The sequence below is a fragment of the Muntiacus reevesi genome, chromosome 2 (genome assembly GCF_963930625.1).
Source record: "Muntiacus reevesi chromosome 2, mMunRee1.1, whole genome shotgun sequence".
Classification (NCBI taxonomy): domain Eukaryota; kingdom Metazoa; phylum Chordata; class Mammalia; order Artiodactyla; family Cervidae; genus Muntiacus; species Muntiacus reevesi.
In genome coordinates this window covers 54,401,049-54,545,227 of record NC_089250.1, presented here as the reverse complement: position 1 = coordinate 54,545,227, position 144,179 = coordinate 54,401,049, and the positions used below count along the sequence as shown (strand labels likewise).

The window sequence follows — 144,179 nt, the reverse complement described above, 5'->3', positions numbered from 1 at the left end:
GAGCTAATCAATGACTATAGTAAAGTTGCAGAATATAAAATTAACACACAGAAATCCCTTGCATTCCTATACACTAACAATGAGAAAACAGAAAGAGAAATTAAGGAAACAATACCATTCACCATTGCAACAAAAAGAGTAAAATACTTAAGAGTATATCTACCTAAAGAAACAAAAGACCTATATATAGAAAACTATAAAACACTGATGAAAGAAATCAAAGAAGACACAAATAGATGGAGAAATGTAACATGTTCATGGATTGGAAGAATCAATATTGTGAAAATGACTATACTACCCAAAGCAATCTATAGATTCAATGCAATCCCTATCAAGCTACCAACGGTATTTTTCACAGAACTAGAACAAATAATTTCACAATTTGTATGGAAATACAAAAAGCCTTGAATAGCCAAAGCAATCTTGAGAAAGAAGAATGGATCCAGAGGAATCAACCTGACTGACTTTAGGCTCTACTAAAAAGCCCACGGAAAAGAAATGCAAAAAAGGCAAAATGGTTGTCTGAGGAGGCCTTACAAGCAGCTGTGAAAAGAAGAGAAGCAAAAAACAAAGGAGAAAAGGAAAGATATTCCCATTTGAATGCAGAGTTCCAAAGAATAGCCAGGAGAGATAAGAAAGCCTTCCTCAGCAATCAATGAAAAGAAATAGAAGAAAACAACAGAATGGGAAAGACTAGAGATCTCTTCAAGAAAATTAGAGATACAAAGGGAACATTTCATGCAAAAATGGTCTCAATAAAGGACAGAAATGGTATGGACTTAACAAAAGTAGAAGATATTAAGAAGAGGTGGCAAGAATACACAGAAGAACTGTACAAAAAAGATCTTCATGACCCAGATAATCACAATGGTGTGATCACTCACCTAGAGTCAGACATCCTGGAATGTGAAGTCAAGTGGGCCTTAGAAAGCATCACTATGAACAAAGCTAGAGGATGTGATGGAATTCCAGTTGAGCTATTTCAAATCCTGAAAGATGATGTTGTGAAAGTGCTGCACTCAATATGTCAGCAAATTTGGAAAACTCAGCAGTGGACACAGGACTGGAAAATGTCCGTTTTCATTCCAATCCCTAAGAAACACAATTCCAAAGAATGCTCAAACTACCGCACAATTGCACTCATCTCACACACTAGTAAAGTAATGCTCAAAATTCTCCAAGCCAGGCTTCAGCAATACGTGAACTGAGATCGTCCAGATGTTCAAGCTGGTTTTAGAAAAGGCAGAGGAACCAGAGATCAAATTGCCAATACCCGCTGGATCATCAAAAAAGCAAGAGTGTTCCAGAAAAACACCTATTTCTGCTTTATTTACTATGCTGAAGCCTTTTACTGTGTGGATCACAATAAACTGTGGAAAATTCTGAGGGAGATGGGAATACCAGACCACCTGACCTGCCTCTTGAGAAACCTGTATGAAGGTCAGGAAGCAACAGTTAGAACTGGATATGGGACAACAGACTGGTTCCAAATAAGAAAAGGAGTATGTCAAGCCTATTTATTGTCATCCTGCTTATTTAACTTATATGCAGAGTACATCATGAGAAACGCTGGGCTGGAAGAAGCACAAGCTGGAATCAAGATTGTTGGGAGAAATATCAATAACCTCAGATATGCAGATGATACCACCCTTATGGCAGAAAGTGAAGAGGAACTAAAAAGCCTCTTGATGAAAGTGAAAGAGGAGAGTGAAAAAGTTGGCTTAAAACTCAACATTCAGAAAACTAAGATCATGGCATCTGGCCCCATCACCTCATGGGAAATAGATGGAGAGACAGTGGAAACAGTGTCAGACTTTATTTTTGGAGGCTCCAAAATCACTGTAGATGGTGACTGCAGCCATGAAATTAAAAGACGCTTACTCCTTGGAAGGAAAGTTATGACCAACCTAGATAGCATATTAAAAAGCAGAGACATTTCTTTGCCAACAAAGGTCCGTCTGGTCAAGGCTATGGTTTTTCCAGTGGTCATGTATGGATATGAGAGTTGGACTGTAAAGAAAGCTGAGTGCCGAAAAATTGATGCTTTTGAACTGTGGTGTTGGAGAAGACTCTTGAGAATCCCTTGGACTGCAAGGAGATCCAACCAACCCATCCTGAAGGAGATAAGTCCTGGGTGTTCATTGGAAGGACTGATGCTGAAGCTGAAACTCCAATAGTTTGGCCACCTCATGCGAAGAGTTGACTCTTTGGAAAAGACCCTGATGCTTTGAGGGATTGGGGGCAGGAGGAAAAGGGAATGACAGAGGATGAGATGGCTGGATGGCATCACCGACTTGATGGGCATGAGTTTGAATAAACTCCGGGAGTTTGTGATGGACAGGGAGGCCTGGAGTAATGCGATTCATGGGGTCACAAAGAGTCAGACAACTGAGCGACTGAACTGAACTGAACTGAACAAAGCCACAGTCATCAAGACAGTATGGTACTGGCACAAAGACAGAAATATAGACCAATGGAACAAAATAGAAAGCTCAGAGATAAATCCACGTACCTATGGACACCTTATCTTTGACAAAGGAGGCAAGGATATACAATGGAAAAAAGACAACCTCTTTACCAAGTGGTGCTGGGAAAACTGGTCAACCACTTGTAAAAGAATGAAACTAGAACACTTTCTAACACCATACACAAAAATACACTCAAAATGGATTAAAGATCTAAATGTAAGACCAGAAACTATAAAGCTCCTAGAGGAGAACATAGAACATAGGCAAAACACTCTCCAACATAAATCACAGCAAGATCCTCTATGACCCACCTTCCAGAATATTGGAAATAAAAGCAAAAATAAATAAATGGGACCTAGTTAAAATTAAAAGCTTTTGCAAAACAAAGGAAACTATAAACAAGGTGAAAAGACAGTCTTCAGAATGGGAGAAAATAATAGCAAATGAGGAAACAGATATAGGATTAATCTCAAAAATATACAAGCAACTCCTGCAGCTCAATTCCAGAAAAATAAATGACCCAATAAAAAAATGGGCCAAAGAACTAAACAGACATTTCTCCAAAGAAGACATACAGATGGCTAACAAACACATGAAAAGGTGCTCAACATCACTTATTATCAGAGAAATGCAAATCAAAACCTCGATGAGGTACCATTACACACCAGTCAGAATGGCTGCTATCCAAAAGTCTACAAGCAATAAATTCTGGAGAGGGTGTGGAGAAAAGGGAACCCTCTTACACTGTTGGTGGTAATGCAAACTAGTACAGCCACTATGGAGAACAGTGTGGAGATTCCTTAAAAAACTGGAAATAGAACTGCCATATTACCCAGCAATCCCACTCCTTTGCATACACACCGAGGAAACCAGATCTGAAAGAGACACATGTACCCCAATGTTCATCACAGCACTGTTTATAAAAGCCAGGACATGGAAGCAACCTAGATACCCATCAGCAGACGAATGGATAAGAAAGCTATGGTATATACACACAATGCAATATTACTCAGCCATTAAAAAGAATACATTTGAATCAGTTCTAATGAGGTGGATGAAACTGGAGCCCATTATACAGAGTGAAGTAAGCCAGAAAGATAAATACCAATACAGTATACTAATTCATAGGTGTGGAACTTAAAAAGATGGTAACGATAACCCTATAAGCAGGACAGAAAAAGAGACACAGATGTATATAACAGACCTTTGGACTCTGTGGGAGAAGGAGAGGGTGGGATGATCTGAGAGAATAGCATTTAAACATGTATATTATCAAGTGTGAAACAGATTGCCAGCCCAGGTTGAATACATGATACAAGTGCTCGGGGCTGGTGCACTGGGAAGACCCAGAGGGATGGGATGGGGAGGGAGGTGTGAGGAGGGATCAGGATGGGGAACACATGTAGATCCATGGCTGATTCATATCAATGTATGGCAGAAACCACTACAGTATTGTAAAGTAATTAGCCTCCAACTACTAAAAATAAATGAAAAAAAAAAAAAGAAGAAGAAAAGCAGAGGCATTACTTTGCCAAAAAAGAAAAAAAGGAAAAGAGGTCTTTGCAGACATAATCCAGCTAATACTCCCAAGGTGAGATCATCATGGATTATCTGAGTGGGCCCATGATCCAGTGACAAATGTCCTTATAGAAGACAAGAGAAGAGAAGATGTGGATCCAGAGAGGAGCAGGAGACCATGTGAAGACAGAGGCAGAGACTAGAGTGATGTGGCCACAAACCAAGGACACCTGAATTCCCAGCCACTGAGGGTGGTGCAGAGAGATGCTCTAGATCCTGCCAAAGGAGCACGACCCTGCTGGTGACTGAACTTCAGTCCTCTGCCCTCTTGTAAAGTGAATGAGCACGTGCCTGGTTCTGTTGTCTGAAGCCAACAAGTTCTGGTAACCTATTATGGCAGCTGCAGGTCACTAATAAAGCTCCCACCCTGTTCCATATTGTTACTCAGGGTGATATGGAGCCAGGAAGAGCAGTGAGGACTTTAGTTCATAGATCCTGAGCAAAAGAAAAAAAATTTTCAAGCCTACAATCTGAATTGCTGGGTTGGCTTTACCAAGGAGATTTAGTAAGGACATGTAGAATTATAACCCAAAGCCAGCACAACAAAACCATACAAGCACAAGGCATGTAATAATGAAAATCTCTGAGGGTGACTTTAAAGCAAAAGTGACGCATATTTGGGAAAGGGTTCACACAAAGGCTAACATGACCCCAAGGGGCTTTGATATGAAAACAGATTCTAGAACCAGGGACACCTGCCCAGCCCTGACCCCACTTGCAACATCCTGCCCAGTTGTCATGGCTGTTATTCAAGATAGACATGTGAATGTGGACGGAAAATCTATGACAAACCTAGACAGCATATTAAAAAGCAGAGGCATTACTTTGCCAGCAAAGGTCCACATAGTCAAAGCTATGGTTTTCCAGTTGTCATATACAGTTGTGAGACTTGGACCATAAAGAAGGCTGAATGCCAAAGAATCGATGCTTTTGAACAATGACTCTTGAACGTCCCTTGGACAGCAAGGAAATCAAACCAGTCAATCCTGAAGGAAAGAAACTCTGAATATTCATTGGAAGGACTAATGCTGAAGCTGAAGCTCTGGTGACTTCCTCACCTGGGACCATCCTGACCTCCATCCACATCCCTTGAGAAAGTACTGTTTCCCTTTTCATCTCTCTAGTACATCTGTCCTAAGTATGTATGTGCCTGGGTTCCCCTTGTCCCCTGTATTTCCCTCTCTCCATCACCAACAGACATCACCAGGGCCCAAACTAAACGCCATTTTTCCATGAATTTTCCCCCAAAGTCACCCTCCAGCCTAAACCTAAACCTAAATACAGTAGGCTTCTTTTTTTTTTTAATATAATTTATTTGTTTGTTTTTGACTCTGCTGGGTCTTTGTTGCAGTGTGCAAGCTTCTCACTGCAGTGACTTCTCTTGTGGAGCACAGGCTCTAGGGTCCATGGGCTTCAGTAGTTGCAGCTCTGGGCTCTAGAGCACAGGCTCCATAGTTGTGGCATTTGGGCTTAGATGCCCCGAGATATGTGGGATCTTCCCAAACTAGGGATTGAACCCGTGTCCTCTGCATTGGCAAGTGGATTCTTTACCACCAGGGAAACTCAAGAAATATGAGTTTTCCATTCCTTTGGCTTTGTGGCATTGATTAAAGGAATGAGCCAGTGAAGAATAAACAAATGGAGTGATCTACTTTTGTGATATACGGAGACTCCTGACTGTGTTTCAACTCCACAGTTAAATTTGAGTAGTCAATATATGTTGTAGACTGCAGAATTTATACATGTTTTAAAATATCAAAGATTTGCCAATTCAAGTAATCTCCCTCTGAAGCAAAATGTATTGACAGCTAGCTCTCAACTTAAAATCCTCAAACACGATACCTGCTTTTCTATAATAGCAAGAGGGGAGAAGGACCATCTCTGTGGAATCTAGGCAGTTGTCTTTGCATCTCTGAGGGCCAGTCATCAACCGGTGGAATTCTGGGGGACACCTACATGATACCCCCACAGTTACATCCCCACTTCATTCTGAATATATGTAAGGAGGATTTCACAGCTCAGGAACTTGTGCCAATGATATTTCTCACACAGACAACATTAGTTTCTAGAAAAACGGCATCAGCAAAAGAAAGGCACATACTGGACTGCTTTTTCTCAATGCACATGGGTTTTTATGGCCAACACTAAATAGAGGCTGATGGAAATACAAATTGCAAAACAGAATACAATGACACCTCTTTTCCTGATAGGAGATTACATTATAAGCATTTTTAGACTCTGCACCTCTGTAAGCATAGAAACCAGGCCTTGAGCTCTGGTTCAGTGATGACAATGGTGTTCTTCTCTTTCCCACCCTCTCCTCCTGGAAGGTAAAGGTGATGAATGAGAGGCCAAAGTGATCATACAGTAAGCTCCTTTGATCGGAGTATCCCTCAAGCTAAACATGTCAGCTCAGGACTGCACGATGGAGGGTATTGATGACTAGTTTTATGACTCATTTGGGCAGATCCATGAACTCAACTACTTTGTAAGGTGGCATTTCATCACGCTGCCTTTGATTCAGCCTGACTGGCTCATTGATCAGCATTCTCCAAGGAAAGTGAGTGGAACAATCTGGGACCCAAAACTGCTGACCATTGTATCTGGACTTTTCAAAGGGTGTGTCCAACAAAGTGTGTGTGACTTCCTTGGGCTGGCTTAATTATCCTGCCATTTGATAAGGTCGAGCAATTCGATAGAAAGTGGAAGAAAATCCACATATCAGGCAGAATCTGTAATTCTTCGCTTCTTGTACGACTCATCTGGAATGGCCTCCCCACACACCCTCCCTTTTTATTGAAGAATCTGAGCATTGAATCTAGACGCACATTCATGCATCATTTGCTCAGCTTGGAGGAGTCAATTAAATTAAAATCTCTAGCTGAAATACACACACACACATATGTGTGTATATATATAATAGCTCTTCTGTACACATACACACACATACATTAGCTCTTCCTTTTTATTTTTTTAGCTTAACTCAATAGAATTATGTTTTGATACAGTTTCATCGAGGTACTGTAGGGCTGTAAAAGGGAGGAACAATTTACAAGTAGCAAATGCTATGTGATTCCAAGCACAGGCATAATTGGAAAATTAGGTGCAAATAAAATATTTTTGCAAATTATCTATTTTTGCACAGTGTGCTCTTTTTCATTCTCACACAGATGCATAATTGATAGAGTTTTGCATTCACTCCACTACCGACTTCTGGAGGCTGCCCGGGGGTGTCTTTTCCTTCTCAGAAGCCCAATGCAGTGAGACACCCGGTGACACTTCCACCTTCAGAATGCAGAGTAGTTAATGCCCATCCCTTACCATCCCTGCCATTTAGTTGGAAGGTAGAAGAGAAACACAGAGCAGGGAATCAGGGCTGGTGACTTGTTTCTTTAAATAAACATTGTTATTTTATGCTAAGAGATTGAGATTTGCAAGGGGGAAAAGTGTGAAGATGGCGCACAGAGTTTCCTATGTCAAACACCTAGTTTCCTCTATTATTTTTAAATATTTTATTGAAATGTAACTCACATGCCACACAATTCACCCATACTAAACACACAGTCCAATGGTTTCTATGTATTTAGAATTGTGCAACCCTCACCACAATCAATAGCAGACCTTTTCATAACCTCAGAAAGCCACCCTGCTCCTAATTATCAGTCATTCCGTTTTGCTTCCAACCCCTACCCCAGCCCTAGGCAACTACTGATCTACTTTCTGTCACTATAGATTTGCCTGCTCTGGACGTTTTCTATAAATGGGGTCGTACAGCATATGATTATTGTAACCAACCATCTTCTCTCACTTAGCATAATGTCTTCAAGGTTCAACCATATTTCTTCTTGGAGAATTGGTTGCTTTATCATCATATATTGCTTCTATTTATCCCTAATAACCTTCCTACTCTGAACTCTGCTTTCTCTGACATTAATGTAACTGCTTCAAATGTCTTTTGTGCTAGTAGGTGTCTCTTTCTCCATTTCTTAACTTCAAATGTACCTGGGCATTTAACTCTAAAGTAGGTAGCTTATAGAAAACAGGTAGTCTGTCTTGGTTTTAATTTTTTTTAATACCCTCTAATAATCTTTTATCAGAGGTCCATCTAGGCAAGGCTATGGTTTTTCCAGTGGTCTTGTATGGATGTGAGATTTGAACTGTGAAGAAAGCTGAGTGCTGAAGAATTGATGCTTTTGAACTGTGGTGTTGGAGAAGACTCTTGAGAGTCCCTTTGACTGCAAGGAGATCCAACCAGTTCATCCTAAAGGAGATCAGTCCTGGGTGTTCATTGGAAGGCCTGATGTTGAAGCTGAAATTCTAATACTTTGGCCACCTGATACAAAGAGCTGACTCATTTGAAAAGACCCTGATGCTGGGAAAGATTGAGGGCAGGAGGAGAAGGGGATGACAGAGGATGAGATGGTTGAATAGCATCACTGACTCAATGGACATGGGTTTGGGTGGACTCTGGGAGTTGGTGATGGACAGGGAGGCCTGGCATGCTGTGGTTCATGGGGTCGCAAAGAGTCGGGCATGACTGAGTGACTGAACTGAATTGAATAATCTTTTCCTTTTAATTAGTGTACTTAGACCATTTGTATTTAAAAGAGCTAATGGAGAGGGCTTACATTCTACCATATTTGAATTTTTTTTCTTTTCATTGTCATTGTTCTGCATATCTTTATATCCCTTTCACTTTTTTTTTCTTCTCTGGTTAAATTGAGAATTTTATATGGTTATGTTTTATCTGGTCTCTTAGGAAATCAGTTATACTTCTATAAAATTCTTTCAATGATATTTAAAGGATTTACCATATATGTACATAACTAATCTACATCCACCTTCATGTAACACTGTGCTACATATATCTTCTAATACAAAATTCCCAGTTTCCCCCTCACACACCTCATAGTACTGCTGTTATTTATTTCACTATCTATATGCTGTGATCACCCAGTATTTTTGTTACTAGTATTAATTAAACATTTAATTTAAACACAGTTTTCTGCTAGATTAATTTAGTGTAAAAAACATTTTATCTTCATTTATATTTTCTCTAGTTCTTCCATTTAGTATGTAATCTGATTTTTGACTCTGTATCAGTTTCTTTCTCTTGAAGGATTTCTTCTAGCATTTCAAGTAGGGAAGGTCTGTTGGCAATGAATTCCCATAGTTTCTGTTTTTCTGAGAAAATATTTCTACTTCACTTTTGAAGGATAATTTTGCTGGATATAGAATTCTAGGTGTGTAGCTGTTTTCTGTCACTCTTTAAAATATTTCATGACATTCTTATTTCTTACATGCTGTCTCATGAGAAATCTACTGTAAAGTCTATCCTTGTTCTTCTAGGGAGTAAAACTGTTTTCCTTTGCTTCTTTTGGTTTTCTCTTTGCTTTCAGTTTTCTACCATTTGAATACATTATGCATAGGTGCATTCTGGAGTGGGTAGCCATTCCCCTCTCCAAGGGATCTTCCCAACCCAGGGATCAAATCCAGGTCTCTTGCACTGCAGGTGGATTTTTAACCAGCTGACCCACCAGGGAAGCCAAAGAATACTGGAGTAAATAGCCTATCCCTTCTCCAGAGGATGTTCCCAATCCAAGAACTGAACCAGGGTCTACTGCATTGCAGGCAGATTCTTTACCAGTTGAGTACCAGGTAAGACCCCATGCATAGGTGTAGATTTGTTGATAATTATTATTCTTCGTGTTGTCTGAGCTTTCTGGATCTATGTTTTGATATCTTGTCATTTATTTTGGAAATTTCTCAATTATTAGTACTTCAGCATTTCTTCTGATCAGTTCTCACTTTCTTTTCCTTGTGGTTTTTCAAATATTCACATTTACACCTTTTGAAATTATCCCAGTGATCTTAGCTGTTCCATCTCAGTCTGGGAAGCTTTCTTCTGACATGTCTTCAAGCCTACTGACTCCTTCCTCCACTTCTCCAGTTTGTTTCTGTGCCCTTCAAAGGCATTTTTTTTTTCTTTATTTTGGGGTTCTATCATTTTCCTTAGAGATTTTTTTCAGTTTCCATCTCTCTACTTACATTACCCATCTATCCTTGCATGTTGTCTATTTTGTCCAGCAGATCCTTTGACATATTAGGTATCATGCGTGTGTGTGTGTGTGTGTGTGTGTGTGTGTGTGTGTGTGCTCAGTTGTATCTGATTCTTTGTGACCCTGTGGACTGTAGCCTGCCAGGCTCCTCTGTCCATGGAATTCTCCAGGCAAGAATACTTAGAAAAATAAAACATTTGGAAATGACACAAACTATCTATTCCCTTATTAGAGACTCACTCTAGATATTAGTCTCAGTTCAGTTCAGTAGCTCAGTCATATCCGACTCTTTGCAACCCCATGAACCACAGCACACCAGGCCTCCCTGTCCATCACCAGCTCCCAGAGTCCACCCAAACCCATGTCTATTGAGTCAGTGATGCTGACTCTCATGCTCTGAGAGCTGATCCAACCATCTCATCCTCTGTTGTCCTCTTCTCCTCCTGCTTTGAGAACTAATTGAATGTTGAATTAATTTTAGAGTTCTACATTAAAGAAACTAGTTCCCTTTCCAACCACGGCCCTGCAGGATGGCTCCCGCAAAGAAGGGCGGCGAGAAGAAGAAGGGCCGGTCCGCCATCAACGAGGTGGTGACAAGAGAATACACCATCAACATTCACAAGCGCATCCATGGAGTGGGTTTCAAGAAGCGTGCCCCTAGGGCACTCAAAGAAATCCGGAAGTTTGCCATGAAGGAGATGGGAACTCCGGACGTGCGCATCGACACCAGGCTCAACAAAGCCGTGTGGGCCAAAGGAATCAGGAATGTCCCATACCGGATCCGTGTGCGGTTGTCCAGAAAACGTAATGAAGACGAAGACTCACCAAACAAGCTCTATACTCTGGTTACCTACGTGCCTGTCACCACCTTCAAAAATCTACAGACAGTCAATGTGGACGAGAACTAATTGCTGATGGTCCAATAAAGTTATTGAACTGCAAAAAAAAAAAAAAAAAAAAAGAAACTAGTTCCAATCTGTCCAACAAAAAGACTCCTAAACTTATGTCAAGATAAAACCATGTGTGAACATTTGTTAACACTACCTAAATCTTGCTTTTCCTGAGATATGCTTTGGTAAATAATACCGTAATCTAAAATGTGTTTCTCTCCTTACTTACATTTTTCTTTTCTAGATTTCTTTAGACTATATATGATATTTTGATCATAGGTTAAAAACATTTGCTTAATATTCATTATGAAATTCCCTATGTAATTTTCCAGGGGATCTTAGGTGTTCACTAAGCCTCTTATTTGTATGTTTTTAGTTATTATTTTTAAAATCTGAGGTGCCCTATTAAGAGTGTAGGACATCTTTACCTAGTCAGCATGTCTGGAGGCTCTAGTTCTCAGAGAAAACAAATGCCCATCCAATGACCCTTCATTCTTTCTTACACCAGACAGCATCAGGCACCTATGTTGTGCCAAATAGAATTGAATTCTCTGTTCCAACAGAGGCAACAGAAAGTCTTTTCTCTGATGATGCTTATATTCCAAATATACACCTGTGAGGTGCTGGCTCCTTCCTGAGAGGCACACAAACTTTTGTTGTTCCCTTATTTTAAGACCTATGAGTCATAATAAAGATATCAGGAGAAGGCTTAACAACCCTAATCTTTGCTTTGCACAAGTTGCATTTAAATCAGGGAAAACAAAATATACACCTCAGAGCACTAATCCCATAGATTGTTAATGTATGTAATCCAAAACCCATTTGAAGATCAAACACTCCATAGCACTTTGTATTTAAAGAAGTTAAACCTCCTTTCTTACTGAAGGCTCTCTTGCCTTCTTTCATTTGCCATTGTGTCCTGAGTGAGTCTGTGTGTGTGTGTGTGACTGGTGGGGCAGTCAGAGAGTTTCCCAAATTTGTTTCTCAGGAAGCATCTCATGAATGTGGTGTTTCATAATTCACGTTTGGGGAAGTGCTTTCCTATTCCCTCTCTGCATAAGAAGCGCCAGTGTACCCAGATAAGACATTTGTAAGTATGCTGATTTTAGATGCCTAGAAACTAAGGAAGAAGAAAGGAATCTCAGTGGGAAAAATGTCAAAGTAAGAATTCTGATTCAAAGCTGGCAGATGCTTTGCAGAGTCAAAAAAAAAGTAAATCAGAAAGGGAAAATTCCAGCCCTCAAGCTGAAAACAAGCTGAAACAAATGAACCTAATTTTATATCAAAGTAGTAACATAATAACACAGAGAAAAATTATTCCGTGTAATCTCTGAAAACAGCAACCTGAATCTAAATCCTTGGTGATTATAATTCTAAGGATAAAAAGAACTATAGAAAAACCTTAACATTCACTCAGTGTTTTTTAAATAATAATTTTGATATCATAATTTTGACACCATTTAATGTACATTTTAGACTAAACAAGTAACTTAATATTACTAGTGCATATGTATACAAATATATATACATATATATGAAATTAAAAAAGACAAGAAAATAAATTCTGTGATGCTAAATTGGAATAAAAAATGAACACACACATCCTAGTTCTCTCCAGTGAGAGGGTTTAGAAGCAGTATCTTGGGACCAAAACTCAGATCTTGTTTTATAAATACCACTTCCGTTAGAAGGCAGTAAGGTTCAAAGACACATTATCATGTGTCAAAAGCAATTCCATTGGTTAAATGTGGGCTATTTGAGCTTCCCCTCAAACATATTTTTATTGTAAAATATAGAACATAAAATATGAGTCCATCAAGTTATTAAAATATAGAACAGAGTGCTAAGTTGCTTCACTTGTATCTGACTGTTTGCAAGCTCATGGACTATAGCCCACAAGCCTCTTCTGTCCAAGGGATTCTCCAGGCAAAAATACTGGAGTGAGTTGCTACACCCTCCTCCAGGGGATCTTCCCAACCCAGGGATTGATCCCATGTCTCCTGCATCTCCTGCATTGGCAAGCAGGTTCTTTACCACTGAGCCACCTGGGAAGGTGCACCAAGCTGTCAGCTCCCCCAGGACTACTTTAAGTTCAGGGAGCCACCTGGCTCAAGGTTATGCTCTAAGGGTTACAGGAGGGCTGAGTGGGGCGGGGCTGTAAAGGTTTAACCATATCAGCCCAGTTGGGGCAGTTGGGCAGTTCCTGATTCTGAATGGCAGGGCTGGCCCCAGAGCCCCTCCACACTAGACAAGGCTTCATCAACCTTTGCCATGAGTGGTTTAACATCTTCTTCTGCCCACCCCTATCCATCCCTTCCCTTCACAGGTGTCGATCTCCAAAGAGGATCCTGCACCACAAAACTGGTCTCAGCATTAGGTTGTGGGGACCCCAAGTCATGACATGAAAAAAGAAAAAAGAATGCTGCTATTCAAAGTGACAACTGCAACCACTCCTTACCCTGAAAATTGGAACCTAATGGGAAACAACTAAGCATTTACTCAGAACTAGTTTATCCTCAGTTAGTAAGAAAAACTCCTCTTTACAGAGAAGTGGCAGGAGCTAGATGAGGAAGCAATGGTGGAATTAGGTAGCACCCCCACCAGCACATCATTGACCCAGCAGTGTCAGGATGCCTATGATAATTAGAAAGAAGCTTTTCAGGGAAAAGATTTTGTTCAGTTCCTAAGTACATGCTCAAACTTCCCCTGTTACTTGTGAACAAGGAATACACATTCACATGGATAAACCTTAAGGTCACATGCTCAACCAAGCGGCAAAAGTTACCATGACTGTCAGTAGGACAGGCCTCTAGTCTACACTTCCTAATGAAAATCAGTAAGAAGTAAACAGCATCACCGTGAAGCATTCTTGTTGAAAAACATTCAGTCTAAAGTTAATCAATACTTTACACCTAGCTGTTAAATTACAGGGAATCCAGGGATAAAGGATTAAGTATCCCAACAAGAATGCAATCAAATATTCCACAATTTGGGACCTTCTGTAAGCTATCCGACATCGTATCAGAAAAATCATTACTGAATAATGCAGTGAAGAGCTGGGAAGGGGAGCTTTAGAACAAAGGTGACAAATTAAACAGATTCCAGTGGGTAAATGCTGACTGGTTCCTGAAAAGTGAAAAGCTGGCCTGCAACACCAACTTCTCATAAAGTTATAGACATAAAACAACATGTTTACCCTGCAAATACCTGCCAATTGTTTTCATCTTTATGCCCTCTCCTGTCCAGGGAAGTGGCTGGGATTCAAGATTTCTTTTTTTAATTAATTTATTTTTAATTGGAGGATAATTGCTTTGCAATGCTGTGTTGGTTTCTGCCATACATCAACATGAATCAGACACAAGTATACATATGGCCCCTCCCTCTTGAACCTCCTTCCTACCTTCCACCCCATCCCACCCATCTAGGTTGTCACAAAGCACTGGGTCAAGCTCCTCAGGTCATAGAGCAAATTCCTACTGGTTGTCTATCTTACATATGCTAATGTATGTGTTTCAGTGCTAATCTCTAAATTTGTCCCACCCTCTTCTTCCCCTACTGTGTCCACAAGTCTGTTCTCTGTGCCTGTGTCTCTATTGCTTCCCTGCAAATAGGTTCTTCAGTGCGATCTTTCAAGATTTCATATATATATGACATTTGTTTTTCTCTTTCTGACTTACTTCAGTCAGTATGATAGACTCTAGATTCATCCACCTCATTATAACTGATTCAAATATGTTCCTTTAAATGGATAAGTAATATTCCATCGTATATATGTACTACAACTTCTTTATCCATTCATCTGTCCATGGACATCTAGGTTGCTTCCTTGTCCTGGCTAAATGGTGCTTCAAAGAATATTGGTGTACATGTGTCTTTTAGAATCATAGTTTTCTCAGGATATTTGATTAGTAGAGGGATTGCTGTGTCAACTGGTAGTTTTGTTGCTAGTATTTTAAGATATTGAAATTACAGATTCCTTAATGGACGTTTGATACCATAGCATGCCCAGTTCAGTCAGTTCAGTTCAGTTGCTCAGTCATGTCCAACTCTTTGCGACCCCATGGACTGCAGCACGCCAGGTCTCCCTGTGCATCACCAACTCCTGGAGTTTACTCAAACTCATGTCCATTGACTCGATGATGCCATCCAACCATCTCGTCCTCTCCTGTCCCCTTCTCCTCCCACTTTCAATCTTTCCCAACATCAGGGTCTTTTCAAATGAGTCAGTTCTTTGCATCAGGTGGCCAAAGTGTTGGAGTTTCAGCTTCAGCATCAGTCCTTAGTCCTGAATATTCCAGACGAATTTCCTTTAGGATGGACTGGTTGGATCTCTTTGCAGTCCAAGGGACTCTCAAGAGTTTTCTCCAAAACCATAGTTCAAAAACATCAATTCTTCGGTGCTCAGCTTTCTTTATAGCCCAACTCTCACGTCCATATATGACCACTGGAAAAACAATAGCTTTGACTAGATGGACCTTTGTTGGCAAAGTAATGTCTCTGCTTTTTATTTTTTATTTTTATTATTTATTTATTTTTTTATTTTTTATTTTACAGTGGGTTTTGTCATACATTGATATGAATCAGCCATAGAGTTACACGAATTCCCCATCCCAGTCTCCCATCCCACCTCCCTCTCCACCCGATTCCTCTGGATCTTCCCAGCCCAACAGGCCCGAGCACTTGACTCATGCCTCCCACCTGGGCTGGTGGTCTGTTTGTCTCTGCTTTTTAATATGCTGTCTAGGGTGGTCATAACTTTTCTTCCAAGGAGTAAGTGTCTTTTAATTTCATGGCTGCAGTCACCACCTGCTGTGATTTCGGAGCCAAAACAATAAAGTCTGTCACTGTTTCCACTGTTTCTCCATCTATTTCCCATGAAGTGATGGGACCAGATGCCATGATCTTAGTTTTCTGAATGTTGAGTTTTAAGCCAACTTTTTCACTCTCCTCTTTCACTTTCATCAAGAAGCTCTTTAGTTCTTCTTCACTTTCTGCCATAAGGGTGGTGTGATCTGAATATCTGAGGTTATTGATATTTCTCCCAGCAATCTTGATTCCAGCTTGTGCTTCATCCAGCCCAGCATTTCTCATGATGTACTCTGAAGTTAAATAAGCAGGGTGACAATATACAGGCTTGACTTACTCCTTTTTTCTATTTGGAACCAGTCTGTTGTTCCATGTCCAGTTCTAACTGTTGCTTCCTGACCTGCATACAGGTTTCTCAGGAGGCAGGTCAGGTGGTCTGGTATTCCCATCTCTTTAAGAATTTTCCACAGTTTGTTGTGATCCACATAGTCAAAGGCTTTGACATAGTCAATAAAGCAGAAATAAATGTTTTTCTGGAACTCTCCTGCTTTTTCGATGATCCAACAGACGTTGTAGCATGCCTACTGCATCCTTTTTCCCTTTGGAGGGAAAAGAGATGCCTGTGTTCCTTTGCCAAACCGACCATCACACACTCAACATCCTTAGCTTTGGGAAGAGGGAGACAGAAGTCGAACCCTGAGGATGATGTCCACTCACACCTGGGTTTGCTAGACTCTCAGTAATTGAATCGGCTGGTCACATGACCTAACATGACCTAGGGAAACGTCCCCCCCACCAACACACACCTCTTTTTGAACTACTGGGGAAAAGTTTTTATAAAAATTTAGTAAACGTGACGGCTGTTAGCCTGGAGCTGCTATGACCATCAGCACCTCAACAAGAGGACGCTCTGCCAGAGAAAAGTGCAGGAAGAGCCAGAGAAGGAGGAAGACAAGAGAGGGACACCATTTGGGCTGCTAGATCCAATCATTTGTGCCACTAGATACAACCATAACTGAAGGTGATACTCAGGACTTTCCAGAAAAAGGAGCCAGTAAAGTCCTTACTTGGCTATAGCCCATTAGATTGTGTTTCTTACTCTAGCAACTCTGACAGTGCTGAATAAAATACATGTAACAGTTAAATATATGAGCAAATTTAGGTGTAAGTGTGTGGGAATCTTTTTTAAAAACTTAGTAGGCAAAAAGATGTGATATTTTATTTTTAAATTTTAATTATGAAACATTTCAAATAAGCATGAAAAGTACAGAAGATAATAGAGCAGATCACTCTTGCACCCACCTCAGAGCAGACATTAACATTGCTTCCAACGTCTTTACTGAAGCTTCTGCGAGGTTTAAAATGCAAGGGAGGAAAGACTATATGATGTCCTAACCATCCTGTCTCCCAGGCGCCACATCCTTATCCCTCAAGGCAACCAGGATCAACAGTTCTCACCATGTGCTCTCAGAAACATGCAAATGCAGACCCTAGGAATACATCTGCTCACAGATGATAGAGTTCACAAACACTGAGTCTTCTTTGGCTTTTCCCACCGAATATGCATTGGAGATTGTTTTATATCAGAATATATAGGGCTTCCTTATTCCCCTAAGAGCTGTGAAAGGTCCCATGGAAGCAGACCTATTGATTTATGTTTAGATCGTGTTCAATATTTTACCACAGTGCAGAAGGATACTATGGGTGACCTTGTGCATAAGTCATTTCATATAGTTGGAGCTCTGTTGTAGCCCACGTTTCTAGGAGTGCAGAATCCAAGTCAAAGGTTTTGTATAATTGTAATTTTGATAGATTTGCCAAGTGTCCAACATAGAGGTCATATCAATTTGTGCTCCCACTGGTAATATATGAAAGAATCTAATCCACAAATTCTGGTCAAATTTGGGTTATCACATTTTTGCCAATGTAGCCACTTAAAAATGTCATTTCAAGGTTATTTGAAGTTTGTATTTCATGTTGAGTATCATTTTATACATTTAAGAGCCACTTGTGTGTTTCATTTTCTGTGAACTCCCTGTATTGTGTGCCCATTTTTGCATTGGAATTCTTTTGTCAACTGAACAAAATTATGTATTGTTCTATCTGCCGTTTCTCTCTCTCTTTCATTTTTTAAGAAATGGCCCTTAGTGACATAAATAGCAAGTATGTCCCACAGTTTCCCACTTTTCTTTTTACTTTTCATAACTTTTGTCATGCAGAATTAAAAAAATTATTTTCATGTAGTCAAGTGTATCTATCTATTTTAAACTTTTGTGCCCTTTTTGAAAAATCTGTGAGGTGAATTGTATCCTCTTAAGCTTCATATGATGAAGCCCTGAGCCCCCAGGACTTCAGAATGGGGCTGTATTTGGGGATGGGGGTCTTCAAAGAGGTCACTAAAGTAAAATGGGGTGATATGAATGGTTTGGTATTCCATATGACTGGTGTCCTTATGAGAAGATGAGATTAGGACCCAGAAAGACCCAGGTGGAAGGCCATGTGGAGATGCAGAGAGAAGATAGCCATCTGCAAGCTGAGGAGAGAAGCCTGGGGAGGAACCTAACCTCGTGGTCCTCTGAGGAAACCAACCCTGCTGACCCCTTGACCTTGGACTTTCAGCATCCAGAAGGGAAGGAAAGAAGCGCCACTCAGTCTGTGGCCCTGCCTTATGACAGCCAGGTTGACTTATATGAGGGGGGTTTCTCACAACAGGATGTCTTAAAAAGCAAAGTGTCCCATGTATCTTCTAGACTTGCACATTATTTTATTGTTAATTTTTAAAATGTATTTCTTCCCTTCCAAATCTTCTTCAGTGGATAAAGCCTGTCTCAGCAGATGGTACCTCGTCTCAAAGAAGGGCCAGGAGAGGAGATGCCAGCACTCATTGTAAATGAATCTCACTGAGTGCACAACTCCTGGTCCATCCTCATCACCTGCTCAGAGAGTACTGAGCCTGGACAGGAGGCATGGGGACAGCAACTACCATGAGCATCAGTTTGGCCCAAAAGAAAATAAAATGAGTTTGAGATCTGGTTGTCCAGTTTCACATCATAAAAATATGTCCGTTAATGATCATCTCTCAGACATGGCAAAAGAAGTCTTTTTCAGAGTCTGTTCAGCAGCATGTCTACAGCATCCCAGGACCATGTGCCATCCCCAGACCCGCCCCGCAGGCCAAGGAGCAGTGGATGCTCAATGACTTCTCATCACACCATATGCAAGTGGTCCCCAGGGAGAGAGCACGTTGGAAAAACTCAGCTTGAAGAGAATTGTAGAGACAGCTCCGGCTTATGTAGTACTGATTTGTTTTCTAATCAAGCTCCTGAGTTGAATATTTATTCACTTTGTCCTGCTCATAAACTCATCATGTAGCTTTTAAGTGCAGGGAAATGTCCCCGTTCATTGTGAGTTGATACTGAAAGTGTTTGATAAAAGAGCCAATTTGTCCTTTTTCCCATTGGATATAGATTTGAGCTCACAGAAAGTCACCGCTGAAGTAGCTGGTCATACATCAAAGGGTTTAGATCTAATGGGCCTTTGAAGCGCTAGTGTAAACATGTGGAAATGACGTGATGAGGGAGCAGTGTTGCTTCAGAGTGCCATAGGGCTCTTAGGGCTATCAACAGTGTTTACGTTTTAAATAGTTCATCAGAAAGTTCTTTCACCATCTCCCTTTGCTCCTCTCCCCACAGTTAGACCATAAGCAGGATCAGTTGGGATTGGACAAAGCATAGTTGTTGTGGTCGGTGTGCAGTGTTGCCAGAGCAGGGCACAAGAAGACCTATTTCACTTTCTAGGCCAAATCCTTGTGGTAAGATGGACAGGACGATCCTCTGTGCACTGGCTGCAAGTTACCCTAGCATCCTTCCTTGTGCCAACAGATCATGGAGCATGATGCTATTTCTGAACTCATTTCAAATCTACCCTTCTAAGGTGCTACAGGCACAAAGATCATTAATTAACCTTGGGCACTGGATGACTAATTTCACATGGCAAGACCTCGATTTGGCTCACCACTGAATAACCAGAATCTTTGGAAGAACTGAGGCTGAAGCTGAAACTCCAGTACTTTGGCCACCTCATGTGAAGAGTTGACTCATTAGAAAAAACCCTGATGCTGGGAGGGATTTGGGGCAGGAGGAGAAGGGGGCAACAGAGGATGAGATGGCTAGCTGGCATTACTGACTCGATGGGCATGAGTTTGAGTAGACTCTGGGAGTTGGTGATGGACAGGGAAGTCTGGCGTGCTGCGATTCATGGGGTCACAAAGAGTTGGACATGATTGAGTGACTGAACTGAACTGAACTGAACTGAACAGAGTTCCTAGCACAAAGTAGAACTCCACATATCTGTCTTTAATGAATAAAGGAACATTCTTTAAATGGTAGATTAAGTGAAGGCTAACCCTTAAATTAGGGCAGCTAGATAAAGCATATAGCATATTAAAACTTCTCTAAGAGGACAGCAGAAAGCTAACAAGACAGAAAGGAATTAGTGGGATAAGATGAAGGAAAGTCAGCTGAATTTAAGAGCTGCTTTTTGTCTAAGTTCAACTGAAATAAGCTAGACATCAACTGGTCACTATAACCTTTGCACATCTAATAGTCTCGGTCATTGAACTTGGATTGAGGTGATCCCAAACATAAAATGAATCAAATAGGACCTGAATCATTTACAAACAATGTTTTTTAAAATTTTTATTGAAGTATAGCTGCTTTACAATGTTGTGTTAGTTTTTCCTGTACAGCAAAATGAATCAGTTATACATGTATATATATCTTCATTTTTTGGATTTTTCTTCCCATTTACAGCACCACAGAGCACTGAGTAGAGTTCCTTGAGTCATACAGTAGGTTCTCATTAGTTATCCATTTTAGACCTAGTATCACTAGTGATACTGATTGATTGATCCCAATCTCCCAATTCATCCCACCCCTCTTTTCCCCACTGAGTGTCCATATGCTTGTTCTCTACATCTGTGTCTCTATTTTTGTTTTGCAAATAAGATCATTTGTATTATTTTTCTAGATTCCACATATATGAATTAATATATATTTGATTTTCTCTTTCTGACTTCACTGCATATGAGTCTCTGGGTCCATCCATGTCTCTACAAATGACCCAATTTTGTTCCTTTTTATGGCTGAGTAATATTCCACTTATATATGTACCACATCTTCTTTATCCATTCCTCTTTTGATGGACATTTAGGTTTCTCCCATGTCCTAGCTGTTGTAAACGGTGCTAATAGGACTGCAAACCGTTAGCCAGACTCATTAAGAAACAAAGGGAAAAAAAAAAAAAGAAACAAAGGGAGAAGAACCAAATCAACAAAATTAGAAATGAAAATAGAGAGATCACAACAGACAACACTGAAATACAAAGGATCATAAGAGATACTAACAGCAGCTATATGGCAATAAAATGGACAACTTGGAAGAAATGGACAAATTCTTAGAAAAGTACAACTTTCCAAAATTGAACCAGGAAGAAATGTAAGATCTTAACAGACCCACCACAAGCATGGAAATCGAAACTGTAATCAGAAATCTTCCAGCAAACAAAAGCCCAGAACCAGATGGCTTCACAGTTGAATTCTACCAAAAATTTAGAGAAGAGCTAACACCTATCTTACTCAAGCTCTTCCAGAAAATTGCAGAGGAAGGTAAACTTCCAAACTCATTTTATGAGACCACCATCACCCTAATTCCAAAACCAGACAAAGATGCCACAAAAAAAGAAAACTACAGGCCAATATCACTGATGAACACAGATGCAAAAATCCTTAACAAAATTCTAGCAAACAGAATCCAACAACATATTAAAAAGATCATACATCATGACCAAGTGGGCTTTATCCCAGGAATGCAAGGATTCTTTAATACTCGCAAATCAAACAGTGCAATACACCACATTAAGAAATTGAAAGATAAAAACCAAATGATTATCTCAATAGATGCAGAAAAAGCCTTTGACAAAATCCAACATCCATTTATGATAAAAACTCTCCACAAAGCAGGCATAGAAGGAACATACCTCAACATAATAAAACCTATATATGACAAACCCACAGCAAACTTTATCCTCAATGGAGAAAAATTGAAAGCATTTCCCCTAAAATCAGGAACAAGACAAGAGTGCCCACTCTCACCACTACTATTCAACATAGTTTTGGAAGTGTTGGCCACAGCAATCAGAGCAGAAAAAGAAATAAAAGGAATCCAGATAGGAAAAGAAGAAGTAAAACTCTCACTGTTTGCAGATGACATGATCTTCTATATAGGAAACCCTAAAGACTCCACCAGAAAATTACTAGAGCTCATCAGTGAATATAATAAAGTTGCAGAATATAAAATTAACACACAGAAATCCCTTAAAAAAAAAAAAGAAATCCCTTGCATTCCTATACACTAACAATGAGAAAACAGAAAGAGAAATTAAGGAAACAATACCATTCACCATTGCAAAAAAAGAATAAAATATTTAGGAGTATATCTACCTAAAGAAACAAAAGACCTATACATAGAAAACTATAAAACACTGATGAAGGTAATCAAAGAGGACATAAATAGATGGAGAAATATACCGTGTCCATGGATTGGAAGAATCAATATTGTAAAAATGAGTATACTACCCAAAGGAATCTATAGATTCAATGCAATCCCTATCAGTCTACCAACAGTATTCTTTACAGAACTAGAACAAATAATTTCACAATTTGTACGGAAATACAAAAAGTCTTGAATAGCCAAAGCAATCTTGAGAAAGAAGAATGGAACTGGAGGAATCAACCTGCCTGACTTCAGGCTCTACTACAAACCCACAGTCATCAAGACAGTATGATACTGGCACAGAGACAGAAATATAGATCAATGGAACAAAATAGAAAGCCTAGAGATAAATCCACGTACCTACAGACAGTTTATCTTCGACAAAGGAAGCAACAATATACAATGGAAAAAAGACAACCTCTTTAACAAGTGCTGCTGGGAAAACTGGTCAACCACTTGTAAAAGAATGAAACTAGAACACTTTATAACACCATACACAAAAATAAACTCAAAATGGATTAAAGATCTAAATGTAAGACCAGAAACTATAAAACTCCTAGAGGAGAACATAGGCAAAACACTCTACAACATAAATCACAGCAAGATCCTCTATGACCCACCTTCCAGAATATTGGAAATAAAAGCAAAAATAAACAAATGGGAACTAATTAAACTTAAAAGCTTTTGCAAAACAAAGGAAACTATAAACAAGGTGAAAAGACAGCCTTCAGAATGGGAGAAAATAATAGCAAATGAAGAAACAGACAAAGGATTAATCTCAAAAATATACAAGCAACTCCTGAAGCTCAATTCCAGGAAAATAAATGACCCAATAAAAAAATGGGCCAAAGAACTAAACAGACATTTCTCCAAAGAAGACATACAGATGGCTAACAAACACATGAAAAGGTGCTCAACATCACTCATTATCAGAGAAATGCAAATCAAAACCTCAATGAGGTACCATTACACACCAGTCAGAATGGCTGCTATCCAAAACTCTACAAGCAATAAATTCTGGAAAGGGTGTGGAGAAAAGGGAACCCTCTTACACTGTTGATGGGAATGCAAACTAGTACAGCCACTATGGAAAACAGTGTGGGGATTCCTTAAAAAACTGTAAAGAGAACTGCCATATTACCCAGCAATCCCACTCCTGGGCATACACACCGAGGAAACCAGATCTGAAAGAGACACATGTACCCCAATGTTCATCACAGCACTGTTTATAAAAGCCAGGACATGGAAGCAACCTAGATGCCCATCAGCAGACGAATGGATAAGGAAGTTATGGTACATATACACTATGGAATATTATTCAGCCATTAAAAAGAATTCATTTGAATCAGTTCTAATGAGGTGGATGAAACTGGAGCCCATTATACAGAGTGAAGTAAGCCAGAAAGAAAAATACCAATACAGTATACTAATGCATATATATCAAATTTAAAAAGATGGTAACAATAAACCTATATGCAAAACAGAAAAGAGGAAAAAAAAAGACACATGTACAAACAATTGTAAATGTACAATGACTGGCACACAGTATAAAATTACCAGGCATCTTGAGATGGCAATGCAACATGTACAAAAAGCAGTAGAAACAGATAATAGAAACAAATTCATAGCAGATCCAGAAGTGAGAGTCACTAAATTAAAAAAAAAAAAAAAACAACTATGACTATCATGTTCAAGGAGTTAGAAGCCACTGAGAATTTCTACAAAGAATCTGCAAATTATTAGAATCTGCAAAAGAGTCAATTGGAAATTTCAGAAAAATGCTTAAAATTTTAGAACGAGTCAATGAATGGAACATAGATTGGATGCCGAAAGATTTAGAGAAGTGGGAGATGTCAATGTCAGTCGTGGTCATTGACTGACAAATCATGAGAGGAATAGAATAAGGTGGAAGACATTCTGGGGTGCTGAAAGGAGGACCATGCCTGCAATCAGGATCCCAGAAGAGTGGAGAGAGGAAACTGGAGCGAAGCAACATTACATTGGCTGGGAACTTTTCAAAGCTAATAAAACACAAAACTGACATATCTGAGAAGCTTTTCTAACCCAAATATAGTCATTAAAAAAATATATATACACTAAGGTACACTATAGTATGGTTACCCAGAGGCTCAGTGGTAAAAGAATCTGTCTGCAATGCAAGAGATATTAGAGATGTGGGTTCGATCCCTGGGTTGGGAAAATCCCCTGGAGGAGGGCATGGCAACCCACTCCACTGTTCTTGCCTGGAGAATCTCCGGGACAGAGGAGCGTGTCAGGTTATAGTCCATGGGGTCAGATACGACTGAGTGGCTAACACTTTCACTTTCATAGCTTATTTTGGAGCAGGAAATGGCAACCCACTTCAGTGTTCTTGCCTGGAGAATCCTATAGACAGAGGAGCCTGGTGGGCTACATACAGCCCATGGGGTTGCAAAAAGTAGAATACAACTGAAGCAACTTAGCACAAACACATGGAGCTTTGTCCACAGAACATCACCAGTGTGGACCAGCTCAGATTCGTTTCATTTTACTGATGCCATATTAATATATTGTACTCTTCTTTTATTCTCAGTGACTGAGCAAGGTGGGAGTGGGTTCCAAACACTGAAGCTGGAAGACTAATTTGTTTCCTGGATGACAGTAGTAAAATACATCCTCAGCTCCTGTCTCCAGCCAATCTAATTTTGCACCGTGGCTGTTGCCTCCCTTTGGGGTTGATCCGTATGTTAATCCCTTTATCCACTTTCACCAAAGTCTGTGTTCATGCTTGAATTACATGCCCTTACAATATTCTTTCATAAGGACTGTGCCATTTGTTTCTGCTGCTCCGGAGGGTTGTCTAAATCCATTTCCACTGGGGTGGAGCTGCTGGCTCCCAGATGCCCTACAATGTAGATCCCTCCATATCATTTCTTTTCCAGCTTTAACTGTTTATTGTTCTGTAGCACCTCGATGTTAATCACTGAAATACACAGAACAGCCTGGACACTTATAGCTGCACAGAGCAGCCATCTTCCTTCACCCACATCAATATTGTAACAACAACTGCCAGAAAGAACTTGGGCTTTTCAAAGTCCTGGGATCACAGCTTTTTCTATCATTTCAGAGCGATTTTATTCACTATTGTGAAGAAATCTTCCCTGTTGACAACTCAGAGTTTCACTACTTGAATCTCAGTGATGAGGGAGAGAATTGCCTAAATTGCAAATTCCTGAAGAGCAAAGATACCTTCTAATAAAAATAGTCATGCCTTCCATGTAGTCCCTCCTATGGGCTTTGCTGTAGCCTGATGAAGGGGCTTTGTTATTATACTCAATCTGCAGATCAGAGAACAGAACCTTGAGGAGGTTGAATCATACACTTTGTCAGTCAGTAAGAGATGGAGCTAAGATTGAAGCCCAGGACTATCTGACTTATACCTTATCCTCTTCATCACCATACTAAATAGTGTCCTATAAGTTTCTCTAGGGTAACCTCCAGGCCTGATGCTCAAATACTCTCTATGATGTTTCTGTCAAAAAGTTGTTCCACCTCTACTGAAACTATTTTAAGGATGACAGATTCATTATTTCCTGAAGCACACATTGCTTCATGGGCAAAGTGTTGATCATTCTCCCAATGTGTTCCCTGGACCACTACAGATTCTTTGGCATATTAATACAGTTTCCTATCAAAACATCTATTAAGTATGCAGATATCTTTGAAAAATAACAAATCAAGCAAAATTAGATGAATATCACCCCCCCACACACCAATGCAGGACTTTTCAGAGCCTTTAATATGCTAATGTGAGTTGTGAATCCTCACGGAGATACATTGCTCAAAATTTGCCAACAGCATTTCTTGTGGCAGTTCTGAGACACAGTTCTGAGACAGAAGTGTGTTTGCGTGTCTCCTGCAGAGGTACAGGTCAGCAGTGGACTGCTGCAGGAACAGGGGCTTTGGGTGCAGCAGACCTGGGTATGGCATAAGCCCTCTTGGAGGAGGTCACCATTAACCCCACCATGGAACCCCCAGAACTTACACAGGACTGGGGAAACAGACTCTTGGAGGGCACAAACAGAACTTTGTGTGCACCAGGACCCAGGAGACAGGAATGGTGACCCCGTAAGAGACTGACTCAGACTTGTCCATGAGTGTCCAGGAGTCTCTGGTGGAGGCTTGGGTCGATCAATGGTGGTCTGCTGCAGGGCTGGGGGCACTGAGTGTAGCAGTGCATGCATAGGACTTTTGAAGGAGTTTGCCATTATCTTCATTACCTCCACCATAGTTTGGCCCAAGGTAAATAACAGGGAGGGAACACAGTCCCACCCATCAACAGAAAATTGGATTAAAAATTTACTGAGCATGGCCCCACCCATCAGAACAAGACCCAGTTTCCCCCTTGGTCAGTCTCTCCCATCAGGAAACTTCCATAAACCTCTTATCCTTCTCCATCAGAGGGCAGACAGACTGAAAATCAAAACTACAGAAAACTAACCAATCTGATCACATGGACCACAGCCTTGTCTAACTCAGGGAAACTATGAGCAGTGTAGGGACATCCAAGACGGACAGGTCATGGTAGAGAGTTCTGACAAAACATCGTGCACTGGAAAAGGGAATGTCAAACCACTTCAGTATTCTTACCTTCAGAACCCCATGAACAGTATGAAAAGGCAAAAAGATAGGACACTGAAAGAAGAACTCCCAGATTGGTAGACACCCAATATGCTACTGGAGATCAGTGGAGAAATAACTCCAGAAAGAATAAAGGGAAAGGGGAAAGGGGAAATCGTTCAGTCGTGCCTGACTCTTAGCAGCTCCATGGATTGCAGCCCACCAGGCTCCGCCGTCCATGGGATTTTCCAGGCAAGAGTACTGGAGTGGGGGTGCCATTGCCTTCTCCAGAAAGAATAAAGAGACGGTGCCAAAATAACAACAACCAATCGTGGATGCAACTGGTGATGGAAGTAAAGTCTGATGCTATAAAGAGCAATATTGCATAGGAACCTAGAATGTTAGGTCCACGAATCAAGGTAAGTTGGAAATGCTCAAACAGGAGATGGCAAGAGTGAACATCGACATTTTAGGAATCAGCGAACTAAAATGGACTGGAATGGGTGAATTTAACTCAGATCTACATTATATCTACTACTATGGGAAAGAACCCCTTAGAAAAAATGAAATAGCCATAATAGTCAACAAAAGAGTCCAAAATGCAGTACTTGGGTGCAATCTCAAAAATGACAGAATGACCTCTGTTCATTTACAAGGCAAGTCATTCAATATCACAATAACCCAAGCCTATGCTCTGGCCAGTAATGCTGAAGAAGCTGTAATTGAATGCTTCTATGAAGATCTACGAGACCTTCTAGAACTAACACCCAAAAAAGAGGTCCTTTTCATTATAGGGGACTGGAATGAAAAAGGAGGAAGTCAAGAAATACCTGGAGTAACAGGCAAATTTGGCCTTGGAGAACAGAATGTAGCAGGGCAAAGGCAAAAAGAGTTTTGCCAAGAGAACTCTGGTCATAGCAAACACCCTCTTCCAAAAACACAAGAGAAGGCTCTACACATGGACATCACTGGATGGTCAATACCAAAATCAGACTGATTATATTCTTTGTAGCCAAAGATGGAGAAGCTCTACACAGTCAGCAAAAACAAGACCGGGAGCTGACTGTGGCTCAGATCATGAACTCCTTATTGCCAAATTCAGACTTAAATTGAAGAAAGTAGGGAAAATCACTAGACCATTCAGGTATGACCTAAATCAAATCCCTTACAATTATACAGTGGAGGTGAGAAATAGATTTAAGGGACTAGATCTGATAGACAGAGTGCTGATGAACTATGGATGAAGGTTCCTGACATTGTACAGGAGGCAGGGATCAAGACCATCCCCAAGAAAAAGAAATGCAAAAAGGCAAAATGGCTCTCTGAGGACCCCTTACAAATAGCTGTGAAAATAAGGGAAGTGGAAAGCAGAGGAGAAAAGGAAAGATATATCCATTTGAATGCAGAGTTCCAAAGAATAGCAAGGAGAGATAAGAAAACCTTCCTCAGTGATCAATGCAAAGAAATAGAGGAAAACAGTAGAATTAGAAAATTCTATTATTAGATTACCTGGTATTAGATAAATTAGGTAAAATTAGGTAAAATTAGATAAATTAGGTAAAATTAGATACCCTGGTATCTTCAGATACCAAGGGAATATTTCATGCAAAGAAGGGCACAATAAAGGACAGAAATGGTATAGACCTAACAGAAGCAGAAGATATTAAGAGGTGGCAAGAATACACAGAAGAACTATAAAAATTATATATATCTTCATGACCCAGATAATCACAATGGTGTGATCACTCACCTAGAGTCAGACATCCTGGAAAGCGAAGTCAAGTGGGCCTTAGTAAGCATCACTATGAACAAAACTAGTGAAGGTGATGGAATTCCAGTTGAGCTATTTCAAATACTTAAAGAGGATGCTGTGAAAGTGCCACACTCAATATGCCAGCAAATTTGGAAAACTCAACAATGACCACAGGACTGGAAAAGGTCAGTTTTCATTCCAATCTCAAAGAAAGGCAATGCCAAAGCATGTTTAAACTACTGCACAATTGCACTCATCTCCCATGCTAGCAAAGTAACTCTCAAAATTCTCCAAGCCAAGTTTCAGCAGTACATGAACCGTGAACTTTGAGATGTTCAAGCTGGATTTAGAAAAGGCAGAGGAAACAGAGATCAAATTGCCAACATCCACTGGATCATTGAAAAAAACAAGAGCATTCCAGAAAAAAACATCTCCTTGTGCGTTATTGCCTATGCCAAAGCCTTTGACTGTATGGATCACAACAAACTGTGGAAAATTCTTAAAGGTATGGGAATACTAGACCACCCAACCTGCCTCCTGAGAAACCTGTATGCAGGTCAGGAAGCAACAGTTAGAACTAGACATGGAACAACAGACTGGTTCCAAATCGGGAAAGGAGGACATCAAGGCTGCATATTGTCATTCTGCTTATTTAACTTATATGCAGAGTACATCATGAGAAATGCTGGACTAGATGAAACATAAGCTGGAATCAAGATTGGCAGGAGGAATATCAATAACCTCAGATATTCAGATCACACCACCCTTATGGCAGAAATTGAAGAAGAACTAAAGAGTTTCTTGAAAGTGAAAGAGGAAGTGAAAAAGTTGGCTTAAACTCAACATTCAGAAAACTAAGATCGTGGCATCTGGTCCCACCACTTCATGGCAAATAGATGGGGAAACAGTGGAAACAGTTGGCAGACTTTATTGTTTTGGGCTCCAAAATCACTGCAGAAGGTGACTGAAGCCATGAAATTAAAAGATAGTTGCTCCCTGGAAGGAAGGTTATGACCATCCTAGACAGCATATTAAAAAGCAGAGACATTACTTTGCCAACAAAGGTCTGGCTAGTCAAAGCTATGGTTTTTCCAGTAGTCATGTATGTATGTGAGAGTTGGACTATAAAGAAAGCTGAGCCCCGAAGAAGTGATGCTTTTGAACTGTGGTGTTGGAGAAGACACTTGAGAGTCCCTTGGACTGCAAGGAGATCCAACCAGTTCATCCTAAAGGAAATCAACCCTGAATGTTCGGAAAGGACTGGTGCTGAAGCTGAAACTCCAATACTTTGGCCACCTGATGTGAGGAACTGACTCATCTGAAAAGACCCTGTTGCTGGGAGAGATTGAATGTGGGAGGAGAAAGGTACAACAGAGGATAAGATGGTTGGATGGCTTCACTGACTCAATGCACATGAGTTTGAGTAAACCCTGGGAGTTGGTGATAGACAGGGAGGCCTGCTGTGCTGCACTCATGGAGTTGCAAAGAGTCGGACATGACTGAGTTACTGAACTGAACTGAATTGAACTGACTTCATGTGGATTGTTTGTTTCTGAGACATCTTATAGAGCTACAGGAGGTTACACTTTGAAAAAATGCTGCTTCAAGAAAAACAAAAGAATATGTTGTTGGTTTTCATAATTAATAGCAGTAGGTTTCTTATAAATTCCCTGCAAACCCAGGAGCAGTGAATACTGAATGATGGCTACTAGGGGATCATGTATAGATAGAATATTCTATCTATATATTACATTTGTTGTTGTTCAGTCACCAAGTTGTGTCTGACTCTTCGGGACCCCATGGACTGCAGCACACCAGGCTTCCCCATCCCTCACCATCTTCCAGAGTTTGCCCTGGTTCGTGTCCATTGAATAGGTGATGTCATCCAACCATCTTATCCTCTGTCGCCCTCTTATTATATAATCATCTTAAATCTTAAAAACAACCCATCCTAGTACACTCTATTTTCTTTACTTAGTAAAGAGCACCTTTCAGTAGTGTTAAGTAACTTGCCCAAGGCTGCCCCCCAACAGTGCCAGAGTCTGAATCTGAACCCTGGCCAGATGGTCCAGAGCTGGACATTCTCACACTTGTCTGCACTGCTCTTTCTGGTCCCCATCCATCCCCTGGTCACTATCTGAGTGTCTCTTTTAGCTGCACCTCAGCTGTGAACATGCCCTCTGGTGACCCACATTTCTCACTGCTCTGCACACGTCTGCAGTTGACCATCGAAATGCTGTTAAGTATTGATTTGGGGGATTGCAAATGAAACGTAATGAGTAGGCAGGTTCACAAATAGAGGACGCATGGATAATAAGAATCAACTGTAACCCACACTGTGTCTTCAAGCATCTTCATTATTGTACAAGCATTATGTAGGCACATGTACCCATCTCCAACTTCATTTGCTACACTTAAGAGAGAAAGCATCAAATGAAGAAGCTGGTCCTATTTATCTCAGTGAGAAATATTTTGTTTTAAGACCTCCAAAAGTCACACTCATTTTTCACATAGATTTTTTTTAAAGTGTGTAAAAGAAACACATTTTATGACAAAAGAAAATGTTAGTGTCCTTATCTTATTAAAACAGCAATTATTTATGAAAAGCAATCACAGTTACTTGGTTCGGTGAAAAAAGAAGTTTATGCAACCCAAAATCATTTGAAGGAAAATCACTGGATTCCTCATCTCTTGCTATTCTTGGTCTTTTGAACAGTCAACTGTGAAAGTCTCCTGACCATGGAGGCCTATTGGAGTCCTGATATTTGGGGCTCCCTCTCACTGGCCCCCACAAGGGCAAGGACCACCTGCATGATGCTGCTGTGGCCTGGCCTTGGCTCCTCACTTACCCTTTGCTCAAATCAGTGACTTGATCCACACACACGCTATTTCCCAGGAATGTCCAGGGAGTGGAAAGGGGAAAAGAAAGGTTGTTTATGGTCTATATCTATATATCTATATCTATGTCTATATCCAGAGAAGGCAATGGCAACCCACTCCAGTACTCTTGCCTGGAAAATCCCATAGATGGAGGAGCCTCGCAGGCTGCAGTCCATGGGGTCTCTAAGAGTCGGACATGACTGAGCGACTTCACTTTCACTTTTCACCTTCATGTATTGGCATGGAAGTGGAAACCCACTCCAGTGTTCTTGCCTGGAGAATCCCAGGGACGGGGGAGCCTGATGGGCTGCCGTCTATGGGGTCACACAGGGATGGACACGACTGAAGTGACTTAGCAGCAGCAGCATACCTATATCCACATCCCTAAGAAGGAAAGGGAGAAGGAAAGAAGTGAAGCTGCATCTCACTGATAACTTCTCCTGGCGCCTGACTTCTGCTCCAACTGGGAGCAGCTCTCCAGCACAGTGATATTAAGAGAGGGGACGGGGACACTAACTGGGCTAGAGTGCTGTGGATTTTTGGCTGGTCTACCTGAAATGCTTCCTTAGCCCAGGAATCTTTAAGCCCAGTTTGAGAAGGAAGTGGTCTACTAGCTACTTATTGTGGGATCTGCAGGCCAATGGCGTCAACATCACCTGCTAGCTTGTGAGATGCACATCCCCAGGCTGCTGGCTCGGATTCCACATTGTAGAGGGTCCCTGTGCGATTTCCTAGAACCATAAGGTCCAGGAAGCACCTGCTTGGGGTGATGCTGGAGGCAAAGTTCTGTGTCTCCCAGTGAACTGTTCAGTGCACATTGGAGATTAGGACTTGGTTTCCTCTGCATCCATCCAAAAACCAGTGGTGGAGAGCAAGAATCACCATCAAGTCTTCTAAAGCAGTATTACAGGGAAAAACTATATTAATGAAGTTGTTCTTTTATCAAGGGGCTTCCGTAGGTGTCGGGACACAGTCACCCTGCCTCCTTTCCTCCTGGGGTATCCAGTGCTGGCAGTGCATGTGGGCTCCTTCTCAGTCACCACTGCTCAGAAGATGGAAAATGCATATGTCCAGCCGTACCCAAGAACAGGGCAGGTGGAATCTCCTAGAGTGAAGTCCAAGCACCACTATATTTGTAAAATTCCCCTGGCTGATGCTAAGTTGTGCACAGAACTGAGATTCTGCCCAGGATTGGATTCAGGAGAAAGTTAATTCAGGAGAATTTGAAAAAAAGGGACTGATTTTCTAAAACCCTCAAATAGACCAGGGTCTTTCACAATTGTGTGGTTTTCATCAGCGTCCTAGATACGGTCAGCAGTTAGAAGCCACATGAACCTTCGAAAGTCTCTCTTTTATATAGACAGATATAGACATAGACATAGATATGTGTGTTAGTCACTCAGTCATGTCTGATTTTGTGACCCCATGGACTGTAGTCCACCCGGCTTCTATGTCTCTGGAATTCTCCAGGCAAGAATACTGGAGTGGGTTGCCATTCCCTTCTTCAGGGGATCTTCCTGACCCAGAGATTGAACCTGGGTCTCCTGCATTGCAGGTGAATTCTTTACCACCTGAGCCATCAGGGAAACAAATAGCTATAGATATGGATATAGATGGAATATGGATAAAACAGTCTCAATCTACACCCCAGCCCTTAACCTTTTCTCAATTTAAAAACACAAGTACAATTCTAGAAGTTACCTGAACTGCCCCCTGCCAAGTTACAATATTCTTGACAGATTGACTGATTTGTTCCATTAAAACATTTTTTAAGACTCTGTTATGCATGCTTAATTTGAAAACACATGAATGTTTAATTTTCTCTTCATTGGGAATGTATTTATACAAGTAATACTAAGCCACAGCCTCTGAAGACAGAAAAAATAAGACAGATGGGTAGGACAATGTCAGAACTCACAGACGGGAAACCCTTGTTGCGTCTCTATAAACCCCATCATGGCTTCTTCACCAGAACATGAATGAGACCCTGTAGCCTCACAGGAAGTTATCAAAACCCTAGAGCCATATCATTTCCATGACTAGGCATTTTCCCAGCATACCAGCAACAGCGGTGAACTTCTATAAAACACCAATGGAAATCTAAGCTTGGGGTGATACTGAGTCTGCTGTGACCTGGGCAGTATGCATACATGTATGAGGTGAAGGGAGTGACAAGTGAGGTATAAGCAACAGAAGAAAGGAATTAGGATCGTTTTGTTATGACAAGGTACTCACGTCATCTGTGAAGCGGTGTACTACGGAAGGCAGAGAAAGAGTGGAAGACAAAAATAGGAACAAACAACCAGGGCAACAAATAACCAACAGGGATGAACATGGTAGACACGAATCCAACTCTCTCACGAGTCACTTTGAACTGGTGGGAAAATGCACCCATTCAAAAGACAGAGATTGACAGAGTGGATCAAAACACGCAACCCAACTCTGTATTGTCTACAAGAAACCTACTTTAAATATAAACACACGTGTAAAGAAAGCACGAATAGCTGCATTAATGTGAGAGTGAGCGGACTTCAGAGCAAAGAGAGTTATCAGGGATGAAGAAGGTCTTTGATGATAAAGGGATCAATTCTTATAGGAGACGTGACCATCCTTAACAGGTATGTGCCTAACAACAGAGCATCGAACTACCTGAAGCAAAATCAGATAGAACTACAAGGAGAAACAGATGAATCCATGGTGATAATTGGAGACCTCAGCGCCCCTCTGTTACAAACAGACAGATTTAGCCAGAAAAAAGGCAGTGAGAACATAGTTGACCTCAACAGCACCATCAATCAAGTGGATGTAATTGACATCTATAGACAGCTTCATCCAACAGGAGCAGAAAACACATTCTTCTCAAGCTCTGGGCCATGAAACACACCTTAACAAATCTAAACGAATAGAATCATAGCATGCCTGCTCTCAGACCACGGTGAAATCAAGCTAGAAGTCAGAAACAGAAAGATAATGAAAAAAATTCCAAAATGTATGGAGAAAAAACAACACAGCTCTAAAAAAAAAAAAAAAAAAAGAATGGGCCAAAAGCGGATAAAAAGAAAAACCTCATGGAAATTTTAAAATATTTTGAACTAAATAAAACTGGAGACACAATTTACCAGAAATTTCTGGTTGCAGTGACCACAGGGCTAAGAAGGAAATGTGTAGCCTTGAGTATGTATATTAGAAAAGAAAAAGGTCTAAAATCAACAGTCTAAGTTTCCACCTTAGCAAACTAGAAGAGGGAGAGCAGATTAAATCCAAAATAAGCAGAAAAAAAAAGGAATAAAGAGTTAGAGCAGAAATCAATACAATTGAAAACAGGAAATCAATAGAGAAAAACAATGACGCCAAAAGCTGGCTCTCGGAAGAGCTCAATAAAACTGATAAGCCTCGAGACAGGCTAACTAAGCAAAAAGCAGACAAGGAGGGTGGGCAGCTATTAATTCAGAAACTACACCTTGAGCAAGCCGTCTGTGCCTGGCGGTATGCCAGGGTACCCTGTGAATAGGAGAGATATCAGCTCTGCTCTGCCTGACTGTGCATATCAGTGGGGGATGGGGGGCATAGATAATTTGAGTAAATATCTAAATGACATCACACCAGGTCAATTAAGTGCATTAAGGGCAACAAGCCAGGGTGTTATGGAGAATGACAAGGTGAGTGGAGTGGTCAAGAAGGGCTTCTCAGTGGAGGTGATATTTGAGCAGAGCCTGTGAACAGGAGACACCTGGGCAGAATGTGGAGGCTGAATCACAGTTAATGACAGCAGATGGGTTTGGAAGCCTAAGCAGGGACACATTTAGTGGGTCTGAGACCTGACCAGGCCAGAAGATGGCAGGCAGGATGAGGGGAACAAAAGTGCAATCAGGTAAGAATGCTGGATGGGCCGTGCTGGGGAGGCTGGGTGTTGTTCCCAGTGCTGAGTGGCACCACTGCAGAGCTTTAAACCGGAGTTTATGTTTCAAAGGGTCTCCCTGGAAACACCCTAAGGATTGGATTATAGAACAGGTAGGAGTCAGGGAGACCCACTAGGAGGCTGTCAGAGTCATCCCAGAGGAGGTGATGGACGTCACCCCTGACCAGGGTGGTAACACGGGACTGAGACAAGTGGACAGACATGGGGAACGTGGAGGTGGAGTCGCTGGCTGCAATGCTGGTTCTGATGTGAGCAGTGAGTGATGGAGAGAGAGAGGTGATGCTGAGGGCTTTTGCCATGGTGCATGGTGAGTGTAGCATCTTCTGCTGCGCTGGGGGAGGTGCCCAGTGGCTTGGCACGTGGCTGCTCCAGAAGGGAGGGATCAGTAGAAGGTAACATGGGAGCCACTCCAAGAAAGGCAGGACAGGAGGGGTAATGGGACTGGTTGGCTCATTTAAAAGAACTAGACACATCCTGTCAATAATCCTATGGTTGACCCCAAATTGTGACACAGTCTGCATGTTAAATGGTTGTTTTAATCCTGCATCACCACTTGAGGGGCTCAGATCTATCTTCAGGCATCTTGAATGGACATGACTCGGCTCTCTCCCCTGATCGGAACCAATGGCCCGGCTCTCCCAGGCTTAGTCCAGCACCAGGCCTCCCCTCTGTCAGGCCGCAGCTTTGGGAGCAAGGCCCACAGGTGTGCTCTGGACCTGTGAAATCTAACAGGCTCTGGGAACAGAGTGGAGCTCAGACATGAAGCAGGAGCATCTACACCTCTCTGCAACGCCCAGGAAAGATGCTGAACTCAATTCAGAGACATGGCTGCACCCGGTCAGTTGGTCTATTGACAGAGGCGAACATATTTCAGACAAGGACATGCCTTTGAAGTAGCTGAAGAACAAAAGGGTGGGTTTATTGGAAAGATATGGGTTTGTGTCACTGAAGCCACAGACTGGACGTGCAGTGGGTCAGAGGAAGGATGGAACTGGACATGGAGGGCTTTGTGGCCAGGAGGCCTCCTCTGGACCCCAGGGTCTGTGCCAGCCCTGCCTCAATCCTCTGCCTCCATCTCCTCCCATCCATACTACTCTCCCTCTGAAGCTCTCTCTGGGCTTGTATGCAACTGCCACCTTCACGTCCCTGCATATGTCCGGGAGTCTGTCCCTGTTCTCCATCCTGGTGCATATCTCCATGCATCTCCTCCACTTGCTGCTTCCATGTTCTCCCACAAGGCTGACAATGGCCAACCCGATACACAGCCTCCCCTCTGGGCTAAGGGCCTGCAGTGCCCAATTCAAACCTGCGTGGACAAGCAAAGCTCTACTCTCCTCCCTGGTCCCTAGTTGGGCGGGGGGGGGGGGGGGGGGGGGAGGGGGGGGTTTGGGCACGGGGAACGCCATCCTGACATGACTTCAGCTCAATCCTGTGTCTGGGGGTTCCTATCGGTGGGAGGCTTGTGTGCTGGGGCAGAAGCTCCATGGAACAGTCCCACTGGGTCAGTACTTCAGGATGCAGAGGGACCAGCATGGACTTAGCAAGTTATGTGTTCAGTTCTTGGTCGCAGGGTTCTCTCCAGGCTGCTCTGTTTCGATGTTTTACCAGCATCTGTGCTGAAGATTTCCCCAAAGGGAGAATTACAGTGGTGGTGGATGCATTACGATCCTTTCCACTTGCACACTCTCAGATACCTTCTTTCTCCTGCTCCCAAACCACAGGGGACAAAGAGAAGAACACAGACAACATTGCTAGAAGCAGCCACTTCCTGAGTCTACCAGGCGCTGATTAGACATCTTTAGACACCGGGACGGGGTGGGAGGCTCCACCAGGCCCCCCGGTACACTCCCTCATGCATCTCCTCTCAGACTTCTCCACCTGACACCCAGAGGCCAGGCTGCAATTGTTTCTCCACGCTTATTTGCATGAGCAGATGGCTAGTTAGTGTAAGTGAAACAAAATATTTTTAAAATAATATTTAACAGACGGGGAGAAGGAGGCCTCCCCGCGGTCAAACACCCATCTTGTCACTTGAATTCCACGAATCCTCCCTGAGCTTAAAGGCCACCCTGCCTGCTCCTGTGATGCGCGCAGGGTTCCAAGTGTTTTACTAAATCCTAAATCAATTGGAGGAGAGGAAAGCCTTGAGAGCATTTTTTGAGCCATGCCTCCTGCTGCCCTGGTTCCTGCGCCACGCACTTCCCACCGCCCTGCATCCCCCTCATTGGCACACACTCTCCCAGCTTTTTTTCCTTTTATTTTTACATTTTTCGTCATTCTGCTCTTTGGGGCCGTTTTCACCTTTGCCTTCTAGTCTACCTTTGAGCCGCATTCCATAGCAACTTAATTAATTTGTGTCAGGGATTGTGTGGATCTCATTTATTGCTTAATATTTGCCGAAATGCCTCCTTTCCCTTGTTTAGATTCTGCCCCCTCGTGTCATGAACTCTGTCACTTGAGCCTCCAGGCCAAGGGAACAATTTTCCAGTGAATTGTTCCCAAGAAAGAAAGGTGGGAGTTCCTGCTACATCTCCCACTCTGCTCACCTTATTTGAAACAGAAGGAGAAGGGGAAACAACTCCCATGCCTTTGCCCAGATTCAGCCACTTATTTCACATTACTTTTCATTAAAGAAATCACCTTCCTGTTCTTAAAAAAGAAAATTATGTCACATGCAATGGAATATTAGCCATAAAAGGGAATAAAATTTGAGTCATTTGTAAAAATGTGGATGGACCTAGAGTCTGTCGTAGAGAGTGAAGTAAGTCAAAAAGAGAAAAACAAATTTGCATAGGGCATCCAGGCTCCCAGCTCAGAGGAGCATTGTTGATGCCAGAATGGCATTGAGGGCCCGCACACAGACTGGAACTTTCTTCCCAGGTAATTAGAGATTCCCCAGTGGAACTGGGCTGATATTTCATGCTTGTCCTTGTATCTCTGAGACCTTCTCTGACCTGCCCTCTTCCTCCAGGACCAGCTGGAAAAAGACCCCAAATCATGGCCGTTTATTTATGGAAAGGGCTCCAGCCATCCCCTAATCCCTTCATTTCATGCCTGAAGCCGTGAAGGTGCAGAGAGGTTAAGTGGCTTTTTGAAGGTATCTCAGCTCATGGCTGGCAACGTGTGCGGAGCCCGGTTTCCTTAACCCTGAAATCCTCCTGGGCAATGGCAATTGGCCACACTCTTGGGTGCGGGGTTCTTATGAAGCAGTGTGCTCACGTCTAATTTTCAAGGGAGAGGGCTTTCAGTACGGCCTGTTGTCTCCACCTGAGAGGCCGAGTCTGATTTTAAACATAGGCGGGCAGGAAGGTGCCTCTCCCAGGAGATCCAGGTGGCCAGGCTGGGCTTTCCTGAGAGCTTCCTGCTGACTCATCCTCTTTTAAGGAGCAAGAAGAGACAGTCAGAGTTGTTGCATCAGATTCCTCAGAGTCCTGCCAGCCTGGGTCAGTGTGGCTCTGGACATCAGCAACCCCAGGATACTGGAAATGAAACCCCCCAGGAATTTATAAACGGTCTGGTGTAATAGAGGACCTTTGTGTTCATGATCGTATGGCTGGAGCTTCAGAATAGGAAAGGCTGATGAAGGCCAGGGAGGCAAGAAAGATGAATGCTCTTGGGACCCAGATCCAGGGGCCTGCACATCTGGTTACTGAAAGGGAAACAGCGGCTCCTGGTCAGGACTGGAACTCAGCAAGGGGATGCCCTGTCGTGGAATTGGCCGATTTGACAGGCCAAGGGTCAGTTGGAGGTTTGCTACCCCTCAGAGAGCATAAGGCACCCACGGCACCTGCTCCCCAGGTCCCTGTCCACTCTCCTTTCCCCTCGGGTTCCTCCCCCGCAAGGCTCCCTTTGCCCAGATCTGCTGCACGGTAGGTGCTGAGTCAGGGCTGGAAGGATGCTCTGAGCAGGACAATGAGGTGCCCTGGGCTCTGGGAAGGTAGAGATGGAGACAACCTGACTGGCCAGGTCTGTTCTTCAAGGTCCTCAAGGTCCTTATATTCTTCTCACAAAGTCCCATGATGAGCATCTAGTGTCTGCCCAACCCAAGGACAAGGGTTCCTAATAATGTTTAGTAGAGATATGTTTATCTCTACTAAATAATGTTTAGTAGAGAATATACAGTAAATACATACGGTAGGTGCATGAAGAATGAATGTAGGGATGAAGGACTAAATGAACACATTGAAAGAGGATATTGTAAGAACTTGGACCAGAGGACAGTCAGGTTCTTCCTAGTCTCTCTACTTCAGGATTTTGAAGAAAGCAGAAGAAATATTTTTCAAATCAGCTTGAGGGCCAAGGAGAGAGTGCATCTCACTATGTGCAAGCTCCATGAGCAGAGAACCTGGGGTCTCTTAACCTCTGTCAGTGTTTCCTGCAAAGTAAAGCCCCTTGGGCATCAGACAGATAAGACTCCTTACCTCAATCCCAACTGCTGGTCGCCCCAGAGTCTGACAATTACACTTTCTATTTTTTTTTTTTTTACAGCAAGGCTTGGAAATTAATGTTTATTATAGAAAGTTTTTTTTTTTTTTATAGAAAAACACAAGGATTAAATGTCACTCCAGTTTTGCACCCTTTTGTCACATTATAAAATGTGCCTTACAGTTTCCTAATGGGTCGTTGGTCTGAGCCATGTCTTGACTTTCTCATCACCCCCACTGTCATCGTCTCCTGATGAGCACGAGGCTGGGACCCTCACAGCTCCTCCCCAGGTGGTCTCTTCCTGCTGAGCCCCCCGTGGGGAGCGGGCACCTTCAACCCCAAATGACTGCAGAGGCTGTGACAATCTACCCTTCCCTCTCCTGGTCTTCATTTCAGAGCCATCCAATCCTTGCAACTAGTACACTGAAATATTCATATTTTAGACAGGGGGTGTTAAAAAACTTATTGACCAAAAGTCAGTTCATCATCTTTAAATCAATCTCAACACTGTGATAAAAGATAAGTGAATAAAGATGTTATTCTCAAAGATGAAGTCTGTTTTGCCAGCTATTTCCCCACCCCTGAATTCTAAAAGTATATGTATATATATTTGTTTAGAAAACTGGTCAGTAAATACTAATCGTGGTAAAGGAAAATGCATGCCACATAATTCACTAAACCCCACAGGCTTCTGCAGCCCCATCATTCAGAAACATGTTAACATGCAGAGTGAACGATTTTCAGTGTAATTAAGGGAATGAGTTGTGGCAACGGCAGGACTCTGATCACCAAACTTCCTTCCAGGTTTCTCTCATCTTTCTGTTGTTTTTATCCTCAAATGTTACACTGTGGGGCGGGGGAGGGCAGCGAGGAGAGGAAGGGAGCAGACAGCATGGGGAGACCCCCGAAGAGTCACACTCTAAGAAGCTGGATGAATCTCTTCCTTTTCAATTTTTACTTTATATTGGAGTATAGTTGAAATCCCATGGATAGAGGAGTCTGGCGGGCTACGGTCACAGGGTAGCAAACAGTCAGACACAAGTCAGCAACTGAGCACACACACAAGTTGTTATACAGTGTGGTGGATGAATCTCCTCTTCTGCCCCTAGAAACGGTGCTCTATGGTTTTCCTTTCTTTCTTTCTTCCCTTCTTTCTTTCCTTCTTTCTTTTTGGTTGGTTGGCTTGAGTTCCTGGTTATTCCCCATGAAGTCAACAAACCATCTTCCAGAAAACGGAAAAGCCAACGTATCAATGCTCAGGAGATTCCATCTTTAACTGGTTCCTTGCCTTGCATGTTGGGCACAGTGATGTGAAGACATATCATGGCTTCAGAACCCATCTTGCACTTTGCCCTAGTCAGGTTGTCTGTATCTCCCTCAGATTCAGGTTGAAATCCTGACTCCCAGAGGTGATGGTGGTAGTATTGATACCTTGGCCTTTACGGATGTTATTAGGTCATGAGAGTGGAGCCCTTGTGCATAGGATGAAGTGCCCTTATGAAAGAGCTCCAAAGGATCCTGGCCCCTTTAGCTGGGTGAGGACACGGAAGTCTGCAAACCCAGAAGAGGGCTCTCACCCACCCAGTACATCCTCTCTTTATAACCCCCAACTGCTCCCTTGTGACAGTCGTTGCAGTTGTAATTGTATGTGGATAGGTGGTTAGCATCTGTCTCCCCAGCGTAGTTCTGTGAGAGCAGGAGCTATGGTTTTCCTCCCCACTGCAGTGCTCGGCATATGTGTGGAGCCAGCCCTACACCCCGGGCTCAGTACATATTTGCTGAGAGTAGGAAATAATAAACAGGGCTTCGGGTGCTATGGACTTCTATGGGAGCCAATATAAGTGCTCAGACTTGGGGATTACGGCACGGATTTTCAATCACACTGTGTTTTCTGACTGTGCCGACTGTGTACTGAGCCTGGACTCTGTCCAGACCATGCTTCAGAAGGCTCCAGAGTGAGTCATGATAGGAGGGACTCCAAGGAGAGGAGGGCATTGCTCAGAATGCCAGGTGAGGGGTCCTTGAACAGAAGGCAGAGAGGGGCCCGGGGTGGTCCCCTGGGTTTGAGCATTTGTGAGACCACAATGAGTTCTTGTCTCGAAACCTCCCTGACACCGAGCAGAACATGGTTCTCCTGCACAGGGCTGCCCAGCTGTGTACAGACGTGCAGGAAGTCTGGAAAGCGTCATCAAGGTTCTCCATGTCTTTAGAGCCTAATAAAAGCTGGTATCTTTTCCAAGGAGGGTTTTTAGAGGGAGCAGCAGCAGATCAGAGAACAAGCAATCAATGGTAGCCATCACTGTGTCATCTGTAACCTCCTTGGGTGTAGGTGGAAGGATACTGCTTTTCCTGTGGGAGGCGGGGGGTCCATCAAAGATCGTCATCCTTATATCCTTCCTTGTTTCTTCGTGTGACCCGCCCCTACTCAGTACCTTTGTACCATACAGAATTCACCCATAGCCTGGTCCAGAATTGAAACATAAAATTCCAGGTACCTCACCCAGTTATCAACACCAGTTGGAAGTATGTTTAGCTATGAGTTAATGAAATCTGAATGAATAATGGCCGAAATAATCAGGAGTTTGTCTTATACTGTAACTTGTCAAAAGGTAGTTGGCTGTCAGTTTAAATTAATTGGCTTACTGATGCCACTGAATACCCAGATTCATTCTATCTTAGTTCCTGTTATTATTCTTCTTGTGGACTGACTTTTGTCACATCTGTTGAACATCACCACAAGATGGTTGCCACCACACCAGCCATCAAATTCATGTTTAGTGGGAAACGGGGCAGCACCAACAATGTACTGACTTCTTTTATAAGACAGTAAGCTACATTCCTGAATGCCCCCTATCATACTTCTGCCTTATTATTTGTCAGAACTTTGCCTGTGGTCAGCCTTTAGTGTAGTGGGGTGAGAAAATAAATATTTAATTTTCAAGTCTTGGTGGCATCAAGGGAGAAAGGAGATAGAATGACTATTTTATCATTCAAAGAACATTTTCTCTAATACCAGCCAACTTATTAATTCATCCACGTAGCTACTTTTGCCATTTTTTGTCAAAACTTTTACACCCTGAGGGCATGATAATATCTTTCATTTTTACATGTGAGTATCCCTTTATTCACATTACAAACATTTATTAGTTGCCTCCTACATTTCAAGTGCTGTCCCGGACAATTAGGACACTACAACAAATGAGACACAATGCTTCCTGCTTGAATATGGAGGCTGGTCACCTGCAAAGAGACTCTGGTCAGACTCAGACTCTAAGTAAGGTGATGAGGTCTATGGAGGAGAAAGATGGGTGGTGTGGGCTCCTAGGGGAGTAAACACATCTAGATTGGATCATGTTGGATTTTTCTCAAAATGGGTCAAGTTTAAGCTGAGACCCAAGAAGCAGGCTGATGTGGAGAGTTCCCTCCACCCTGGACCATGGGGAGGGAATGTGGGGGATTCAAGAAGCAGGATAACTTCTTAGGACTTGAAACCCAACACAGCTGGAGACCTGGAGCCTGAGAGCAGAAGCTGGTGCAGGATGAGGCAGCAGGAAGAAGCTGCAGGAAGCCGCTTCCATGCCTCCTACCTCCGACATCCCTGCCAAGACTCAACTAAGAGACCAGCTTCTAAAAGCACCAGAGTCCCCACCACATCCTCTGGGAGAGGGTAGGCATGCACGTATCCACAGCTGACTCTTTGTTCCCAGATTCCTCTTTGCATCTCCTGCTGGAGAGAAAGCTGTGAGAACCCAGCCTGCACCCCATCCCTTGTTTATCACGTCCTTCTACTGAGGATAGATGCTCATTAGTATTTGTGGACCTGGTTGGAACTGCTCGCACACTCCCTTAGAACAGGATCCCTAGCTTGTTAACTTATTGATCTCTGTATCCTCATCCCTTTAGTTCAAACCCTCGAGGATGTGGGTGCTACATGCGCACTGGGCAGGAAAGGAGGGGTGAAACAGTTCTCCACCCCTTGGCAGACACCAGGCACACAGGAAGGCCATACAGCCCATTCCCCCTAGGATCCATGTTTATTTATAGCCATGCTCTGATACAGACCCCTCTGAAGAACCCATTAAAAAGGACTTCTGATTGATGAATTTCATTCCATGGAGCAGAACCATGTCCCCACCATGTCAAATCCCCCCCGCCCAAAACCCAGAAGTACCCTGCCAGCACATTTGTTCTAAATAACCAAACTCCAAACTGCAATGAATGAAAAGGCTGCTTTGGAGGCTGTGTTTCTAGCCAGCAGTAAGTTCAGAAGCAAACTGCACATGTGATGGTGCCTCCACGGTGGTACTTCACACAACATCATTTCAAACCTGTGAGGGAAGCTGACAGATTTGCTGCAGACTGTGGGCAGTCTTGAAGGTTTTGCTTGAAAGCCTTGGGGGCAAGGAGATCCTGGAATCTTGCATCAACCCCCCCAACCCCTGCTAAGCAGGAGAAAGTTCAGCATATGTCACCTGTCTGTCCCTGTCTCCACCTCCGTCCTTCCCTCTCCTCCTCCTCCCTCTGATGGCATGGGGCCCTGGGCCAGGTGAGTGGGGAGAGCTCAAGTTGGTGGGTGAAGGGAAGAGCCAAGACTTTGGGGTTGAATTAAATGCAATCTCAGGTCTAATCTGTCCCAGCTCTGCCAGGCAGACCCAGGCTCCATTGCACCGGAGTACAGATCCTCATCTGAAAGTTTGGATGTTTATCATGGTGGGGTGTCTTAGGCATTAACTGCGAACCACAGGTACAAGAGCCCCCTCTAGTTCTGCTCTGTGGAGGGACCATCTACCCTCCTGAGACCCCATTGGCTTCCAAACTCACCACCTACCCCAGACTCCAGTGCCTCAGCCTTCTGTTGCCTTCTCTCTCTCTCCGCTTGCCCCACCACACACTCACTCACACACACCACATCATGTCACATACCACAAACACACACACACACCACATACCACAAACATACACACAACCCCCCCACACCACAGCACAAATATGAGCACACCACACATAGACCAACACAGGCACACCACACCGACACCACAGACCCACATGACCCCCACACACACACCCACACACATACTGTGATGCAATCAAGCCTCCACACTTACTTTTCAGTTCACAAGTTGGCAGAAAATAAGGGGGATAGAGAAACCATGTTAAACGACACCAGGGAGATTTGATCCACAACATACAGAAGGCAAAACAAAAGACCCATTTTCCTCAATAAATAGACATCAGAAGTGGAGGGCAATGGAGGGTAGGCTCAAGAGAGGAAGATATTTGAGAGAAAGAGCAGCCTAGTGCAGTGTAGAAGGGTTTGTATCTTGATTGGAACAATTTTATCATAAACACATGTGTGCATTTAAGTTGCTCAGCAGTGTCTGACCATTTGTGATCCTAGTAGCCCACGAGGTTCCTCTGTCCATGGGAGTCTCCAGGCAAAATACTCGGGTTGCTATGCCCTCCTCCAGGGGATCTTCCCAACCCAGGAATCGAACCCGCATCTCCTGAATCGTCTGCATTGACAGATGGGTTCTTTACCACTAACGCCAATACTTTCTCCCAACTTGTGAAATTGGCTTTTGTCATTCAAATATGTAAAATCTTGTCATCAAACATATCAATTTTTTAATCAGATTTTTTTTCTTTTACTATCCCAGAGAGATAAAGATATTATCCTATATTTTCTTTTTAAACATTTGCTTTCACATGTAGGCCTTTAATCCATCTGGAATATATTTTTGTGTATGGTGTTATGTGGGGATCTAAATATATTTTTTTCCATATGTCCAGCCAATTGTCTGCATACCAGTTATTAAAAAGTCCATCCTTCCCCATTGATTTGAGACTGCCCTCCTCTCACACACAAATCTCCTACAGCTCTTGTGATTTCTGCTGAGGTTAATCCTGCCTGAGTCTTTCTCACAATTGTCTTATCCATCTTTGGCCCTTTACTCTGTTATGTGACTTTTAGAATCAGCTGTCAAGCTCTGTTAACTTCTGAGATTTTGTTCGGGATTGCACTGAATCTGTGCATCTATCTGGGGAGAATTTCCATCTTCCTCATATCACCTCACTTGCTTTTCTTTTTGTCTCTTTGGCTGGTTCTCTCTTCTCTCTCTGCCCTGTCCTCTAAGTCTCAGCAGGACCCAAGCATCAGTGACTGGAACAGGTGTCTCTCTTTCCAAGCAGAATCTGCCCCTCTGACCAGCGTCGCAACCCCAGCATCCTTCTCAACACCCTGGAGTCTTATTAAACACAGATCTCAAGCCCCTACCCATGAAGTTCCTGATTCAGTAGCTTTCAGAAGTCCCTAGATATCTAGGGTTGACCCAAGAATTTGCAATCTAACAAGTTTCCAAGTTCTGTAGGTCCTGTGACCACTGTTTTAAAACACCACCATGTATTAACAAATCTTTAGCTTTTATTTTTAGCCTAAACTTCTGGCACTTACTTCTCAGTTCCAGAATTTCATATGCAACTAACAGCATGATAATCTAATTATCACCTGAAACTGTACAGATCCAAACCAACCCCCTGATGCACTTCCACCTACACCAATGTTCCATGGTCTTGTCCATTTCAGGCAATGCAAACACTCTCCTTCCAGTGTTTCTGGCCAAAACCTGGAGTCACTCCTCTCTTATATTCCATGGACAATTCTTCACCAAATCCTATTGGTTCTACCTTCAAAATGTATCCAAAACTTGACCATTTCTTGCCACCTCTATCACAATTCCCTGGATTCCCGTCACTTGGATTATAGCAACAGTCCCAAACTTGGATGCAGGTGTCCACCACTGTTGTTGTTCAGTTGCCAAGTCATGTCTGACTCTTTATAGCCTCATGGACTAGAGCACATCAAGCCTCCCTGTACCATCTCCTGGAGTTTGTCTGAGTTCATGTCTACTTTATTGGTGACACCATCCAACCATTTCATCTTCTGTCACCCTTTTCTCCTTCTGCCTTCAATCTTTCCCAGCATCTAGGTCTTCTCCAATGAGTCATCCAATCAAGTGGACAAAGTATTGGAGCTTCAACTTCACCATCAGCATTCAGGGTTGATTTCCTTTAGGACTGACTGGTTTGATCTCCATCATTGCTCCCTTTCAATTTTGACCCAAGAAGCCACATGAACCAATGAAACTTTTAGATCTTGCCAGTTCTTTATGTGAACATCATCCAAAGGACTGGGCTTCACTGGTGGCTCAGATGGTAAAGAATCTTCCTGCAGTGTGGGAGACCTGGCTTCCATCTCTGGGTTGGGAAGATCCCCTGGAGAAGTAAATGACTACCCACTGCAATATTCTTGCCTGAAGAAGTCAATGGACAGAGGAGCCTGGCAGGTTACAGTTCATGGGATAACAAGGAGTAAGACACAAATGAATGACTAACACTACATTACTATACATTTATATATATATATATATATATATATATATATATATATACATATATATTTAAAATTTTATTTCAAATTCTAAGAGATGATGTTGTGAAAGTGCTGAACTCAATATGCCAGCAAATTTGGAAAACTCAGCGGTGGTCACAGGACTGGAAAAGGTCAGTTTTCATTCCAATCCCTAAGAAAGGCAATCCCAAAGAATGCTCAAACTACCGCACAATTGCACTCATCTCATACGCTAGTAAAGTAATGCTCAAAATTCTCTAAGCCAGGCTTCAACAATACATGAACTGTGAACTTCCAGATGTTCAAGCTGGTTTTAGAAAAGGCCGAGGAATCAGAGATCAAACTGCCAACATCTGCTGGATCATTGAAAAACCAAGAGAGTTCCAGAAAAACATCTACTTCTGCTTTATTGACTATGCCCAAGCCTTTGACTTTGTAGATCACAATAAACTGTGGAAAAGTCTGAAAGAGATGGGAATACCAGAACACCTGACCTGCCTCTTGAGAAATCTGTATGCAGGTCAGGAAACAACAGTTAGAACTGTACATGAAAAAAAAAAAAAAGGTACTTGACATGGAACAACAGACTGGTTCCAAATAGAAAAAAGGAGTATGTCAAGCCTGTTTATTGTCACCCTGCTTATTAAACTTTTATGCAGAGTACATCATGAGAAACTGCGCTGGATGAAGCACAAGCTGGAATCAAGATTGCTGGGAGAAATATCAATAACCTCAGATATGCAGATGATACCACCCTTATGGCAGGAAGTGAAGAAGAACTAAAGAGCCTCTTGATGAAAGTGAAAGAGGAGAGTGAAAAAGCTGGCTTAAAGCTCAACATTCAGAAGACTAAGATCATGGCATCTGGTCCCATCACTTCATGGCAAATAGATGGAGAAACATTGGAAACAGTGGCAGACTCTTTTTTTCGGCGGGGGGGGCATGGTTTCCAAAATCGCTGAAGATGATGACTGCAGCCATGAAATTAAAAGACACTTACTCCTTGGAAGGAAGGTTATGACCAACCTAGACAGCATATTAAAAAGCAGAGACATTACTTTGCCAACAAAGGTCCGTCTAGTCAAGGCTACGGTTTTTCCAGTAGTCATGTATGGATGTGAGAGTTGGACTATAAAGAAAGCTGAGCGCCAAAGAATTGATGCTTTTGAACTGTGGTGTTGGAGAAGACTCCTGAGAGTCCCTTGGACTGCAAGGAGATCCAACCAGTCCATCCTAAAGGAAATCAGTCCTGAATGTTCATTGGAAGGACTGATGTTGAAGCTGAAACTCCAACACTTTGGTCACCTGATGAGAAGAGCTGATTCATTGGAAAAGACCCTGATGCTGGGAAAGATCGAAGGCAGGAGGAGAAGGGGACAACAGAGGATGAGATGGTTGGATGGCATCACAGACTCAATGGATATGAGTTTGTATAAACTCTGGGAGCTATTGATGGACAGGGAGGCCTGGTGTGCTGCAGTCCATGGGGTCGCAAGGAGTCAGACACGACTGAGCGACTGAACTGAACTGATATATATAGTAATATATAACTATATATATGTGTATATATAGTTATTCTTTTTTAGATTCAATAGTTTTATTCTTAACTACCTTTTGGGAGGTTTGGTGCTGTGAATACCACTTTAAAATATAACTTAGTGTAGTGTTATTTTCTATTGTTTGTGCATGCGTGCTAAGTTGTTCCTGTCGTTCCCAACTATGTCCACTGTGATGCTGAATAACGTAGTGATAATCAGCATCCTTGTTCACGTCTGCTTTAATGTGGGAATTAAAACCCAAATCAACCTGCCGCATATTAGCATCATCTGGGAGAACTTATTACAAAGCCTGACGGCTGAGCCCCATCCACACAGATATTTAATTAACAGGTTTGGAATAAGACTGGGCACTAATACGGCTTAAAATCTCCCCAGATGATTCTGATTTGGAGCTGGCATTTAGAACCCCTGCCCAAGGTTATTGAGACTGTCACCTGCCCTCCCTTTAACACACCAGGGTAGGAATGCAGCTATCTCTTCAGTTCTCTGTTTTTACTGCACCTACAGATTTTATTTTCTTTCTTGCAAGAGCAGCTGTATATTTAAAAGCACATTTGTCTGTAATATTCCATTGTGTATATGTACCACAATTTCCTTATCCGTTCATCTGCCAGTTGACATCTAGATTGCTTCCATGTCCTAGCTATTGTAAATAGTGCTGCAATGATCATTGGGGTACATGTGCCTTTTTCAATTCTGGTTTCCTAGGGGTATATGCCCAAGAGTGGGATTGCTTGGTCATAGTCTTTTAAGGAATCTCCATACTGTTCTCCATAGTGGTTGGATGAGTTTGCGTTTCCGCCAAAAATGTGGGAGGGTTCCCTTTTCTCCACACACTGTCCAACATTTGTTGTTTGTAGACTTTTTGATGTTGGTCATTCTGTCCAGTGTGAGATGATACCTCACTGTGACTTTGATTTGCATTTGTCTAATAATGAGTGATATGTGCCTATGGCTCATTCATATTGATGTGTGTCAAAACCATCACAATATTGTAAAGTAATTATCCTCCAATTAAAATAAATAAATGAATCAAAAAGTTTTAAATGAAAAAAAAAGCCCATTTATCATATTTCATTTTCTACTTTTCAACTGTGAAGAAGGATATGAGACCATCTAAGCATCAGACGTTTCCAATCAAAAACTTCTTTGGGGACCTTTCACATACTCAGCCTCACAGCAGCAACCCAGATAATGCACTGGGCTGCTGCCCTCCTACGTGGTCATGAGTCACCTGTGACACTGATTCAGTCTACAGCAGTGGTTCTCAAATTTCTCTGCTTATTAGAATCACTCAGAATGTTAAAAAAAAAACAAAAAACAAAAAACTTATGCTCAGTTCATATCCCATATCAACTGGATTAGAATCCTTGATATTGTAGCCTAGGTATCAGTGTTTCAAAAAGTCTCCAGGTGATACCAACATGTGTCCAAGTTTGAGAACTAGAGTTCCCATCCCAGACTCAGGTTAGAATCTCCAGGGGATGGCACAGAAAATTATCACGTTTTACTGAAGCTGAGCTGGATCTTATGGGTCTTGCCATCCCCCCACCCCCCAACCCCCTACCATGTCCTCAGCCTGCCTCTTGTCTGTGGAAACACTTTAGCCAAAGAAGAAGTTTAATCAGAGAAATGAGAAAATACAGAAACAAAGGAAAACAGTCAAAGGAGACCAAATAATAATAATGTACTCATTTAAGTTAAGTAAAGAACCTTTAGTTCCTCCTCAAGGGCTATAGACAATATTCTGAGCCACATCCTGTGAGCTGTCTTGTAGATATTAAAGCCCACCAGCGCCTCTGTCCTTGGGATTTCCCAGCAAGAATACTGGAGTGGGTTGCTGGTTCCTTCTCCAGGGCATCTTCCCAACCCATGGATCAAACCCTGGTCTCCTGCATTGCAGGCAGATTCTTTACTGTCTGAGTCACTAGGGAAGCCTAATGATAATAATAATGCACTCATTTAAGTAAAGTCAAGGATCTTTAGCTACTCCTCAAGGGCTATAAATAATATTCTGAGCCACATTCTGTGAGCTGTCTTGTAGATACTGAAACCCCCACCAGATAAAAGAAGTTAACACCATGATGATCAGATTATAGCTACAGCATAAGCTGTGACAATTCTGAGAATTGTCCTCAAAGAAATGGGGAAAAAACCGACCCTGAAACTGAAGACTAACTATTTAAAACAGTTGAGATGATACTGATGAAACACCCATGACCAATTTCAAGATGACTGTCAGAGATGAATATGCTATTTCTGCATGTAGTCAGTTCCCTCAGCCTATAAAAAGCACTTGCCTCCTGATTGCCAGGGGTAGGGTGGTTGTGATGGTGAAGTTGGGCTTTGTACAGACATCCACCCCTTCCTCCCATCCCAGTTGCCAGCATCCAAACTAAAACAAACTTTGCTTTCCACCAACTTGGTTTCAACAATGGCTTTTGGGCAGTGAGCAGACAGGCTCCACTTACAAGCTTATCAGATAATAAGTAAAGCCTGGTGCAGCCTCTGCCTTTTCCCTGGATGCCTGTCTCCCTGCCAGTGAGCTAGGGACTAAAATCAGCATTGCTGAAACAATACGCTCTCATTACAACTTAAACATCCAGGGTCATCCATTGATTGTTTGATCAAACAACTGGAAATCCGTAAATTCATGATCATAGAGGACCACTTGTTTTTGCTGTGAATTGGCTCACTCATCTACCCTTTTTATTTGTGGAATTTTTATGGAGCTCCTCCTATGTGTCCACATCTGCCTTATTTTCCGTGCAGAGGATTTTCCTCACTAAGAACAGTTGAATTATTAATGTTTGACTCTCCGTACATGAAGCCTTCACATCCACAGTCAAAGTAAAAATGTTGAGTTACGAGTCAAATTAGGATTTTTCAAATATATATAGTAAAAAAAAAAAAAAAAAATTGTGAGAAACACATTCCCTGGTTTTCTATGGTGATGCATTCTGAGTTTTAATCCAACAAATAATGCCGTCTCTTCTGGATCTCACTGCCTGCGCACAGGGGCAAGATAAAAGATAAATGGTTCTCATCAACAGAATAACAGCCCCCCGGGCAGCATCGAGGAGGCTGCTCGGCTGTGCGACACCTCGTCCGGCATACAACTCTTCCAAGCGCTCTGTTTGCAGTGATTGCTTTGCTGGGATCTGACGTCTCCAAAGGGGAACTCAAGCATTCATTTCACCCTCTCAAGTTCCAGCGGATGTGTAGACATCCACGCCTACTGCCCCCTTATTGAAACCCCATGGAATTATAGAATTTCATAGCTGGTAGGAACCCTGGTGCTTATTTCATCTGTTCTCCACCAAGGAGGAAAAAGCAGCTGTATCTCAGAGATGGGAAGAGATGTGTTTCCCATCACACTGTGACCAGCGGCACAGCTGAGCCTGGGGATGGACAGCCTGTTCTCTCTCCACCCCACCATGAAATATTGAGAGGAGTGTCATGCTACCAAGGAGATGATTCACGCAGTTCCTACCACACCATCCACTTCAAGTAGATGTGGTGAAAAGGCAAATACAAGCTGTTGGAGTTCTGCCAGAAAGCTCCGCTTGCAAGCGGTATGAGTGCACACCCTATGGAGACAATCATCTCACAATTTGTAGTTTTCTATACACGATCCTGTGGAGTTGAATTTACAAAATGCTAATGGCCAGGATGCCTGTATCATGATGGATCATTCATCACCCACTTTTATTTTTCTTCATTTCCCAAATGTGTATGACAATGTTCCAAAATATAATTTTAAAACAGGGAAATATTTATGCCAGAGAAGAGTGTGTCTCCTTTCTGAAATGTCAGAGTTTATATAAGACATAGGGCAGGTGAATCACCAAAAGTGATGGAAGTGCCCGATGGGTAAGTCAGAGCTGGGACCACGTGCAGGAAACGAGTGACACCAGATGCTCAGGAAGGCAGGAGGTGCTGGAGGCTGGGGGCTGGGTGTGAGGAAGCAGATCTAGTATGAAAACTTCACAGTTGGTCAGGATCACTGTAAGCATTCCCTCCACATGCTTCAGCTTGCAACTCTCCGGGTATAGAAAGTCCCCCCTGCATGACCATTATACCAGAATCATCATCCTCTGGGCAGCATGCTTACGAGGCTTCTGCAGAGGCTGGCCCAAACCAAGGCTTCTGATGATGGAAACACAGCTCCTCAACTTATCTGACACTCAGTGCTGTCCCATCCTGCTTCCAGCCCAAGGAAGAAAGAAAATAATCAGTCACAGACTCTGCTCTCAACAGGCTCGTGGCTGTTAACCAAGATGGAGAAAACACAATGAATATCAATGCCCCACAAGCACCGCTGGGATGGGCCAATGCAGGTGTTCACTGGAGTGAGAGTCTGCCTTCAGAGGAAGTGGAGCTGGAGGCTGAGTGACCATCTGGCAAATATGGTCAACCCTGACCCTCCCACTGCCCTAGAGAAGACAGAAAACTGAACCATGCTCTGGGGGAGTTGCCCACAGAAACTCTGACCCACCTCCTATGATTCTGCCTGTGGCATCACCCTCATTTTATTCTTTACTTAGCTCACTTCATCACTAGAAAATCCAATGAGGACGTTTATGAAGACACACACATAATTAATAGGGATAACTCATTAATTTACAAGCCAGTTAATCAATAATCAGGTTAATCTACTCAGGCATCTAAAGAATCACGGTGTATCTCTATTTACATTGCTATTTACTCTGGTTCCACATCATCAGTTTTTTGGGGCGCCTATTAAGCTGACAGGGTTGGTCACCATGTAGAAGCTGATAGATTAATTTCTGCTAACATGATATTCTTCCAGGATACGAATGGCATGTTAATAGCCCACAATCAGATGGTGGCATTTCCTGTCAGAAGAAAGGATGTTATTTCTCTCTCTTTCAAAAGTTCTAATCAATCTTTTTTTCACTCTACTTGTTTAATTTTCTTGCTTGCTTTTATGTATGCCCAACATAAGGAAAAAATTCTTTTTAAACTAATTTATTATTATCTAAATAATTTATTGTATCATTCCAAGAGTATTAAGAATAAATAAACAAAGCATAGAGACAGGTGTTTGGTTATTTCTCTTCTCTGGTTACTTAGGAAAGGACTCTGTGCTGTGTCCATGCTTGTCTTATTAACTTGTTTGTTTTTGGCTGTTGTGAGAAACTGAAATGCTCTGTCAATGACTCACTTGGCAAAGAATTCACCTGCAATGCAGGAGATGCAGGTTTGATTTCTGGGTCAGGAAGATCCCCTGCAGGAGGGCACAGCAACCCACTGTGGTATTTTTTCATGGAGAATCCCATGGGCAGAGGAGCCAAGTGGGTTATAGGCCATGATGTTGCAAAGAGTTGGACATGACTTAGCGGCTAAACCACCACCAGTCTCCCTCTAGCCTGGAGCGCCCTCTTTTCCTCTCTCAGAGTTTAGGGAGAGAGGAAAGTGTCAGATTCTAAGTCAGACCTACAAAGATGGTAGGAGTCTGCACCACCTTGCAAAGGGAAGAGGATCAACTAATATCCTGGACCTCACTTATAGCCTGGTGATGTGCCAGGGGTCCAACACCAGTGGTGGGTCCTGAGCTGAGAAGATCTTACAGACTGTAGCATGGAGCTGGTATTACTCATGGGACAGGAAGAAGGGGAGGTAGGGAGTACTGATTTTAGGATTACTTTAGCATTTTTGTTTGTTTGTTTGTTTCTGCTGCTGCTAAGTTGCTTCAGTCGTGTCTGACTCTGTGCGACCCCATAGATGGCAGCTAACTAGGCTCCTCCGTCCCTGGGATTCTTCAGGCAAGAATACTGGAGTGGGTTGCGATTTCCTTCTCCAATGCATGCATGCGTGTAAAGTCACTTCAGTTGTGTCTGACTCTGTGTGACCCCATGGACAGCAGCCCACCAGGCTCCTCTGTCCACAGGATTCCCCAGGCAAGAATACTGGAGTGGTTTTGTTTCTATCTCTCTTTATCTCTTATTCACACACACACACACACACACACACATGCGACATACAAGCACACCAACAGTACCCCACACTTGCTGTCCCATAGCCTGGAACTTACTTCCCCTGATCTTTAGATGAAGGCTCCTTTTTATCACTTAGACTTCTACTTTAATGTAGTGGTGGTTTAGTTGCTAATTCATGTCCAACTCTTGAAACCCCATGGACTGTAGCCTACCAGGCTCCTCTGTCCACGGGATTTTTCAGGCAAGAATACTGGAGTGGGTTGCCATTTCCTTCTCCAGGGGATCTTCCTGACCCAGGAATGGAACCCAGGTCTCCTGCATTGCAGGCAGATTCTTTACCAACTGAGTCATAAGAGAAACCCTCAGCTTTAATTCTTCCCCTCAAGTGATGTTTCTTAACCACCTTTTAAAACCACTTCCCTGGCACTACCACCAACCTCTATCCCCGCTCTCTGGTTTCATGTCTTTTATAAACCATACACTTTCTAATGTAGCAGTATCTAGTATAGCCACCCTTCTTCCTGACTGCTTCATTGCCGCCTTGGATGCAGGTTCCATCACATCTGCAGAGATAATATAATTTGTATCTTCAGCACCTAGGACAGCGTCAGTGTGTGTGCGTAGTCATATTGCTTGAATGAATGGAGTAGAATAGACAGATTTATAAATGTATCAATTCTACTCAGCCTATGCAGGGAAATTTAAAGAACATATAGAGCAAATCAGAAGCTTCTTTAGAAGGTGTTATTATAAATCCATACAGATATTAATATTAAAACAAAAATGCAACCTTTAACTGAAGCCCAAACCTTAATCTGATGCTGAAGCTGAAACTCCAATACTTTGATCACCTGATGCGAAGAACTGACTCATTGGAAAAGACCCTGATGCTGGGAAAGATTGAAGGTGGGAGGAGAAGGGGACAGCAAAGGATGAGATGGTTGGATGGCATCACCAACTCAGTGGACATGAGTTTGAGCAGGCTCTGGGAGTTGGTGATGGACAGGGAAGTCTGGTGTGCTGCAGTCCATGGGGTCACAAAGAGTCGGACATGACTGAGCACTGAGCTGAACTAAAACCTTAATCATAAAGCTTCTGTTCTTCAGGGTGTCTGTTTCTTCAACCAGAAGATGTCGCTTGATGCCCTCTGTGTAATGGGAAATGAATGTAGGTGTATATCAGTATTTATTGGTAATATTAATATACTCTCCCTCCATACAGATATGGAAACTTTGTTTCAAATTCTGCTAGTTAAGGTGTCATAAGGTATGATTCTTGGAACAAAAGAGCTGAAAATATGACCAAATATAGTCATTTGATAAAAGGTAAGGTGAGAAAAGTTTCTTATGTCACCTGACCATTAGCCTGTAGGGAGCTGTAGAATTGTCAAAGGAATAAATCAAAGCCTCAAATGAAAGCTCCACATTCTCAAGATTACAACAAGGATAATAAATAGCTGTCATATACTTACTGTGTGTCTCATGCAGTCTGAGCCACTAGCAGGTATTAATTCATTTAATTGATAATAACCCAGCAGGTCAATACTGTTAATAACTGCACTTTACAAATGAGGAAGTTAAAGCCCCTAGATGTCTCATGACTCTTCCTGGGCCCCACAGTTAGCAAGATGTGGGCGTGAAAATCAGACAGCCTGGCTCCAGAGTTGCCTTGGCCATAAAGCCATAAGGTTCCCCATGGACTCTTAGGATGGAACAGGCAAAGAAAGTCATAGCAATATTTTGAGAGCTTTGTTTGGAAAAAGCAAGGCAGCTACTTTTTTGTTTATTGCCAAAACACTTGAATGAAAAGGAAAAGTGAAAAGGGGAATCTGCCATCAGGACATGACAAAATTATGTTTACCATCACACCTGTATTTTATGAAGCTATGCTTGGCTGTCAGATGTGAAGACAAAGCTCCCAAAGAGAGATTCATAAGCCACACTTCCCCCACCTGGTTCTAAAGACAGCTCCAAAGTTACCAGACGTCAAGCCAACCATTCTGAGGGCATCACCAGGAACGTTAGGGACCACCCTTAAGAATCATTTATAATGTTTGAGATTGTTCTTGGCTTCCTAAGTTGAAAACAAATTAAGCTTTCTCAGTTTTACAGACATTTAACAAATCTTGGAAAGTCAGATGAGGGGGTTGAAATTTGACTTGAAAGAAATAAAACTTGTATGTATAGGAATTTAGTGAGAAATCAATTATTCCAACCAGGGAAATGTGATTCTTGACATGCCTCAACATCACTGTCGACTGTGGGATATTTTTACAGACGGCGACTCTAAAAGCTGGAAGGAATTTGATCATTGAACTGTTCATCTAGGAGGATCAAGCTGATTTCTTCTGACTTTTCACTAAGGTGCCACTGAAATATGATTTATCAGGCTGTCAGTTTTGTTATTTCTGGAAGGCATTTCAAAACATCCTACAAGGATCTGAATTAATTTTGTAATAATGAGATTAAATCAGAATATGTATCTGATATTTTAGATAAGACTGCCCAGTGCTTTTGGTTATGTAGTCAATTTTGGCTGGATATTAGCATGCATTAGTAAGATCATAATGTCAATACATTTCATGGAAACACACATTCTCAGCCTTGTTCCTCCGGCTTGGAATAATTTCCATCTCCGTGGGATACTGGCCATGACTTTGATTCCCAAACAAGTCATAAAATTGAAACCTATCTCTCCTTTTCATGCCCCCATTCTTTATTTCTTTTTTCTTTGCTAAAAAACTGCTTAAATCTTTTCTTTGGAAACACTTTTCCCAAGAGGTCTCATTTACTACTAAGAAAATTTAACTTAGTATTAGAGCTGAAGGAAATGTCAACACAGGCAAGATTTTAATGATCATCTAGTTACATTTAACATTCACCAAAAAAAAGCCTCTTGTTTGAGAAACTCACAATAATTGAAAATACGTAGTTTTTAAATTATGCATGTGCTTCTGATGCACAGGCCATGAGGATAAAAAAGCATCCTCTGAAACGTTCTTCTTCCTCCAATGAAGTTGGAAACATTTGAATTTCTAGACAATCACAGACTGCTGTGCAATTTATAAGCAGGAACAGTTGTGTTCCAACTGAAGGGGCTGGTTCCTCACTGGGATGAGTGACCATCAAAGGAAAGAAGGGTCTTTGGTCCACTGTATTAGAAACAGCATCCAGGGAAGTCCCATCACTATCACTGCCTTGCCTTCAAATACAAGTGCTCATCCATCTAGCAGGACCAGAAAAGTCAGTGAAAATATGGAGGCTGTTCAGAGTCAACTCAAACAGCGCCTGAGAGGCAGGACCACACCAAATTTTCAGAGTAGACTTGTGGTGCTCAATCTCAGTTTCCAGGGCAGAGCCTGGTTATTGTCACGTGCCCAGTCTTCATGAGCCTGTGACTCTCACCTGTAACATGGATGTAATTCACTGAGCAATGATGAGTGGTGAGATTGCGTATGCTTAATTAACTCTAAGCATTCTGTAACAATAATAACATGGTTCTTATAAATATTCACAATGATAATGATATTTTCTCAGTGGTAAGAATCTGCCTGCCAATGCAGGAGACATGAGTTTGATCCCTGGATCAGGAAGATCTGCTGGAAAAGGAAATGGCAAACCACTCCAGTATTCTTGCCTGAGAAATCCAATGGACAGAGCAGCCTGGTGGGTTATAGTCAAAGGGGGTCATAAAAGATACAACATAGCAACTCAACAACAATAACAACAAATTATCATCTTTTTCACATTCATTCACTTTTACTAAGTGCCAATGTTTTAGCTCAGGCTGCTGCATCAAAATACCATGAGTCTAGTGGATTTTAAACAACAAGCATTTATTCCTCATAGGTCTGGGGACTGAAGGTCTGAGGTCAGCCTGCAGGGTGGCCAGGCTTGGAGGAGGGTCTCATTCTGGGTTGTAGATCACTGGCTTCTCCTTTTATCCCAACTGGTAGGAAGAGAAGATGCCAACTCTCTGGTTTCTTCCTACAAGGGTACTAATCTCATTCCCGGGGGCTCCATCATGAGCTCCCAAAGGCCCCATGTCCAGAGATCATCCCATTGGAGGTTAGGTTTCAATGTATGAATTCAAGTGACACAGACATTCAATCCAAAATAACCACTGTGCTAAGCACTATATCAGAGTCTTCCATTCCACTCCACAGGGTCCCAAAGAGGCAGAAATATTGTTTTGATCTTAGAGAAAGGGGAACTAAGCTAATCTAGGGAGTCAAGGGGTGAGTTGTCCAGACCACCCTTCCCAATAGCTTCTGGGTTGCTGTGGGCAGGTGACCTCCAGCCAGCAGCCAGTTCAGGGACTGAGCACTTCCTCCATCAAGCACCCCTCCCCCTACAGTGCCATCTGATGATGGATGGATGCAGAAGAATAAAGATCTAGCCATCTCCACTGCAGGAGCAGAATCTTAATGGGTTGATTTAACACCAGAGTTGTGAGCAGTGGCCGCAGCTCCATCATAGCAGGTTCCTTAAACTGTTCCTTAAACCATCATCCTGCTGCACCCCAAACTCCATCTCAGCATCTGATCCTCCACAACTTGGCCCATGGTTAGGAAAAGTGACCAGCTCAGCTGGATTAGTGAGAGGGCAAGATCCTCCCTTCCCCACTCTGCAGGCTCCCCTGACTCCTCTGAAGTCTGAGGACTCCACAATCTTCATAATTTTTCTCTGGCCCCCCCCCCACAATATGTGTGTGCATGCTCAGTCACTTCTGTCTTGTCCAACTCTTTGTGACCCTATGGATTATTGCCCACCAGGCTCCTCTGCTCACGGGATTCTTCAGGCAAGAATACTGGAGTGGGCTGCCATGCCCTGCTCCAGGGGGTCTTCCCAACCCAGGGATTGAACCCACATCTCTCCTGGCTCTTGCACTGGCAGGTGGGTTCTTTAGCATTAGCGCCACTTGCGAAGACCCCCTCCACATCCTCCCACAACTTCTTCCCTCCAACTCCCCAAGAAACAAAATTTCATCTTTACCTTCATCATGCTCATGACTAATATAGTTTTTCCAGAATCACATTGCCACTACATGTCTAAATGAAAGCTTAGAATCCTTTGAAGAAAAACATCCATGCAAAGAAATTCCACTAAATTAAAAGATCAGTGTTAATTAGTGAAAAACTCAGGATGTAAAATGTTTTTAGATGCGTGTTATTTTATTCTTCTTGAGTAAATATATCAAGAAACTAACAACTAAAGAGAGGAACTCAAAATAGAATTCTTATTTGCTCTCTTCCAATTCATGTTTGTGACCACAGTGACCTTGAAAGCAATTTGTTCTCCTACAGAAGCCAACATATACCTTCTGTAATCACCCCGGCTTCACAACTCATTTGCTGAACAATTTTTAACAAGGAGAAAGGAATCTTCCTTCTGACCCATGTCTGAATGTTCGCAAATTTCAGATTACCCAACTCAGAATTAATGAGCTTTTATGGACTCTCCTTCATTTGCCGTTTTTCTCTTTCTTTCAGCTTCTTCTTTCCTCCACATTAAAAAATAATAATAATACACTGGTGATATACTTAACTGTCACTTCATCTCAAAGCCCTGGAGATCTGCAATCATTCTGGGAAAAAAGCAAGCCTTGTACCCACCTGAGCTGTTTCAGCGACAGCCTGCTGGAGTGTTTTAAGATCAACAAGGTCAGATCCAGCAGAATGTCATCAGTTCTTCCTGTTCAAACACTGCATCTTCAGAGTATCACCTGGGTGCCTTAGGGAAAAGCCCATGTGTCCTTTGAGTCACTGATAGTCCCTGTGGGAAGTGCCTTTTCCAGGAAGGGGCTCAAAATCTCCAGCCAGGTTTTTAGCCCCTCTGAATGCTCTCTCACGATGCAGCACTGCACACAACTCCAGCTCCTCTGCATTGTTCTGATCGATCTCTTTGTAAATTGGTTTTAGTGGGATGAATAGAAATTGTAATTCATTATAATGATATGTGGGCTTACCAGGTGGCTCAGTGATAAAGAATCCACCTGCCAATGCAGGAGACATGGGTTTGATCCCTGGGTTGGGAAGCTCTCCTGGAGGAGGAAATGGCAACACACTCCAGTATTATTGCCTGGATAATTCTATGGACAGAGGAGCCTGGTAGGCTATAGTCCATGGGGTGGCAAAGTGTCAGACATGACTGAGTGACTGAGCATGTGCGTGCGCGTGCACACGCACACACACACACACACACACACACACACTAACACACACACACACGCACACACATGATGGTATGTGCTTTCTTTTTTTAAGTCAGTATGGAATCTGTCTATGTACCAGTCTCGATCAGTGGAGGAAAAAGGAGGAAATGATTCCAGATCTCTGGCCCAGGGAACTCAGACTGAAGGAGAGTGAAAGTAACTGATCACCTAACCTGGGCCAATTCTAGTTCAAGTGTCCTTCCATGTGCTGCGTCAACACAGCACACACCACCCTTGGAGTAGGTGCCATGACCATGGCCACTTCACAGACTAGGATGCAAGTCACACATGCCTCACAGACACCTCCAGTGAAATAGCAGATCAGGTACTCAGTGGATCGTTGACTAGTGGATGAAGGAGCACATGAACTTGCAAGACAGTCTCACAGCAGCAGAGAGTGTATTGGGAAGGACTGGTCACGTGTCTACTAGCTGCTCCATTATTTTCAGCAGTTCATCTGACTCTCTGAGCTTCCAACAGCTTTCCCATGTGGTGACCCTCAAAGCTGTTGTGCAAGGAGAGGTGATGATGTCAGGCATCTGCTGGCATTTGCGTCTTCACTCAGCAGGTGTCTATTGACTGGGACCTGGGGTTTGTGGAATGAAAACTGACATTTTCATTCAGTTTTCATTCCAATCCCAAAGAAAGGTAATGCTAAGGAATGCTCAAACTACAGCACAATTGCACTCATCTCACACACTAGTAAAGTGATGCTTAAAATTCTCCAAGTCAGGCTTCAGCAATATGTGAACCATGAACTTACAGATGTTCAAGATGGTTTTAGAAAAGGCAGAGGAACCAGAGATCAAATTGCCAACATCCACTGGATCATCAAAAAAGCAAGAAAGTTCCAGAAAAACATCTATTTCTGCTTTATTGACTATACCAAAGCCTTTTACTGTGTGGATCACAATAAACTGTGGAAAATTCTGAAAAAGATGGGAATACCAGACCACCTGACCTGTCTCTTAAGAAACCTGTATGCAGGTCAAGAAGCAACAGTTAGAACTAGACATGGAACAACAGACTGGTTCCAAATAGGAAAAGGAGTACGTCGAGGCTGTATGTTGTGACCCTGCTTATTTAACTTATATGTAGAGTACGTTATGAGAAATGCTGCACTGGATGAAGCACAAGCTAGAATCAAGATTTCCAGGAGAAATATCAAGAACCTCAGATATGCAGATGATACCACCCTTATGGCAAAAAGTGAAGAAGAGCCTCTTGATGAAAGTGAAAAAGGAGAGTGAAAAAGTTGGCTTAAAACTCAACATTCAGAAAACTAAGATCATGGCATCTGGTCCCATCACTTCATGGGAAATAGATGGGGAGACAGTGGAAACAGTGGCTGACTTTATTTTTCTGGGCTCCAAAATCACTGCAGATGGTGACTGTTGCCATTAAATTAAAAGACACTTGCTCCCTGGAAGGAAAGTTATGACCAACCTAGACAGCATATTAAAAAGCAGAGACATTACTTTGCCAACAAAGGTCCGGCTAGTCAAGGCTATGTTTTTTCCAGTGGTCATGTATGGATGTGAGAGTTGGACTATAAAGAAAGCTGAGCACTGAAGAATTGATGCTTTTGAACTGTGGTGTTGGAGAAGACTCTTGAGAGTTACTTGGACTGCAAGGAGATCCAACCAATCCATCCTAAAGGAGATCAGTCCTGGGTATTCGTTGGAAGGACTGATGTTGAAGCTGAAACTCCAGTACTTTGGCCACCTGATGAGAAGAGCTGACTCACTGGAAAAGACCCTGATGCTGGGAAAGATTGAGGGCAGGAGGAGAAGGGGACGCCAGAGGATGAGATGGCTGGATGGCATCACGAACTCAATGGACATGGGTTTTGGTGAACTCTGGGAGTTGGTGATGGACAGGGAGGCCTGGCGTGCTGTGAATCATGGGATCACAAAGAGTCGGACACGACTGAGCTACTGAACTGAACTGGGGTTTGTGGGAGGGGGTGGGGACACCAAGATCTCCGCCCTCATAGGGGCTATGGATTTAGCAGTTTAATGAAACAAGCATTGTCTGTTGCTTCAGTCATGTCTGACTCTATGTGACCCTATGGACTGTAGCCTGCCAGGTTCCTCTGTCCATGGAATTTTTGAGGCAAGAACACTGGAGTGGGCTGCCATGCCCTCCTCCAGGTGAGCTTCCCAACACAGGGATCAAATCTGTGTCTCTTGTGACTCCTGCATTGCAGGCAGATTCTTTACCCACTGAGTCCCCTGGGAAGCCCTAATGAAACATGGTAGATGCTCGATAAACAAGCCTCATCAATGCCAACCCAAGTGTACAGGAAGAAGCCCCCTCAGGTCTGGGCAATGTGGAGGAGGTAGTATTTGAAAGTGACCTTCAAACTGGGCAGTATTTTGATTTAGAGAAATCCCTGGTTTCCATCAGCTTAGAGTTTGGGCAGCTCCTTCTCCCCATAAGTGCCCTTACTGCAATGGAAAGGACACTCAGGATGGGCGAATGGCCAGAGTCCTGACAGTCTGTGAGACCCCAGTCCGGCTTGATCAGGAGTCAGCCCACTCACTTACCTGTTAGATATGCTTTCATTTTGGCCTATTTTTCATTGAATGGGTCAGGACCGGAGGCATCTCTGGATATGAAACACAGAAACACTCTTGCCAGCCTCGATTTTCTGAGCAGCAGAGCCCAAGCATTAGCAAAGGCTATCACTGGTCATCAAAGTGGTGACGTGAATGTCTTGATTGTCACTCTAGGTGATCCAGGTGACTTCTTGATACTTAGTGAGTATTCCGTGAGTCATTAACAAATCATGCCTTGTAATGTTCCTCATGGGTGCCCCACACTGGCTGCCAGGACTCTGACCTCCCCAGGGCTCTGAGGAACACACCCAGGAAACTAACAGCTGGTAGTGCTCAAGCCTTAAATAGGATTGCTTTGCTGAAGCACTTCCCTAGTCATTTTCTTAACTTTGCTTAACTTTTCCTGAGGCTGCCTTTCCTCTATAAGGAAGTTAGTTAGACAGGACTCACCTCAGCCCCACCTCATGTGGCAGGCTCTGGGAATATGTGGGCCATTACGGATGGTGGTAACTGTACTTAATTTTGTCAAGTGACTCTCCCTCAATGCATCATCCCACTCATGGTCTTGCCATCAACTTACTGTTGTCCATGTCTTAGGTGAAAGGAAAGCAATGTGCCAGGCACCCTGACCAGGTAGAATTGGGGCTCAAAGCTAAGTGTTTGCGTGCACATGGGCATCGTAGATAGCAAATAATGAGAAATGCTTTTGTGTCTCAGCAAACTCGTGCTTTCATTCATCCACCTCACAAGTGTATTGAATAAGTGAGTGCATGGGATTCTTATTGCTACTGTAAAACATTAATACAAGCTCAGTAAATTAAACAATACAAATTGATTATCTTACGGTGCTAGAGATCAGAAGTCTGAAATGGGTCTTGCTAGGCTACAATCGAGGTATCGACAAGGGTGCTTTCCTTCTGGAGTGTGATGGTTAAAGTTGTGTGGATTTGACCTGGCCGAGGTGTGCCCAGCAGCTGGTGGTACATTCACTCTGGGTGTGTCTGTACCTAGATGGGGGATAGGGTGGGGCCTCAGGAAGAGATTAGCATGTAAGTCAGTAAACTGAGTGCAGGAGATGGCCCATCAGATCAATCTGTCAGGAGCCTGAACAGAATAAAAGGGAAGAGTTGAAACTTCCCTCTTCTCTGCCCTCAGACCTCAGAGCTCTTGGTTCTCAGGCTTTCGGACCCAGAACAGGAGTTCCATCACCATGTCATCAACTCCCTGACACTTGGGGCCTTTGGACCCAGGCTAAATTATACCTTGATTCCCCTGTTTCTCCAGCTTGCAGAGAGCTGATCGTGGTTCTTCTCAGTCTCCATAAATATTCAAGTCAATTTCTCTAATAAATCTCTTCTTATGTCTATCTATCTATCTATCATCTATCCATCATCTATCTATCTCTATCATCTATCCATCCATCCATCAATCTTATCATTTCTATTTATCCATCCATTATCTCTTTATCCTATCATCTATCTATCCATTATCTATTTATCTATCATCTACCTGTATCTATATATTCTATCAGTTCTTTTCCTCTGGGGACCCCTGACCCATACATAGTGATTCTAGGAAGAATCCCAGTCCTTGGCTTTTCCAGCATCAGGAGACTGCCCACATTTCTGGGACTGTGATTCCCTTCCATCTCAAAGTGAGCACAGCCTCTCAACCCTCTTTCCTGCTGTGTTCCCTCAGGCTCTGAGCCTCCCATCTCCCTCTCTGCCCACCTGGGCCCACGGAGATAATCCAAGATCATTGTGCTATTGCTGAAAAGTTGCCAAGGGTTACAGGATGACCTGTCCTCAGGGCTCTTCCCCATTGGTGGGCAGCCATCTTCCCCTGCTGCAGCCCTAGCCCAACATCAGGCAGTGACTCGCTGGAGCAGGAGGAGAAGCTGGTGCACTCGAGGGACCCAGCATCCCTTGCCTTCAGCATCGTACGAATCTTGAGCACATTGTAAGCACCTCTTGACTCCTTGGAACTCACCTTCTTTTTCAATCCTGATGATAAAGCGCATTGCTAAAGGGTAAGAACATTCTGGTTTAATTTTTCATGAGGGCAAATATAAAATATTCAAGCCAATACAACCCGAAGTGAGCACGCAAGATGCCAACAAGCCCTGACACCTGCCTCTCAAAACAAGCTCCAGTGTTTCCTGGGTCCATCCTGAAAACTGAAACTGACTTCAGCCCTAATTAGAGTCTGACTTCTTCTGGCCAGCGAACATGGGGACACCGCAGCCTGTACCTCCCTGCGCGAGGCCTGGCGGGTCCAGGCACTTGTTTATCAGAAGGTCACTGTTAACAGTTTTAATTTAATTTTTTGGTTTTCCTTCATGAAAAATTTAAAAAGTTTGTATTAAGAGTCACGTTAAAGAAGTTTGGATGAAGAACAGCCCATGCTGCCTCAAGGACCCAAACACTCTGCAGCATCTATCCCTGCAGCAGAGCATGTGACAGGAGACCCACTGACCCATGTCACCTGCCAGGGTCCTGCCTAGATGCCGGACTGCCCCCCACTCCACCTGCCAATGTGATCTAAGCAGGGGAGGGTAAGGGGCTCTGTGTGTTCGCTTCACAGATCTGCCAAAAAAGTACGTTCTGATTTTCCTCCCCAGGAAGCCCCTGTCCCTAGGAGCTACCACCTCCCCCAAGTGGCTGGGGAGGCACTGGGCACGCTGAAGTCATACAGGGACCTTCGCCTGGGAGCCGGTGGCTGACATGTCATGGGACCAGTCCACATGTTGGTTCCACATGATGAGGCTAAGATGACAATGAGACAACAGGGTTTCGGGCAGGTGGTATTTGAGATGCATTTGTGGAGAATGGGTGTCTCAAAGTCAAGCTCCTGGCAAGTCTTCCAGAATAGCAGCATCAGGTCGGGTGGGGGTAGGGCCACAAGGAGAGGAGCAGGGCAAAGGTCATGGGTGTAAGTGGCTCATCCCCCCACTGGTGGACTCAGAGACGTTGCTTCCTGGACTTGATTCCTTCACTGAACCAATGATCATTATGGGGGTCTGGGACACAGCCCGGGAAGGCCACCGCCACTGCTCCCAGGGCTTCTGGCCAGAGGGCAGCGATCTTGGGCTATGGCAGGGCGTGTGCTCAGCACCTCTGGGTGAGGTCTCAGGGCCCAGGTGAGAAGCACTTCCAGAGGAGGTGATGACTAAACACAAACCTGAGGACAGACAGACAGGAGGTGGCCAGACAAAAGGAAAATTTGAGCAAAGCAGGGAAGAGGGGTCAGCATGGGTGTCGACAGACTTTCTATGTTTGGAGGAAAATGAAAGCTGTGAGGTGGGTGCCAGGACAGAGGCCAGGCCATTGCGCTCAGCAGACTTGTTAGAGAATCTGGTTCTATTCCAGGAGGAATCAGGGGCCCTGGAGGGTTTTTGTTTTTGTTTTCTTTTATTCTTTTTTTTTTAAATTGTTTTCACATACAATAAAAAGCATCTGTTTTAACTGCTCATATCTCTACATTTTTACACATGTACACACCTGCGTCACCAGGACCAGAATCAACACCCGAGGCATTCCCACGGCCCCCAAAGTTCCCTTGTGACCCATCCCTCCGATGCCACCCTCCCCCATCCCAGGGAATGACCGCTATGCTTTATTCTCTGTAGATCACTTGTGTTGCTCACATGGGACGTGTGCATGCTTCTGTGTCAGGCAGCTTTCCCTCTGTTTTAATGTCAGATCCATCACACAGCCATGCCCGTTCGTCCCTTCCCAGTGCTGAGCTGTATCCCCTTTGTGCACGCGTGGCAGCTTTTTATCTATTCCCCACCTGGGGACACAAGGATTCTTTCTATTTTGGTGCTATGATGCACATGGCTGCTGGGAACAGACATGTGCAAGTGTGTGTGTGGACGGCAGGTATGAGCTTCTGTCGGGTAACCACCAGGAACGGAAGGGCCGGATCATTCAGGAGCTGCCTGTACAACTTTGTAAGAAATTAACATCCCACCTAAGGGCAGCTAAGCAGGGGCCTGAGATGATGTTTCAAGTTTTCTGGCTGCAGTGCAGTGCAGAGAAAGAATGGGCCAGGGGAGATGGATAGAATGAATCAGTGAGGTTGGAGACTGCAAAGTGTTGTCAGGAGACGTGGGAGGGGACCTGGGGAGAGGGAGGACTGTGGTTGGCAGAGATGGGCCAGTGGAGAGGCCCAGAGAAGCTGGGATTATAGGACTGGTACTGAGGGGAGCTGCAGGTTAGAGAAACTTAAAGAGAGCAGGATGACTGTGCTTGGGAAGATGGTGAGCTCAGCCTTGGGCACGGCACACCTGAGATGGCCGTGGGAAACCCAACAATAACAGGATGGACCCAAGGGAGGCTCTGGGTAGGGCTCTGGACAGGAAGGACATGCTTCTGAGTCCCCAAGGCTCAGCTGGCGTTGAAGCTGCAGGAGAAATGTGTGCCCAGTGTGGCCCGTGTGGAACCACTGCCAGCGATTTGCAGGAGAGACAAGAGTGCGATTTGCAAATCTACAATGAATTTGATCCTCTAGAGACACCATGGGAACATGGTTAGAATTTGAGAATGACCCTCAGAAGTAAGTTAGTTGGCATATACAATTATCAATTAGACAAAAGAAGCCACTTGCCTACATCAATGTGTGATGGAATTAATTTAAAAACCAGACAAAACCCAAATGTGCTCCAACTTTCCTCATTATCACCTCCTGACAACTGCTAGGGGGTGGGGGGGGATGGACACTCATGCACAGTGACTATAAACAAAAATGTGCCCAGCTTTCCGGGAATGCACAAGGGCTCTTTTCCCTCTGCCTGGTCAGTTTCTTGGTAACAAAGAGGTTTGCTTTGCACTTGTCATCGTAGTTCATCTTATAGAGTGAATGTCTCTTCCACGGTACTTATCCAAGCTCCTGAGGGAAGAAATAATCTGCCAGAATGATGGAAATGACCCCACCCCCAACAAAACAGTAGAGCCACACAGCTTCCCCAAGCCCAGGGGCACATGCGTAGCTGAGTGGACCAAGCCTCTGTGCATAGAAAGACGTGAACACAATTTATTTAAGGTATGTGAGAAAGCGCATGGCTGAGATGAAGACAGCCAAGATTTGCAGGCACTTTAAACAGTAAATCCTCCAGGGCCATGGATGCAAACAGTGTGTCCACAACAGCGTCCGCATGTGTGTCCACTGGGTTTGCTGCTCATTACCGTGAGTGTGCATGTTCAGTCGCTCAGTCATGTCCAACTCTTTTTGACCCCATGAACTTTACCCGCCAGCCTCCTCTGTCCATGGGATTTTCCAGGCGAGGATACTGGAGTGGGTTGCCATTTCCTTCTCCAGGGGATCTTCCCAACCTAGGTATTGAACCTGCATCTCCTGCATTGGGAGGTGGATTTTTTATCATTGAGCCACCAGAGACACACCCCTCTTGTTACCGGGCAGATGTCATTTCAAGGCTTCTGCTTTCACCATGTTGGAACACATCTGAAAGAACCAGAGGTTCTGCTCCTCTGTGTTTCTTGCCAAGATTTCCAGTCTTCATCTTAATAATGCCATCTCCAGCTCTCTGAGTGTTTCCTGTGCCTGGAGAGAGCTCTTCAAATATTAGAATCGGACTTGAGATTTCTGGAACACAATCTGTTTCTTTTGTATCCCTCCTGTGTTCTTCATTTCAGTGCTCCTATGCTCTCCTGACTTTCAGTAAGAATATGCATTTTACTTAATATGGAGCAGGCATTCTGCTGGTCTAGGGACACAGATCAAGGGAGAAGGGAACTGCCCTCAAGGACCTCGGGACCCAGTTGGAAAAACAAATGGACATAATTAAGCAACGTACAGTAGGATGTGTGCAAAATTGAGATTTCACAGAGCACTGCAGGATTGTGGAGAGGTTGGCCCTGAAGGGCGGGAACTCCGAGGCTGTGTGCCAGCCTCTAACTGCTGAGCTGGGGGAATGTCTTTTGTTGGATTGACACAATTCCTCTGAAGCCCTACATCTTCCACAATTGGGTTCATCACTGAACCCTCCACACCCATCAGTCAGAGCATCTTCAGTCCTTGTACATGGTGACTGGTTCAGGGCCAGACACAAGATAAACAGGATTGATCCTGTCCGAACTGGTCAAGTTCTGTTGGGGGGAGGGGTTAATACAGATCCTGGGAGGAGAGAGATTGCTGCTTCTGGAGCTGTCAGTGCTCAGCTTCACAGAAGCCCAGAGCAGCCAGGACTCATCTTTGATTCTTTTTGGAAACAATATACCAGAGGATGGAGCCAGCAGAGAAGGGAACAGCACCGAGAGAGAGAAAAAGAGAGAGAAATGAAGGCCCTGTAGTGTTGGAGCTCCTGGATCCAGTCACACTTGAAGTGAGCCCCGTTTCTTAGCATTCCCCATTAGATGAGTCAATAAACTACCTTGTTTGCCAGTCCTCTGAGTCTAGGCTGGCCAAAGCCCTCTTGGCCCATTTTACTACAAAATTATATAATTATTAGAAATTGTAAAAATGCTGCATGACTCTGAGGAACTGTTAACATATTTGTTCCAAAGTTTTGAATGAGAGATTGAACTTGAAAAAAATAATTATATAATTAACCAACCTAAAGAAACATTCAGATTATCATCACAAAAAAAGGTCAGAAAACTTTTAAGGCTACAGAATAAAAATCTAACCTTCTCAGCCCAATAATCAAGGTCTCTAGGAATGAACCAAACCTTCCTTCACACGTCTGATGACAATCCCACAGAAATTCAAATACTCACCATTGACCTGAACATGGCTCATCCTTCCTTCCCCATCAGCCCTTGCTCCTGCGGTCCCCACATTCAAACCAGCCCCTCCACTTGCTGCTGCGGAGCCCACATCAACCTGACTCCCATAGGAAGTGTGACCCCTCGCCCCCACTGTGGTCCTTTCCTCTGCATTTCTCTCGTCAAGGTTCTACCTCCCTTGTACTATGTCTGCGCAATTTCTTCTCCACTGAACTGTGGTTGTCTCAAGAACAGGAGTTCAAAGCAATCCTGAGTCACCTTTGCATTCTTGGAAAAATCTGCATTGAATTCTGTAGCACCTCAATAAATGCCTCGTGGATGGAGACGTGAATACATGAACAAAAGAGTGGTTATTTTTGGTGCAGATCAATGATAACATTTGGCCTGATATGGAAATATGGATATCTTTCTGCCTGTTCCCGACCTCCCTTGTCTGTGTAACCATAAGGAGCATGAGGACTTTCTTCACCTCCTAGTATTTTGGAACTGAAGTTGTTAAAAGTGTTGAACTTTTAAGCCCAGGCTGCCAGGGGAATGGCAGTCATGTTTTCAGTGTGGTTAAGATGCAGCGTCCAGTGCAGTCTGTGCTGAGTCACTCAGTCATGTCCAACTCTTTGTGACTCTGTGACTGTAGCCCGCCAGGCTCTTCTGTCCATGGGATTCTCCAGGCAAGAATACTGGAGTGGCTATCAATTTCCTTCTCCAGGGGAACATCCCAACCCAGGAATTGAACCAGGGCAATTCTGCATTGCAAGTGGATTCTTTACCAGCTGAACTACCAATGAAGCCCTGGCTGGTCCTGCAGTTTACACCAGACCCACTGGATATTCCTGTGATGCTCGGTGATATTTTGTGTCTAGGGATGTGAATGTTGCTTGGCGATATCAGCGTGTGCCTTGGACAAGGGTGCAGGTTGGGTATTACCCAGTCCAGGACAAGATCTGGGCCTTTGTCAGGGAAGATTCTGTGGGTTATCACTAGCCATCCCCACTCAGGTCTTCATGCTTACTTTTGTTTTCTGTGTGTCTCTGGCTCATCTCATCTGTAAAATGGAGATAGTTATTGTAACCACCATGTAGGGTCGCTTGAGGATTAAATGAGTTAGTAAGCATAAAGACAGTACAGCAACTGACACCCAGAAAGTGCATAGAAATAATTCAGGTGATGCTAGTCTTCACCAACGCCCGAGTGGGGACACAGGATACCCCCCAGTAGATGCCTGGTTGATATGCTTGAAGGAGAGGTCATGTGCTGGAAGAAGGGAGTGGGGTCACAGAGGGTGATGGCCATGGAGGTAGCAGAGGTGGAGGTGGTGGCACGGGAGGCAGGTGGACACACACTCCTGGGTCATGTCCCCGATGTCTGAGGCAGGGCCTGGCCACAAGTCACACCCCGCACCCCTCCAAGGCCAGGCTGGTGGAACCGGCCATAGGCGAAAGAGCCCTGGGGAGTCCTCTTGGCCTCCAAACCCCCCAGAACCCACCCTGGGCTGGTGGCACCTTTGTGCATCCCCTCTTCAGTCATGAACTGGCTCTGGGAGATGACTCCTCTAACTCAAGCTGTGGGCTTGGTGGTTGCTGACTCCAACCACCAAACAAAGAAGATGGCTTTAAGAGCTCAGAAGGGAAGGTTCTTGGAAAACAGACAGAGCAGAGGCAGCATAAAAGGGGCTTTATTATGAGGACCTGGCATGTCTCAGAGACCCCTCGTGCCTGGACCAGCAGAGCGAGACCTCTGAGAAGAGCCAGACAGAGCCCAGAGCACCTTCCTGTCACTGCCGCTCTCTACATGGCAGCGTTTTCCTTTCTCTGGACTCTGGCTCCAGCTCATATGTCATCTCCTCCCTGACTCAAAGATCAGCTCTTTGCCTCCCACTCTGAGTTCTGAATTCCTGAGGGCTAGAGTGTGACTTGGTATGCTGAGACTTCTAAGTTCTGTTTTTCCTTTGGCTTTGTCTGCATTTCTGGACACCAGGGCTGGGATTTCACTTCTCAGCAGCATCTTGGAGTCAGGAGGCAGAGATGACCTTACCCCAGCCAAGTCAGGACTTGCTGAAGACAAAATAGTTCCTGAGGAAAGAGAGTGTTCCGCTGGCTAATTTACATGCCACCTGGAGGGGACAGGCCAGGAGAAGGTACAGTCCATGCTGGCTGCTCCCTTCCATGGGGTTGATTGGAACAGACAGCGCTGTCTAGTGGAATTTTGTGTTTTGCACCCTTGCATCTAAAACTTGGTTTTGTACTTGCAAATCTGTACCTGACTATCACATTGCAAAACCCTCCCCCTGAAACCCAGAATGTCAGCAGGATTAATGAAAAGAGAGCACCACCTTGCTCCCTTGTGAATTCCCAGCCCACTCGGAGGAGAATGTAAGATTTGGAAATGAGTCCCCACAGACTGGGCCACCAGCTCTTTTTTGGGATCACGGTCAATCCTGGAATGTGAGGTGGATGCTCAGGGTCCATCCTGAAACCTTGGGATTAATTAACTTTAACTGGACTCAACCTACACATTTGGCATTGGTGTTCCTACCACAAGAGGAAACAGAGGTTTTGGTTCATGATGGCAGAGTAGAAGGACAAGCGCTCATCTCCTCCTGTGAGAGCACCAAAACCGCAACTAGCTTTTGAACAGTCATTGACAGAAGGATGTCAGAAACCACCAAAAAAAAAAAAAAAGAGGAAATATGGCATCATGAGGAGGGGGTGTTAAAAGTACGCTGATGTAAGTAATTAAAATTTGGAGCTCTGTGTGACTCTGCGATGAGTCACCATTTATTTCAGAAGGTAAGAAACCTGTCTGTTCCTTTGCAAATCCTGCCTGGACTCCTTTACTGAGTTGGCTGCTCTGCCCACACACCACACCCTCCTGGTGCTGCTGGACCACAGCTCCAGGCCGTGAGAGGCAAGGCAGCAGTAGGAGGTGGGTCAGGATGATTTCTACTTCTCTTGTGATTTTCTAGGGTTAAAACAAATCACATTGCCATAGAAACTTCATCTTCTATTTTTCAAGGAGTTTCTCAGCTGATTTAGAAACTGGACCAAGATCGGATCAGGAACACACTTTAAATGGAGTTCAGTAGTCCGTTTATAACCCTGATCCATAGACGAGATGTGTATTAATAAACCATCTCGGAGGGCCCCTCAGTTAGTTGTTCCCAAACTTGTCCCAGGTTCCCAAACTTGTCACCCACCATACATCATAGGACATTAAAATTCCCCACAGCGCCCAGGGCTGCAAATCTGCTTTGCAGAAAGTTGGATAACATCAAGTTTGCTGGCTCATTTCTGCTGGCTCGTTTCTCAGTGGGTGAAGCTGCAGACACCACACGGAGTCTCTGGGCTGAGAAAGCAGAGAGATGCGTTGCTGTTGTTGTTGGCTCAAGACACAGCAGGGGTTATCTCATCTCTTCCCGGAGGCAGTCACCTCCACCAACAGCAGGGGTGAATGGTCATCCCTGAGGATACGTGTGGTGCCCATGGGGGCATCAGGTCACACAGCCTCCTCTCATGGATTCGGTTTTTTATGACCTTGTACACAGCAATTTCTATACATGTCCAACACTGTTCTGGCATTTAATCTATCTTTTAATAGCTCAGTTAGAAGGGACATAAAGTACAATGTTCAGTTCCACACAATCATTCAAATGGTCTCAACATGCTCTGGAACTGATTCATTGCCGCACTGTCTGTGGAATTCTTCAGACAAGAATACTGGAGAGGGTTGCCATTTGCTTCTCCAGAGGATCTTCCTGACCCGGGGATTGAAACTGTGTCTCTTACATCTCCTGCATTGGCAGGTGGATTCTTTTTTTTTTTTTTTTCATTTATTTTTATTAGTTGGGGGCTAATTACTTTACAATATTGTAGTGGTTTTTGCCATACATTGACATGAATCATCCACAGATTTACATGTGTTCCCCATCCCAATCCCCACTCCCACCTCCCTCCCCATCCCATCCCTCTGGGTCTTTACCACCAGCACCACCTGGGAAGCCCAGATGAAGAGGAGGAAACCTTCTATTTCCTCTACTTCTTCTTTAAATGATTCACTCTTCATCAAAGAGATGATTATTCTAATCAAAATGATATTGGGGCCAGCAGTGCAGTTAGAACCCATTCCTATTTTCTTGCATGGCAGAAGGGTGGCCTTGACATGCTCAAGCCTCAGACTTTTCATGTGTTGGGTACAGATCATTGTAATGAACACTTCCCATGAAATAAGGCTGCCAAGAACTAGCCTTGTCAAGAAAAGGCATCCTCCCATCTCTGCCCACCCCCCTCCCCAAAATGAGCTTGATCTCTAAAGAAAAGGCTGGTATTTTATTTGAAGATATTTCTATAAAGATAATCTAATGGCATGCTTCAAAACTTATCACATTGTGTTTTTTAAATACTTTTTTGCTTGTTTGTTTTAGAATAGTTTTAGTCTTGTAGAAGTACTGGGAAGAAAAGCAAAGAATTCCCATACACCACTCACCCTATTTCCTCCATTATTAATATCTCACTTTAGGATGGCCCTTTGGTCAATGAACCGATGCTGACCTGTTATCATTACTGGAAGCCCATAGTGTTGCACTCAGATTTCCTTAGCATTCATTAAATGTCTTTTTTTCTGTTCTGAGATCAAATGCAGGACTCAGCATCACATTTGGTACTCACATCTCCTTAGGCATATCTTGGCTGTGAAGGTTTTTCTTGTTACAGATGAACTTGACGGCTTTGAGGAGTACTTGTTAGACATTTTGGGGAATGTCCCTCAAATGGGCTGTGTTTGATGTGTTTGTCATAGTTGGGTGAAGCATGTTGTTAGCACTATAGTCCAGTGAAGACCATGTTTTTGGCTGTGAAGACTCAGCCAGGATGAAAAAATAAACCCTAAAAATTGGACAATCATCATAGAAACAGGCAAAGCACTAATAGTGATGATGGATATCTATTAGTCTTTCCAAACATGAAAAAGCTGGAACTGATGGTTGGTCCACAGAAGCCCAAGCATAGAAGGGCTGTGGAAAACCATCTAAATACATAACACTGTTCCTACTTGGTGCTTATCGCTCTGGTTTCCCAGTGGGATGGCTCACAGCCCCTGAAGACGATGACCCAAAAGCGGAGACAATCCTGGCAAAGTGGGGGCTGCCGGGTTCACAGTGCTGGAATAAGTGAGAATACACCCCTGCAGCTGGGGGTGAAAGGACTTCCCCACCACCCTGTGCTCCACAGAGAAAGCAGTACCCTATACCAGCCATCTATGATGTGTAGCAAATTTCCACAAACCCAGTGCCCTAAAACAGCACCCGCTGTGATCACAGTTTCCATGCACAGAAGTCCCAGCATGACCTAGCTGGCTTCAGGGTCTCATATGGCTGAAATCAACATTCTCAGTGGGGCCAACGCTCAGGATCCACTTCTGAGCTGGGGTGGTTGTGGACAGAACCACTTCCTCCCAGCTGTAGGTGTCCTGGCTTCTTGCTTCTTCAAGTGAGGCAGGTGACCATCTCTCATATTTCAGTCCCTTTGATTTCTTCCTGCTCTGGCCCCCAGATCCTTTTCTAAAAGGCTCACCTGATTACCCCATGCCCACCCAGGATCAGCTGTCATTGGTGAACTCAGAGCCCCTTGATTGGGAATCTCAATTCCATCATCTGCAGAATTCCTTCACCTTTGCAATGTAATGTCACCTAACCACAGAAGTGGCAGTCCATTCTATTAATGGTCCTACTTCTACTCATAAGCAGGAATCACCAGGGCACAAGCTCCCGGGGCGGGAACATTTGAAGTCATCTCAGAATTCTACTGACCAAGGCTGCCTCCTTAAGACCCTCTTTTGAGATTGTTGCTAAAAGTCTAAACAATCATTTCTTGAGAGAGAACACAAGCGGTGTGGCGATCACCTGGACCAGGATTACAGTGACTGGAGGGTTTGGAATATTACAGTCAAGGGGCCTCACTCACAGCTCACAGCCTTTATTTCTCCATGAGGAAATCCCCAGGAGCTAATGGACTCTAAGTGCATTTAGGAGGGGAGAATGGCCCTGAAGGAGCAGGAGGTAAATTTATCCAGTCACATCCTCTCTGGGTGCTCTGGTTTCTAGAACTCTCTTTGTCATTTTATTTTCCTTTTCAAGCATAGAATACATATTAAAGGCCCTTGACAGTTTTCAGATGTCCTGGTGAGAATAGAAGAGGTCTCACTGAGATTCTATTTTCCCATCTTTGTGCTATGAAACCAAGGAAGTCATACAAGGGGCCTGGTCTTGAGTGTCTCTGCTGTTGGCAGAGGGAAACGAGAGAGACCAGTCACAATGTGACCTGGATCAGAACTCGGAGCCTCTGAGCCCAGACCCTGCCTCTAAATACCAGATAAGACTGCATGTGTCCCCCTCCCATGGTGTTTCCCAGGCGGGGAATTCCTGTGACTGGGATGGCAGCACAGAACTACCACCAGCGTTTCTAGATCATGGAAAAAACTGACTTTCACCACGGAGGGTCCCCTATGAACCAAACTGGAAATAATAGAAACTCAGCGTCTTATAATAACCTATTGTGACAAAGAATCTAAAACAGAATAGATACATATGTATATGTATAACTGAATCACTGTGCTATAGGCTTGAAACTAACACAACTTTGTAAATCAACTACACTTTAATAAAATTTTAAATAAGGTAATTGTTGATTTAAAAAAAAAAAAAAGAAACTCACAAGTGGGCACTGTACCTGCTAGTTAAAAGGGTGTTGCCCTCTCACCCTCAGAGGAGGCGATGCATCAGTCTATTTAACATTTTTAATTTTTTTTTTACATTTTATGAGCAGCAGTCACCCATCTTTATCTGAGATAAAGTAGAACCTCTATGTTGTTGTTTAGATGCTATGTTATGTCCGAATCTTTTGCGACCCCAAAGACTATAGCCTGCCAGGCTCCTCTGTCCGTGGGACTCTCCAGGCAAGAACATGGGAGTGGGTTGCCATTTCCTTCTCCAGGGGATCTTCCCCACCCAGGGACCAAATCCATATCTCCTGCATAGCAGATGGGTTCTTTACCGCTGAGCCACCAGGGAAGCCCATCAGTATATATGTGCAAAAAGAAAGTCACCCACAATCTCAATGTGCAGGTATAACCACAGTTTGTGCATGTGTGTGTGTTTTTATGATAATGAGGTAACAAGTTACACATTGTTTCATAATCTGTTATTTTTTATTCCACCAGGAACTTCATAATTTTGTCCTGTGTTTCCAGGACAAAACATACTGCTGACATGTAGCAACATGTAACATCTGTGGAATAAACTTGTCTGTTAACAAATATAAAACTCTACCCTCATCTTAATTACTATAAAGTGACACAATGGAAGCTGTCTGATCAATATTTCCCAATATGCAATGTTTTCTTACTGTTAATTTCCAAGGGGACCTTAGATCATATATGGATAAAGATGTCTTAATCATTATGTATTTTTAATTTGTACTTGAAAAAAATATGTAAGTAGCGTATCAACCCAGTGATTTCATAAAATTTTACTTTTGGAGGATTAGGCCTAAGCACTATTTAAGAAAGAAAAATTCCTACATAATAATTCAGGAAGTTCTCAGATTCCACAAAAAGATTTTGTGGCAATTTAGAATGTGGAAATATAGTTCATTTAACCATCTACCTCTTCACCTACGTTATAGACTCTGGATCCCTTGCTTTTTGCTTTTTCTGTTATGAAAACAGTGTGAGGAATATCTTCATACAGATATGTTTATATACCTCATCGATTATTTCCCAAGGGAAAAATGGTTAGCAGTGGAAATATTGTGTCACACGGTTTGAAAGTTTTAAAAGCTCTAGGGTTATAACACACAAAAATCGTCCCTGGAACCTGAGCTTGTATTGGAGCACTTGCCCCCCATCTCCACCCAACCCCAGCCAGTTGGGTGTCAGTTGCTTTGTATTTTCTGAAGCCTCTGTAGCAAGGATGGGGGAAGCTTGACAAGTGTGCCCTGGATGGGGGAGGGGAAAAACGGGCAGCTCATGGAGTCTGTGACCCCCCTGCCTTCACTGCCTTCCTCTCAATTTCTCATCCCTTCCTTTCCACCTCTAGAGAGAGCTGTGTGTAAATTTTAAATATAGAAAACAATGCAGTGTTTGATATTTTAATATTTATCATTCAAATTAAATGACAGACGTGTGGGCTGATATTTATATTACTAATGAGGTATTTCTGAAAAGGGTTTGCTGTTTAGTTTAGAAACTGCCAATAAGGAGGGCGCGTAGGTGAACACTCCCCAGGAAACCCACAGTCCACATTTACCCTCCAACCACTCAGGCAAGAGAGACAGGCTATTCTGGAATTTCTGTCTTGTTCCTTGTAGACAGTATCGCCCTGTAGACCTGGGATGCAGCCAGGGTGCTTCTCTCTTATCTTGAGCCCTGGAACCTTTCTAGAATGAGGACTGAACCCAAGTGGGAACCAGTGGGCTGGTGGCCTCCATGGGAGATGTTTGCATCCTGTACCTGCAAACCATGTCATCACTTTCTGAACTCTTTCTGATTGAATCACCTGTGTCACTTACAATACTTGTTTTAAAAGAAAAGTGCATTATCTACTCTAAGCTTACGTCATTATCATTTGTCATAAGAAGATAAGTGCATGCTCAGTCAGCTCAGTTGTGTCCAGCTTTCTGAAACTCTGTGGGTTGTAGACTACCAGACTCCTCTATCCATGGGATTCTCCAGGCAAGAGCACTGAAGTGGGTTGCCATGTCCTCCTCCAGGAGATCTCCCCAACACAGGGATTGAACCTGTGTCTCTTATGTCTCCTGCATTGACAGGCAGGTTCTTTACCACTAGCACCACCTAGGAAACACTCTCACAGTCTTGCTTAATGCCAAAGTCATGGACGCCTCCAGCCCACCAACCCTCTGCCCCTAGCAAAGGGGATTAGCAGGAAGGCCTGAGGCCTAAGGAAGATGTTTCTGTACCCAGCAGCAGTCCCCAAGCATAGTCCGGCACTGCCGGGGCCCAATCCCATCACATCCCACGTTGTAGCAACCCTTCCTTGACATCTTTTCCTCCCCAATCCCATCCCCGAGTTCAGGTTTCTAATTTCTATATAAGGTTGAGGTTTGACCATAGACTGTGGCAGGCCTGAGCCCAGCACTGGAGTCATAGTAGATGCTTGGCCCATATATGCTTAAAAAAAAAAAAATGTGTAAACGAGTCAAGTCAAATCTATCAATTTAGGTATCAGCAAGTGTCCACAGACCTTGAAACCAAGAGAAATTATATTGATGATCTTTTTGGTTTATCTTCTGGACCTGAATATAAGACCACAAGTCGGAAATGGCCAGTCTCAAACTAACTGCTCAGTACTCATAGATGAATTGCTGATTTTCGGTGCACTTAGCCTCATGCAGTGTTCTGGGCTGTCCAGTTCAATTTCTGGGGAACAAACTTAACTCTCCTGGTGTTTCCTGGGATCCTCAGACCCCAGGCCCACCTAGATCCCAGTGAAGGATCCAGAAGCAGACAGTTGCTGCTACCTGTGCCAGAGAGTCAGCAGACAGAGCTTGGAAAAAGAGGCATATGTATATTTGTGCCCATGTGTCATGACTCGAACAGGAGGAAGATAAACTCATTTTAATCTACCTTAGGGCTTGCAATAAAGTACCGAAGGATCTAGGTTCATCCTTTAGGGCGCGATTAAAAAAAATCAAATTCTGGCTCATTCATGTCATTTTTCCTTAAAGTTTGCTGGGGAGAAGGAGGGTGGCCTCCAGTGATCAAATTACCTGGTCTTGCACTCTTCATCTGTATTAAAATGTTTTCTTCCATCAGCTTACTTTGCTCTAGAGAGTAGCACAAGCGAGAAAGAAGACTTAGGAAAGCAAAGAAACTCACTGCAGGTGAAAATATGGATTTTTTTTTTAAAGAAAACATATATTTGTCTTGAACATATATGTGTGTGTGTTGTTTCAACATGTGTTATTTGCCTTTCTATATAAAGCCATTACTATGTGAGGAGCAAGGAGGCAGAAGATGAAAAATAGAAAAGTGATTTCAATTTTCCTTCCATCCTCATGAATATGAATTCTCCTCTTGATCAAGAGAAAAATAATTAGAAGAGGTCTCAGGAGACCCAAATCCTTAGCCTGGTTCTCTCTCTAAATAGCTGCTTGGCCTAAAGCAAGTTACTTAATTGTTCTGAATTTTTGTTAAATAGTACAGAATAACTTAATATATGGACCAAAATAGACTTGTTACTGTTTAACTTAGAATGAAAATACATTTATTGATTCACATGAAAACATTTTTATTACATTCTGATATTAATTATTTTGATAATAAGAATTTTTAGTAAGAAAATCAGTACCGCTCTCGGGACCCTCAATGTTAATATCTAGTCGATGTTGGATGACAGCACAAAAATTTCTAATACGTTTTCCTGAAAATGGACTTGAAGCCGCAGTGTCCCTTGGGGGCCACCCATGTCCTATGTTGTAAGAACCGGACCATCTTAAAACCCCTCCCATATAAATTCTGTGTGTCTCCGATTTATCTGTCGTGTGTGGTTCTGTTTGGAAGTGTAATTATCTGTTCTACCTTCAAGTTTAGAAACAGTCTCTTGCTGTCAATAATGCCTGTCAACTTCAATTGAATGGCGCTTAAATTCACAACCTGTTTCTGGATAATAATGGGTCTGAAATTGAAAGTGGAGAAGTCAAAACATTATTAACGTGTAATCATTGCCACACGCACACAGACACTCTCACACACACGTGACACAGATGCTCACAGACACACGCACTCAAAAGGACAGGTAAAAGATTGAAACCCTCTTCAGTTTTCCAAGCAGAAACCACTGCCTTACTCCTCTGTGATCCGGAGTCTTTTCATTTATTCATGATCAAACATCAGGTAAGGGAGTTTCTCTCCCCAACAATTGCTTATTTCTAAGAGTTGCCAAAGCCTCGAGGCAGACCACTGGGTGTTTGCTTTCTGGGGCTGTGAGCTGAAATGAAAGGGAGAGAAAGGGAGCTGTCCAGTCTTGCTGGAATATTTATGTTGTTGGAGGTAACCTCCAGACTCCTGAAAACTCCAGGACCTGACCCACCTTCCATCCCAGCTTCCAACAGGAGAGGATAGTGGACAAGCCTGGGAGGAGGGGACATGTGAACAGAGTCTCCTGCTTGGATCAAAGCTACAGAGGAACTTTGTATATTATGCGTCTCTCTTTAAGGCCTTGTGTCCTTCTCCTCTTCCCACCTGCCTCCATCCTGGCTGAAGCCTTAACATCGAGAATTTTGTTTCTGCTTGATTTCAGGAGAACACAGCCAAATCTGCAGTATCTCACCAGCTTCCCTCATGCTCTCTGCAATTTTACAAGATGCAAAATAGTGCATGCAAAATGCCCAGAACTATAATTACCTTCTGTGAGAGAAGCAACAACAGAAAAACAGGCTACCACATCTCACTCCAGCTAATCTCTACATATACACACACACACATATATATACACTTATAAAGAAACATTTGTTCTCTATCTCTGTGTTAATCTGAAGTCACTTTTCTAATATCCCCCTGGAATGTAAACCTTCTCTTTATTATTTTTAGAGCAAAGGTGTCAAAGGTTCCCATATGTTTCCAGGAATAGTTCCTTCCCAAGGGGAGGGAAGGCACGCAGTAGAAGCAGGTGGTCAACTCATGGCTGATTGTTTCCCACGTGTGGAGGTGGTTCTGACCCAGGAAGTGTGTGGCTGGAAAGATGGGAGGAGTCATGGCTGTGCTAGATGATATGACAGGCCCTTGTTGGGAGGCAGGGTGGTGTCACATGTGTTCATGTCCTGGGACAGGCCTCCTGAGTTCACGAAGAAGCCGTCTTCTGCCCAAACTGGAACTTTCACTCCTGTTTCTCCAATTGATCACATAAACATCCTTTGAGTGTCTACTATGTGTTAGGCATTCAACAAGGCTCTAGACACACGTGAGAGGTATCACAGGGGCCTTGGTCTCTGGAGAGTCACAGATGGTACAGAGACTGATGAATAAAAGGCCTGAGAGTGGACAGCATCCAAGTGACCCCATGAGGATGCCCACATGACAGCAGGCAGCCTGCCTAGGCATCTCCCTCCATGCCTGCTCCAGTCCTGAGAACTTTGCCTGTGTTAACTCCTTTGGGCTCACAGCAACCTCATAGGCAGAACTGCATCTTCAGGAAAAGGATTCCAAGGACAGGGAGGCTGCGGGGATTTCCCAAATCTACCCAACACTAGCCAGGAGACCCGGTTCTCAACACCTGATCTGTCTACTTTACAGACAGAATGCTCACCCCTGGGCCTTCTACCCTGACTTCTTGCTACACTGGAAAGTAAACAAGGAGGTAGGGTTTTAAGATGGTTGACATGTATTTTCATCTCCATCAGCCATACCTGCTCATTTTTTCCTAAAGATAATTAATGAAGAACCTACCAAGAGATAGGCTGTTACAGGCACACAGATATAAAAGTGCATATATTAAACATACATGTGCCAATTCTAGAGGAGAGAAGACCCCAATGAGGTCTATGAACACTATGAAAGTGAAAATTGCTCTGTCATGTCCAACTCTTTGGGACCCCATGGACTGTAGCCCACCAGGCTATGGGATTCCCCAGGCAAGAATACTGGGATGGGTAGCTATTTTCTTCTCTAGGGGATCTTCCCAACCCAAGGATCAAACCCACGTCTCCCATACTGCAGGCAGACTCTTTACCATCTGAGCCACCAGGAAAGCCACTATATCTACCAAATAAAAGTGGAGGAGACACAGTCAGTATTCACTCCGTGTTATAGATTAATCTTGAGAGATGAACCATTTCCAGGCACATGTAGACAAAGCATAATTCCGTGGTCTAGTCAGTGGTTCCCAACTTTATTGGCACCGGGGACCAGTTTCATGGGAGACAAATTTTTCATGGACCAGGGTTAGGGGGATTGGTTTGGGGATGATTCAAGAGCATTACATTTATTGTGCAATTTTTTCTATTATTATTACATCAGGTCCACCTCGGATTATCAGGCATTAGATCTTGGAGGTTGGGAACCCTTGGTCTAGACTAGTGGCTCTCAATACATGGGGGCTGCTTTGCCCCCAGGAGATGTTTGCCAGTGTCTGCAGACAGTTTTGGTTGTCATGACTAGGGTTGGAGGGAGAGGCTGGAGATGTGGTTAAACACCGCACAATCCACAGAACAGCCCCCACACAACAAAGGATCCTCCCGTCCAAAATGTCAATAGTATTTATCTTTGGTTGGAGATCACTGGATATCATTCAACACAATAGAACCAAGTTTCAAGCACAGCTCTATGCCTTGTGTGAATACAGGTTGACAAGACTGACCTGGTCTCTCCAGTTTTGCATGAGATTTTTTTTTTCCTTCATCAAACTTGAGATCAAATGAGCAAATAAGCTGCATCCAGCTGACGATTTCTCCTGTGTCCTGACAAGAGATCTTCCTTCCAAACCCTAAACTTTAGGTCCCTGTCCATCGACCCAGAGCCGAGCAGACACATTCTCCAAAGCACAATTAAAGAGATTGACTGCCTGCTAGTACCAGGCACCCTGGTATCAGCTAATCTGAAATTAAGTGGGAGATAGTTTGTTAGCACTGTGTTTTGTTAAGCAAGCAAAATGGAAAACCTTCCCCATCTTTAGTGATTGATTAATGACCTTTTAAAGGACCCAGCTAAATGGAACATTTGAAGAATATGGGAGCAATTAAGGTGCCTTTGCAAGGCAGTTCACTTATCAAAATGACTTAGACAAGATTTCAGTGGGATCACTGCCCCTTATACCTTAACCACTGTCAAATCACATCCAACAACCCCAAGAAGACTATTTTAGGCACATCAGTGAAATGCCACCCTGAACTTTTAGTAGCAATTACAGGCATAACAGATATTGGCCACAGAGAGAGTCAGGCTGAACTTCTCCATGAGCTTCGATCCACACGCCTGGTGCTCAGAGATACCTTGCCTGCTTTGTGTTACAGGTATTTGCTGGTTGGTCCCATTAGCATTTTCCAGATAAAAGGTGCTCTCTGGAAAGGGTAAAAGCTAGGGCTAGCTCAAGTGAGGAGACACATTGTTTCAGGAAGGTTTTATCTGAAACAGCAATTACTAACAGTACCAGGTAACTTAGGGAAAGTGTGAAAAGTGTCCGACTCTTTGCAACCCCCATAAGGTATAAGGAGCTGTAGCCCACCAGGCTCCTCTGTCCATGGACTCCTCCAGGCAAGAATACTAGAGTGGGTTGCCATTCCCTTCTCCAGGGGATCTTCCTGACCCAGAGATTGATCCTAGGTCTCCCACATTATAGCCAGATTCTTTACCATCTGAACCACCAGGTAAGGCCTATTTAGGGAAGCAGAACTAAAACCACCTTGGTACTTAGGACAGAAATCTCAGCCCAAGTATGTGTTGTTGTACCTTTTTCTTTCTCCACCTTTTCTTGCTTGATGAAAACGCACCAGCCCAGGGAGGTGGGAGGGGGGATCGAGATGGGGAATACATGTAACTCCATGGCTGATTCATGTCAATGTATGACATAACCCACTGAAATGTTGTGAAGTAATTAGCCTCCAACTAATAAAAAAGAAAAAAGAAAAGAAAAAAGAAAACGCACCAGCCCAGCCCTTTCTGTTGCTTATGGCAGGGGTGTGGGGGCCCTTCCAAGTGCAATACATCAAGGATGTTTGCTGGGTATTAGTCTGAGCAGAGAGGGTATCCAAGTCTCCAGGCTTTCTGGGCTCTTCCTTTCTGGACCCAACCCTGCTCTCTGGCCCACAGCAGGAGAAAGAGAAGATTAAACATTCATTCAGACACATTTGCCTTAGAGGTCTGTTTTTAAAAGCACCACCTGCCAAGGACATCACGGAATTTGATCTCTCCCCTTGGAATGATAAAAGTGAGTGAACAGACTTCTGATTGCTTGTGATAGCAAGATTTTCATTTTTTAAATTCATGGACCACTTGGGAAGGTTGTGGATTGAGCTGTGTTCCAATATTTATCATCACCAATGGCCTCTGAGTCTGTATCAGTCAGACAGGGATAGTAAACGCCAGTTTCCCTTCTTTTGCCCCCAATCTGAGGCTGTCTTCAGTTCCAGATTAAGCAGACAGAGTCCTTCACTGTTGCAATGACTTTCTTTCACAGAAATTTTCAAGAGTAAAGGCGAAAGTGGTGGGATTCTGAGCTCTAATGGCACCTGGAGATTGTCTTGACTGTCAATTTTCTTCTTCTCCCATCCAAAATTCGCCAGTTCCAAATGATCCCCCCCCACACACACACACACTTTGTGGTTTTCCAAATCCATTGGATAGCTGGGATCTTTAAAAAGTGCAGGGAAGAGCTTCATGACATTGATCTTGGCAGTGATTTCATGGGCATGACACCAAAAGCACAGGCGACAAAGGCAAAAATAGATATGTGACTACATCAAAATCAACAGCTTCTGCACAGCAAAAGAAACCATCAATGAGAGAAAAAGCCACATACAGAATGGGAGAACACATTGGTAAACCATTTATCAGATAAGGGATTAATTTCCAAAGCACATATATAACTCACCGTGAATCCTTAATTCACCTCAAGTCTGGGATAGCTTCTCAGGATTTCCTTATTTATCTGTATGCCAAAATAGGTTCATCTGATGTTTTCTCATGATGTGAAAGTCACTCAGCCATGTCTGACTCTTTGTGACCCCATGGACTATACAGTCCATGGAATTCTCCAGGCCAGAATACTTGAGTGGGTAGCCTTTCCCTTCTCCAGGGGATCTTCCCAACCCAGGGATTGATCCCAGCTTTCCTGCATTGCAGGCGGATTCTTTACCAGCTGACCCACAAGGGAAGTCTGAGAATACTGGAGTGGGTAGCCTATCCCTTCCCCAGCAGATCTTCCCAACCCAGGAATTGAACCAGGGTTTCCTGCATTGCAAGCAGATTCTTTACCAACTGAGCTATCAGGGAAAACCCCTTCTCATGATAAGATTGGGTTATATATTTGACTTTCATATTTTAATCTAATCTCATATCCTATGACCTTTCCATTCTCCATTACTAATTCCAGGGTTTTGGGAGAGGGTGGTTCATCTGAAAAGATTTTTCACACAGACAATCTTGGCATTTACGAGCAAAGATAGATTTATGTCTTCCTTCACAATTTGTACATATTCCATTTCCTTTCCTCCTCTCACTGCACTGGCCAGGACAGGAACAATTTTGGATTATAGTGGTGAGAGTGGGTGTCCTTGCCTCATTCCTAATCAGAAATGTTTCTAGTTTCTAATCATTAAGCATAATGTCTGGAGAGAAAATTGCTTTATTTTGGGGTTTTAAAGATGACCTCCATGATTTCTGATGAAGGCAAGTGGCAGCTACACAGCACTGGAGCAGCCGAGAGAAAATACCCCATGTCCAAGTTCAGGAGAATCAGCCTTGAGGAGATACCCCACGTTCAAGGTAAGGAGCAGTGGCTACACTTTGTTAGAGCAGCCGTGAAGAGATATCCCAAGTCCAAGGTAAGAGAAACCCCAGTAAGACAGTAGGCACTGAGAGAGGGCATCAGAGGCAGACAGACTAAAACCACAATCACAGAAAACTAGCCAATCTGATCACATGGACCACAGCCTTGTCTAACTCAATGAAACCAAGCCATGCTGTGTAGGGCCACCCAAGATGGGCAGATCATGGTGGAGAGTTCTGACAAAATGTGGTCCACTGCAAAAGGAAATGGCAAACCACTTCAATATCTTGCCTTGAGAACTGCATGCACAATATGAAAAGGCAAAAAGATAGGATACTGAAAGATGAACTCCTCAGGTCAGTAGGTGCTCGATATGCCACTGGAGATCAATGGAGAAGTAACTCCAGAAAGCATGAAGGGATAGAGCCAAGGCAAAAACAACACCCAGTTGTGGATGTGACTGGTGATAGAAGCAAGGTCCAATGCGTATAAAGAGCAATATTGCATAGGATCCTGGAATGTTAGGTCCATGAATCAAGGCAAATTGGAAGTGGTCAAACAGGAAATGGCAAGAGTGAACATTGACATTCTAGGAATGAATAAACTAAAATGGACTGGAATGGGTGAATTTAACTCAGATGAACATTACATCTACTACTATGGGCAGGAATCCCTTAGAAGAAATGGAGTAGCCATGATAGTCAACAAAAGAGTCCAAATTGCAGTACTTGGATGCAATCTCAAAAACGACAGAATGTCTTTGTACCAGTATCATACTGTCTTGATGACTGTGGTTCTGTAGTAGAGATTTAAGTCAGGTAGGTTGATTCCTCCAGTTCCATTCTTCTTTCTCAAGATTGCTTTAGCTATTCAAGGTTTTTTGTATTTCCATACAAACTGTGAAATTATTTGTTCAAGTTCTCTGAAAAATATCGTTGGTAGCTTGATGGGGATTGCATTGAATCTATAGATTGCTTTAGGTAGTATACTCATTTTCACTATATTTATTCTTCCAATCCATGAACACAGTATATTTCTCCATTTATTTGTGTCCTCTTTGATTTCTCTCATGAGTGTTTTATAGTTTTCTATATATAGGTCTTTTGTTTCTTTAGGTAGATATAAGACTAAGTATTTTATTCTTTTCATTGCAATGGTGAATGGAATTGTTTCTTTAACTTCTCTTTCTGTTTTCTCATTGTTAGTGTATAGGAATGCAAGGGATTTCTGTGTGTTAGATAAGAGAAAGCCCAGAGATAAATCCACGCACCTATGAACACCTTATCTTTGACAAAGGAGGCAAGAATATACAATGGAGAAAAGACAATCTCTTTAACAAAAGGTGCTGGGAAAACTGGTCAACGACTTGTAGAAGAATGAAACTAGAACACTTTCTAACACCATACAGAAAAAATAAATTCAAAATGGATTAAAGATCTAAACATAAGACCAGAAACTATTAAAGTCCTAGAAGAAAACATAGGCAAAACACTCTCTGACATAAACCATAGCAGGATCCTCTATGACCCACCTCCCAGAATATTGGAAGTAAAAGCAAAAATAAACAAATGTGACCTAATTAAAATTAAAAGCTTGTGCACAACAAAGGAAACTATAAGCAAGGTGAAAAGACAGTCTTCAGAATGGGAGAAAATAATAGCAAAGAAAGCAACTGAGAAAGAATTAATCTCAAAAATATACAAGCAACTCCTGCAGCTCAATTCCAGAAAAGTAAAAGACCCAATCAAAAAATGGGCCAAAGAACTAAACAGACATTTCTCCAAAGAAGACATACAGATGGCTGACAAACACATGAAAAGATGCTCAACATCACTCATTATCAAAGAAATGCAAATCAAAGCCACAGTGAGGTACCATTTCATGCCAGTCAGAATGGCTGCGATCCAAAGGTCTACAAGCAATAAATGCTGGAGATGGTGTGGAGAAAAGGGAACCCTTTTACACTGTTGGTGGGAATTCAAACTAGTACAGCCATTATGGAGAACGGTGTGGAGATTCCTTAAAAAACTGGAAAGAGAACTGCCATAGGATGTAGCAATCCCACTGCTGGGCATACACACTGAGGAAACCAGAATCGAAAGAGACACGTGTACCTCAATGTTCATCTCAGCACTGTTTATAATAGCTAGGACATGGAATCAACCTAGATGTCCATCAGCAGATGGATGGATAAGAAAGCTGTGGTACATATACACAATGGAATATTACTCAGCCATTAAAAAGAATACATTTGAATCAGTTCTAAGCAGGTGGATGAAACTGGAGCCTATTATACAGAATGAAGTAAGCCAGAAAGAAAAACACCAATACAGTATACTAATGCATATATATGGAATTTAGAAAGAAGATAACGATAACCCTGTATGTGAGACAGCAAAAGAGACACAGATTATTGAACAGTCTTTTGGGCTCTGTGGGAGAGGGTGAGGGCAGGATGATATGGGAGAATAGCATTGAAACATGTAAAATATCATATGTGAAATGAATCACAAGTCCAGGTTTGATGCATGATACAGGGTGTTCGGGGCTGGTGCACTGGGTTGACCCAGAGCGATGGGATGGGGAGGGAGGTGGGAGGGGGGTTCAAGGATGGAAATACATGTACACTCATGGTGGATTCAAGTCAATGTATGGCAAAACCAATACAATATTGTAAAGTAAAATAAATGAATTAATTAATTAAAAAAACAAAACTCATAAGGCAAACCATTCAATATCACAGTAATCCAAGTCTATGCCCTGACCAGTAATGCTAAAGAAGCTAAATAAAGTTGAATTGTTCTATGAAGATCTACAAGACTATTTAGAATTAACACCCCAAAAATATGACCTTTTCATTATAGGGGACTGGAATGCAAAAGTAGGAAGTCAAGAAACACCTGGAGTAACAGGCAAATTTGGCCTTGGAGTACAGAATGAAACAGGGCAAAGGCTAATAGAATTTTGCCAAGAGAATGCACTGGTCATAGCAAACACCCTCTTCTAACGACACAAGAGAAGACTGCACATGGACATCACCAGGTGGCCAACACTGAAATCAGATTGATTATATTCTTTGCAGCCAAAGATGGAGAAGCTCTATACAGCCAGCAAAAACAAGACCAAGAGCTGACTGTGACTTGGATCATGAATTCCTTATTGCCAAATTCAAACTTAAATTTTTGAAAGTAGGGAAAACCACTAGACCGTTCAGGTAAAATCCCTTATGATTATACAGTGGAAGTGAGAAATAGATTTAAAGGACTAGATCTGATAGGCAGAGTGCCTGATGAACTATGGATGGAGGTTTGTGACATTGTACAGGAGGCAGGGATCAAGACCATCCCTAAGGAAAAGAAATGCAAAAAAGCAAAATGACTGTCTGAAGAGGCCTTACAGATAGCTGTGAAAAGAAGAGAAGCGAAAAGCAAAGGAGAAAAGGAAAGATATACCCATTTGAATGCAGATTTCCAAAGAATAGCAAGGAGAGATAAGAAAGCCCTCCTCAGGGATCAGTACAAGAAATAGAGGAAAATAATAGAATGGGAAAGACTAGAGATATCTTCAAGAAAATTAGAGGTACCAAGGGAACATTTCATGCAAAGGACACAATAAAGGACAGAAATGGTATGGACGTAACAGAAACAGATGATATTAAGAAGAGATGGCAAGAATACACAGAACTGTACAAAAAAGATCTTCACAACCCAGATAATCATGACGGTGTGGTCACACACTTAGAGTCAGACATCCTGGAATGTGAAATCAAGTGGGCCTTAGGCAGCATCACTGTAAACAAAGCTAGTGGAGGTGATGAATTCCAGTTGAGCTATTTCAAATCCTGAAAGATGATGCTGAGAAAGTGGTGCACTAAATATGCCAGCAAATTTGGAAAACTCAGCTGTGGCCATGGGATTGGAAAAGGTCAGTTTTCATTCCAATCCCTAAGAAAGGCAATGCCAAAGAATGCTCAAACTACCATACAATTGCACTCATCTCACAGGTTAGCAAAGTAATGCTCAAAATTCTCCAAGCAAGGCTTCAGCAATACATGAACCGTGAACTTCTAGATGTTCAAGCTAGTTTTACAAAGGGTAGAGGAACCAGAGATCAAATTGCCAACGTCTGCTGGATCACCGAAAAAGCGAGAGTTCCAGAAAAACATCTATTTCTGCTTTATTGACTATGCCAAAGCCTTTGACTGTGTAGATCACAATAAACTGTGGAAAATTCTTAAAGAAATGGGAATACCAGACCACCTGACTTGTCTCCTGAGAAACCTGTATACAGGTCAAGAAGCAACAGTTAGAACTGGACATGGAATAACAGACTGGTTCAAAATTGGGAAAGGAGTACATCAAGGGTGTATATTGCCACCATGCTTATTTAACTTATATGCAGAGTACACCATGAGAAACACTGGGTTGGATGAAGCACAAGCTGAAATTAAGATTACTGGGAGAAGTATCAATAACCTCAAATATGCAGATGACATCACCCTTATGGCAGAAAGTGAAGAAGAACTGAAGAGCCTGTTGATGAAAGTAAAAGAAGAGAGTGTAAAAGTTGACCAGAAACTCAACATTCAGAAAACAAAGATCATGGCATCTGGTTCCATCTCTTCATGGAAAATAGATGGGGAAGCAGTGGAAACAGTGGCTGAATTTACTTTGGGGGGGGGCTCCAAAATCACTGCAAATGGTGCCTGTAGCCATGAAATTAAAAGACACTTACTCCTTGGAAGGAAAGTTATGATCAACCTAGACAGCATATTAAAAATCAGAGACATTACTTTGCCAACAAAGGTCCGTCTAGTCAAGGTTATGGTTTTTCCAGTAGTCATGCTTGGATGTGAGAGTTGGACTGTAAAGATATCTAAGTGGTGAAGAATTGATGCTTCTGAACTGTGGTGTTGGGGAAGATTCTTGAGAGGCCCTTGGACTGCAAGAAGATCCATCTGAAAGGAAATCAGTGTTGGGTGTTCATTGGAAGGACTAATGTTGAAGCTGAACCTCCAATACTTTGGCCACCTGATGCGGAGAGCTGACTCATTTGAAAAGATCCTGATGCTGGGAAAGATTGAAGGCAGGAGGAGAAGGGGATGACAGACAGAAGGGATGCTGGGATGGTTGGATGGCATCACTGACTCAATGGACATGAGTTTGGGTGCACTCCAGGAGTTGGTGTTGGACAGGGAGGTCTGGCGTGCTGCACTCCATGGGGTCACAAAGAGTCAGACAAGACTAAGTGACTAAAGTTAATGAAAAGATGACCTCCATGATTTCTGATGAAGAATCCTCATCCTCAAACTGTTTTCTCAATGTTTTTCCGGTCTCTTTACTTTTCAGTACTTTAAGGTGTGTCTGTGTGGTTTGGGGGGCTTTGGTTTTTTCTTTTTTTAATTATTATTTTTAGTTTTTTAATGTATAAATTTGATTTTCACCAAATTTAAGATATCTTCATCTATCATTTATTTAATTTTTCCTGCAATATTTCTCCTTTCCTTTTGATAACAGACAAAAAATTTAGAATTCTGATATCATCCAGTAGATGTTCATTTTTATTAAATTTTTTTCAAGATTCTTCAGATTGGAATTTTTTTCTTGGTTTAGCCTCAGAGCCAATTGTTCTTTTTGTATTTGCATTTTAATATTGTGTTCATCTAGTGAATTTAACTTCAAATTAAATTCACTGCTTAATTCTAAAATTTTCATTTGATTCTTTTTTTATACCACTCATTTCCCTTCTGAGAAATTTGTATTTCTATGTATTTGTTTTGTTTGTGTTTGTTTTTACTTGATGGAATATAGTTCAAATAGTCCAAATAATTGCTTTAATATCTTTATCTGGTCATTTCTGATCATATGGTAGTATTTTCCTTGACAATTGGTCATGTTTCCGTTGGATTTGTATATTAGGCTGTTCTGAATTGGATTCTGAACAATTTGAACATTGTGCTCTGACTCCTGTTACAATTCTCTGGGTAAGGTTTATTGTGGTTTGCATCATTTTGCCAAGTAATCAACCCAGTTAGGCTCAGACTACAAGTTCTGCCATGTAGTGTAAGCTCTGTAAGAGATGGTTGCTATGTGAGTTTATTTTTCAACACCTCACTGTGAAATTTTGGTTCTGCTTCTTGCATGCACCCCCAGGACCATCTGCAACTTGAGGTAACTCATATTGTAGTTAAGTTCTTTGCGTGCAGCTTCTGGTGTTTGCTGAACTTGTGCTGTTGGAGGGGAAGCTAGAGACTTGTGTTGGTTTATCCAGAATCTGAGAGACCCTTCTCCAGGTCTCTTCTCCTGCTTTCTCTACCCTCTTGGGGATCCTTTTCCCAGTTCTCTGTGAGGACTAAGGGGTTCTTCAGCATTTGAATTTCCCTCTTTGCCAACACACAGCTCCAAAGTTGTAGCAGGGCTTGAGGCAGGGCTAGGAGAGAAAGAATAGAAAAAGAAAAAAGGTGAATTTGTCTCTCACTCCCTGGCCTGCTGGGGCCCATTTTCCTGAAACTCTGACCACAGCGATGGGGGTTGTTTTCCAGTTTTGGGTGCTCACGTGTGCTCACTACTATGAAGTATAGCAGCTGAGGCCATCGTGAAGTCAATGTTGGGAAACCAATCAGGAGAAAAAAACAACAGAAAATTCACCTCTGCATGGGTCCCTTCTCACGTTTGACTTGCCATCCACACAAGCTGGCTATAGGCTACTCTTCCAAATCCTCAGGTAGCTGTTAGTTGTACTTTTTTGAGAACTTTAAATTTTAACACCTGGAGAGTGGCTGTAGAGTGAGTTTACCCTATGAAACTCTTTTCTCCCTAAGTTGGGGCTTTACAATGTAATATAGAGTTATTTAAACATCCCAAGATCTATACCATCAATAGGCTAGGGCTCTGCTTCCAGGCTTAAAAGTGATAAAGAAAATTTGATAAATGCAATTGGGCGAGAGCTGAATTTTTAATGGAAACAGTGTAAAGCAACCATTAGCTGACTCTGTCTTTCTTGAGGGATACTCACACCCAGATCCTATGTGCCTAGGAGAGTGGAGGAAAATAGTCTCCCCTGCATATGTCTTCAGGGAAGGTTGCTAGGCATCCCTCCAAGATCTCGATATGGCATGCATTAAAGCAAGGACACACACTTAACATGTAAGACATCGCCTATGTACTGCCAAAATATCACTCAGTTTAAAATATCTTTTCAAAGTGACAAAATTGCCCAAAGGACATGTAAAAGCTGTTGTTATAAGAAAACGTAGTGCATCTAGAAGGGTAAAGAAGGTCGCTGGGTTTTGGACTGGAAAAATATATAACCCCAACCCCTGAGTTTTGGAGATTTAATTGTTGGCAATGGATCAGTTACTGCTAGATAAAGCTATGCAGGCACACACATACACACAGTCACTCATAAAACCCATTCAGTACAAAACATTTCTAAATAAAATGTTAATAAAAAGCAGAATTCAGTGGATTGTGCACAAAATTATTCCATTCAACAGATAATAAAAAGCAATTAACAAACAGACACAAATAAGGCAGTAATGAACAAAGAATCCTGCCTGGCATCTTGTCTCCCACTTCAAAGCTTAGGATGGAGAGAGGGAAGCCCGAAAGAGCCTCAAATCTAGAGCCAGATGACTTAAGCTGCTCCCACCCCTGCAGCTTCTCCCCAACCCCGCCCCGGGCTTAGACTGCCAAATCCCACAGAAAGCCACAGAATGGGCCATGCTCTGGAGACCAAATATTTTCTTGGGACACTAGACAAGTACACATGCACCACCCACAATTCAAATCACCAGTCCACGGCCGACACTCTAGCTGCCAATTAGGAATAAACATCTCATGTTCTTTTTTCTTAGAGCCTAAACCTTTGTTTACCAAACTGTTTAAAAGAAGGTTTATAGTCAAAAATATCTGATGAGTTTTGAGGAGAAAAGAGGCCCTGAGATCTGAAAGTGAAACTTGCCTGCCCTCATCATCTAGATGTTGGGAAACATTGGGGGAGAAAAGTGCTTTTTATCTGTGTGAACTCAGAGACCCCATTAATAAGTTGCCCCTTGAACATGCTAATGAAGGTCAAGGGCTGGGCTGAGAATTAAAGTCCGTGGAGAGGCGAGTTAGCACTACGGCTTCAACTCTCTGCCCTTTCAAAGCCTTTAGCTTAAGCTGTTCCAAAGAAGAAAAATTCTCTAATTCTCATTTTTCCTTTATTCCAACAGCTCATTATTCCAGCAATAAAATTTATAAATTACATATTAGATGTCTGGTCCAAGGGAGTCCATGACATCAGAACAAATACCTGGGCTTGGGGAATCCAACAGGAGATATAGCCGTTAAAAAATAGTTAGACAATAATTATATAATTGTCATCATGTGAGATCGCCAGCAAAAGAATGCCGAATCGGAGAGAAAGATACTTAACAGGGATCTTGCCCTCATTTGGGGGTCAGGAGGTCTTCCTTGAAGAAGTGACAGTCAAGTCAAGAACTAAGAGTGTGCAGATATGATCCAGGTCGACGGGTGGGGAAGTGAGAACACCCCAAGGACAGAGTGTGGTTTGTGGCAAGGAAGCCAACACATGTGCTCATAATAAAGACCAATGGTGAGAAATGCTTAGAAGAGCAAAATGGAGCTTGAAGGAACATCCATAAGAAAAAATATTGACTTTGTATTCATTTATATTAATTAGTCTTTTATACTGCTGACCCAGTGACTTCTATTTCCTAAGCAGTTTTGTGCATCTTATAATTCCCTAATGGCTCAGCAGGTAAAGAATTCACCTGCAATGAAGGAGACACAGGAGACACAGGTTCAATCCCTAGGCTGGGAAGATCTTCTGGAGGAGGGCACAGCAACACACTGAAGTAGTCTTACCATGGACAGAGGAGCCTGGTGGTCTACAGTCCATAAAGTCGCAAAGAGTTGGACATGACTAAAATGACTAAACAACGCATAATCCTCCCCGGCCAGCCATGGTCTTGCTCTTTGGGAGTTCACATTCTAGTTTCAAGTTTTCAGATGACTAAAGTCCTAGATTAGCAGCTTCTTTGGCAAAGTAGAATCTGAAAGCAAACAAAAATTCTCCAAATATTTTGTGTGAAACATACCATCAGTCAGAGAACTTGGTGCTTTTGTCAGTATAATATAAGCCTGCCTTTCTCCTGCCCCATGGCTCCCATTCCCTCCCCAACAAAAGTAACACTGCCTTCATTTCGCATGTACCTTTTTGCCTGAGTGTATTCTTGGAGAATGCACATTGGCATCTTGTCAGCTCTCCCTTTCTCGCATTACTTATCTCCATATTTATAGATCAATCCATTCAACAGGACATGCATCTCCTGTTTAAAGGTGACGGTGTGCACCCACCACATTCTCCCTTCCCACTCCTGTGCCTGTCCCACTGGGAACCTGTGTGAGGGTTGTATCGACAAACAGAACCACAGAAGGCATGGCTGGTTCTGAGCATATTCCTATGATCTTTTTGACTAAGTCATGGTTGGCTGATTGTCAGGGTATTTGCCTCAGAGTTCCTGGTGATGTTAACATTCCCCACATCTTTGTCAACAGATGGTATCACCAGATTTAAAATTCCTCCCCAGCTCAAGCGGTGTGACCTCATTTTATTTTGTGTGTAGTTACCCACTGAATAATGTGATGTCCTCCTTGTGTACTTGGCTGACTGAGATTCATCTTTGGTGAATCATCTCAAACCTGTTGTTTGGTCTTCAAATGGAGCTGGTTTTTAATCTCATGCTATGTTGTGTGTAAAAGTAATGCTCAAAATTCTCCAATCCAGGCTTCAGCAATGCAGGAACTGTGAACTTCCAGATGTTCAAGCTGGTTTTAGAAAAGGCAGAGGAACCAGAGATCAAATTGCCAACATCCACTGGATCATCAAAAAGCAAGAGAGTTACAGAAAAACATCTATTTCTGCTTTATTTACTATGCCAAAGCCTTTGACTGTGTGGATCACAATAAACTGTGGAAAATTCTGAGGGAGATGGGAATACCAGAACACCTGACCTGCCTCTTGAGAAACCTATATGCAGGTCAGGAAGCAACAGTTAGAACTGGACATGGAACAACCGACTGGTTCCAAATAGGAAAAGGAGTATGTCAAGGCTGTGTATTGTCACCATGCTTATTTAACTTATATGCATCATGAGAAACGCTGGACTGGAAGAAGCACAAGCTGGAATCAAGATTGCTGGGAGAAATATCAATAACCTCAGATATGCAGATGATACCACCCTTATGGCAGAAAGTGAAGTGGAACTAAAAAGCCTCTTGATGAAAGTGAAGAGAGTGAAAAAGTTGACTTAAAGCTCAACATTCAGAAAACTAAGATCATGGCATCTGGTCCCATCACTTCATGGGAAATAGATGGGGAGACAATGGAAACAGTGGCAGACTTTATTTTGGGGGGGCTCCAAAATCAATGCAGATGGTGATTTCAGCCATGAAATTAAAAGACACTTACTCCTTGGAAGGAAAGTTATGACCAACTTAGACAGCATATTAAAAAACAGAGACATTACTCTGCCAACAAAGGTCCATCTAGTCAAGGTTATGTTTTTTCCAGTGGTCATGTATGGATGAGAGAGTTGGACTGTGAAGAAAGCTGAGTGCTGAAAAATTGATGGTTTTGAACTGTGGTGTTGGAGAAGACTCTTGAGAGTCCCTTGGACTGCAAGGAGATCCAACCAGTCCACCCTAAAGGAGATCAGTCCTGGGTGTTCATTGGAGGGACTGATGCTGAAGCTGAAACTCCAATACTTTGGCCACCTCATGCAGAGAGTTGACTCATTGGAAAAGACCCTGATGCCAGGAAAGATTGAGGGCAGGAGGAGAAGGGAACGACAGAGGATGAGATGGCTGGATGGCATCACTGACTCGATGGACATGAGTTTGAGTAACCTCTGGGAGTTGGTGATAGACAGGGAGGCCTGGTGTGCTGTGATTCATGGGGTCACAAAGAGTCAGACATGACTGAGTGACTGAACTGAACTGTGTATATATACATACTTAGTGTGTATATATACATACTTAGTATATATATATATATATATATATATATACTAAGAAGCTTCAGCCATGTCTGACTCTTTGGGACCCTATGGGTTATAGCCCTCCAGGCTCCTCTGTCCATGGGATTCTCCAGGCAAGAACACTGGAGTGGGTTGCCATGCCCTCCTCAGGGGATCTTCCTGACCTGGGGATCTTCCTGACCTAGGGATCCAACCTGTGTCTCTTACATCTCCTGCATTGGAAGGCAGATTCTTTACTCTTAGCACCACCTTGGAAACCCCATGAGTTGGTTTCTACCCTACACAGGAAAAACTGAGTTCCCCTGAATGTCACATGAGGTTCGCACTATCTGACCACATATCCGCACTCTCTCTGACTCACCTCCAGCCACTTTCCCCAGGTCCCACTTATTCCCAGATACCCCTCGTCTATCTCCCTAAAGTGTAAGTTCCAGGAGAACAGACAGAGCATCCTTCAGTCCTTCAGCAATGCCCACCACACCTTGCATGTGGCAGACACTCCACTATTGTTTGTGAAATAAATGGTTGAATGGGGAGCATTTCATATATATCTGGCATATGGTCACTGCTCAATTGGTGCATCTTACATTCTTGTTTTTATTGTTCCCATCATCACTGATAAAAAGGAACTTTGAAAAGAGAAAGGTGAGGGTACCATTGGCTCAGTCAGGGGCTGCCTCCCTCCCTCCTTTCCCCCAACACACTGTGAAAATGATGTGATAGTAACTACCATTGTGCTTCTTCTGCAACCTTTAAGCGGGTGGGGGACACTAAAAGAAACTCTTGAAATAAAACCTCCATGAGTGTCAAGATACAGTTCCTTAGCAGGCTACTGAGTAAATAACATGTTGGCCTGTAGGCAAATAGTCAAACTAAAAATCATTCAGTGGGTGCCGTTGCATTACCCATCTCATCTTATCTCCAAAGAAGGAATATTACAATTAGCAACTCAGAAACTCTTTTACATCTTAGTAACCATGCATAAAAATTAATTCAAGCAAAACCTAATTTAGAATAATAATAACATGCCTTCCTAATGTTTTCTACATTAATCATGGTTAAGACAGTTACTATAGCAGCACTGTTGGAACTTATTGAAAATAACGTAATTTGCTGTAGCGCATGTTCTCTTCTGAGAATGCTACTATTTGTTTAAGCAAGAGAGAAAGAAACAGTAAAGCACCCTGTTTCCTTTGAACTAATTTAAGGTTCAATAGCCAACACAGATGAAAGTAATAAAGTGCTGTTTGCTCTGAGAGGAGGTGGTGGTGACCTCTGATTTTTCTGGTTAGATTAGTTTTAAATATGTTCTCTTGGTCTCATATTTTTTTTCCCCTGTATCACCTTTTTGCTCAAACTAAGAGAAAAAAATATGGGATGAAAGAGTTGAGTTGAGGTGGAAGAGAAATACCATACATTGCAGGGGAGCTATGCCGTCTCTGGGCCAGAGTTAAGTCAACCTCACTTTTGTTGCTTGAGACCTTGCAGAGCCCAAACCAAACTTAAAGACAACAGTGAGGAGTCAATGGCCAGCAGAATCCAAGATGGAAATCTGGGGGAGAGGTCTGGAAAAATGCAAACAGCATGGGATTATGCGAGAACTCCCCCAGGTCTTCAGCTCAAGGCTCTTGATTTTGGTCCCCATGGTGATGACAGTTGGACCCCCCACCCCCCAAATCAGGTGTTTCCAAGCAGCCAACTGTTCAAGGTTTTCATGCAGAGACAGTAAAGTTGTTTTTCAAAGCAGCTGTTCAGACCTGGGTTCGACTCTCTGCCATGCTGCCAACAGGCTAATCTTCTCTGTCCAAGAGCCAGAGTGAACTGACTGCTCAGCAGTTGTTTTTTCGGCTATAACAGCTTCCCAATTGTTGCACAGTTGACACTGGGATCATTTCCTGCTGTGGGTTCATCTTGTGTGGGGAAAAGGGGATGGCAGTATCTCTTGTCTCCTCCCACTAGATACCGGTAGCACCTCTGTAGTCGGTACAACCAAAAACGTGTCTAGATAAGTCAATGTGTCCCCAGGAGGCCAAAGTCACCCCCAGGTGAGAACCACTAAACTGTAAAATAAAAATGGTTAGAGTAGCTCCTTACTATGAAAATGAAATGAGGCACGCTGCCTGGTGGACCATGAGCCCCAGGAGGGCAGGCTATGTGCCATGGACTGATGGAGTCTCAGAAGAGCTCTCGGGCAGAGTAAATCCTTGATACGGTTATTACAAAAGTCCCTCCTTGACCAATTAGAGAAAATTGACTTTCTTCCCCCAAATATTTAAACATCAAGATGTCTTAGTTAATAAAATAGAGAAGCTTTGTCTCAGAAGACCCATCACCATTTTCACCATAAAGTAGAGAACTTTGATCCAGATGATATGAAGAACTATGTTTTAAGTCAAACTCTCTCAATATAAGCAAGACAATTTATGTTTACTCATTTCTATCAAATGCATCTGGGTCAACTCATTCCGGAAGGCCTCTTTCCATAAGATCTGTTTTCCTTGACTTCTATACTCATTTTTGTAGATAGCTTTTTCCACTTTCTTGAATTTCCTTTTCCCTTTTTTTCTCTTTGTCAGTCCCAGAACAATTTCAAAAACAGAATTTGCATTCTCCAGTTCACTGAAGACATATTTATTTTAGACCAGCCAGTTGTGCAGATTTCAAATATTGATTGGTCACATGTGAAAACCAAATTAGATTTCTTCTTGGATTCTCTTACTGACAGCCCTCTGCCAACTTCGTCTCAGGGAGGCTGGGGTTCAAAAATGCTTTCCTATCAGCTGTGTAAAGAATCCTTATATCAGTGACTCTTTAAAATTGAAGTGTAGTTAATTTAATTTGCACTGATGTGTTAGTTCAGGTGTTATCAGCGAGTGTTTAAATAATTAAATATTTTATTTTGATGTGGCTGTAGAGTCACATGCAGTTCTTCTTACTTGTTAGTTTGTTTATTTTGATTTTAGTTTTGGCTGTACTGGGTCTTTGTGTAGCACGTGCTGGCTTTCTCTGGTTGCCGCAAACAGGGGCCTCTCATTGCTGCAGTGTGCAGTCTTCACACTACGGTGGCTTCTCTTGTTGCTGAGATTCTAGGCGTTTAGGCTTTAGTAGTTGCTGCTCCTGGACTCTAGAGCTAGGGCTCAGTACTTATGGCACATGAGCTTAGTTGCTCCTTGGCATGTGGGATCTCCCTGGACTGAGGATCAAACCATGTCCCATGCACTGGTAGGTGAATTCTTAACCACTGGAAAACCAGGGAAGTCTGAGACACATGCAGTTTTAAGAAAACACAGAAAGATTGCCTGCTCTTTTTTCCCAGTTTCCCACAGTGGTAGCATCATGCAAATTTGTGCTAAGTCTCCTTGTGGGGTTCCGATGTTGATACAGTCACAATACAGAGCATTTCTATGACCATAAGAAACCTCATGTTGTTTTTTAATATCCACACCATCTTCCGGGCTACCCCTAACTTCTTCTCAGTGCCTGGCAATGACCAATCTGTACTCCATTTCTATAAATTTTTGTCATTTCAAGAAGCTTATACACATGAAATTGTTTAGAAGGTAAACTTTTGGGATCTTTTTTTTCATTCATCATAGTTCCCTGAAGTTTCATCTACCATTGTGTTTAGTATTAATAGTTCGATTTTTTTTTTGTCAAATAATATTACATGGTATGAATACACTTTTCACTCATTAACACACATGTGGGCTTTCCCCAATTTTTGACTATTATGAATAAAACTATTATGAACATTAACACACAGGATTTGTGCAAATACAAGTTTTTATTTCTCTGGCATAAATGCCTAAGAGTGCAACAGCTACAGCACTTATAGTTTTTTAGCACACAAGTCATAGGCACATATTGTTGCATTTATACCTATTTCAACAATCGAAAGTAGTGTTGTAGTTTAATTTGATGTCTATGTGTGCATTGTTAGTCTTGTGTTCTGTATTTGATGCAGAATTAAAATTAAATAAAATTAATTTTTATGTTTATCATGTATCCTGTAACCACAGTGAATTTACTCATTAGTTTTGGAAGAGTTTAAACATAAACATAGAAGCATACTTCAAACTAAAAAAAAAACAAAAAAAACTTCTGCACTGTGAAGGAAACCATCAACAAAATGAAAAGACCTTATATCAAATGGGAGAAGCTATCTGCAAGTCCTATCTGATAACAGGTTACTATCCCAAATATATGAAGAAGTTGTACAACTCAACAACAACAACACAAACCCAATTAAAACATGGGCAAAATAGTTCAACAGACTTTTTTTCAAGGAAGACATACAGATGAACGACAGGCAGATGAAAAGATGCTCCACATCTTTATTATCAGAGAAATGAAGTTAAAGCCACAAGGCGGTATCACTTCACACCTGTTTGAGTGACTGTTTTCAAAAAGACAGGAAATAACAGGTGCTGGTGAAGATGCAGAGACAAGGGAACCCTCCTACACTGTTGGTGGGTTTTCACTAAACTTAGCAGAGGGATGGAGGCAGTCCATCTACTCCATCTTCCCCGAGGCAGAAGTCTGACCATGTTTCATCACATTCACTGAGAAGATACAGATAGAGATACCCAACCCAAAGGCTAGCTCAGCCATGAGCTTGGCAGATAATTAGCTAATCCAAGCCTCAGTTTCCACATCTGTAAAAGGGTCACTCATAGCCTGCCCACTTGGAATCGTTCATAGGAACAACGCACCTGGTACTCAAATTAGTTCTATCTTGCTGACTGTGATTCATCATGACCAACATCATCCCCAATACAGGAAGCATCTTCTCCCTGCTGAGTAGGTGATGCTTCCAGTGAGTGGCTGGGAGGACAGGGACACCTACAGGGGTGGGGATGCTCTGTTGGGAGGCGTGTTGTATGCTTACTCAAGCTGGTGGACTCAGCACGGGTGGCGACAGCAGACTCTGCACCCCTAAAAAGAAACGCAGAACCTCAGGGTTGGGAAGTCCCCCCTACACCTACCATGTCAAAATCTGCGTTTTGACAAGATCCCTGGAGTTTTCATGCTCACCCTGCAACTGGTCTATACAGACTTGGCTGAGTGGACCAGGATTGGAGCTTCTGGGGCTTCACAGAGATCACAGTCCTCCGGGGAGAGGACACAGCAGCTCCCTGGTGCACCTTTGTGTTTGGACGCTGGGAGGGTGGAACAGCAAAGGTGGAGGTCCAAAAAGTAGTCAGAGGAGTCCCAGGAGAGGCTCGTGTTAAGACTGGAGTTCCCTGTGGGTCAGGAGAGGAGGGGGAAGGCAGGGGAGCATCGCAACAGGGACACACACGACCTCCCTCAATCCTGTCTCCTGTCTGGTCCCCTGGAGTCCCTGCCCCATGGATTCAAGGATACCCTCGAGCTCACTGTTTGCTGCACACTGCCTATCATGGCTTTGTCTGGCAGTTAGTATGGATCCTCTCTCTGCAGCCAAAGCTCATGAGTGACCTTAAGACTCGCCCCACACCTAATTTGCGCTTTGACATGAATGTGAAAAATCAGTGCCTATGAAGAGGTGGCTGCTCCCCTGGGGAAGCAGGAATGTCCCTGGGGACCCATGCGGCCAGAGGCTACTGCATTCGCAAACCCCAAGGACCATGGAGGGGTTGCCCGCCAAGTCAGGCTAACCTGGAAAACAGAGACGGGGAAACAAACAAGGAGGCAGAGAATCCTCCCTGGCAAAGCACTGTAAAGAAATAAAACAGAACCTGGTGCCCTCTGCCCCACCAGGCAGGGACTTCCCTCCTTCTAGGAGAGAGGGGCTTCTATTTTTTGTTCAGAGAAACTAAGCCCGCACACGAGGACTACTGAGCCTCAGCGCCACAACTATGGAGATAGCCGCATGCTGCAGTGAAAGTCCTGCATGCCATAACTAAGGCCCAATACAGCCCAATAAATAAACAATTTATTTGCTTATTTGGGTCTTCCTGGGCCCCACCCAGGGAGAGAGGAAATAATGTTCCTTCTTTAAGTTGTGTGAGAAGATGTCAGAGGCTCAGAACACTGGCGAACAGCAAGCCTCAAGGTCAACAGCAATTGGCACATCCCTGAGCCCATCCCAATACATTGTACCCCGAGCAGATGAAGGTGGTGACTGCAGAGCGGAATGTGTCTGCAGCGACACTTCTTCCCTACATGGTTTGAAACCAGCCACATGTGCAGAGGATGGTGCTCCCTTACGCCTGGGGATGGCCATTTATAAGGAACATCAGTGTCCTGGCTGTCAAATGTAAATGCAAGACATAAAAGAAAGAGCATGGGTAGAGTGGAGGGCTTGTAGCTCATCACATGTTTAAATCCAAGAGCTTCCCAGGATCCCCTGCTCCAGCTATTCACCAGGCACTGCAGCCCACAATTTTTAAAAACTGTTTACTTATTTGGCTGCTTTGGGCCTTTGTCACAGTATGCAGGACTTCATGGCAGCTTGCAGGATCTCTATAGTTGTGGTGTTGGGGCTCAGAAGTCCTGGTGCTTGGGCTTAGTTTCTCTGTGACATGTGGGATCTTAGTTCCCCGACCAGGGATCAAACCTGCATCCCCTACATTGGAAGGTGGATTCTTAACCACTGGACCACCAGTGAAGTCCCCACAGCCCACAGTATTATTTAACCAAACTCGCACCCGCCAAAGTGCTGGGACCTGGGGCCACACGCTGTGCGAGTGTCTGAGGATTTGTGTCCAGAGACAGTCCTTCTGTCTTGCAGACTCAACCTGCCCAGTGAAGTCGCGGATGCTTGAACCATTTGGGAATTTGAGCTGCAACTACAATTGTCAAGGAATCATTCACAACACAGCAAGTTAATATTCAGAGAAAAATAAACTAGAACAGAGTTTGGTTCAAAAAACGATTTCCCTGTGTTGATGTGTACAATACCATGACTGCATTCTCTGCTGGGTCCTTTTCAAAGCCTTCAGTTCAAAAAAGAAACAACAAAAAGGCACAAAAAACAACAGAAGGGCACAAAAAAAGGAGAAGAAGAAGAAATGTGAACTGGGGACAAAATCTAGGAGGAAAAAGAAGGAAACACACCTCTAAAACATCTCTTTCCTTTGGCATTTCCTTGTCCTATGTCTGGATTTTATTTTCCTGGTGTCTCCAATTCCTGACATGTTTGTGTTTCTAAAGAAACGCTTAAAAGGGGAAATGACTCAAGCTCTTTCCAGAATTTTCCATGTTTTGGTTTAGGAGGAGAAGCAGCTAATTGTGGTCGGGTTCTGTGCTCGGCTCCTCCTCCTTCTGACTCCAGAAGATGGGTCAGGAATCAATCTTCACCATGTCCCTCACATGAGCTAGTCTATTTGTGAGCCAGAGACTGGTTTATCTACCATCTCGGAAAACAGCTTTACTCCTCCAGGTGACATGGTGGTCTGTCCACTGTTTCCCTCTCTGCTGTTCAGATCACTGTCTTTCATTAAAGAGATATCACAGTACCATTGCAGCCATGATTTTCTGGAGAGATAAAGGAAATCAACCCTGAATATTCATTGGAAGGACTGATGCCAAAATTCTAATAATTGGGCCACCTGATGCGAAGAGCCAACTCGTTGTAAAAGACCCTGATGCTGGGAAAGATTGAGGGCAGGAGGAGAAGGGAGTGACAGAGGATGAGATGTTGCATGGCATCATTGACTCAATGAACAGGAGTTTGAGCAAACTCCAGGAGATAGTGAAGGACAGGGAAGCCTGGTGTGCTGTAGTCCATGGGGTCGCACACAGCTGGACGTGACTGAGCAACTGAACTGCAACAACAAAGTTCAGAATATATACGGTATTTAGTCAGAAAAGAAAACTCACAGGAATATCCCTGATCCAAAAGAAAGAAGTGACAGCCCCAACTGAGACAGACTGGGGCATGTGTGGTAGTCAGCTACTGGTTGACCAGTGTGACAGACCAGCCACGGTCCCTGCCCACTGTCCGCTGGGATGGACCAGGGCCTCTGAGCCAGAGGCAGAGCTCTCATCTGTTTCCTCACCCCCGGACACTATACACATGATGAGAAGCTGACGTTTCCTTGGAAGCTCCAACTGTGTGGGGCATAGCTGCCTCCAAGCACTTTGGTCTTATCTGAGTTATGACCAGGTGAAATAAACAAGAGCTCCTTCAAGAAGCAAACTGCACCCCTCACCCCCACGATGGATGCCCACTGCCCCAGAACAGGAAGTGGGCATGGGAAGGATGCAGAGACTGAATTCTGTACACTGTGGGTGGTGATGGAAATGGCTCGGCTGTTACGGAAAACAGTGTGCAGGTTCCTTGAAAAATTAAAGATAGAATTACCATGCAATCCAGCAATTGTGCTTCGGGGTCTACATTCAAAAGAAATGACAGCTGGGATTCAAACAGATACAAACACTTCCCTGTTCGCAGAAGTGTTATTCACAGCAGCCAGAGGTCGAAACAACCCAAATGTCCATCGACAGATGAACCGATCAAGAAATTGTGTAATGGAATAGTGTATGAATTTTAGAAAAGGGGAAAGCCTGTTACTTGCTGCTACATGGATGAACCCTGAGGACATTATGTTTAGCAAAGTAAAACAGACACAGAGAGTCAAACATTATATGATATGATTCCATTTCTAGGAAGGATCCGTGGTCATCAAAATCACAGAAGCCGAGGGACTTCCCTGGAGGTCCAGGGGTTAAGACCCTGTGCTAGCAAGGCAGGGGGTTGTGGTTCGATCCCTGGTCCAGGAATTAAGCACCCACATGCTTTGGGGTGTCACCAACATTTTTTTAAAAAATCATAGAAACTGAAAGTGGAATAGTGGTTGCCCAGAAATGAGAGGAGGGGGACGGGGGATTCGTGTTTAATGGGGAGAGTCACTCACCACTCCCTTGGTGAACAATGACTTTCCTCTAATGATACCCAGAAGCAGTTCTGCTTGCTAGCCAGCATCTGGGATCACGTGACACACATTTCAAGGTTCCAGCAAATGCTCTATGGAAGGTGACACCTGTGCTATCACACCTTTATTTGCATGCTAAAGAAATATTTTGCTGTTCCTTAGTCTTTAAAATAACTGCCTTTCAGATGTTTGCTGAAAAGGTGAGTAGTCTGAGATTTATTTTGAGCATGATATGCTACAATTTTAAGTCTGATCTACCAAATTGCCTCATTCTATTGACAAACTATAATCAGCCTCCAAAATAAATAAGGGCCCACCTGGAACAATGGCATGAGAAGCACAACCTTCATTTCCCACCACTCGTGGGGACTACAACCATCCCCAGGTATGTCGGTGAAACAGCAGGGCCATTTGAATCTACCATTTTAGCTCAGAGGAATGCAGACAAATTTCCCTGCAGGACAGTCACCCTTCTGCTCCATATCCCACCTGTGTTTGCAGATCCCTTTTCCATTCGTGGTGGAAAAAAACGTTAATAACCGTTTCTGCAATCTGTACACCAAGTTCTATAGTCCTCCAAATTCACCCGCAGGGCCCTTTCTCAGAGAAATGTGAGCATGAACTGTACTGGGACGACATCCATGCTGTTGGATGGAGACATGAGAGGATGCTGATTTCTGCAGCAGGGGCCAGTGGGGATGCAGGCATTGTCCGAGGAGGGGAGGAGATGGGAGGATAGCACTGCCCTGGCCATCTGGCTCAGAGCTAAAAGCAGGCAGAGTCTAATCTCCACACCCCAAGTCCTCTGGATCATTCCCATTAAGACAAAACCCCCTGTGAAGAAGCATGTCCTCCAGAACCTGCCATGCCCTTAGGAATTACTCAGAGAATGTGATTGCTCTGCAGGTAAGTATCATTCAAAGAAACTAATGGCCAGTCAGAGGGCCCTGCAGTCAGAGACAGTGGATACACACCCATCTCCTCCTCTGTGAGGCCTGGTAGGAGAAGTGGGAGGGGGTGTGTAACTTGCTTGGAAAAGTCAAGACCATATTTCATCTTGGTGGTGCTACTGCTGCTGGGTTGTATGAACAAGTGCCCGAAAGTCAGCCTGCTCTCAGAACACAGTGGGTGTCACCTGCTACACTTTTGCCTTTTGCCACTTTGCCATGGACAAGAACCCATCAAGATTAGGGAGGATTTATCTCTCATGTAAACACTGCCTTCTATTCCCAAGCAGTGCTTCCAAGCAAGACACGCAGCACCCACACCCACCAAAGTGACCACCAGAGGCCCTTCCATGCATTCATTCTGGTAACATACACAGATGCTGCTTCCAGTTGGGAAAGGTCACCTGCACGTAAACAGTTTATGTACAGCCCATAATGAAATGAAGGATACGGCCCGGAGCAAGATGGACTTTCTGCCGCCGCTTCTCTGCAAGGTAACGAGAAACATTAAAAATGCATTTGGCCCTGATAGGCTGAATTCATTTTAACTGGCATAAATAGGACAGATGAGCTATTCAAATGTCTTCAGAGCACCATATAATGAAATATTGATCATTTCTCATGGCTCCACCAGGAGGGCAGACTCATTTGTTTTCTCTTGGCATTCGTATCTGGTGGCGCCCACAATGAATTCCATGTTGCGAGCTCGCATCCTGTGCCCAGTTTTATTTACCCATACTGTCCAAAGTCTCATGCATCAAAGTTCAAAAGGAGAAAAGATACAGCATTAAATGCATAAGCTTTAATGAACCCTGAGTCGATACTGTGTTCATTCTTTGGCTACTGAGTGATTAAGAACTCATTTTTTAAAAGTCTTCCAGGATTACCAATTGTTAAAAATGTTTACAAATTGTACTTTTTGACTTTTTGTTTTACGAGATCAGGGATATGTGGAAACTAACTTCTCTTATCATTTGCCTTTGAAATATGGTGTGGAGAACTTAGCCCATCTTCTGCTGTGGTGACATTGCTTGTGAATTCTGACTGGGCCAAAATCCAACAGCTCTCTCTATGGAGAAGACATTCTTGGTGTGGATTTTATCTCATGAAGTTCCTTTGGAAACCCCAATTTGATGGGTTGCTCATTTACTTCAAAACCAAAGAAAACGCATCGTCGGATGATAGATCCACCACATCTCTAAGACAGAATATGAAGATGTGCTTGGGTTTTGTTATTTTTTTCTCCAGAGAACTCTGAAGCTGTCTCTGATATTTTGAACTTCCAGTTCATGTCAGAGGGGATTCTCAAATAAAAGGGCTGAAATCTCACCCAACACACCATAATCTCCTCTTTTCTGCAAGATCCTCTCCTCAGACGCCCCTCTCCTGATTCTTCCAGTGCCTCTAGAAGGTCTCTCGGGGGTCCACACACAAGTCATGCCACGGTTCTGATGGACAGCAAATCCTAGGTACTGTGTGGGTTCACTTCTGGGACTTGCCTTCCGCACAAACGGGGAAAAGATTTTGATCTAAATGCTCGGAGCCTTTCTGAGCACACAGGTGTCATTCAGAACCCCTGGGTCAATACTGCAAATAGGGTCATGTCAACCTCTAGGTCAGTCCGCCTGGTGACAGTCCAGGAAAAAAGGCATCGTTCCCTGTGGTTAGGATTGTTCTGCAATCATTAACAGTCCCCACCCAGAACCTACTGGTAACTGAGAACCTCAGACTGTTCTCCTCTTAAGAACTTTTGAAACTTGTTCTCTGCATCTCACTGCAGCCACCAGCCTCCCTCAGCCCCACCTTCCACCCCTGAACAGAGCCTGAGAGCCCTGCCCCATTCTTGGCTCCTCCAACCCATTCCTCATTCTAACCAGTATCATCTTTTAGAAGCTTCAACCTGATAAAGACATTGGTCTATAAACCCTTTTAATGATTCCCCAAAGTTGAAAACTCTTACTATGGCATGCAGGCTGCTATCCACTTGTCTGTCCAGGCTTGTGAGATGCCCTCCTTCGGGAATGGAACCCTTCTCTTCTATTTCCTCCTATGAGATGTCAGTGTGGTCCCCTCTGCCTAGCACCCTATTCCCTGCACCTGCCATCTTTCCTGCATCACCTCCACCTCCTCAAGGATGCAGCCTTCTCCAAAGCCCTTAGCATGCTCTGTCCTAAGCTCCTACCTATAGGAACACTTCTAAGTGTTCCTAAGCTCCTACTCCTGGAACACTTCTAAGGACATATTTATACACCTGGTCCATACAGGTTCTCCCCTGAGCATTGGCAATTCCACATGAAGTGAGATGCCTTGTGTGTCCTGTTCAAAGCCCACAGCAGGTGGGCTTTGATCCCACCTGGTTGTTCGCCCACAGCAATGCCAGGTTTTCTGCCCAAAGCAATGCCAGATGTGTGCTCAAGGCATTTGTGCCAAAGGTAACAAGTACACTCACTTTACACGGAACCCTGCCTATTCCAGCTCTAGAGAAACACTCTTGAAAGTGTCTAAAGAAACAGAAATACTTTTTTAGACTTCGGTTAAAATTCTGTTGTTGGCCCAAATGCACGGTCAAAATGACTTAAAATCCACCAAAAATTATTTTCTCCTAAGAGTTATATAAACAATAGATCATCAGCTGAACAGAGAGTGGCTGCATAGAAAAGAGAATAATAGAAGATGTTTTCTCACTCAAAGATAACCTATAGATATTTAAAGAAATAGACTGGTTCGAGAACCAGACACAAGGAAGGGTAGTTTGAAATGACAGTGAAGGCCAAGATGTTGGCCTTCAGCCATCACATGAGGATTCCTCCAAAGTCCTCATGTGAAACCATTTGAACATTTTTCATTCAACTCACTGAAACCTATGTCTTCAGTTAGAACATGCTCCCAAGCCCCTCCTTCGTACAGGAGTGTGGAGCCTGGCTGATGAATTTGCAGCTCATGCTTACCTGGATGCTTTCTCCTTAGATAGAAGGTGCCAGGTGACTGCATCATCTCTTTGCTCCTGGTCTGTACTCGACACCATGTCTCATGCTCAGGGTGGGGTACCCTGCTGGGGACCCCAAGATGACAGATTCCAGAAGGAACACGTGTCGGGTGTAGGGACAGCTCACAGCAAAAGGAAAACTCTAGGTCAATGGACTGATATGTAAGGAAGTGAAGCCCTTTGGAGGAACAGGAGAGGAGAGGTCAGGTCGGGGAGCTTCCACTGGGAGAGGCCCTTGGAGGTGCAGACAGGACCAATCTGAGGCCACAGAAAGAAATCGGGATTTAACCCTGGTGTTAATGGGGCTCTTTGTGATCAGAAGAGTAATGTGGTCTTAGAATTATTTCAAGAAAAAGATGACTTGGGTCGAAATATGAAAAAGGAAAGCTTCCCAGGTGGCACTCGTGGTAAAGAACCCACCTGCCACTGCAGGAGAGGTAAGAGACACAGGTTCCAATCCTGCATCAGGAAGATCCCCTGGAGGAGGGCATGGCAACCCACTCCAGTATTCTTGCCTGGGAAATCCCGTGGACAGAGGAGCCTAGAGGGCTACATTCCATGGGATCACACAGAATCAGACACTACTGAAGCAACTTATCATGCATACATGTAAACTAAGGGTGCAACTGTTAATAAAACCCTTAGCAAACGAGTGGCTCAGAAAGACAATAGTTCGTTTGTTGCAAGGCAGAATGTGAGCTCTGCATTCACTGAAGCTGGGGCTCTGGAAGAATCTCACACCTCTTATTCTTTCTTTATGAAGAGGTTTTCATCAGGTTGAGGAAGTGTGTTAAAAGTTCACGGGAAAAAAAGGGGGAATTGTGTTTCTTAAAAGAACACGTGCACCGCCAAATTCTTTGACTTGCAATTGTGACCGAGGTCTCTGATGTGGGGAGCTTTGGGACAGCTCTGCCTTTGCACACCGCCCTCTCACACAACCTTCCTGTTACCTGGGGGTGTCACCTGTCCCCTAAATGACCTTTCCAGGGTGCTCTGGAGGGGGTAAGGTTGGCCTGGTATTCAGCCAGAGTCCCAGCAGATGGCGCTGTTCCCTCTGACTTAGTACCGGCCCAGAAGAGGGGTTGCGGGGTGGCAGGGCAGCTCAGGGCTGGTGTGCACCGGGGTGCCGGGGTCCCCCGAGGGTGCTGTGGCCCTGACCTCCAGCAGCAAAGGGAAAAGATGTGCAGGCTACAGCAGAGCAGAGAGCTGGACACACATTGCACTCACAACGATGATTCTTACGGGTTGAATACCTTCACAGCGTCTTGCTTCTATTGCCAACAAATAAGATGGGAGATTTTGCCCAAGGGCAAAAAGGGAAGTTTTGTCAAATGCTTTATTTACATCCGTGATTTTCTGGGTGATTATCCAGATTACAAATTAGGACTGGGGCCCCTTCTTACAGTTACTGTGAAGGTGAGATGAGACAGCATCCCGATAAACGCACGTGGGAACCGCTTAGACAGCACTTGCGTCATTCTCGTCATTGTTATGGTTGATTATCACACCCTTCATGCAAATGCCCCTAGACGTGTTACGGGTCAGGATCTGTGATGGGCACAGGGAATCGCAGGCACTTATGACTCAGCCTCTAACTTCAGAAAATACACAAAGGACTTTTTGGGGAAAGGCAAGTCAACACAACATAAAGCATGAAAGTGGCACAGAGAGTATGAAGGAAACTATGAAAGGATGCAGGCCAGGTTCCTAGAGGGTGGGGGGAGGGGAGGGGGGAGGGCCACGAGAGGAACAAGCTGGAAATCTACCTAAGGCTTGTGCAGAGAAGTAATAGGTGGACAGTGACAAAGCGGGGAAACCCAAGCGGAGGGCAGGCAAAGCAGCCCCTCAGACCCCGCCAAGGGGGTGCTGAGCCAGCCCCAGGCTGTGGGTTGGGGGACAGGACATACCCAGGGACTCTGGCATCCCAGCGGCTGTCCACATGGGCTTGAGAGAAATATAGCTGCCTTCCCCCAGGCAACTCCTCCCTTCCAGATGTTCACCAGTGACAGTCAAGTTCCACAGGTTCACAGCATCTTGTTGGCAGGAACAGGGATGGAAGGTTCGGTGCCACCAGTGTGGGCGGGACTCCCCCATCAAGGGGCAGAGTGAATCCTGCAAACCAGGAGCCTTTCCTCTGTTTCCCCACTCTCTCCTGGTGAATCAGTGTTGACTTACCTCTCAGGGTTCAAGATTCTTGGCCTCTGACAGCAGAGAAGGCAGGTGATGACAGTGCCTGCCTTGTGACATCAGGGCTCCATGAGACCATTTCCCAAAGTGAGCGCTCCCCACATCTTCCTCCTGCTGCCACAACAGGTCAAGTCTTATTTTTTTAAATGTATTTATTTATTTATTTTTGCCCATGCTGGGTCTTCATTGCTGTCCATGGGTGTTCTTTAATTATGGCGAGTGGGGGCTACTCTCTAGTTGTGGTATACAGACTTCCCATTGCAGTGGTTTCTCTTGTTGTGGAGCATGGGCTCTAGGGCACCTGGGTTTCAGTAGTTGCAAAAGATGGGCTCGGCAGTTGTGGGGCATGGACTTAGTTGCTCTGTGGCATGTGGGATCTTCCTGGGTCAGGTATCGAACCCATGTCCCCTGCATTGACAGGTGGATTCTTAACCACTGGACCTCCAGCGAAGCCTGTGCAGTCTTACTAACTGAAAAGTTTTTGCAAATCAACCTTCATTGACTGCTTTTTAAAGACATTTACTATCTAAAGATAATTTCAAAAGTAGCCTTAACTTGATAAATGATACACATAAAATAGTGGATTTGGTTGTTTGGTCGCTAAGTCGTGTCCCACTCTTGCGACCCTAGGGACTGCAACCTGTCAGGCTCCTCTGTCCATGGGATTTCCCAGGCAAGAATACTGGACTGGGTTGCCATTTTCTTTTCCAGGAGATCATCCCAACTCAGGGATTGAACCCTGGTCTCCTGCACTGCAGGCAGATTCTTTACCGACTCAGCTAAAAATAACACATAAAACTTCTTTTCTCATACACAAATGACACCCAACTCTTCACTTAAAGCTGTTTTCTCACGTGCCACCTCTCCCCTCAACAACAACTTTAAAAAAGGGAGAAAGACCACTAGGGGTGCCTATCCCAGACCCAGGGAGTCCACAGGATGCAGACAGGAGCTGGGATCTGTCTCTGCCTTCAGCCTCCATCAGGATGGAAGCTCGGTAGTTTATGCTGTAGAGGAGGATGTGAGGCCTCACCTGTGGTTTCAGCTCTTCTTATGACAATGGCATGCTCTCGTGTTTCAGAGGCTAGGACACCCTTGCCCACTGCAGCTTTGTTTTTCTCGTCAACCTCATCAGACACCCCAGGGGCGGAATCCAGGCGGCACATGACTTGGTTTGTCTGGAGCTCTGGAGGGTGGTCCAAGCACACACGAGCCATCATCGGTGGGAAGGAAAAGCATCTTGAGTCCATGCTGGGGTACCAGCCCCGGCACAGCCAACACCCACTCTTGCCCATTAGCCTCCGAGGAAGTGCCTCCCTTCCAACTAGAAATTGTTTTAAAATAATACTCTCAGGGAGAATCTCCAGGAGATAAGGAAACAGATCATCTCCAACAAGCCTTCCTTTCACATCTGAGAGAGCTGAACCCAGGATGGCTACACAGTAAAAGCATTTGGCCCCATCCTCCGCACTGAAGTCGTTTTAATTCTGCACAACCGAATTTAAAACCAATCATCTAAAAATGGTTTACATTAAAAAAATAAAGCACTAAGTCCCTGATGCTATTAAGGCTGAAATGAAATGATTTTACCCCTTCAAGGCAAACAGAGAATAAGCCCTTTGGAAAGAAATGGATGCTCAACCCAAGGACTCTCAAGATTATCAAGACCTTGACCCAGAAATCCCAGCGCTCACCAATGATGCTGCATGCATAATTCAACAGCACAACAAAGATATGTACACAAAATTGTGAACTGCAGCATTGTCTTGAAAAGCAAAAATTGTAACCACTGGATATGGTTAGGGGTATACCTTCAGAAATTACATCCATCAATATGAAAGAATATTATCTATCCATTACCATGATGATTATACAAGCTATGAAAAAGCAAAATTACAAAATGACCTGTCTGTGTAGACCGCAGCTCTGAAGACCCCGACTTGTCAACAGGGTCAGAATAAAAAACAAAGGGTGTCTGAGAGCAGATACTGGGATCTGTGACTCTACTCCACCACCTGGATGGGGCAAGTAGGCTACCTGAAAGAATGGGGGAATAGTATTGACCTGGGAATAGTTTCACCACAGATCACTGGTGAGATAAAAAGAGGGTGCAAAGCAGTGTGTACACCCATCTATAATAAATTGCACACACACACACACACAAACACAAAGCTGTACTCAATTCCCAGAGACAGGAGCTGTTGACTTGGGCACTTTTATGTTTTTTTTGTGTGTGTGTGTGTGTCCTTTCGTGCATTTAGTTATCCTTGAATCAAGCCCATGATGATAAAAATATTGTAAAATAATCAACTGCCACAAGAAAATTTTGGATAGCTATTTATCTTTTAAAATAAGCAGGCACAGAAATCTCAAGTTTAAAATGAAAATATTTGTGCTCCTGTAATTTTTTTACATTGGGAATAGGAGATTTAATATTATGTTTTAATGTGAATTTTTAATTAAGAATTAAAAATGGATAATAGGCATTTTCCCTTCTCTTGAAAAAAAAAAAAAGCCTTCCTAGGAGTTCAGATTATGCATAAACAGTGTATGTGTGTACATGTGAAGTGCAGATAATTTTATTTGAATTAATGTAGTTAGGAAGCTTCTTTCACAAACAGTTATCACACCATAGTGAAAACATTCAGAGCATAAACAGCATAAATAAGCAAAAATGAAAAAAATATTATTGTACTGTTTACCAACAGATCTATAATTACAAAATAAATTAACCATGAAATGAAATACTTTGGGTTTTCTGCAATATTGTTATGAGAGATTGGGTGGGTTGTTGTTTTTTTTTTCAAATTAATTCTGGGAAAGCTTGAAAGTGAAATATTGCAAACAGCATTGCGATTATTTTTTAAATCTATCAGCAAACATCAGTGCTGTTCAGAGACTCCTGCTTTCATTTGCAAAGTCAAGGTTGCAAGCAGGGTGGTCACTCTGAAGAGGCTGGCCAGGCACTGAAGGGATGCCTTTCCAGGCAGGGGACGTCACAGCTGTCTTCAGGTGACACATCCAGGTCTGAAGAGCGATGCTTTCTTCATTCTCCTATGAAGCCAAGAACTCTGAGATCTCAGCTCGGTTCCATGGAAACAAGGAGAAGAAAGACTGACCCACCCTCCTCTCAAACAGTGAATTCCAGCATCCAGCCAACTGAGATCAACACCAACTTCCAGGGCCAGGTACCCCTGCATGAGGGTGTTTATCTCTTCAGGACACTGTGGGGGTGACAGCTCATCTCCTACAGGAGACTCAGAGTGCTTAGGACAGATCCGTCCCCATGGAGAAATGGGGCCCCTGCTTCTTTGCTTCTAGGAAAGCACACAAAACAAAATTCATGGGGAAAAGATCCAACCTCCTCTCTGAAAATTCAGTGTTTGCCACATCATTTATCATTTCGTTCTCTTCAGTCATCAGCCCGTTTCTCTTCTCTTCCTACTTGGGTTTAAGGTTTATTTGAGGTTTATTTGATGATCAGGCTTTTGTCTTTATTATGCTTTTTCTTGTGAGCAGAGTGTGCAGGAAATCCAACTGCACCCACTATTAGGAAAAAAAACAACCCCTGGGTGATGCTCCTATTTAAAGGAGGCAGGAACCCTACACCTGGAGCTCCGCTCCAGGGAAGCCTCATCCCATTCAGAAAAGTGCCAAAGGAAATGACCAGAAGCACAGGCGTCTATAGAGAATGGTCACTGGTCACCACCACTGATTCCCAAGTGCTTCTCACTACCAGGCACTCAGCTCAGTGCCCCCAGAACATTATCTGACTTAATTCTCCCGAAAGCTCAACGAAGAACTTGCTCTCTTCATCAACTCTACAAGACGCTGTTGCAAGTAGGTTCATTGGAAAAGTCAGGTAAAGCAAGAACTTATTAAAAATTGTTGTTCAGTTGCTAAGTCTTTGAGACCAACTCTTTGAGACTCCATGGGCTGCAGCACGCCAGGCTCTCTGTCCTTCACCATCACCAAAGTTTATTCAAACTCATGTCCATTGAGTCAGGACCAATCATCTTATCCTCTTTTGCCTCCTTCTCCTCCTGCCTTCAATCTTTCCCAGCATCAGAGTTTTGTTTTGCTTTGTATTTTTCCAATGAGTAGGCTCTTCATATCAGGTGGCCAAAGTATTGAAGCTTCAGCTTCAGCATCAGCCCTTCCAATGAGTATTCAAGGTTGATTTCTTTTAGGATTGACTGGTTTGATCTCCTGGCAGTCCAAGGGACTTTTAAGAGTCTTCTCCAGCACCACAGTTCAAAAGCATCAATTATTCGGTGCCCTGTCACCTTTATACTCCAACTCTCACATCTGAACATAACTACTGGAAAAGCCATAGCTTTGACCAGACAGATTTTTGAGGGCAAAGTGAATTCTCTGGTTTGTAATGTCCTTTTTAATACTCATTAAAAGTTACACAATCTAAAAATATTTATTTTAACTTAACACATGCAAATGTACATTTATTAGCCAATCTTGTGAAACTTAAACCAAAATCTCTTCAAGTACAGTACCACCAGTTGCACTTCTTAAATGTTTATCTCCCATAAACCTGTCACTGCCATCATAATGAGTGATTGTATGAGTGTGTGCTAAGTTACCTCAATCATGTCCAACTCTTTGCGACTTTATGGACTGTAGCCTGCCAGACTCCCCTGTCCATGGGATTCTCTAGGCAAGAATACTGGAGTGGGTTGCCATTCCCTCTTCCAGGGGATCTTTCTGGCCCAGAGATCAAATCTGAGTCTCTTACGTCTCCTGCATTGGCAGGCGGGTTCTTTACCACTAGCTCCACCTGGGAGGCTAATGCATGGTTAATATTGTCCAATCCCAGTTTTTTTAGAGTAGAAAGATGACTGAAGATCACTTTTATGCACAATCCTTCTTTTTAATACACACTCCTACCCCACCCGGTCTTTGACAGTTTCTGCTTCTGTGCCTGACTTGACAACACTTTCTCTTTGACAACTCAGTCTCCAAAACATTTCCCTTCATTCTCATAAAAACAACCCTTTTTTGTGCTCTCATTTCATTGGCTCACACAGTCTTTAGTCAAATTGCATAATTACGACAAGATGTACAATCACATAAATTAATGTTGGAACAAACACAAACAAATCTTGTTCAGCAGGTGCTCCTGCTGGAAGATCCAGAAGGGCCTGAGTGACTGGGGGGTGGGCTGCAGGCTGTGGGCATTGGGCGGAGGGGGCGGAGCTCTTCCATACTTTTATAGAGAAGAGGAGCGTGCAGGTCACCAGGTGAATCAGTTAAGTGAAGAGGACTTAAAGCAGCATCACTGGAGCTGAAATTTAAAGGACTGCCCGTGAACCACTGAGCATCACGTTCACTTCAGGCCATCTGAATCATTCCTCCAGCTGCGCAGCCGGCTCAGTGTTCCCCTTGCTCTCGTGTGTCCTGGGGGCAGGAAGAGATTTTGAATAGTAAGTTACTGTCCTGCCATCTGCTGCCTCTGCCTGATCCTTTTCCGTGGGCTGGACAATGCCCCCCTCCTCCAAATCCACACGTTGAGACTCTGGCCCCCAGGACCTCAGATTGTGACTGTATTTGGAGATCTTCACCTTCACAGAGGTGATTAAGTTAAAATGAAGCCACTTGGTGGGCCCTAATCCTACCTGACTGGTACCCTTAGAAGAAGAGGCGATCAGGACACAGACACCAGGGAAGGGAAGGGCCAGGCGAGGACCCACCAGGAAGGCAGCCGTCTGTAAGCTGAGGAGAGAGATCCCAGCAGAAACCAGGTCTGCCCGTACCCTGATCTCGGACAAGAAAGTATGTTTTTGCTGTTGATGCTGCCCAGACTGTGACATTTGATACTGCAGTCCCAGAGAACTCAGACTCCTTCCAGCATATGTCCTGGGCTCTAAATGCTGTCCCCAGTGTCTATCACCTGAGTTCCAGAGCCCCATCCCCCAGCTGAATGGAAAGGAGAAACAGGGTTGCTGAGAGTGTAACCCTCAAGACCTCCTAAGTGAGAACCACCCAGAGAGGGGTTTTAAAATGCAGGTTCCTGGGCTCCACCCTGATCTACCCAGCTGTACTGAAGCTCTGGAACACTCCCTGTCGGAAGCTCCCAGGAGATTGCTGTGAACATCAAAACGCAAGAACCGAGGCAATGTCCACCGTACAGGTCAGCCCACCTCCAGTTTCATCCCTGGAATTGGTGCCCATCACCTGCATGGACCTTACTTTTTCTAAGGAATCACTGGGATCTGACTGTAAAGGGCAGCCTTTACCCAACTAGGCAAGTTAAAGCTGCACAAATAGAACCCTATTCAGGCCTACTGCACCCCACTAATTCCAGTTACTGACAATAGTGATTGAAAGGTGAATACAGTGGTGACAGGCTCCAGGCTGAAGTCTGTCTCAGCTTAGATTCTGTTTCTCTGGCTTACCAGCTAGATGACCTTAGCCAACTTCCTAAACTTTTTCAGTCTCATTTCTCTAATTAAAAAACAAAATAAAACTATATCAACGTGGTGTGAAGATTGAAACCATAATCCATGAGGAGCACCTAGCAGAATGCCTGGCACTTAATGAAAGTGAAAGTGAAGTCGCTCAGTTGTGTCCGACTCTTTGCAACCCCGTGGACTGTAGCCTACCAGGTTCCTCCATCCATGGGATTCTCCAGGCAAGCATACTGGAGTGGGTTGCCATTTCCTTCTCCAGGGCATCTTCCCGATCCAGGGATCGAACTCAGGTCTCCTGCATTGGAAGCAGACGCTTTAATCTAATAGATGTTATTAGATTACAAGTTACACAAATTCAAGGATTACAACCACTGATACTGGCCTAAGGAAAATTGTGTAGGATATAAATAGCTTGTAAACCCTAGTGTACACTGAAAAGATCTTATTTGATAAGAGTAACTGCAAAGCTGTATAGAAAAGAATGGTCTGGAACGAAAGGCTAATTATAGGGGACAAAATGGTACACTTACTCATTTTCACTAAAGGTATTGCAAGGGGAACCAAAAGTAAAGACAGAAAACCATTAGAGAACCTTAGAAATTATGAGGAGTGGATGTATGTTTGGGTCAAAACACAATGCCTTGAAGGAGATGAACTTTCTCATTGGGTGCAACTGTAAACACTTGGATGAATGTTTTTAGGGAAGGAGGGAGGGGAGGAGGGAGGGAAAGAGGGAGGGAGGGAGAAAGGAAGGATAATGTTTGCTTTTTTCTTTTTAAACTCCCCTGTGTTTTTTCCTAGTTTCTACAATAATATTGCATCCATGATCAGGAAAAAGAAAATATTTTTAAAGAAGTGAGATTAAAGAACACTTTAAAATCATTAATACCATCCATAGTCTTTACTTTGGGGAAGAAGATGTCTTCATAACCTGAAAGAAAAAGCACAACCATCCCAAGTTCCTTTCAGAAACATAAATTTCAAAAGTAAATTTTAAGCATCTTTGTATACAGAACAAAGCTTCTTATCAGTTCCCCACTGTTGGCCAAGAAATGTGAATCTGGAGAACATTAACAGAGAATTTTATGGTGAGTAAGACAATTCTGTTGATAAATACTTATATAGTGGAGATCTCTATTCTTTCAATAAATATTTGCTTAGCACCTATTCTCTGCCTGAGACTTTCTGGCAGCAGGTAAATAGGGGAATAAAAACAGTCCCATGCCCCAAAGGATCATAGAGTCTGGTGGGGCATACAGACAACATCGGATAATCACAGGAGTAAAAACACAACTCCTGCTCTAATACCTGTGGCAAATGAGAAGAGAGTCATTCTGGGAGAAGAAACAACAGGCTTAAAGCCATTTCCCTAAATCCACAAAGCCGTCTTTGAAGTGGCACGTACACCTGCCACCTTTCCAGGAAATCTGACACATATGTTTCACACCTGGCCTCTTCCTGCATCTCTAGCTGCATCAGGCTGGGGAACAGATTTAACCACTTCTGTTTCAGAAGCACTAGAATCCAGACCAGGATTCTGCACCTGCCGGGGGCCCACAAGTGGTGGGTTAGTTTCCTTTTTTAGAGGGAACTTTTAGAGGGTACCTTTTTAAGAGTGACTGTCGCCTCCTGTCCGGGAAGTGGGAGGGGTGATCAGGGCTGCAGTGCTGGCCTGAGGGAGGCGATCCTGTCAGGGAACAGCCAGACAACCAAAGTTACTGACATCAACTCTGGATCCAGTAACTAAACTGGCATATGTGTGTGCGTGGGTGCTCAGTCACTTCAACCATGTCCAACTGTTTGCAACCCTATGGACTGCAGCCCATCAGGTTCCTCTGTCCATAGGATTCTCCAGGCAAGAATACTGGAGTGGGTTGCCATGTCTTCCTCCAGGGGATCTTCCTGACCCCAGGATCAAACCCACATTTCCTGCATCTCCTGCACTGCAGACAGATTCTTCACCACTGCGCCATCGGGGAAGCCCAAACAGATGTTTACATTTGACTTAATCTGTTCATTGGTTAAAATCTGCTGGATCTAGTGCTGAAATGCAGTTTGTGCCCTTCTGGGTCTCATCTCAAGGGAAAGAACCCAAGAATCACGGGGCCATGGCAGCAACCTGCAGGTGGAGTGGGTGTCTGAGCTGTAGGGACATGACTTGGCAGATTTAGGGCAGGGAGGAGGGCCGGGCTGCATGGAGATGTCACCGTGCACCCTGAAGCCAAGAAACCAGGCGTGACCAGAGCCCTCTGGGTCTGGGGGGAAAGAACAGTTGATGGAGTTCCTCTGTAAGAAATTTGTGGCATAGCTTCAAGGAGAAAGGATTCTGAGTAGCAGGGTGAGTCCCAGAACCCAAAGGAGGTCGAGAAGCAGTGAGAAGACCAGGGGCAGAGCATGGGAACAGAAGGAGGCAGTCACTTCCATCCCCAGGCCCAGCCACTCGCCAAAGTGAGGGTTCCATTGAGAGACACGTCCCTTCTCATCCAGGCAACTTTTCCTGACTCTCCCCTAGTTCTACAAGAGCATCCATCCATCCCCCTCCCCTTGGGTCCTTGAGTCAGGCCATCCTTTGTGACTTCAGGTGATGATGCAAACCACATACTTGCCCTGCACCTCAAGGGGCCTGAGACTTAGTCCCCCAATGCAGCAGGGCCCAGAAGACATCAGAGTCAGCCACCCCAATTACAGAGCGTCCATGCCAGCAACCGCTAACCTGCATGCACTGCAGAGGGAACCTGGGCTGGCCACACGCTCCCAACCATCTTCTCTGGTGACAGAGAACAGAAGGTGACAAAATTGGAGGTAAATTATTCAGTTTCTTCTCTCGGCCTCTGAGAAGGCTCTGCGCTGCGTGGGAGCTCAGCGCATTTGTCCTGAGTCACTCGCCCCAGGCTGCCACCGCAGGCTGACTGACAGCCGAGTGACAGAGCCCTGATCTGCAGGAACGGCCACACTGAGCCCCGTGTTGACAAGCGGACTTTGATTCCGAAGCAGCTAATGTATTCTGAGCCTCAGCTGAGCACCCGGCTGGGTAAGTTCTTCCCAGGAGACTGGAGATGCTCCATGCAATCCTATGGAGCTGGGACGGTGGCCAGCACAGAGGGGAAGGCTGTGTGTTTGCAGGAGCATCACCGGGTGGTCCGGCACTGGGCGATGAGATGGAGGAGAACTAGTGTTTAAGGTCAGGTGTCTCTCCAGGCTCCGGCGGCAACAGAGGTGGAGGGCTGGGCTGCAGAGAGAAAGGGGAAGCCCTTTGGTCACATCTGGTCTATCTGGGCTCTAACAAGCACAGAGCAACCGAGGCCTCTTGGGCCAGCACACTTGAGCCTCTGCACGTTGAATGCTGAAACCCACTTTGCAGGCACCTCTCCATCCCTCCATCACCCAGGTGAGCACATCTCAGCCTGGAAACAAGAAGACATCTTCATGAAGACAGTGCTCTCTGAGAGTGAAGCACAGACTCGGGCCTCAACCTATTTCCTAATAACTGGAACGCTATCCATGAAAACTCAGACACACATGCTTCTGCTGTTGACCGAGGTGACTCCTGGGAGCAGCAAGTACCCAGGTTTGGGAGAGCAGGTATGGACACCTGTCCAAGCTGTCGAGAACTTCACTTAGGAGAGTCTGCTGAATAAAAGCTTCTGAGCTAAAAGGTCAGTGAAAATGACTCAGGACCCTAACTGATGCCCTGGGATCCTCGAGACTGACTTCTGTGTCACTCAACTGGACAAGCAGAGAAAACCCAGAGCCCGCCTCAGAGGGGCCAGTGGTGACGTCATGTTTTCCTGTATATGCCACACTCCTAAAACACTGGTAACCAACTCAAGGGAGCCTGGGGGCGGGAAGAGAGTGCCTGACAAGCACAGGTGGCAGGCTGCAGCTACTGGGACCTATTTGTTTTGTTTTGTGTTTTAATATTCCATTCTGTCCTTGTAAGATCTCTGCATCAAAACACAAAGGTCCTTGCGGTTAACCTGCATTCCTGCCTGCCAGTCCCTGCTTTGTGTTTCGTCCACTCTGGCCACAGTCGGGAGCTCATTTTCTCTGGAGGGGTCGCTATAGACACCTCGGGGAAAGTAACTCAGAAAGATTTTCACAGTGTGGAAAGTCTCTTTATTTCTCTACCCTCAGCTGGGCTCTTGTGTTTTCAGACTAGCCCTTGGGCAAAAGCCCAGTTGCATTTCCTTAGGAAGAATAGGTTCTAGAGACAAAAGTAAGATGAGGATGGGGAGGGCAAAAGGCCTCCAGGGGACCCCACCTGTCTAAAAGGTGTCCCCTCGGGTCTGTCGGGATATCCCTGCATTCCCTTCTAGCCCTTCCAGTCCTGACTGCCCCACCCACACCTGACCGGAGCCAAACACAACTCTGTGCAAAATGCCTCGGCATTTATTAACACCTTCACAGAGAGCAGGTGAAGGACAGGTGAGCTTGTCTGGGGCAGTTTCAGAAGACAGGAGTGTACGGAGAGCAGTCAGGCTGGTGATGAGCCTTCCAAAGTCACTGGGCACTCCGTGAAAGAGAACTTTCTGGAAAGCCCAGAAGATGGACATCCATGAGAGCTGAGCTCCCCATGAATGAAGGACTATGCTGTGCTTAGCATCTGTTACCTTATCTGATCCACACAGGTGTTATCATGCCCGCAGTTACCATCTGCATTCTCTAGATAAGGAAATGGAGGCTTAAAGAGGTCCAGGAGCTTGGCCACAGTCACAGCCAGGGAATGCACGGAGTGTGCAATCCCAGGGTCATAGGGCACTGTGTGCCTCTGGAAGCAAAGTGCCCACACCCCGGGGAGTGCTTCGGATAAATTTCATCAACATCGAATGGATGCAGAGTGGCTGTGAGTTACAGATTGTACAGGGCAACCCCGACCTAGAATGTTCCCTGCTGTTGTCCAATCAGGTGTTCTAATGTTTGGTCTAAAAAAATCTGACCAGAATACTGCTGTGTCCTGGACCAGGGAGTCTGCCACTGAGGAACTTGGTGCTAACAGCAGGGAGCAGAAGGGCTCCATGTCATCTGAGGTCCTGACACTTCTTTCCAGAAATTCTACCCTGTGTTCCTGCTGCTCCATTATGACAGCGTTATTCTTCTGAGCCTTGAAGATTGGCGTAAAATCTTCTCCATAGAACTGCAAATGTCCCATAGAAGGGCCACAGTTTATATCCCATTGGTTAATAAGATCAGTTAAACCTCTTAGGGAGAGTGACAAGCTGGGCACTCAGAGGTCACTGGTATGTCCACAGTGGCTCCGGTCATGGTCACTGACATATTGTCTTCTGCAGACCCTGTATCGGGGCCCACTGCCACCTGACTACCTACTTTTTTGGGATATGTGTTTTTTTCCTGTGGCTGCTGTAAGAAATTATCACAAATGTAGTGGCTTCAGCAACATGAGTTCACAGTCTTATAGTTCTAGAGGTCAGAAGTCTGAAACCAGTCTCACTGGGGTAAAAGCAAGTTGATGGAAGGGTTCTTATCTCCTGGAGGCTCCTGGGAGAATCTGCTTCTTGCCTCTCCAAGGCTTCTAGAAGCCCCCCACCTTCCTTCCAGGGCCCCTTTGTCCATCTCCGAAGTCAGCAAAGGTGGGGTGAGTCCTCACATCACACCTGCCCAACCTCTGCTTCTGTCTCCCTCTTATAAGGATCCTGTGATGGCTTTGGATCCATCTAGATCATCCAGGATAATGTCCTTTCTCAAGGTCATTAACTGAAGTCTCAAAGTCATCTGCAAAGTCCCTTTTGGGCTCTGGGGTTTAGGGTGTGGGCCATTGCCACAATATTTTGTGTGTGTGTGTGTGTGTGTGTGTGTGTGATGGAGATAGTTAGAGATAACATTCTTTACCTTCTACTTATTTGTTATTAAAATGTATACAGTCTTGGCTTTGGTTGATATCCTGGTTCTGGACATTAAGGAAATATATATTATAACCTTTGGGTCAACAAGTCGGGAGATGCTGGCCTGGAAGAGGATTCCCAGCTTCCTGTTAGCCTGCTACTGCTGCATCTCCATAGCAAGGACCTTGGGTATTTACTGATGAATTCCATGTGAGGTCTGTGTGTGTAGGCTTGAGTCTGCAGTGTATTCACCTGGTTAAGACTCCTCTCCTGCTTATCCTAGAGTGTGGTAAATGTGGAGGGGCGCTAAGAACATTCCCAACCCTGCTTTTAGGAGCTGGACCTGAGATACTGGGTTAATAATCTCTCTGTGGTGTGTGCACTGGTTGAGGTCACAGCAGGTCCTTGATTCTTAGACAAATCTGATGGCCTCTTATCCTGAGGAAGCTTCCCTGGTGGATCAGTGGTTAAGAATCCACCTGCCAGTGCAGAAGAAACAGGAGACTTGGGTTCCATCCCTGGGTCAGGAAGATCCCCTGGAGGAGGAAATGGCAAACCACTCCAGTATTCTTGCCTGGAGAATTCCATGGACAGAGGAGCCTGGTGGGCTACATTCCATGGGGTCTCAAAAGCATCAGGCACAACTGAGTGATCAAACAACAACAATATCCTTATGAGGCCATCTTGGAGAATCCAGTCAGCCTGCTAGAAGCCCTTCTGGTTCTCCTAAAACATATCCTGACATTTAGCAGGACAGAACTAACAAAGAGAGAACATAGAATTGGTCCAAGGGGCCGAAAGGAGATAGGCAGAGGACAGTGAAGGAAGAAAGCGGTCAGGGATAGTTGCATGGGGGAAATTGAGGTGATAATTTTGCCACGACTTCATGCTTACAGATCTACTGGCATCTGCTCCCCAAAGGCTGTCTGTCTTACAGGGGAGTAGGTGGCAGAAGCTAGAACACTGAGGCACTTCTCCCCATCTCTTTGCCCATCAAGACCCGACCTTCTGGGCCTGGGCTCTGCGTTATTTAAGGAAGGTGCTTGATAAATATCTGCATACTTCTCCCAGCCAGCCAGCCACTTATTCATTCAACAAACTCTTCCTGAATAATGCTGAGGAAAGAAACTGTGTTTGTTGCTCTGGAGATAAATTCACAGCACAGTCTCAGCTCTTGAGTCACTTGCCAAAATGTTCAGTCCTGATCTCACTAAGCATCACTTTTGGTGAATTTTTATAATACTTATTGTGACTTAAGGAAATGCTTTTGTGCCCATTTCCCATAATTGTTTTGAGTATTTTATCACTGTTATTCTTAAGAGTATTCTTTAAGGTTTCTAGTTAGAATGCTTGTTTAGATCACTGGGTATTGAGGCAAGCAGTAATAAAATAGTTTCTGGCCCCGGTTCTTTTAAAATGCTCTTTTCTTTATCCAATGCAATATTATAGTTTTATGAGGATTAAATAAACACCATCTTGGATGTTGTTAGAAAATTCACATTTAAAGCATTAAAATTGGGTTCATCAAAATCACCCAGCTTTTGAGGATTCCATAGAAATTTGGCTGTTTTTCAAATTTTATTGAAATGTAGTTGATTTACAATATTGTGTTAGAAGCTTGACTGTTTAATTCCAAGACCATGAAGAGGAGAGAGGAAGATTTTGCTTTCTCCAGAGTAAACACCCCAAAATTGTTAGCAGACTAAGGATTCCTTCAAGTCTCAAAATATGGCTTAAAAATATCGCTGATTCAATACAAATCCTAACCAGCTATATGCATCATTTCATTAAAATATTCATTTTTAAAATAATGCCTTAACCAAAGGAATTCTGATAGGCAATGTGTCCAGCTGGTCCTGTTTGAACTTAGCAACAGACATGAGGGGCTACGGATGGGGGTGGCCCCGCAAATGTGAGTAAAAGTGGTCTCCAATCCACCATCCCCGTGATGAAGCTAGAGGCTTCTCTGAGTTATGGGCTGCCAGCCAGCCTGGTTGGGAGCTGAAAGATCTGTTTCTACCTTTCCGAGCTAATTTTTAGAATTAGGCTGTATGCACTGGATATGACGGCTCCTCACCCTCACAATTACTTCTCTAAATCTGACAGTGTTCTGCACTTTTATCGTCTATTCATTTTTCACTTTTCTGAAAATTCGTCTCCAGATCCCAGAAATGCATTTAAAAAGCTAGTTTAAATATTTCAACATTGACATTAAGCAAAATGGTGAGGATGAGCCTGGAGCAAGAACCTCCTCCTCACTGATCTTCATTCTAGAAGGAACAAAGGGGCTTCTTCCTAGGCCGGGGCTTTCTGTCTGCCATGTCTGTCTCAGCCTGTAAAACACAGCCCTCTCCTCATTCCACCAGGCCCCAGCTCCACAGCAGATCCACAGCCCAAGCATCACCCACCCAGCCAGGGCCCGTGAGCGGCTAGCCTTAACTAGTTCCATGACACCCTCATATTCCCTAACAGGGACGCCCTTTACTTGTTGTTGTTCAGTCCCTAAGTTGTGCCCGACTCTTTGCAACTGTAAGGAATGCAGCATGCTGGGCTTCCCTGTTCTTCACTATCTCCTGGAGTTTGCCCAAGTTCATGTACATTGAATCGGCGATGCCATCCAAACATCTCATCCTCTGTTATCGCCTTCTCCTCCTGCCCTCAATATTTCCTAGCATCAAGGTCTTTTCCAATGAATCTACTCTTTGCATCAGGTGGCCAAAATATTGGACCATTAGCTTCAGCATCAGTCCTTCCAATAAATCTTCAGACTTGATTTCCTTTAGGATTGACTTGTTTGATCTCCTTGTTATCCAAAGGACTCTCAAGAGTCTTCTCCAGCACCACAATTCAAAAGCATCAGTTTTTTGGCACTCAGTCTTCTTTATGGTCCAATTCTCCCATCTGTACAAAACTACTGGTAAAACCATAGCTTTGACTGTATGGACCTTTGTCAGCATAGTGATGTCTCTGCTTTTTAAAATGCTGTCTAAGTTTGTCATAGCTTTTCTCGCAAGGAGCAAGCATCTTTTAATTCCATGGCTGCAGTCACCGTCCTCAGTTATTTGGGAGTCCAAGAAAATAAAGTCTGTCACTATTTTCATTTTTTTCCCTATTTGCCATGAAGTGATGGGACCAGATGCCATGATCTTAGTTTTTTGAATGTTGAGATTTCAGCCAGTTTTTTCACTCTCCGCTTTCACCTTCATCAAAAGGCTCTTTAATTCCTCTTCACTTTCTGCCATTGGGGTGGTGTCATCTGCATACCTGAGGTTATTGATATTTCTCCTGACAATCTTGATTCCAGCTTGAGCTTCATCCAGTCAGGTATTTCGCATGATATACTCTGCATATAAGTTAAATAAACAGGGTGAAAATATATAGTCTTGATGTAGTCCTTTCCTAATTTTGAACCAGTTCTTTGTTCCATGTCTGGTTCTAACTGTTGCTTCTTGACCTGCAAACTGGACAATGGGCTGCATTAAATTGCCTCACCATCCACCCAACTTTCACCAGTGATGGTTAGAACTCTGACCAATTCTCTAACTTTTCCCCATTGCCGTTTTTCCTCCGTGTTGTGTGTGCTCTGTACATGTGGTGACCAAATGCGCCGCACTGTGTTATAGAGCAAGCATGTGCATAGGTGTGGGCTGATAGTTCAGCGTCATATTTAGTCCAGTAAATAAACTTGATGTCAGCAACACTGCCCAGGTCACCCCTCTGTCCCCCTGAATTGCCCAGGACAGTGCCTGGAATGTGGCACAAGGATGGCATGTCACCTTCAGGAGCATCGTCTTCAGCCTGGTTTCTGGGTGAGAAAAAACCATCAGTCAGAGCAGCACACGAATCACAGCCCCCAGCGTGTAACGTTATCATTTTTGTGGTTATTGTTTTAGGACTATGTGTTACTGCAGCAAATTAACTACTACAGCCCAGATTCTTCATGGGACTCCAGGAATGAACCAAAGTTTCCCATTGCCCAGAAGGAGGTCACAGATGCCCAGCAGAAGTCTCCTGAGCCAAAGGAGCTGGCAGTTTGCACATGGATGATGCACAGCACCTGACCAGAGAGCCTTGTGCAGCAAGACAGAGGGATAGAGGCCAGAGAACAGCAAGCATTGTGATGAGGTAAGTTACATTTGGGACGGGAAGTGCCAAAGGGCAGTCGCCGAACAAGCCCAGAAATCCACGTGGGGTCCACTGAGGGACATTCCGTGGTCCCCAGGGACATAAATTACCCTAGAAATGAGGAAGACAGAAAAACCTAAGGGGGCACCTTGTAACCTTGAATGTGATGACATTTTACATCTGAATTAACAGAGACATGACAGGGTTGGTTAGAACACCTTGCAAGTGACTCCATTAATTGTCTGTTATTAGAGGAAAATGTGGGCTTTCATAGACTCAAATTGAGTTATGGAAAATGTAATAAAGCTGCCTTTTTACATACCCACGTTTTAAAAAGTTTTTTTTTTTTTAAACTGTGAGTAAAATTCATACCCGTGACACACATAGACTGGCATATTTTTTACAAGCCCTTGGTCTGTGGTATTTGAAAAATCAAGGGCTCCAGAGAAGTGAAGACTCCCCCCTGGGAAATTGACACAACACATTAGAGATAAAAATCGAAGCGATTCTTCTCTCGGACCTAGTCTCCCCATGACATAGGTGTGAGTCTCCACCTCGGAGGAGGTGCTGCTGCCAGGCAGTGGCGGGCGCTGAATCTCCTTTCTAGGAGTTACACTGATGCTGACAAACGCTCTTTTCAAATGATTGATTCCCCAACATGTGAGAATCTGAGTTAAGTCTGAACCTCAGAGCATGAGTTCAGAGCCGAGATAAAAAGCTCACCAGCTCACCCCGCTTGGCCTTCTGCCCGGCTAAAGAAGCTTCCAGTCTCGAGAGCTGCCTTTGTGGACACAGGGAAGCAAGGATGGTATTGCTGGCAGCTCACACAGTGGCAACGGGCCCTGTACCCACGAAGATAAATGATGTTTACAAGCTCTTTCAGCCTCGAGCGTGGATTTCCAACATGGCAAGCCAGCCAATGGAGAATAACCTGCTTGGAGGTAGAGACTGGCCAATGGCTGTAACCAAAGGAAACATCTCACCTGACATAAAGAAGCCTTCAAGGAGGTCACCAAAGAACCACAGGATTGGCTTAGAGCCAAATATTTGCAAAACAAATGTTAGACTTAAATGTTCTATTATTTCAGTGATGGTAAACACTTGCTAAGCTTGAGCATTTGAAGGGAATCATTCGTTTTTCTTCTTCTTCTTCTTTGCACTTTTTTAATTGGTGGAAAGTGACTTCATAATTTTGTGTTGTTTTCCGCCATACAGCAATGCAAACCAGTGATGACTGTACACACATCCCTTCCTTCCGGAGCCTCCCTCCCCTCCCCACTTCCCACCCCGCTAAGTCATTACAGAGTGCCGGGCTGGGCTCCCTGTGTTATTTAGCAATTTCCCACTAACTATCTGTTTTACACATGATAGTGTACATATGTCAATGCTACTCTCTCAATTCGTCCCACCCTCACCTTCACCCGCTCTGTCCCTAGTCTGTTCTCTACTAGGTTCATCAGTGTCATTTTTCTACATTCCATATATATACATTAATATATGAAATTTGTTTTTTGCTGTGTCACCGATGCACACTGCTTAAGCAGTTTGGACTGTAGTTCCCTCTGGCGAGCTGGGCTGATTGGCTGGGATCACCATGGACACCCACACATCAATGCAAAAATGTTTATGCGGACTGTGTAGTCACTGAGGATGCACAGGTGGGAAAGGAGATTTCTGCCACAGGAAGCTCGTTTCAATGGGAAACATCACATAAATAGAAACATATATCTGCAGAGGACCTTCCATGCACCAGTCTATCTGCAGAACACAGAGGAATGGTCCCCAGATTGCTGATAGGAATGTGTGAATGACAGATGAAAAACAAGTGTGAGGATGGAAACCAGCCCAATACATGTGGAGAAGTATACAGAGATCAGGGCTGCTGGACCATCCGTCACGTTTAATTAACGGACTCATTCATGGATTCATTCAACAAGTATCTACCCGAACACCTGTTATATGAGGGGGGCCTGGGGAGTGAGAAATCATGCAGGGAGGAGGCAGGGGCTCGGAGCCATGTACTTATGCTTTCTTGGGTCGCAGCCTCCATCCCATAATTCACAGGCCGTTCCTCATCACGCACAGACGTGAGAATTACCTGGGGCAGAGCGAAATACATCAGGTTTCTAGACATCTTCCTTGGAGATTCCGATTCACTCTTTTCTGTGTTGAGACTGAAGGGTCTGGACTGTTAATGAGTGCCCTGGGGGATTTCCATTACCTCGAAAGTTTGGAAGCGATTTCAGGGGCAGTATTGGGGCTGAGTTATTTTTAGCTACTAAGAGGCATGTTCCTGGGGGCAGTACTGGGAACAAGGAGAAAACACAAGACTGATGGATACAGAGACAGGAATGCGGAAAGGGGGACTGATCAGAGAACGGGCAATGACTAAATTCACTGGCTTTGCCTTCTAAGGCTGGGAGGAGCAGCAGGAGTCAGCTGCTGAGCTGGAGAACTGGGGCACAGAGAAGGGTCCTACAGGACCCCAGGGGGCACATGTGGGGGCATTCTGGTTTTCAGTTGAGTTTGGGGATATCCTCAAATCAAGGCTGCCCCCCAGTCTGTTCTATAGACCACCCTTTAATTATTTAATAATATAAAAGTTCAGGGCAGCAAGAATGAAAGATCACAAAAGACTTCCTATCTCTCTGAGTCCCTTTCAAGCACAATCAGATAATACATTAGACTCAGAGAAGATTCTTGAGAATCCCTTGGATAGCAAGGAGATCAAACCAGTCAATCTCCCAAAAAATCAACCCTGAATATTCATTGGAAAGACTGATGCTGAAGCTGGAGCTTCAATACTTTGGCCACCTGATACAAAGGGCCTACTCATTAGAAAAGACCCTGATGCTGGGAAAGATTGAAGGCAGGAGGAGAAGGGGGCTACAGAGGATGAGATGGTTGGATGGCATCACCGACTCAATGGACATGAATTTGAGTAAACTCCAAGACATAGTGAAGGACATGGAAGACTGGCAGGCTGCAGTCCATGAGGTTGCAAAGAGTCGGCCATGAATTAGCAACTGAACAACAACAAAAGTGTCAAGGGTTACTGTCTTAAAGCATGATAGGAAAAGCTGACTAGAATAGGCATGTACACATAGCTTATATATGTATATATGTTCAATAATTAATATATACGTATATGCACATATAATACAGTATGTATCAATATAATATTATTATCAGTATGCATTACTGTATTACTTTATTTTTTAATTTATTTATTTTAATTGGAGGCTAATTACTTTACAATATTGTAATGGTTTTTGCCATACACTGATATGAATCAGCCATGGGTGTACATGTGTTCCCCAAGCTGAACCCCCCTCCCACCTCCCTCCCCATCCCATCCCTCTGGGTCATCCCAGTGCACCAGCCCTGAGCACCCTATCTCATGCATCGAACTTGGACTGGTGATCTGTTTCACATATGATAATATACATGTTTCAATGCTATTCTTTCAGATCATCCCACCCTCACCTTCTCCCACAGAGTCCAAAAGACTGTTGTATACATGTGTCTCTTTTGGTGTCTTGCATATAGGGTCATCGTTACCATCTTTCTAAATTTCATATATATGTGTTAGTATACTGTATTGGTGTTTTTCTTTCTGGCTTACTTCACTCTGTATAATAGGATCCAGTTTCATCCACCTGCTTAGAACTGATTCAAATGTATTCCTTTTAATGGCTGGGTAATATTCCATTATATATATGTACCACAGCTTTCTTATCCATCCATCTGCTGATGGGCATCTAGGTTGCTTCCATGTCCTGGCTATTATAAACAGTGCTGCGATGAACATTGGGGTACATGAGTCTCTCTCAATTCTGGTTTCCTCGGTGTGTATGCCCAGTAGTGAGATTGCTGGGTCATATGGCAGTTCTATTTCCAGTTTTTTAAGGAATCTCCGCACTTTTCTCCATAGTGGCTGTAACAGTGTAAGAGGGTTCCCGTTTCTCTACACCCTCTTCAGCATTTATTGTTTGTAGATTTTTAGATAGCAGCCATTCTGACCTGCGTGAGATGGTACCTCATTGTGGTTTTGATTTGCATTTCTCTGATAATGAGTGATGTTGAGCATCTTTTCATGTGTTTGTTAGCTACCTGTATTTTTTTTTGGAGAAATGTCTGTTTAGTTCTTTGGCTCATTTTTTGATTGGGTCGTTTATTTTTCTGGAATTGAGCTGCAGGAGTTGCTTGTATATTTATATATTAATATATAAATATCATTTATTAAGCACTGACTCTATATCTGGTGCCATGATCAGCACATAGGATTATTATTTATTTAAATCATTATAACTATCCTCTATTGGAGAGTTGTTATAAGTTATATTAATGGAAAAACTGAAGGTTGGAGAGATCTGAGGACTTGCATAAGATCTCACAATTAGTAGGTATGACTCTGATATTTAAACCTGAATCCAGAAGAGTTCAAAACACAAACTCTAAACCAGTGTGATGATCACTATGGATGATGATGACAGTGATGATAATGAGATGGTGATTACAATGGTGATGGTGGTGGTGGCAATGTTAGTGATGACAATTCTATCTATTAAGCCTTCACTATATACAGGGCTTCCCGAGTAGCTCAAAAGGTTAAGAATCTCTCTGCAATGTGGAAGACCTGGGTTCAATCCCTGGGTCAAGAAGATACCTTGGAGAAGGGCATGGCAACCCACTCCAGTATTCCTGGAGTATGCCTGGAGAATTCCATGGACAGAGGAACCTGGCAAGCTACAGTCTATGGTGTCACAAAGAGTCAGACACGGTGAGCGACTAACACTTTGATGTACAGAGCACTGTTCTAAGCACTTTAAAAGTAATAACTCATACTTTCTTCACAGTGAACTATTTTTGCTCCTGTATTAGAGATAGGGAAACTGAGGTATACACAGCACTTATAGTTTGTCTAGCTTACACAGCAGGTTAGTGGCAGAAAAGACATTAAAACTTAAGTGGCAGGTCCAATATCTGGTTCAAATATTGTGCTTCACTTCCTCTCATAATATGAATTCATACTATATAATGGAAAATAGTGTATAATATTATATATTTATAATGGAATATTATTCAGTCACTAGAAAGAAGAAAATTCTGCCATCTGTGAATGGTCTTTGAGGGCATGGTAAGTGAAATAAGTCAGACATAGAAAGACAAATACTGTATGATATCACTTACATGTGGAAATCATAAGAGCTGAACTCATAGAAACAGACTAGAGTGGTAGGTACCAAGGCTGGGGGCTGGGAACTGGGAAGATGTTTCCAGGTCCAAGCTCAGAGTGAGAAGATGAGTAAGTTCTGGAGATCTAATGCAGAGCCTAGTCATTACAGTCATTATAGTCAACAAGACTGTACTGTAAACTGCAAACTTGCTAAGAGACTGGATCCTAATTGTTCTCACCCCAAAAAAGAAATGATAATTATGTGACATGATAGAGGTGTCAGCTAACACTAGTATGGTGGTAGTTATACTGCAATGTATAAACACATCAAATCAATACATGGCACACCTTGTGTGTTGGTGTGTGTTTGTGTGTGCTCGGTCATGTCTGACTCTTTGCAACCCTATGAGGCCCACCCTATGTAGCCCACCAAGACTTCTTTGGCCATGGGATTCCTCAGGCAAGTATCCTGGAGTCAGTTGCCATACCCTCCTCCAGGGGATCTTCCCGACCCAGGGATCGAACCCCACCTCTTACCTCTCCTGCATTGGTAGGCAAATTCTTTACTACTAACACTTCCTGGTAAACCCTGGTACACCTTAAATTTACATGATGTCGTATGTCAATTATATCTCAATTTTTTAAAATCCTGATAAAATGCAACAGGATGAAACAATGACTTGTTATGAGAGTCTTGTTTACTTCACAAAAAGCTAACTGAGGGTCCGGACTTGGAGCTCACACACCTAGGGGGAATGGGGTCTTCCAGAAGAGGTGGAGCCTTCAAAGGCTACCCGTCAGAGGGCACTGTCTGGCTCCACCGGGGAGACTTGGAAGTTTTCCTTTCTGCTGCCCTTCCAAAAGTGACTTTTGAGATAAAGCCCAGACTGGGGCATTTCCCCCACAGGGAACCCACCCAGTGACCACGCCCGCCCTGTGTCACCAGAGGCAGCAGGTGCCCTGGAGGGGCCAAGCTAGTTACTATCTGCTCCCTGCATCCCTGTCTGGGTGAAGGTGATGGAGCATCCTCCCTCACCCAGGTGGAGGTAATGGAGCATAGGCCCAGTTCAAGAGGACGGGTGGTATGTGCAGCCACAAGAGACCAATGAGGGAAAAGGCAGAGAAGGTCCATCACCATGGCAGCCATCCTCCTCATCACAGTGCTAACAGGACACTGGCCACATAATTCTCCAGGTGGTAAATTGGTGCCTATGTGGCTTAAACTGGAGGGAGCACTGGTATGTGTTCGTGTTCAACACGTCCTGGCACGTGCACGAGCAGCTTCCCATGGGGATCTTCAGCTGTGTGAAAGATCCACAAAACTCCTATCATATCCCTGACTAACCTGGGCTTTGAGGGACAGGGTGTGGAATTTCCCAGTTAAAGAATTTCCTGAAAAATATTGTACATTCTTTTGAAAGTTTTCCAGGCTTTTATGGCATTTTAAACAAAATAAAGTAATAAATGTTTGGTAAACATATTTCAAAAGCTCAAAGAGGCAGAAAAACAGTGAAAAGAGAAGCTCACTCCCAGCAGCAAACAGCTAGAAGGGTCACAGGCATCGGGCATTTTCCCTTCCTGTCCATTTTCTGTTCATTTTGGTTTAACAACAGTTGTGATCAGAACAGAGACACGACTTTGCAACGCGTCTTTCATTAGCATACTGCAAGCATTTTCTCAGTTGTAGGCTCCATAAATGTTATTTAAATATATTCTATTATTATGCCCATAATTGCATATTAACTCTAGAGAAAGTAGAAAAATGTTAAGCAAAAGGAAAAAAAATAAAATTGAATTCTAATTTCAACACTTAAAAATAAGTGCTATTATCATTTTTGCATGTATTCATTTAATATGCACAGAAGAAGGGTTAATACACAGATACACATCTCTGGATGCAGTAAAGGTTCGCTTTACCCATTGTGTGTATTTGGGATGCAGGCAAAATGGAATCCTAAGTCATACACCATCTTTATCCTATTAAAATGCCATTAATTGTTGATTTTTGTTTAATGGCTAAGTCACTTCTATTTATATCGGGGAAATACAAAAAATAAATGAGTAATTACGAAGGAGCTTGTTTGCTCCATTATCTCTCTCTCTCTATTCTATCATCTGTCTATCATCTATCTCTATCACCTGTCTATATTAACTATCTATCTATATCATCTATCTATATTCCTATATATCATCTATCTCTGCCTGTAATCTGGATTCTTTCAGGTTCTAGGGTTTATTTTAAGTACCAGTTCTCTCCCTCCTGCTGTGTATACATTTCCCCTCCAATGTCTCCAACATATAGTCTCTTTACCTGCAAGTTTTCCAACCTACAACCTGCGAGAGGGATGTGAAAACCCAAGTCAAAGGTCAGGACTCCGCCCTGGGTCCCACGACAGGGCAGTGTCAAGCTAGAATTGACTTGTTTTTAAAAGGCCCATTTGGCTTCCAAACCCTGATTTCCCTGTACATCCACTCTGCTTCTTCCTTTATTCTGTTCTCCATCCCCTTTGCTCACTGGGTGAGAGACGCATGGAGTGTGTATTCTGTGTTACACACTCAAGAGATATAATCAAATGTACCTGAGCTTCAAGCCACTGGTGAATGAATACTTGAGGTTGAAATTTACAACATACATAACTGACAAGGTATTAATATCGAGAATACAAAGGGAACTTAAGCAAGTCAGCAAGACGACAGAAAGAAGGCTGGCAAGGAAAGAGTGAACACTAGAAACAGCTGACAGGGATTAGAGAACTGCTCAGACACAGCATTTACGCCCAGATGTCAGAGATAGAATGTAGGTGATTATCAGAGCTATGGCAGGAGTGAGCACTGCGGCCACAGTTGTGAAAAACAACTGTGAAATTTCTGGTGACAAAGAGAATGTTCCTTCATTGTAACTAAAAATTTATCTTCCACTTTTGCTGTCAAGGAGAAAGAGAAACTTTGACAGAGGCACAAACAAAAAATGAACACCAGAATGTCGATCTCAACATTACTTTGATAACAGAAGTAATCTATGTGACCAGTTGGAGAGTGCATGCTTACTCATTTTAGTCGTGTCTGACTCTTTGTGACCCCATGGACTATAGCCCGCCAGGCTCCTCTGTCCATGGGATTCTCCAGGAATACTGGAGTGGGTAGCCATGTCCTCCTCCAGGGCATCTTCCCAACCCAGGGATCGAATCCATGTCTCTCTTATCTCCTGGATTAACAGGTGGGGGTTCTTTACCACTAGCACCACCTGGGAAGCCCAACCAGTTGGAGAGGAGTGGATAAATTAAGTGTGGGGGAGACCAAGAGCAGTGTGGATGATTTCTACGGGTTAAAAGGAAGGACCACAAAGTGTGAATCCATACAGAGCATCCCCAAGATACCAGGAAGAGAGACAGGAGGAGCTGGATGGAATACACCACAAAATACACTTGATGGTGTTTAAACACAGGCAATGACACCTCTTGGGAAGAAGACTGAGATTGAGCACAGAGGATAAAGAAATAAAAACAAAGATTTCCTTCCATGGCGGCGATGTTTTATCCAAACTGAGGGTCATCGTCAACCCAGTTCTGCACATCTGAGGATCAAGGTGGAGGTTCAATATCCATACAGATTTGTTGCCTCTTTCCTTGCCTCTGCCCACGAAACCCCCCGGGTTTGCAAGAACTGCCAAGATCCTGATCATCACCCCACACCTAGGGCTGGATGGTGAATGCTGCTCAGTTTTTTTCTGCCTCTTTCAACCATCATACTTGAAGTTTTGACTTGAACTGTTATGTTTCCAAAAGAGTAATAGAGAGGAAATATGGCGGATGAAATTACCGGTAGCTCCCTCAATGGATGCCAGGGTGCTGGCCGCACAGATGCCTAGGCGCCATCTGAAAAGACAACTGGGTGCTAACAACTGTCATTTGATCCTGCTCTGCAGGGCCTGCTTATTGGAAGGATCCATCATGCATAGAGATTATTTGTGCTTTAGCTGCAGGCCAAACGCTCTGCCTTCAGCATCCAGCAAGAAGCCCGGGCTGCCGTCTCTTCTCACTTACCCAGGACATAAATGACAGCGTTACCAGAACAGATGAGCTCTGTTTGCCGGTTTCCATCTGGTTTTTAAATCACTCAAGGAAAGCTCTAAAGACATGTTTTTATGCCGCCTAAAATACACAGAGGAGAAAAAGGGCTTGAGCTTTCACCCATTTGTTATTTCATTATTTGTGTTGCCTCTGCAGAAGAAAGATCACGAAGTCATTCCCCAATTTTTCTGACCTCCGAACACTCACTGTAACCTCTTAAATTTGATGTCTTCTTCCTAAATGTCCTCTCAGAAATTGCCCGATAATTCACTCTTCAGGCAGCTCTGACAGACAACGGGAACATTTCTGCTCCCAGCAGCCCAGGGAGGCTGAGGACAGAACTCATGGAAACAGACATTAAATCAGTCTCAAGAAGGACATGTGGGGTCCAGGCTGGATTGCACTGCCCAGTACATGGGACTCTCTCCTCTAATCCACAGCAGTGACTGTCGTGTTCTTTGCTCCTGCCTCACATGCTAAATGGCTCTGTGATCTTTTTTCCAGTTCTTCTGCTTAAGCCAGGAGTTAGATGGCCCCCCTCCCAGGGTAAACCAATTGGAAATTCATTACTTATGGACCGCAACTCCAAGAGGCGAACAGCAGGACAATTAAGGGAGGAGACTGGGTCCTGCCCAGACCACATATTTCTCATTCCCAAAGTCAGGAGACCTCCTAGACCACACATGTGCAGACAGACTCCTCATGAGCAGGAGTAATGTCGCGGGATGCTCTACCCATAGGCCTTTGCGGTAGAATCCATCTTGGTTAAGAGATGCATGTGCCCACATGGGAGGATCCTGAGATATGCCAAATATGGACTGTGAACCAGATAAATCAAATTGATTGGCCAGAGGAAAACTGGGAGAAATGCCCCATATGAGTGAATTATGACACCCCGTATGACCCTTCCACAAGGGTGCAACTCAGCAACTCAGGGACTCTCCCTTTGAGTCTGCCTAAGTGTCCATCCACACATATGGTACTCTTTTCTCCTCTTAATAAGTACTTCACTTGCTTTACTACCTTTCACGTTTATGGAAATTCTTTTTGGGAAAACTGAGGGCCAGGGCCCTCATCACTGACCACTAGGATCCTAATGGCTAGGATCTGGTACTCTCACCACCAAGACACAGCCTCAATCTGGGTCAGGCAGCCCAAGATACTATAGACAGAGGCCATCCAAAGTCACCCTAAGCCCCTTACCCCCTCCTGCTGGTGGCCTAACCCCTTTCCTGGCCACCCTAGTCATGGCTGCTGAGTCCATTGACAGAGATTCCTGAGTTTCTGCTCTGTGTGGGGCAAGATCACGGGGGAGAGGCTCCCACTCTGAACAAAGGAGTCTTCCAGGGCTCCACTCTCTCAGAGTTTCTCTTTGATGGAGGTGAGAGACAAAGAAGGACTAAACAAATGAAAGATCAAGATCTTCATCATAAGCCATAAATGTATGAAGGGAATAAATAAAGCTTTGAGACTCACCAGGAGAAAAGAAATAAGTGAAGACTTTTAGACCAGTGGTCAGGCAGGAAATATTCAAACTGGAGCCTCAATGGTGAAAAGAAGCCAGAGTTGCAAAAACATGGGGGGAAGTAGATTCAGGTAGAAGGCACAGCACGTGGAACCAGCAAGGTGGAAGCAGCATGGTACATTCAAGAAACAAGAAGGTCAAACTGGCCAGGGGTTCCCAAGTCCAGCAGCCCAGTTTTGGCCACCTTGTGAATCCTCTGAAGCATCCCAGTCTGGGATTATGACCCTGTGTGCATGCACCCATGGCCTGGTTTGCTGAGAATAATAAAAATCCCCAACATGTATGGAGCAGTTCCCCGGGGCCAGACACCACACCTTTAATACCATTTTCTAATTTCATTCTCACTATCACCTTCTAATCCAAGAAGAGCCAAAGCCAGGGAATGTAAGCCATTGGCCCACAGCATTGTATATCTAGAAGGGCTAGAGACTGGACAGAACCGAGGTTTACCTCCTGGGCTGGGTGCTCAGTAGTACTCCATGTGAGGAAGGGGCCAGGCAGTCAAGAGGGAGCTGGGGAACCCCCAGGGCCAGCAAGAGGGGGTGATGAGGAAGAACTGATCAATTTGCTGCTCGGCCAGTGCATCTAGCTTCCTTGACCTCCACTCCTGGTCCAAAGAGTTCATGTCCCTTGTGAGGTCAACTCTGACAAATGCTGGGTCCCTGGTCCTTTGGGTGAACAGGGGGTACGTCCTTGGGGACAAGCCTGGGATCTTCCACTGGGGTGGCAGCCATGAATGTGCAGAAGTTTTCCCACTGTAGACTGAAGCCCTAGACCAAGTCTTGTCAGTTTCATTTTCTATAAAGGGCCAGATACACCTTAGAATTTGCAGCCACTTTGTGTCTCCTCTTCGTTATATCTACTACCTCTGTGGCCAAGAATCCCTTAGAAGAAACGGAGTAGCCATTATAGTCAACAAAAGAGTCCGAAATTCAGTACTTGGATACAACCTCAAAAGTGACAGAAATATCTGTTTGTTTCCAAGGCAAATCATTCAGTATCACAGTAATCCAAGTCTATTCTCCCACCAGTAGTGCTGAAGAAGGTGAAGTTTGTGTTCATTGGAAGGACTGATGTTGAAGTTGAAACTCCAATACTTTGGCCACCTGATGCGAAGAGCTGACTCATTTGAAAAGACCCTGATGGTGGGAAAGATTGAGGGCAAGAGGATAAGGGTATGACAAAGGATGAGATGGTTGGATGGCATCACTGACTCAATGGACATGAGTTTTGGTAAACTCCAGGAGTTGGTGATGGGCAGGGAGACCTGCCATGTTGAGGTCCATGGGGTCACAAAGAGTCAGACATGACTAAGAGACCAAACTGAACCGACTGACAAGAACTTCTAGAACTAACACCCCCCAAAATATGTCCTTTTCATTGTAGGGGACTGGAATGAAAAAGTAGGAAGTTAAGAAATACCTGGAGTAACAGGGAAATTTAGCCTTAGAGTACAGAATGAAGCAGGGCAAAGGTTAAAAGAGTTTTGCCAAGAGAACGCACAGGTCATACCAAACACACTCTTCCAACAACACAAGAGAAGACTCTACACATGTATATCACCAGACGGTCAATACCAAAATCAGATTGATTATATTCTTTGCAGCCAAAGATGGAGAAGCTCTATACAGTCAGCAAAAACAAGACCGGGAGCTGACTGTGGCTCAGATCATGAACTCCTTATTGTCAAATTCAGACTTAAATTGAAAAAAGTAGGGAAAACCACTAGACCATTCAGGTATGACCTAAATCAAATCCCTTACAGTTATACAGTAGAAGTGAGAAATAGATTTAAGGGACTAGATCTGATAGACAAACTACCTGAAGAACGATGGTTGGAGGTTCGTGACATTGTACAGGAGGCAGTGACCAAGACCATCCCCAAGAAAAAGAAATGTAAAAAGGCAAAATGGCTGTCTGAGGAGGCCTTGCAAATAGCTGTGAAAAGAAGAGAAGGCAAAGGAGAAAAGGAAAGATACACACATTTGAATGCAGAGTTACAAAGAACAGCAAGGGGAGATAAGAAAGCCTTCCTCAGTGATCAATGCAAAGAAACAGAGAAAAACAATAGAATAGGAAAGACTAGAGATCTCTTCAAGAAAATTACAGATACCAAGTGAATATTTCATGCAAAGATGGGTACAATAAAGGACAGAAATGGTATGGATCTAACAGAAGCAGAAGATATCAAGGAGAGGTGGCAAGAAGACACAGAAGAGCTATACGAAAAAGATCTTCATGACCCAGATAATCATGATGGTGTGATCACTCACCTAGAGCCCGACATCTTGGAATGTGAAGTCAAGTGGGCCTTAGGAAGCATCACTACGAACAAAGCTAATGGAGGTGATGGAATTCCAATTGAGCTCTTTCAAATCTTAAATGATGATGCTCTGAAAGTGCTACACTCAATATGCCAGCAAATTTGGAAAACTCAGCAGTGGCCACATGACTGGAAAAGATCAGTTTTCATTCCAGTCCCTAAGAAAGGCAATGCCAAAGAAAGCTCAAACTACCACAAAATTGCACTCATCTCACTCACTAGTAATTCTCAAAATTCTCCAAGCCAAGCTTCAACAGTACTTGAATCGTGAACTTCCAGATGTTCAACCTGGATTTAGAAAAGGCAGGGGAACCAGAGACCAAATTGCCAACATCTGCTGGATCATTTTGAAAAAGCAAAAGAGGTCCAGAAAAACATTTACTTTTGCTTTATTGACTATGTCAAAGCCTTTGAATGTGTGGATCACAACAAAATGTGGAAAATTCTTCCAGAGATGGGTATACTAGACCACCTTACCTGCCTCCTGGGAAATCTGTATGGAAGCATCAGTTAAAACTGGACATGGAACAACAGACAGGTTCCAAATTGGGAAATGAGTACATCAAGGCTGTATATTGTCACCCTGCTTATTTAACTTATATACAGAGTACGTTATGAGAAACTCTGGACTGGATGAAGTACAAGCTGGAGTCAAGATTTCCAGGAGAAATATCAATAACCTCAGATATGCAGATGACACCACCCTTATGGCAGAAAGTGAAGAACTATAGAGCCTCTTGATGAAAGTGAAAGAGGAGAGTGAAAAAGTTGGCTTAAAGCTCAACAATCAGAAAACTAAGACCATGGCATCTGGTCCCATCACTTCGTGGCAAATAGATGGGGAAACAGTGGAAACAGTGACAGACTTCATTTTGGGGGGCTCCAAAATCACTGCAGATGGTGTCTGCAGCCATAAAATTAAAAGACATTTGCTCCTCAGAAGAAAAGTTATGACCAACCTAGACAACATATTAAAAAGCAGATATTACTTTGCCAACAAAGGTCCGTCCAGCCAGGGCTATGGTTTTTCCAGTAGTCATATATGGATGTATATGTCATGTATAAAGAAAGCTGAACACTGAAGAATTGATGCTTTTGAACTGTGGTGTTGGAGAAGACTCTTGAGAGTACCTTAGACTGCAAGGCGATCCAACCAGTCAATCCTAAAAGAAATCAGTCCTGAACATTCTTTGGAAGGACTGATGCTGAAGCTGAAACTTCAGTACTTTGTCCACCTGATGTGAAGAACTGACTCATTTGAAAAGACACTGATGCTGAGAAAGACTGAAGGTGGGAGGAGAAGGGGAGGGGATGACAGAGAATATGGTTGGATGGCATCACTGACTTGATGGACATGAGTCTGAGTAAACTCTGGGAGTTGGTGACAGACAGGGAGACCTGGTGTGCTGCAATTCATGGGGTTGCAAAGAGTTGGACACAACTGAGCGACTGAACTCAACTGGTGTCTCCTCCCAGTTGTGGGTTTGGGAAAGCAGCCAGAGACCCATAAACGATGGTGTGATAGGGCACCCCTAACACTTGACTTGTACCCAAGGCTATGGATGGATTTGGCAACCCAGATCACAATGCTCCAACCCTGGACCCATAAGAGGCTCCCCCTGATGCCAAAGGATCCTGGCCTCCTTATGACCTCATGGAAGGCCTGCTTCCAAACACCTGCACTGTAAGATCCTACTTTTCTGGGGTTAGCTAATAGACAGCTAATGTGTTTGTGTGCTAAGATGCTTCGCTTGTGTCCAAATCTTTGCAACCCTATGGACTATAGCCTGCTGGGCTCCTCTG

General features: G+C 43.7%; 1 protein-coding gene across 1 annotated transcript; it reads left to right on the top strand.

Annotated features, from left to right (window-relative positions):
* The first annotated feature begins 10,614 nt into the window (after positions 1-10,614).
* LOC136157917 (large ribosomal subunit protein eL31) lies at positions 10,615-11,060 on the top strand. Its single transcript, XM_065919693.1, has one exon. The coding sequence runs from the start codon at positions 10,636-10,638 to the stop codon at positions 11,011-11,013; it is 378 nt and encodes a 125-aa protein (XP_065775765.1). The 5' UTR covers positions 10,615-10,635; the 3' UTR covers positions 11,014-11,060.
* Positions 11,061-144,179: the final 133,119 nt, after the last annotated feature.

What these genes read in the sequence shown, in the direction of transcription:
- LOC136157917 (XM_065919693.1), top strand. Translation starts at nt 10,636, where the DNA reads ATGGCTCCCGCAAAGAAGGGCGGCGAGAAGAAGAAGGGCCGGTCCGCC.